The following is a 120,000-nucleotide window of genomic DNA, read 5'->3' on the forward strand; positions in this document are numbered from 1 at the left end:
TTTTGTGTGTGTGGTGTGTGTGTGTGTGTGTGTGTGTGTGTGTGTGTGTGTGTGTGTGTGTGTGTGTGTGTGTGTGTGTGTGTGTGTGTGTGTGTGTGTGTGTGTGTGTGTGTGTGTGTTCAGCGTACCTCCGTGAAACCCACCTGATCAGAGCCAAAGTGCCCATCCTGCGCTTCATAGAGACCGTCAGGTGAGCCGACCTTTAACCCTGAACTGTCCTGACCCCTAACCCAACATGTCCGCACACAAACAAATGTGACCAAATTTGACGAAGAGACTGCTGTTGGATTTTTTGAATTTTCGTTTTTTCATGTCATGTGAAAGCAGGGAATCGTAGCTTCAAATTGGTTGTTCAGTTTGACCATCCAGTTTAGGAGATATGGCTTATAGAGTAATGGTCTTGCAGAGAAACAGAGAGTTGAGAAAACAGGCTTGAAAGGTTCACTTCTGTGGTCTCTAACATTACACCTAGCTACATGTTTAAGCATTTATTTCATATTTACATGTCTTCTGTGGTCTCTAACATTACACCTAGCTACATGTTTAAGCATTTATTTCATATTTACATGTCTTCTGTGGTCTCTAACATTACACCTAGCTACATGTTTAAGCATTTATTTCATATTTACATGTCTTCTGTGGACTCTAACATTACACCTAGCTACATGTTTAAGCATTTATTTCATATTTACATGTCTTCTGTGGACTCTAACATTACACCTAGCTACATGTTTAAGCATTTATTTCATATTTACATGTCTTCTGTGGACTCTAACATTACACCTGGCTACATGTTTAAGCATTTATTTAATATTTACATGTCTTCTGTGGACTCTAATATTACACCTAGCTACATGTTTAAGCATTTATTTTATATTTACATGTCTTCTGTGGTCTCTTAACATTACACCTAGCTACATGTTTAAGCATTTATTTCATATTTACATGTCTTCTGTGGTCTCTAACATTACACCTAGCTACATGTTTAAGCATTTATTTCATATTTACATGTCTTCTGTGGACTCTAACATTACACCTGGCTACATGTTTAAGCATTTATTTAATATTTACATGTCTTCTGTGGACTCTAATATTACACCTAGCTACATGTTTAAGCATTTATTTTATATTTACATGTCTTCTGTGGTCTCTTAACATTACACCTAGCTACATGTTTAAGCATTTATTTCATATTTACATGTCTTCTGTGGTCTCTAACATTACACCTAGCTACATGTTTAAGCATTTATTTCATATTTACATGTCGATTTCAGCTCTGACACTTATTTCAGACATGCTCTATTATGTGAAGAGTCTGCCTGTGCTATTAACTAATTAAAAAAGCTCCTTATCTCCTCGTGATAAGCTGGAATTTGCGCGATGGCAGTTCTCAGTCAAATCTGGTCACTTATGTGTCTGTGGCAAATGTTTAGATTTTCAGTTTTTTCACACCATTATAATCTTATATTGATCATAACAACCACTTACTGAATGTCAGTCAGGTTTTCTCCAGAATAAGTTTGACACTGATTTATTATGACACTAAACTTTAGGAGTCCAACTAGTACTAGTGGTTCAAAGAAGCTATCTCTGTGTGATTCTGGTGAGATTATTGTCCACTCAATTTGTACGTCCGTGGCAAAGATCACACCTTAGAAAGCACGAGTGTCTATTTCAAACATTTCCCTATCTAATTATTGGACAGTATTAAGATGTTCATATTCATTTTGTATTCATCTTTACGGACCCAAACCATACCCTAGAAAGCACAAGTGTTTATTTCAAACATAAAGCCTTTTAGGTAATATAATACTTGACATTAATAAGTCAGTATAATAAGATTTATAATGTGTTATGATAAAGGTTATGATTATTCATAAGTAAGACAATATACATTTCTCATAAACATTTATACATTTTAATTATATATATGTTATAATGCGTTATAAACATGGAATACATAGCAAGTTATGAAGTATTTGAATACTTGATATTATAAGTCATTATAATAAGGTTTATAATGTGTTATGATTTAGCTTATAAAGTATAATGATTATTTATCAGCGCTTATAAATATAATTATACATGTTTATGAGAAGATTAATATATTTATAATAATTAACAGCGGGGTGGAGTTTGACCTGAACGTCAACAACACAGTGGGCATCAGGAACACATTTCTATTGAGGAGTTATGGTGAAGGTGAGTCTAACACAGTGGGCATCAGGAACACATTTCTATTGAGGAGTTATGGTGAAGGTGAGTCTCTATTGAGGAGTTATGGTGAAGGTGAGTCAACAACACAGTGGGCATCAGGAACACATTTCTATTGAGGAGTTATGGTGAAGGTGAGTCTAAACAACAACACAGTGGGCATCAGGAACACATTTCTATTGAGGAGTTATGGTGAAGGTGAGTCTGAACGTCAACAACACAGTGGGCATCAGGAACACATTTCTATTGAGGAGTTATGGTGAAGGTGAGTCTAAACAACAACACAGTGGGCATCAGGAACACATTTCTATTGAGGAGTTATGGTGAAGGTGAGTCTAAACAACAACACAGTGGGCATCAGGAACACATTTCTATTGAGGAGTTATGGTGAAGGTGAGTCTAAACAACAACACAGTGGGCATCAGGAACACATTTCTATTGAGGAGTTATGGTGAAGGTGAGTCTAAACAACAACACAGTGGGCATCAGGAACACATTTCTATTGAGGAGTTATGGTGAAGGTGAGTCTAAACAACAACACAGTGGGCATCAGGAACACATTTCTATTGAGGAGTTATGGTGAAGGTGAGTCTAAACAACAACACAGTGGGCATCAGGAACACATTTCTATTGAGGAGTTATGGTGAAGGTGAGTCTAAAATATGAATGTCCCTTTATTAACACATTCCATCCGTAGGACGTCTGGAAATGTTTTTTTTTTGTGAGCCTCTAAGGCCACCGTACGCTTCGCTCTTCATTCATATTAGCGTCCCGTTTACTTAGCTGTTAGCGCGGCAGAAAGAATGCCTCGTCTCTCCTAATCCAGGGCTAATCCATCAGATCCTCCGTGGTTTTGATCTGATGGATATACTAAGCGCTTCATTTCTGCTCCTCATCCGCCTCTCGTTCAAAATGTGAACGCTTTGGATTATTTATCGTATAAATGAAATCGAGAGCTAGGTAAGCTAGCAAAATATTTCTCAATTTTTTTCCCGGATTGTTTCTGGGGGGGGGGAGTGGCCATGTCTTTCCGGCACCCCAGAGCTCCTATTTTGAAGGAATCCCGGGAATGATTGTGTTAACTTAACCGTCACAAACGAGGAACACAAGGGTGTAAATTAGTACCCTAGCCTGCCATTTTGATTGATTGATTGATTGAAAAATGTATTAACAGTTTGCAGAATTACAGTACATTTCAAGCACAAACTCAATACAAAGGCTGTTAACTGTGAGTGGACGACCCAATTAAGCATTACACTTGTTTCCAACAGGGTCCACAATGTTCAATTCATCAAAAACATTTAGAGACGTACAAATAGACACTTCTATATAGACAAAGGACAGAACAGGAATTCATCAAACACGAGACTCTCGTGAACCAGGGTTTACATTCTTTAATCCAAGTTTTAATTCGGATCGTATCGTAGCTAATGAAGCTATCGCGTAAACATTGAGTGAGACACGGGCCGCGGCCATTTTGAAGATACGCGCATCCACTTGCATTGTAAGCCCTGTCTTCAAAGCCCTGTATCTCAGAAAGGGCATTGAGGGGGCAGTTTCTGGCCCAGACAAGCGTTTTCAACGGCCTGTAGCAGGCGCTGTGATACTCGCGGTCAGCTTTTTTCCACCGCCGAGCGAGACAACAACAACCGGTCATGATACCACACACAGCAGTTTTTCCACAGAAACATGTGATTACGGATATTTGGATCTTCAAAGTAAGTGTTACGCGCGATAAAACCTTGGCAATACGCTATCGAGGGATTAATTAATGCTGGCGGTAAATGTATTTAATAATATAGACATGAATACTAATTATAGATAGTTAATGAATGTAAATAGTCTGGACCATTGAGACGAGGAGGCGGACCTTCTGGTCTTCTTCTTCTACCAAATAGAATGGTGTGTGTGTGTGTGTGTGTGTGTGTGTGTGTGTGTGTGTGTGTGTGTGTGTGTGTGTGTGTGTGTGTGTGTGTGTGTGTGTGTGTGTGTGTGTGTGTGTGTGTGTGTGTGTGTGTGTGTGTGTGTGTGTGTGTGTGTGTGTGTGTGTGTGTGTGTGAACGGTGGCTGAACTATCACTAGCGCCATCTAGCGGGCTGAGTTAATTGTGTGTGTGTGTGTGTGTGTGTGTGTGTGTGTGTGTGTGTGTGTGTGTGTGTGTGTGTGTGTGTGTGTGTGTGTGTGTGTGTGTGTGTGTGTGTGTGTGTGTGTGTGTGTGTGTGTGTGTGTGTGTGTGTGTGTGTGTGTGTGTGTGTGTGTGTGTGTGTGTGTGTAGCTGACCCCAGGGTCAAGGCCCTCATCCTGGTCATTAAGAAGTGGGCTCGTCGTCACCAGATCAACGACGCCAGCAAAGGAACTCTGAGCAGCTACACTCTGGTCCTGATGGTCATCAGCTACCTGCAGGGTGAGGGGGCACACACACACACACACACACACACTCTGGTCCTGATGGTCATCAGCTACCTGCAGGGTGAGGGGGCGCACGCGCACGCGCACACACACACACACACACACACACACACACACACACACACTCTGGTCCTGATGGTCATTAGCTACCTGCAGGGTGAGGGGGCGCACGCACACACACACAGCGAACCCCCCCCCCCCCCCCAGACACAGAACATCCCGACTCCCGACCCAAACACTGATGAAACGTGTTGTTTGATTAAACATAATGTGTAGAATAATAATAATTCGCTGGTAAAGAGCTATTATTTCTAAAATGTAAAAAAATATATAAGGAATAATTTGGGTAATGGAGATATTTTAAAAGTTGTCACTTTATTAATCCCAAAGGTTGGAGTTCATTCCCAATTGGCCATATTCAGAAGGTGATACCTAGGTGATACTTCCCATAGACGGCCCATTCATCCAATCAGAAAAGTCCTCTAATTATATTAAACAACGTTAAACTCACCAACATTGCAGCTGTAGGGAAAGCTTGAATTATCCTCTTTCAATCTGCAAAGTGTTTTTGCTACTTCCTGTCAAGAATGTGATATTGTGTTGGAGTTTGGAAGCGCTCGTTGAATATCACTCAGCGCCCTGCATACCACCTGTTTAGAATGTGCACATTTTTGCTTTACTGATAACGAGCGCTTCCAAACTCTGATACTTTTCTTGACAGGAAGTAGCTCACAACATGTCTACGGTGGATTTTAATAAAACAAAAACTGTACAGATAGAAAGAGGATAATTCTAGCTTTCCCTACAGCTGTAATGTTGGTGAGTTTGACATTGTTTAATACAATCAGAGAGGACTGTTCTGATTGGATGAACGGGCTGCCTATGGGAAGTTACACCTAGTTAGCACCTTGCTGGCAAGATGGCTGCAGTCTGAATATAGTCAATAGCAGACTTTATTCCTATGGGCTGTGGCAATAATACAAATAAAAAAAGAACGAAAAGTAACTATAATAGTTCATGTTTTGGAACCATGAACTTTAGATTACTTTTTATCGACTTCAGCTCGGCTTTTAATACTATACATCCAGACATTCTGTTGCGTAAATTAGCTCAGTTAAATGTGAACCCCTTTATGATAAAATGGTATTTTTCTTTTCTCTCTAGGAGACCACAGCGGTGAGATTTAACTCGGTGTTCTCAGAGGAGACACTGTGTAGTACAGGGGTGCCCCAAGGAACAGTCAGTTCCTCCTTTCTGTTTACCTTGTATTCGGACGACTGTGTCAGCTCACAAATCAGTTTGTTATCAAGTTTTCCGATGACACCGTGATACTTAGTCTGCTCAAAAGTGATAATAACATCCTCAGCCATACAGAGGGAGTAGACAAGTTTATAGAGTGGTGTGATTCTACACCATCTGAAAATAAATGTAAACAAAACAGAGGAGGTCATAGTGGACCCCAGGTCCCTAGGAGACCACAGTATGATTACTGTCCATGACCATAACATCACATCCCCTCGTATAAATACCTGGGAGTACAGATCGATGAGAACCTGAGCTGGCACACGCATGTTACAACACTGTGTTCTAAGATACACCAGCATGTTACAACACTGTGTTCTAAGATACACCAGCATGTTACAACACTGTGTTCTAAGATACACCAGCATGTTACAACACTGTGTTCTAAGATACACCAGCATGTTACAACACTGTGTTCTAAGATACACCAGCATGTTACAACACTGTGTTCTAAGATACACCAGCATGTTACAACACTGTGTTCTAAGATACACCAGCATGTTACAACACTGTGTTCTAAGATACACCAGCATGTTACAACACTGTGTTCTAAGATACACCAGCATGTTACAACACTGTGTTCTAAGATACACACGCATGTTACAACACTGTGTTCTAAGATACACCAGCATGTTACAACACTGTGTTCTAAGATACACCAGCATGTTACAACACTGTGTTCTAAGATACACCAGCGTCTACACTTTCTCAGAAGACTTAGACTTTTTGAAGTCAGTCAAAATGTTGAATGATGAACTATGAACTAAACTAGTTCATAAAAGAAAAAAAACTTTCCCAACACTGTGCGCACGCACACGCACACACACACACACACGCACACACGCGCACACACACACGCACGCGCGCACGCACGCGCGCACACACACACACGTGTCAGCTAACGAGTGTGTAACCTGGTGAATGTTGTTGTGTTTATTTCCAGTTCTTCACAAGCCGGTCCTTCCTTCACTACAGAGAGACTTCCCAGTAAGTAATGTTTGGTTATTTGGCGATGGTAGCCGAGCCCCGACCGGCCCGAAGCAGATTGTTAGAGACTAATACGCACAGTTGTGAACTAAATGTTCCAATAATAGCTTATCTCTAATGAACTCAAACGTGCTTTTTATAGGCTTTTTATTAATTCATTATTAATCAAACACATATAACATACATTCACACGTTCTGTTCACACTTCCCCCAACACAAGATGAATTCAGTACCCTGGAGCTTGTCCTATAGAGCTCCGAAGTCTGACGTCACTTTCAGTAGAGGTCATCAATCTCCAGGTTCATGTATTTGTTTATTTGCATTGAGATCCCCAAACGGCGATTTTAGGTCGCTTCATATAAGAACTGTGTTTGAAAAATAAACCGACCACCTCGGCGTTTCTGTCAGGGGAGTGGCTGTGCGTCGTTAATGATGTCCATTCATATTTGATACAGCCAGTTTCTAGAGAAAATTGAATTAATGTGACCGCAAAAGCCTTGAAACTACATATGAATGCAATGTCGCTGAGCATATACGTCACGCCCAGCTGTCAACATATTGCGTTCCTGAGATTCCTCGTTGACGTAAGCTCAGCTGGTGGTGACTCGACTCGTACTAACCACGATACATTATATATCAATAAAATAAAAATAAACGTAATTAACGTTCAGTTTCTGTTGTGCGACGGGCTGCGGGCAGAAGCAGCCTACCCGGAAATGTAGTCTCTGGGTTGTTTGGCTCGTTTCTAACGCTTATTTTGTTACTCTTTGGGTATATTTGTACATTTCCACCTTCAGTCGATGCTTCATATCCATATGAGTGAAAAGGCCCGGGTGATCGGTTTATTTTTCAAACACAGTTCTTATATGAGGCGATCTAAAATCCCCCTATGGAGAGTACAATGCTTATAAAAACATACATGAACCATGGCGCTCACTGCCCTCTACTGGTAGTAGAGGGCAGTGACGTCAGGACTTCGGTGCTCTATTGGTCTGGTTTCTACCCTGCTCTGTTGGTTAGGAATTCTAGCTATCATTTAAACACTCTAAGCTGACCAGAATCGGCCCTGTCCCAGGACTATCAGATATTGGTAAAGCTTAGCTTCCTTGTTGTAATGCAGACTTAGTTCAGTGATATGTGTATCACTAAGTGGTTTTAAATCTACGTTATCATTAATTAATTGTTATTAATCAATTGATCGGGACACAAGAAACACAAGAACACTTGGTTACAATCTAAACATCATATTACATAAATTATGAATAATGCACAATTATATATAGCATTTATACGCACCGCTGTCATCTGCCTGCTTCATGTTTCATGTTGGATGGTATTTGTGAATCTGGCCTAAAACTGTGCTACACAGAATAGTCACAGTGGGCTCTGACTGAAGTCACACCTCCATGCTAACACTGTAAGCCAATGGGAACCCAGACCATGCTTCCTGCCTTTCTCTCTGAGAGAGGCAGTTTGTGATGCAGTCAGCTTCCTGCCTGCACCGCTGACCTTAGGCTGTTAGACTATCACAGGTATTATTATTTAGGCTTCTTACCAACCCAATATATATAATAGGTTATTAGAACACATTTAAACAATTGAACAGGAATTAAAGATTAAAGTTACTTATTCCACATTGCCATGTTCTATAAAGTAGTGAGTTGACTCTCCTCTGGAAGGTGTCATAAATGGCCTGTCTTACAACAGGAAGAGGTCGTAAAACCCCCACTTCAAGGGTCTGCATGCAGAATGGAATGTGGAGACCTGTAGCTCTCTCTCTCTCTAGAGAGCTACAGTTTGACCAATCAATTTGACCCAATATATATTTCTCCCATTATGAGTACAAATCTCGCACACCCATAAATAACACGACAAGTAACGTTAGGGTCCATTTGGTTCCTTCACTACAGAGAGACTTCCCAGTAAGTAACGTTAGGGTCCATTTGGTTCCTTCACTACAGAGAGACTTCCCAGTAAGTAACGTTAGGGTCCATTTGGTTCCTTCACTACAGAGAGACTTCCCAGTAAGTGACGTTAGGGTCCATTTGGTTCCTTCACTGCAGAGAGACTTCCCAGTGAGTAACGTTAGGTTCCATTTGGTTCCTTCACTACAGAGAGACTTCCTATAAGTAACGTTAGGGTCCATTTGGTTCCTTCACTACAGAGAGACTTCCTATAAGTAACGTTAGGGTCCATTTGGTTCCACTTAACTCTCAGAGTTAATAGAACACACTGTGTATTTCGGTTCGTGAGTATTTTCTTATTTAATGAAGCAACGTTTCGGTCCCTCCGGCACATACACTCTCAGAGTTAAATTAACTTTGAGTTTACAATATAAATCGGGGGTCCCAGAGATAGAAATGCCATTAAATGGGGGTCCCGTAGACTAATGCATGTCAAACTGGGGGTCCTTGAAATGAAACGGGTTGAGAATCACTGCTAGAGCCGTAAAAATCTTCTCTCATGGGGGTCCCTGGCATATCTCTTCAAACGGGGGTCCGCGGGGATAATTAGTGTCAGTTTTGGGGGTCCTTGACATGAAAAACTTTTGGGAACCATGGAGGTAGACACTAGCTATTGAAAAATAGTTGTAGGTCTGCTATTTCTTGAAAAAACGTGAAATTGTGGCTCAAATCTTTGAATATATATTGTTACAGAGTGAACGTTTTTAACTCAAATCTTTGCTTCTGAGGGGTTCCTGGAATAACATATTTTCAGATGGGGGTCGGTGGCCAATTACAGATCATGTTTGGGGTTCTTGACATGAAATATTGAGCACCTGACATAGAAACATGAGGTATTTCAGAAAATTGTCATCATTTAGAAGACATCGGGCCAAAATGGTTTAACCCATTTTGGACGGGAACCCCTTTTGGTGTTTTAAAGCATTATGTTATACTTTAGCTTTTGAAAAATAGCAGATCTACAAGCTGAACTTGTAGGTCTGCTATTTTTGAAATAGCAGACCTATTTCCTGATTTCAAAATCATTTTCACGATTTTGAAAAATCGTGAAAATGTGCCTCAAATCTTTGAATATATATTATTACAGAGTGAACATTTTAACTCCAAGCTTTGCTTCTGGGGGAGTCCAAAACCATTTTTTAAATTTTGACGTCAGGCCTAAATGTGTTAACTAATAGTTTGGCATGGTCCTGTATGGACCAGGAACATTAACTAATGTCTACTCTATAGGAGTGTTTCCACCCTGACATGGAGGTAGACATGGTCCCATATGGACCAGGTACATTAACTAATGTCTACTCTATAGGAGTGTTTCCACCCTGACATGGAGGTAGACATGGTCCCATATGGACCAGGTACATTAACTAATGTCTACTCTATAGGAGTGTTTCCACCCTGACATGGAGGTAGACATGGTCCCGTATGGACCAGGTACATTAACTAATGTCTACTCTATAGGAGTGTTTCCACCCTGACATGGAGGTAGACATGGTCCCATATGGACCAGGTACTAGGGCCGGGACTTTAACGCGTTAATTGAGATTAATTAACTACAGAAAAATTAACGCGTTAAAAAAATTAACGCATTTAATCGCACCTTTTTTTTCCACCGCGGAACGTTTCTCACTGGGTGCGTTTCTAGTAGTACTGAATAGGCTGCGGCACGCAGCAGCAGCAGCAGCAGTTGTTTACTCTACACTACAGGCTACAGCTCCGTCAGAAAGCCCAAACCTAGCCCGTCTCCGGACCCCCCGGGTTGAGCTCCTTTGGACCGCTACCACGAAGGGTCCGGTCTCACCGGCGTCAAGCGACATGGGATGCAATCTGACTTTCCCTGTTTTACCTCTGTGCTGCGGTGTCGGTGTCACGCTGACATATTCCAAAATAAGCATATGAACGCTATAGGAGACAACGAACCTTCTGACCCCCCCCGCGAACGGCTCAGAAGCCGTTAAGTATTTTTAATGTTTGTACGACCATTTTGGCAGCTCTGAAATTCTCTCTTGTTGACATCCCATTGTACCGCCTCCAGCATATCGTTGGCTAGCTGCGCCTCCCTACGCGCCTCGTAGGCGCAGCTAGCCAACCGAGATGTCAACAAGGAGGGACCGAAGAGAGAATTTCAGAGCTGCCAAAACAGTCGTACAAACATTAAAAATACTTAACGGCTTCTGAGCCGTTCGCGGGGGGGGTCAGAAGGTTCGTTGTCTCCTATAGCGTTCATATGCTTATTTTGGAATATGTCAGCGTGACACCGACACCGCAGCACAGAGGTAAAACAGGGAAAGTCAGATTGCATCCCATGTCGCTTGACGCCGGTGAGACCGGACCCTTCGTGGTAGCGGTCCAAAGGAGCTCAACCCGGGGGGTCCGGAGACGGGCTAGCCCAAACCCAAATGAATCGAATGAAGAAGCCGCTTATATCGCTTTTGCTCCATGGATGGGACATTTAGATGTAAAAGCTATCGGATGGATGCGTGGATAGCAGCATGGCTGTGTGCAATGTCAGAGGGAAATGATCCATTTATGACCAACGTTAGCTTATATGCTAGGCTTGCTAGCTGCTTCAGTTTAACATGTCTCACAGACCACCAGAGAGGCGCGGTGACCGCTGTCAAGCTGTCCTCGATGCGAAACATACTGAAGTAGCAAGCGTGGGTCAGCCCCAACCTCATGTGAAATGTTTCCCCCATAATAAAGTTGTTTTTATTTGTTCTCATGCCCCGCCATGTAAAGCACATTTGAGTATTCATATACACACTGCTGCTCTTGTTTATCTGTTGGGATAAAAAAGTTGTATTGCTTAAAGGGGAATACCACTCATTTTCAAAAAAATTCTATGGAGTTGTGTGCACTGGAAATAATAAAGTCCCCCCCATTATGTGTTGCCTATAGAACTGGAGGTCTGAAAAAAACAGTAACATTATGAAGTACATTTTTGTGATGTCACTGAGATGTACTTCATAATGTTACTGATTTTTTTCAGACCTCCAGTTCTAGGCAACACAGAATGGGGGGGGACTTAATTATTATATCCACACAACAACTCTAAGGTATATTAATGACAGTAAAATGTTGAAAATGAGTGGAATCCCGTAGTCACTATTCACTGGGATACCAAAAAACATTTGAAAAAAAGGTTTCTCACTATTCTCGGGTTGAATAATGGTATGCGATTAAAATGCGATTAATCGAGATTAATTAACTACAAAGCCTCTGATTAATTAGATTAATTTTTTTAATCGAGTCCCAGCTCTACCAGGTACATTAACTAATGTGTTATAGGAGTGTTTCCATCCTGACATGGAGGTGGACATGGTCCCACATGGGCCCAGGAACATCCCGGTCTACCGGTCCAAGAACCAGTCGTCTCTGGGAGACCTGCTACTGGGCTTCCTGCAGCACTACGCCACGGTCTTCAAGTGAGTCTCAGTCTGTCCTTAAACACCTAAAGACTTTAGGTCCTTTTTAATAATGATGTAAATGGGATCGCTGAAATCCGTTTTTGTGCTCGTCCGTCCCGGAGCTGTTTTGCGCGCAGCTGTTCACTTCCTGGTTCACGGCAAGGAAGCTCTGAGAAGGAAGTGAAGTGGTCACGTGACTGGGCTGCGCCGCCATGACACTTTCATGGACACTTTCATGGGAGCCAAACTCACACCGGAAGTGCAATGAATACATGGAAGTGAATGGAGCCGGCTGGACCAGCTCATAACAAACATTATTCATGAACAATTGAGACCTTTTGTAAAGTAATCAGTTCTGGAAAACAAGACATATCACAGGTTGTTTTCTAATCACTTACTTTTCTATATCATTTTATCTGAGGATCTAAACAGCAGCAGGTATCGTTTCTGGCTCCGAAGTATCGTGAGATTTGGCTGCCAGACAGGAAACGGTGGGAAGTCTCGCGATACTTGGTGCGTTCATTAAGGTACTTTGTGCTCTTTAGATACCTCTATAAAAATGACACAGTGTACACATCGAATAGCAACACAGCAGACAATAATGTGTTACATGTCTTCTGTTGTTTTCCAGACGTGATTACAAAATGTACTCAGTCATTCATAAATAGTGTTTGTTCATGAGCTGGTCACTGAGCTCTCATTGACTCCAGTGCATTCCTGGTTAGACAAATCTTGCTATTCTCTCCAAATCTACAGCGCTGTCCGTGATCATACAGCTGGGATCTCTGTGTTTTCATTGGCTCATACAGCTGGAATCTCTGTGTTTTCATTGGCTCATACAGCTGGGATCTCTGTGTTTTGATAGGTGGGATCAGGAGGTGATCTCTGTGTTGTGATTGGCTCCTACAGCTGTGATCTCTGTGTTCTGATAGGTGGGATAAGGAGGTGGTTTCGGTGCGAGAGGCGCGGCGTCTCACCAAGGAGCGTTCTGCCGCCAGAGAGTTCATCTCAGTGGAAGGTCAGTGACAGAAAGGTCAAGAGGTCAACAAAAAGCATGGAATACGGATGTGTATATTACAGGAAACTCCCGCTAAAATTTCCAACAAACTCCGGTAAACTCCCCAATTGTACCAGTAAATTACCGTATATTAACTGTACAGTATATGCCCGCTAAATAATAAGAAATCACACCCGTGGTTGATCTAGATTTTCATGAATTCGGCTAAATTCTCATGATCTTTTCCTGGCCCATGTTCTCATCATTAACACAAGACTGAAGGCTTAATTTTGCTCCTTTTGAGAAGTGGTTCTAGAAACTAATTCCACCTGAAGTTCTACAAATCCTTGACCCACAGAACTGTAAATAACATGTACTGGATAATATACCAAGGCCAAATTGCTATACAGGCTTCCCCGGGCCCTCCAATTACACGTTTCTCCAGTTCTCAAATCAATATCACATAGGAAGGTGCACCAAGAAAGAAAAAGAGACATTACTTGAAAAAGACAATTTTAAATCAAAGGCTGTGACATCACTTGGTGATGCATCACCATGTTTTATCATTCATGGTAACTAGTCTTTATGTATGTGATGTATTACCATGTTTTATGATTCATGGTAACTAGTCTATATGTATGTGATGCATCACCATGTTTTATGATTCATGGTAACTAGTCTTTATGTATGTGATGTATTACCATGTTTTATGATTCATGGTAACTAGTCTTTATGTATGTGATGTATTACCATGTTTTATGATTCATGGTAACTAGTCTTTATGTATGTGATGTATTACCATGTTTTATGATTCATGGTAACTAGTCTTTATGTATGTGATGTATCACCATGTGTTGTTCTTGCTTAATGTAAATCACTCTGGATTAAGAGCATCTGATAAATGCCTAAACTGTTTGTGTTCCAGAGCCTTTCGAGAGGAACAACGTGGCCAGAGCGGTCCACGAGAAGATGAAGTTCGACGCCATCAGAGCCCAGTTCTCTGAGGTAACGCCTGGCCAGGGTGCTTTTTGGCAGCACATTTCTATTTTAGTTTTAGTCATAGTCTCTTGGATAGCTTTCATTTAGTTTTAGACACATTTTAGTCACCTGGAATGTTTTAGTGTTAGACTAGTTTTAGTCGATTAAATGTAATAAGATTTTAGTCGACTAAATCTACAGTTGATTTTGTCGACTAAAATGTATTTTGGTGGGCCTTGATGCCGTCGTAATGACTGTTTTTACACTTGCTCAAAATAGCAGATCTACAAGCTCACAACGCGACGCGTTGTGAGCTTGTAGATCTGCTTTTTTCAACATGCAACCAAGTGTAAACTGACTTATAGTGGATCTCTCGTCCACTAGTCCCTTCCTAGTGGATCTCTTGTCCACTAGTCCCTTCCTAACATTTAGTCTAGTTTTTATTTGTTGACGAAAATGTCGATATATTTAGTCTCAGTTTTAGTCACCATAGCTTAGTTTTCATGTAGTTTCCATGTAGTTTTCGTCAGTGAATAAAATGTAGTCGACGAACATATTTTGTCTTAGTTTTAGTCGACGAAAACAACACTGTTGCTGGTCCTATAGTGTCTGATCTTGTCAAGTAAAATGGTGTGTGTGTGTGTGTGTGTGTGTGTGTGTGTGTGTGTGTGTGTGTGTGTGTGTGTGTGTGTGTGTGTGTGTGTGTGTGTGTGTGTGTGTCTGTGTCTGTGTCTGTGTCTGTGTCTGTGTGTGTGTGTGTGTGTGTGTGTGTTATATCAGTCTTATCAGAAACTCTCCCAGAACAAGGACCTCAACTCCATCCTGCCGGTCGGAGAGACCATTAACGACGAGCTGTCTGGACGATAAACACTGAATATGGACGCCTGGGGGGGAGGGGGGGGGGGGAGGGGGTCCTCTACGTCGGACAGGTCTAGATCAGTGGAAGGACCCCCAAATTGCGTTACCACGGGTAAGAGGAGGGGTCTTCTGGACCTCCCCATACCACGGGTAAGAGGAGGGGTCTTCTGGACCTCCCCATACCACGGGTAAGAGGAGGGGTCTTCTGGACCTCCCCATACCACGGGTAAGAGGAGGGGTCTTCTGGACCTCCCCATGGGTAAATTAAATATGGACCGGGGGGAAGGGGGGGGGGGTCTTCTTCTGGAATCTTCTACTTCGGACAGGCCTGGACCCCCAGAGAGGTGTGTGTGGGGGGGGGGGGGGGTGGGAGACTTAATTATTCTACATACCTTTTTTTATTTTCTCTTTTTGTTCCTCACCTTTTTTAATTTAATTTAAAAAACAATTCCTCGCCTTTTTTTTTGTGATATGCGTGGGGTCACCCCGGGACCCCCTCCTCATTGTGGGATCACCCCAGGACCCCCTCCTCATTGTGGGGTCACCCCGCGACCCCCTCCTCATTGTGGGGTCACCCCGGGACCCCCTCATTGTGGGGTCACCCCGGGACCCCCTCCTCATTGTGGGGTCACCCCGGGACCCCCTCATTGTGGGGTCACCCCGGGACCCCCTCCTCATTGTGGGGTCACCCCAGGACCCCCTCATTGTGGGGTCACCCCGGGACCCCCTCATTGTGGGGTCACCCCGGGACCCCCTCCTCATTGTGGGGTCACCCCGGGACCCCCTCATTGTGGGGTCACCCCGGGACCCCCTCCTCATTGTGGGGTCACCCCGGGACCCCCTCCTCATTGTGGGATCACCCCGGGACCCCCTCATTGTGGGGTCACCCCGCGACCCCCTCCTCATTGTGGGGTCACCCCGGGACCCCCTCCTCATTGTGGGGTCACCCCGGGACCCCCTCCTCATTGTGGGGTCACCCCGGGACCCCCTCCTCATTGTGGGGTCACCCCGGGACCCCCTCCTCATTGTGGGGTCACCCCGGGACCCCCTCCTCATTGTCATCAAATATGTCGTCTTCGGGACCTCCGATCTGATGTATTAATTTAACTCTTACGGGTCCATTTGGTTCCATGTGTTACACTCTCAGAGTTACAGACCTGTAAGGGTCCATTTGGTTCCATGTGTTACACTCTCAGAGTTACAGACCTGTAAGGGTCCATTTGGTTCCATGTGTTACACTCTCAGAGTTACAGACCTGTAAGGGTCCATTTGGTTCCATGTGTTACACTCTCAGAGTCACAGACCTGTAAGGGTCCATTTGGTTCCATGTGTTACACTCTCAGAGTTACAGACCCGTAAGGGTCCATTTGGTTCCATGTGTTACACTCTCAGAGTTACAGACCTGTAAGGGTCCATTTGGTTCCATGTGTTACACTCTCAGAGTTACAGACCTGTAAGGGTCCATTTGGTTCCATGTGTTACACTCTCAGAGTTACAGACCTGTAAGGGTCCATTTGGTTCCATGTGTTACACTCTCAGAGTCACAGACCTGTAAGGGTCCATTTGGTTCCATGTGTTACACTCTCAGAGTTACAGACCTGTAAGGGTCCATTTGGTTCCATGTGTTACACTCTCAGAGTTACAGACCTGTAAGGGTCCATTTGGTTCCATGTGTTACACTCTCAGAGTCACAGACCTGTAAGGGTCCATTTGGTTCCATGTGTTACACTCTCAGAGTCACAGACCCGTAAGGGTCCATTTGGTTCCATGTGTTACACTCTCAGAGTCACAGACCCGTAAGGGTCCATTTGGTTCCATGTGTTACACTCTCAGAGTTACAGACCCGTAAGGGTCCATTTGGTTCCATGTGTTACACTCTCAGAGTTACAGACCCGTAAGGGTCCATTTGGTTCCATGTGTTACACTCTCAGAGTTACAGACCCGTAAGGGTCCATTTGGTTCCATGTGTTACACTCTCAGAGTTACAGACCTGTAAGGGTCCATTTGGTTCCATGTGTTACACTCTCAGAGTTACAGACCTGTAAGGGTCCATTTGGTTCCATGTGTTACACTCTCAGAGTCACAGACCTGTAAGGGTCCATTTGGTTCCATGTGTTACACTCTCAGAGTTACAGACCTGTAAGGGTCCATTTGGTTCCATGTGTTACACTCTCAGAGTTACAGACCTGTAAGGGTCCATTTGGTTCCATGTGTTACACTCTCAGAGTCACAGACCTGTAAGGGTCCATTTGGTTCCATGTGTTACACTCTCAGAGTCACAGACCCGTAAGGGTCCATTTGGTTCCATGTGTTACACTCTCAGAGTCACAGACCCGTAAGGGTCCATTTGGTTCCATGTGTTACACTCTCAGAGTTACAGACCCGTAAGGGTCCATTTGGTTCCATGTGTTACACTCTCAGAGTCACAGACCTGTAAGGGTCCATTTGGTTCCATGTGTTACACTCTGAGTTACAGACCCGTAAGGGTCCATTTGGTTCCATGTGTTACACTCTCAGAGTTACAGACCTGTAAGGGTCCATTTGGTTCCATGTGTTACACTCTCTGAGTTACAGACCTGTAAGGGTCCATTTGGTTCCATGTGTTACACTCTCAGAGTCACAGACCCGTAAGGGTCCATTTGGTTCCGTGTGTTACACTCTCAGAGTTACAGACCTGTAAGGGTCCATTTGGTTCCATGTGTTACACTCTCAGAGTTACAGACCCTGTTAGATGTCAGTTTGGACCCCTGTTAGGTCCCAGGACCAGAGGTTGAGAACCAGTGCTCTAGTCTAGACTGTGTTGTCACCCTTTAATTTATTCATAGACATTATTTTAATTTATTCATAGTCATCAGTTTATGCTAAAATAAATGACCAAACGTTACCCAGGAATATATCTTCTTTTGTTTAAAGTGGGAAATTTGGTGTATAGTCTTTTTTTATTGGCCTAAAATATTGTCTATATATTCATACATTCATGAATCCACTTGCTGACCGGCTGTTAGTATTGGGCAATAGAGCGTCGCAGTCCCGCCCCCTACCAGGGACCAGGAAATGAATCCCAATGCATTTTTCCCATAGACATTTCTTAAAGTATTTATTTAAAGACGGTTACGCAAAAGCCAACTCGAGTCGTGACAACTCATGACAACACAAACAATATTTTGGACCAAACAAATAATTACAAAGAAGGAAAAACAACAAAAGAAGTGTTGTAACCTGCCGTTTTTTTCTTCTTTCTAATTATTTTTTCGGCCCCAAAAATTGTGTTTGTTATCATGATTTGTCACGACTCGAGTTGGCTTTGTCCGCGGCGTAAACGTCTTTAAATAAATACTTTCTGAAATGTCTATGAGGAAAATGAACGGAGAATCATTTCCTGGTCCAGGGTAGGGGGCGGGACTGGGCCCTGGTAGGGGGCGGGACTGCAGTGCTCAATAGGCCTGTCTCACAGCCATTCCCTGCCCCCCTTTCCACGCCCCCTTTTGGAGCTAGTGGTGACAACGTGACGTCACTCCATAGACATTACATGTTAAAAGACCTACATTCAGAAGCCATAAACAACGCTGGTCCACAGCCTTACTCATGGACCAGAGCTACATCCCTACCTGCTTTCTCTGCACCATTTAAGGCCGTTTCCAAATGTTAAAAATGTAAAAGACCAATATTATTATGAAGAAAACAAGATGGTAAGACAGCTAAAACAAATAGAATAAAGTTTACCTTCAGAAAAAGCGTTGTTTATGGCTTCTGAATGTAGGTCTTTTAACATGTAATGTCTATGGAGTGACGTCACGTTGTCACCACTAGCTCCAAAAGGGGCCGTGGAAAGGGCTGTGAGACAGGCCTATTGCCCAATACTAACAGGCTGTGAGACAGGCCTATTGGCTGTGAGACAGGCCTATTGGCTGTGAGACAGGCCTATTGTTTTTATAGGGGTTTCTTGTGACCCTACCATTAACATCCTGTGGCAGGGAAAAATGGCAAAAATGTCAAACTTTTGCTTTAACCCATTTTGACCTAAGAACGATTCTACAAAATAATGTTTAAATCCTGACAGTTTTCTGAAAAACCCATGTTTCTATGTCAGTCGTTCTCAAACATTTTCATGTCAAGGAGCCCCAAGATTATATGTAATTGACCGCCGACCCCCATCTGAAAATATGTTGTTCCAGGGACCCCCCCAAGAAGCAAAGATTTGAGTTAAAAAATGTGGCTCTGAAAGAATATACGGTATATTCAAAGATTTGCGCCACATTTTCACGATTTTTCAAAAGTAGCAGACCTACAAGCTTGTAGATCTGCTATTTTTCAATAGCACACTGCCCAGCAAGTGGCAGTGTGCGGGTGTCCCTCCTTTCAAATAGCTAAAGTGTAACATAATGTTCGCCACATATTCGCGATTTTTCAAAAATCTGCCGCGCTACGAGCTTGTAGATCTGCTATTTTACAACAGCTAAAGTATAACACAATGCTTTAAAACACCAAAAGGGCTTCCCGCCCAGAATGGGTTAAAGCAAAAAGGAAAGTTTGACATTTTTGACATTTGTGCCAGCCATATATACTTTCAGCCGGTCAGCAAGTGGATTCATGAATAAAATAAAAAAACGACTATATACCAAGTTTCCCAGCCCATATAACCCTATGGGTTGGCATATAACCCCGTATCCATGGCATATAACCCCGGCTACAATATTGTATAAACCGTTTTGACAAAAACGGTTGTTATTCTGTCTTTATAGAGCGTTGCAGCCCCGCCCCCTTTCATGACGACGCCAGAGAGACCCGGAAAAGAATTCCCTGTTCATTTTCTCCATAGACTTTTCAAAAAGTGTTTATTTAAAGACGTTTATATGCTGCGGACAAAGACAACTCCTGTTGTGACACATCCTGACAACAAACAATGTTTTGGGCCAAACAAATAATTAGAAAGAAGAATAAAACGTCAGGTTACAACACCTTTTTTTGTGGTTTGTAATTATTTGTTGGCGTCGTCATGGAAGGGGGCGGGACTGGCGTCGTCATGGAAGGGGGCGGGACTGGCGTCGTCATGGAAGGGGGCGGGACTGGCGTCGTCATGGAAGGGGGCGGGACTGCGACGCGCTACAGGACTGTGCCATAATCATCTCGCTAAAGTATTTTGAGACTCGTTAGCCTCGTTAGTAATTCATTTTAAAACGGTTTTATTTTGGACGCGCGGAGACGTCGAGGAGGGGCGATTTGCTCCAGCGTATTTTGACGGACGGACGGAAGTCGTTTAATCTAATATTTGGGTTCTATATTATTCCTTCCTCAGTTCCCCTTTGTACATTTTGTAACATACAGTACACTCTTTTAAATGTGTATTTAAAGTAATAAAGTTTCTGCAGAAGGATTCTTTTCCTTTGTCTTTGATTCCAGTGGCGTGTGTGAGCTGTAGTGAATCCACGTCGGGTTTTCATGAGGACCCATTCCAGTGGCATGTGTGAGCTGTAGTGAATCCACGTCAGGTTTTCATGAGGACCCATTCCAGTGGCGTGTGTGAGCTGTAGTGAATCCACGTCGGGTTTTCATGAGGACCCATTCCAGTGGCACGTGAGCAGTAGTGAATCCACGTCGGGTTTTCATGAGGACCCATTCCAGTGGCGCGTGAGCAGTAGTGAATCCACGTCGGGTTTTCATGAGGACCCATTCCAGTGGCGTGTGTGAGCAGTAGTGAATCCACGTCGGGTTTTCATGAGGACCCATTCCAGTGGCGCGTGAGCAGTAGTGAATCCACGTTGGGTTTTCATGAGGACCCATTCCAGTGGCGTGTGTGAGCAGTAGTGAATCCACGTCGGGTTTTCATGAGGACCCATTCCAGTGGCGCGTGAGCAGTAGTGAATCCACGTTGGGTTTTCATGAGGACCCATTCCAGTGGCGCGTGAGCAGTAGTGAATCCACGTCGGGTTTTCATGAGGACCCATTCCAGTGGCGCGTGTGAGCAGTAGTGAATCCACGTCGGGTTTTCATGAGGACCGCTCTAAACAGGGTTCCCTGCACGCCAGTGTTTTCGTCGACTAAAACTATAAGGCGAATAATGTCGACTACCTTTTTTTCACTGACGAAAACAAAATGGAAACTAAATGAAAACTAAGATATGATGACTAAAACTAAGACTAAATATATTTTATTTATTTTGTCAACAAATAAAAACTAGACTAAAATGTTAGGAAGGGACTAGTTGACAAGAGATCCAGTATAAGTAATTTTACACTTGGTTGCATGCTGAAAATAGCAGATCTACAAGCTCACAACGCGTGAGCGTTGTGGGCTTGTAGATCTGCTATTTTGTATAGATCTGCTAAAATCAGTCATTAGGACGGCATCAGGGCATTAAATCAGTCATTAGGACGGCATCAGGGCATTAAATCAGTCATTAGGACGGCATCAGGGCATTAAATCAGTCATTACGACGGCATCAGGGCATTAAATCAGTCAGGACGGCATCAGGGCATTAAATCAGTCATGACGGCATCAGGGCATTAAATCAGTCATTAGGACGGCATCAGGGCATTAAATCAGTCATTAGGACGGCATCAGGGCATTAAATCAGTCATTAGGACGGCATCAGGGCATTAAATCAGTCATTAGGACGGCATCAGGGCATTAAATCAGTCATTAGGACGGCATCAGGGCATTAAATCAGTCATTATGACGGCATCAGGGCATTAAATCAGTCATTAGGACGGCATCAGGGCATTAAATCAGTCATTACGACGGCATCAGGGCATTAAATCAGTCATTAGGACGGCATCAGGGCATTAAATCAGTCATTACGACGGCATCAGGGCATTAAATCAGTCATTAGGACGGCATCAGGGCATTAAATCAGTCATTACGACGGCATCAGGGCATTAAATCAGTCATTAGGACGGCATCAGGGCATTAAATCAGTCATTAGGACGGCATCAGGGCATTAAATCAGTCATCAGGACGGCATCAGGGCATTAAATCAGTCATTCCGACGGCATCAGGGCATTAAATCAGTCATCAGGACGGCATCAGGGCATTAAATCAGTCATTAGGACGGCATCAGGGCATTAAATCAGTCATTAGGACGGCATCAGGGCATTAAATCAGTCATTAGGACGGCATCAGGGCATTAAATCAGTCATTACGACGGCATCAGGGCATTAAATCAGTCATTAGGACGGCATTAGGGCATTAAATCAGTCATTAGGACGGCATCAGGGCATTAAATCAGTCATTACGACGGCATCAGGGCATTAAATCAGTCATTATGACGGCATCAGGGCATTAAATCAGTCATTAGGACGGCATTAGGGCATTAAATCAGTCATTAGGACGGCATTAGGGCATTAAATCAGTCATTAGGACGGCATCAGGGCATTAAATCAGTCATTAGGACGGCATCAGGGCATTAAATCAGTCATTAGGACGGCATCAGGGCATTAAATCAGTCATTAGGACGGCATCAGGGCATTAAATCAGTCATTAGGACGGCATCAGGGCATTAAATCAGTCATTCCGACGGCATCAGGGCATTAAATCAGTCATTATGACGGCATCAGGGCATTAAATCAGTCATTAGGACGGCATTAGGGCATTAAATCAGTCATTACGACGGCATCAGGGCATTAAATCAGTCATTAGGACGGCATCAGGGCATTAAATCAGTCATTCCGACGGCATCAGGGCATTAAATCGGTCATTAGGACGGCATCAGGGCATTAAATCAGTCATTACGACGGCATCAGGGCATTAAATCAGTCATTACGACGGCATCAGGGCATTTTGTGTTGAAAACCCAGAGAACTCACTGTGGGACGACTTAGCAGTTTTCTCTGGAGACTGCTGTTGTGTAAATGTGGCCTATATCAGGGGTTCTCAACGTTCTTGGCCGGGGACCCCCCGGGGACCCCCTGGGGACCCCCGGAAATGCCTTGGCAACGTCTCGGGACCCCCGCCCCACCCCCTCCCGACCCCCAATATAAATTGACTGCTACAATAACCTTAATAATAGAGACAATACACCATAAACTAGAAAAAGTGCCCTTCTGGGCACAGGTCTCCACCAGGAGACTGTGAGATGTTTGGCAAAATGTTTAGGATTAATATAAACATGTTTTTGAGGCATTTTGTTCCAAAAATGTGTTTTGCAAAAATCAACCTGTTGGTGGCGCTATAACAGGCCAATGTGAATAGGGTGGGATATATTCCTCAGCCTAGTAAGAAAATGTGTGAAAGATTTCACGTAAATTGCATGCTGCGTTCATGATTTGAGGCTTTTGTTCAAAACGGGGCAATCTTGCAAACTTTGAAAGCCAATTATAGCCAATTAGGATGGAATATGAAATATGGGACAGATCCGACTTGAGCACATGACTATAGAGATACTGTGTAACGATTTGTGAGTTTTTTGGACAGAATCTGGAGGAGTAATATCAAAAAATGTGTTTTACAAAAGTCGGCCTCCTGGTGGCGCTATAAAAGGCAGATGCGGAAAATGCAGGTCAAAGGTTTGTCCTTGGCCTCTAGGGAGTGTGCATGCAACGTTTCACGCAGATCGGTGCAGTTTTAGGTAAAAAATGTGAAAAGCTGCCTCATGGTGGCGCTATAACAGGCCGTTCTGGAAAATGTGGGGCAGAGGTTCATCGTTGGCATCCAGGGAGTGTGTGTGCAAAGTTTGGCATCGACCGGGTTAACGGTGCCGGAGATTAGCTGTACACAGACGGACGGACGGACGGACACACACACACACACACGGACGGAGTGCAAAACATACTCTCTCCCCATGCCATCGGCCTGGTGGAGACAATAAATACTGAAACCAGATATAATCATTAAGCAAAGTTAATGCATGCACTTTGTGTACTATGTAATTTTTATTTTTATTTTTTATTTTGGGGACGCCCTAAAATAATGAGGCGGTTGAGAACCCCTGGCCTATATGACTAAAACTACAATCAAAATCTGCTGCCAAAAACAACGTGTTTGTGTGTGTGTGTGTGTGTGTGTGTGTGCGTGCGTGTGTGTGCGTGCGTGTGTGTGCGTGCGTGTGTGTGCGTGCGTGCGTGTGCGTGCGTGCGCCCGCCCATATGTCCCTCCCAGTCTTGCCATTACCAGGACTAGAGGGGGGGGGGGGGGTCAGGTTTCAGGCCAAGAGTTATATTTAAACTCATAGGGGGGGGAGGGGGGTTTGTAGTGTTAAGGTGCCAGCGCTCCCTCTCAGCTGTTAACATGACAGTGACACTCTGCTCATTCTGTTCTTTAACAGTAATAAGTCACACTCTTGTTATTCGTCACACAAATCCCTCTTGAATTTCCGGTGCGCTTTCTTCTTATTCGTCCACCACCCGGGTCATGAGGTCAGCGAAGAGGTCCCCCCCCCCCACACACACACACACACACACACACACACACACACACACACACACACACACACACACACACACACACACACACACACACACACACACACACACACACACACACACAGTCAGTCAGTCTCTCTCTCCCCCCACTCCCTCACTCACTCCCCGGTCTATTTCCGTCCCCCCCATAGCTCGCTGAGGCAGACGGACAGCACCCAACTGGGAATGACACAGACCGTCCGTCCGTCATCTCAGTTCTCAGTCCAAAAGAAACCTCAAAGACGCTGGAAATCCAGCAGAAACTAAGGCCGTGCTGCCACTGTGACTCCACCAGGACCACCGGGACCACCGGGACCCTACAAGCTGTACCAGGGACTGTACCAGGAGCTGTACCAGGGACTGTACCAGGAGCTGTACCAGGGACTGTTTGTTGGGGGATCCTAGGAGCTGTACCAGGTACTGACTGTTGGTTGGTTGAACCATCCAGGATCATAGGAGCTGTACCAGGGACTGTACCAGGAGCTCTACCAGTGACTGTACCAGGGACTGTACCAGGGACTGTACCAGCTAGGGACTGTACCAGGGACTGTACCAGGGATTGACTGTTGGTTGAAGCATGGAGGAATGCCAGAGTCTGGACTCTCCTGAGGACTTCCAGCAGGAGTTCCTCTCGGCGTCTCCAGAGGAGGAGGAGGAGGCCATGTTGGGCCCCGCCGCCGCCGCCGATGATGATGATGAGGACGAGGTGGAGGAGCTCAGGAACAGGTAGGTCTAACAACCTTTTCATGCCGAGGAGGACAACCCAAATTGACACATATTAGCCCTGCAGACCCCCGTTTGAAAACAAAAAATAGCTGATCTACAAGCTCAAAACGTGCTTGTAGGTTGGCTATGTTTTGCCATGACAGTAAAATGCAATGTGGCGCTCTGGAGTGAGTTGGAATTTTTCTTTCTGTTTTGCTTATGGTATGGTGTGGATGATGGCATAGATGAACTGGAGGGACCCCAGTGTCTTCTGTGGACTCTAACATTACACCTATAGCTACATGTTTTAGCATTTATTTCATATTTACATGTCTTCTGTGGACTCTAACATTACACCTAGCTACATGTTTAAGCATTTATTTCATATTTACATGTCTTCTGTGGTCTCTAACATTACACCTAGCTACATGTTTAAGCATTTATTTCATATTTACATGTCTTCTGTGGACTCTAACATTACACCTAGCAACATGTTTAAGCATTTATTTCATATTTACATGTCTTCTGTGGACTCTAACATTACACCTATAGCTACATGTTTAAGCATTTATTTCATATTTACATGTCTTCTGTGGACTCTAACATTACACCTATAGCTACATGTTTAAGCATGTATTTAATATTTACATGTCTTCTGTGGACTCTTAACATTACACCTATAGCTACATGTTTAAGCATTTATTTCATATTTACATGTCTTCTGTGGACTCCAACATTACACCTAGCTACATGTTTAAGCATTTATTTCATATTTACATGTCTTCTGTGGACTCCAACATTACACCTAGCTACATGTTTAAGCATTTATTTCATATTTACATGTCTTCTGTGGACTCTAACATTACACCTATAGCTACATGTTTAAGCATTTATTTCATATTTACATGTCTTCTGTGGACTCTAACATTACACCTATAGCTACATGTGTAAGCATTTATTTCATATTTACATGTCTTCTGTGGTCTCTAACATTACATGTTTAAGCATGTATTTCATATTTACATGTCATCTGTGGACTCTAACATTACACCTATAGCTACATGTTTAAGCATTTATTTCATATTTACATGTCTTCTGTGGACTCTTAACATTACACCTATAGCTACATGTTTAAGCATTATTTCATATTTACATGTCTTCTGTGGACTCTAACATTACACCTAGCTACATGTTTAAGCATTTATTTCATATTTACATGTCTTCTGTGGACTCTAACATTACACCTATAGCTACATGTTTAAGCATGTATTTAATATTTACATGTCTTCTGTGGACTCTTAACATTACACCTATAGCTACATGTTTAAGCATTTATTTCATATTTACATGTCTTCTGTGGACTCCAACATTACACCTAGCTACATGTTTAAGCATTTATTTCATATTTACATGTCTTCTGTGGACTCCAACATTACACCTAGCTACATGTTTAAGCATTTATTTCATATTTACATGTCTTCTGTGGACTCTAACATTACACCTATAGCTACATGTTTAAGCATTTATTTCATATTTACATGTCTTCTGTGGACTCTAACATTACACCTATAGCTACATGTGTAAGCATTTATTTCATATTTACATGTCTTCTGTGGTCTCTAACATTACATGTTTAAGCATGTATTTCATATTTACATGTCATCTGTGGACTCTAACATTACACCTATAGCTACATGTTTAAGCATTTATTTCATATTTACATGTCTTCTGTGGACTCTTAACATTACACCTATAGCTACATGTTTAAGCATTATTTCATATTTACATGTCTTCTGTGGACTCTAACATTACACCTAGCTACATGTTTAAGCATTTATTTCATATTTACATGTCTTCTGTGGACTCTAACATTACACCTATAGCTACATGTTTAAGCATTTATTTACATATTTACATGTCTTCTGTGGACTCTAACATTACACCTATAGCTACATGTTTAAGCATTTATTTACATATTTACATGTCTTCTGTGGACTCTAACATTACACCTATAGCTACATGTGTAAGCATTTATTTCATATTTACATGTCTTCTGTGGTCTCTAACATTACACCTATAGTTACATGTTTAAGCATGTATTTCATATTTGCATGTCATCTGTGGACTCTAACATTACACCTATAGCTACATGTTTAAGCATTTATTTCATATTTACATGTCTTATGTGGACTCTTAACATTACACCTATAGCTACATGTTTAAGCATTTATTTCATATTTACATGTCTTCTGTGGACTCTAACATTACACCTATAGCTACATGTTTAAACATTTATTTCATATTTACATGTCTTCTGTGGACTCTAACATTACACCTAGCTACATGTTTAAGCATTTATTTCATATTTACATGTCTTCTGTGGACTCTAACATTACACCTATAGCTACATGTTTAAGCATTTATTTAATATTTACATGTCTTCTGTGGACTCTAACATTACACCTATAGCTACATGTTTAAGCATTTATTTAATATTTACATGTCTTCTGTGGACTCCAACATTACACCTAGCTACATGTTTAAGCATTTATTTCATATTTACATGTCTTCTGTGGACTCCAACATTACACCTAGCTACATGTTTAAGCATTTATTTCATATTTACATGTCTTCTGTGGACTCTAACATTACACCTATAGCTACATGTTTAAGCATTTATTTCATATTTACATGTCTTCTGTGGACTCTTAACATTACACCTATAGCTACATGTGTAAGCATTTATTTCATATTTACATGTCTTCTGTGGTCTCTAACATTACATGTTTAAGCATGTATTTCATATTTACATGTCATCTGTGGACTCTAACATTACACCTATAGCTACATGTTTAAGCATTTATTTCATATTTACATGTCTTCTGTGGACTCTTAACATTACACCTATAGCTACATGTTTAAGCATTATTTCATATTTACATGTCTTCTGTGGACTCTAACATTACACCTAGCTACATGTTTAAGCATTTATTTCATATTTACATGTCTTCTGTGGACTCTAACATTACACCTATAGCTACATGTTTAAGCATTTATTTACATATTTACATGTCTTCTGTGGACTCTAACATTACACCTATAGCTACATGTTTAAGCATTTATTTACATATTTACATGTCTTCTGTGGACTCTAACATTACACCTATAGCTACATGTGTAAGCATTTATTTCATATTTACATGTCTTCTGTGGTCTCTAACATTACACCTATAGTTACATGTTTAAGCATGTATTTCATATTTGCATGTCATCTGTGGACTCTAACATTACACCTATAGCTACATGTTTAAGCATTTATTTCATATTTACATGTCTTATGTGGACTCTTAACATTACACCTATAGCTACATGTTTAAGCATTTATTTCATATTTACATGTCTTCTGTGGACTCTAACATTACACCTATAGCTACATGTTTAAACATTTATTTCATATTTACATGTCTTCTGTGGACTCTAACATTACACCTAGCTACATGTTTAAGCATTTATTTCATATTTACATGTCTTCTGTGGACTCTAACATTACACCTATAGCTACATGTTTAAGCATTTATTTAATATTTACATGTCTTCTGTGGACTCTAACATTACACCTATAGCTACATGTTTAAGCATTTATTTCATATTTACATGTCTTCTGTGGACTCTAACATTACACCTAGCTACATGTTTAAGCATTTCAATTCATTTCAGCTCGATTTCAGCTCTGACATTTGATTTCAGACATGCTCTAGCATGTGAAGAGTCTGCCTGTGCTATTAACTCATTTTGGATTGAAAAGCTGGAGGGTGCGCGATGGCAGAGGCGCAGAGTCCAATCTGGTCACATATTATATTCCCATGAGCTACACGAAACATCTTAAACCCTATATACAGTACTGTAGTTACATATCTCTGCTGTCGGGAGGAAACCTCATAACTACAAAATGTTGTATTTTTAAAACAAAGCAATACAGCCTCATCAAAGTTGGTGTTGTAACTTTATATTGTCAATTACTTAGGGGGAGAGGTGGTGGAGTTATCTGTTTTAGCAGACAGTTTGAGAGGTAGAGAGGTGGTGGAGTTAGCTGCTTCATAGCAGACATTTTGAGGGTCCAATGGAGTTGAGAGGTTTTGTCCAAAGCACTTTTTACTACTTTCCATTGGTTCAATATTTTCGAAACAACACACAGACGTAAAGGGTGTTCAAAAACCTCAAAAATTGAGTTATGAGGTTTCCTCCCGACAGCAACAATATATTCCCATGGGCTACACCAGGCATCTTAAACCCTATACAGTACTGTACTGTACACTAATATCTCCGCTGGAAATAGCTATGTTCTAACCCCGGTTGAGTTTCTATGGTCCATGTTTTGTACCTCCGTTTTGTATTTTTTTGTTGTGTTTGCTGCTGTTCTCTGTGTTTAGCTACAGTGTATTTAGTTGTATTCTTCTGTACAGCACTTTGTAAACTCTGAGTTGTGAAAGCAATAGAATACACCCAATAGAATACACCCGCACACTGTGTACTCGCCTGCCCAACAGAGGCGGTAACCTGTTACTCAAACAACGTGAAGCATATTGGATACATACCCTTCAATGATGAACTGTTACGGCCTGGGCCGTGGCTCAGTGGTCCAGGCACCCTGGCTGGTAATCCAGTCTGGCAGTGTGCCGCGGGTTCGTCTCCCGATCCCGACGGCCTTTACTGCATGTCTCCCCCCCATCTCTCTCCCCATTTCCTGTCAGCCTACTGTCTAGTGTCCATCCATAAAAAAAATAAGGCGAAAGCCACAAAAGAAAGTCCTCTATAGTTGTGCTCATAGCGTAGCACTCGGTGCCGCGCTATGAGCTTGTAGATCTGCTATTTTTCAATAGCTAAAGTAGAAGAGAATGCTTACAACACCAAAAGGGGTTCCCGCCCGAAATGGGTTAAGACCTGGAACATGTCACCTCATAGCTGTTGAAATGGGTTAAGACCTGGAACATGTCACCTCATGGGTTAAGACCTGGAACATGTCACCTCATGGGTTAAGACCTGGAACATGTCACCTCATGGGTTAAGACCTGGAACATGTCACCTCATAGCTGTTGAAATGGGTTAAGACCTGGAACATGTCACCTCATAGCTGTTGAAATGGGTTAAGACCTGGAACATGTCACCTCATGGGTTAAGACCTGGAACATGTCACCTCATGGGTTAAGACCTGGAACATGTCACCTCATGGGTTAAGACCTGGAACATGTCACCTCATGGGTTAAGACCTGGAACATGTCACCTCATGGGTTAGGACCTGGAACATGTCACCTCATGGGTTAAGACCTGGAACATGTCACCTCATGGGTTAAGACCTGGAACATGTCACCTCATGGGTTAAGACCTGGAACATGTCACCTCATGGGTTAAGACCTGGAACATGTCACCTCATGGGTTAGGACCTGGAACATGTCACCTCATGGGTTAAGACCTGGAACATGTCACCTCATGGGTTAAGACCTGGAACATGTCACCTCATGGGTTAGGACCTGGAACATGTCACCTCATGGGTTAAGACCTGGAACATGTCACCTCATGGGTTAAGACCTGGAACATGTCACCTCATGGGTTAAGACCTGGAACATGTCACCTCATGGCTGTTGAAAAATAGCAGATCTACAAGCTCGTATAGCGGGGCACCTAGGTGCAAATAGCCCATTTGCCCATTTGCTTTGACGTAAACTCTCCATTCATTGTCAAATGGCATTTCATGTTTGTGTTAGGACAAAAATCTACACTATAGCTGAATATAGGAGGGGCTGGCACCCCTCAGAAATAAATGCATTAAACCTTATAATCCATATACTAAACACATTAAACCTTATAATTCATATACAAAACACATTTATGAACACAAATGTGTTACAAAACGAATCTAAAACATCCTACCACAAATACTTTCCTAGTAGTAAGAGAAATCTATGCAAATCTGGGAACTAAATCGTTACCAAGAAATTTCTTCACCAATGTGTTTCTAAAGGTGTCTAATAACATACACTAAAAGTTTGAAATTCAACTCCTGTGGGAAATTGAGTTATTAGCATAATATGTGACCATACCCTTAGCATCCTATATAATGCAAAAAAGTCCAAATTTCATCATTCTTTAAGTAGCATGTGACATATGAAACTATAGGGTTTTCATGATTCTGAATCCATTCCAAGCATTAGTTTTGCACAAAAAACACTCCTTGGGAGGAAAACGGCCTCACAAACGTGATGAGGTCAGCACATTTGGTCAAGTGGATATGGCCTAATTTAGCCCAAGGAGTGTTTTTTGTGCAAAACTAATGCTTGGAATGGATTCAGAATCATGAAAACCCCCTAGTTTCATATGTCACATGCTACTTAAAGAATGATGAAATTTGGACTTTTTTGCATTATATAGGATGCTAAGGGTATGGTCACATATTATGCTAATAACTCAATTTCCCACAGGAGTTGAATTTCAAACTTTTAGTATATGTTATTAGACACCTTTATAAACACATTGGTGAAGAAATGTCTTGGTAACGATTTAGTTCCCAGATAAATACAAATACCTGATAAAATGCCCTTACTATAGGTGTTTCTATAGGTGTTTCTACTATAGGTGTTTCTACTATAGGTGTTTCTACTATAGGTGTTTCTATAGGTGTTTCTACTATAGGTGTTTCTACTATAGGTGTTTCTATAGGTGTTTCTACTATAGGTGTTTCTATAGGTGTTTCTACTATAGGTGTTTCTACTATAGGTGTTTCTATAGGTGTTTCTACTATAGGTGTTTCTTACTATAGGTGTTTCTTTGCTTGCTTTTTGAAAAGGGCTTTCCGGGTCCGTTTGGTCATTAAACAGTCACAAAGAATTCCATGTTTCTATTTGTCTGCATTCTACTGTGAGCTTCAGGTTATGTGTGTGTTTCTATTTGTCTGCATTCTACTGTGAGCTTCAGGTTATGTGTGTGTTTCTATTTGTCTGCATTCTACTGTGAGCTTCAGGTTATGTGTGTGTTTCTATTTGTCTGCATTCTACTGTGAGCTTCAGGTTATGTGTGTGTTTCTATTTGTCTGCATTCTACTGTGAGCTTCAGGTTATGTGTGTGTTTCTATTTGTCTGCATTCTACTGTGAGCTTCAGGTTATGTGTGTGTTTCTATTTGTCTGCATTCTACTGTGAGCTTCAGGTTCTGTGTGTGTTTCTATTTGTCTGCATTCTACTGTGAGCTTCAGGTTATGTGTGTGTTTCTATTTGTCTGCATTCTACTGTGAGCTTCAGGTTATGTGTGTGTTTCTATTTGTCTGCATTCTACTGTGAGCTTCAGGTTATGTGTGTGTTTCTATTTGTCTGCATTCTACTGTGAGCTTCAGGTTATGTGTGTGTTTCTATTTGTCTGCATTCTACTGTGAGCTTCAGGTTATGTGTGTGTTTCTATTTGTCTGCATTCTACTGTGAGCTTCAGGTTATGTGTGTGTTTGTCCTGGGAGTGAAAAGCAGCCTTGTGTTTCCTGTCTGGTGGCGACATGTACACGTCTGTTTCCTGTCTGGTGGCGACATGTACACGTCTGTTTCCTGTCTGGTGGCGACAACAATAGAAAACAAGCGTTCGTACAACTAGTTAACAACAAGTAGGTCAGGCAGAGAGGAAGGGTAGTGTTTCCTGAAGAGGTGGGTTTTCAACCTGCGGCGAAATATGGGCAGTGACTCTGCTGTCCTAACATCAGTGGGAAGTTAATTCCTGTACTGTACTGAAACCATGGGGTTTTGTACACGTCTGTTTGTGCTGACTGTACTGAAACCATGGGGTTTATGTACACGTCTGTTTCTGCTGACTGTACTGAAACCATGGGGTTTTGGATCTAGTAAAACCTTCCATATATTTGAAGTAGCAGAGCATCAGTCATGTTGTCTTCAAACGTTCAGCCCTTGTTAACACCTTAGAAGCCCGGGACTATTTAATCCATTTCATCCAGGGTGCCCATCATTTGTAGCGCACGGACCACTTTTACCGGCGCACCGGAAGCTGGTGTGCATGTCTGTGTAGCAGCTAACAATAGCCACACCACTCTAGAGTCTATCGACAACAACGGGAGGTAATAATAAATCTATCGCGACTAGCGACTGGACCGCTGAGCGCCGTCTAACACAGGATCTTTTTTCAGAATTAGACGGGATGATTTAGATCGGGAGTTATGATCATTTTAAGACTTTTGTTTTCGTCAGCTAAACAGGCAGGGGAGATTTTCGATGACGTGTCACTTTTTGACACGTCATCGGATCGGGCAACAAGCGCTCCAAGGCTCCAGAGCGATGCGAATGGTTTTGTTTTCATTAATCTCCGTCTTGTTTATCAATCTCCGGCTTGGGCACTTGACCGTGACCTTGAACTTGGGCGGAGAACTCCGACTTGGACATTCAAGGTGTTAATGAAAGTGCATGGTGTTGATGTTGCTTCTGAATGAACGGACGTTGGAGAGCAGGCCGTTCTGCCGCTTGCAGGCCGTTCTGCCGCTTGCAGGCTTGCTCTGCCGCTGAACATGAATGGTTGGAACGGATTCAGGATTCAGGACCCCAAAAAACCCTATTTACACACCTGACCTCACAAGCTCATATTGGCCAATGTCCTGTCCTGCTTTTATCCTATAGGCCCTCCGGGTACCCCCACTTTGATTGGCTCCCACAAAGTCTCCCAAGGGAGTTGGCTTGGAACAAAATAATAAGTGATAGTATAGACACCTTTAATAATGTTCTGTGATAGTATAGACACCTTTAATAATGTTCTGTGATAGTATAGACACCTTTAATAATGTTCTGTGATAGTATAGACACCTTTAATAATGTTCTGTGATAGTACAGACACCTTTAATAATGTTCTGTGATAATATAGACACCTTTAATAATGTTCTGTGATAGTACAGACACCTTTAATAATGTTCTGTGATAGTATAGACACCTTTATGAACATAATGTTCTGTGATAGTATAGACTATAGACACCTTTATGAACATAATGTTCTGTGATAGTATAGACTATAGACACCTTTATGAACACATCTGTGAAGAAAGATAGTGTTTGTTTTGTTTTCATGCAGATTTGCCACACATTTTGCTAACTTTCCCTTGTGAATTATCTTTACAACAGAATGTGTGTGTGTTCTGACCTGCAGGTCACTCTGATGTCCAGGAGCTTTAGTTTCCTTTACTTTCTGAATGTCTGTTTTATTTAGGAAGAGTTGGAGGCGGAACTCTTATTGGCCTAATTGAAAAGAGGTGTGTGTGTGTGTGTGTGTGTGTGTGTGTGTGTGTGTGTGTGTGTGTGTGTGTGTGTGTGTGTGTGTGTGTGTGTGTGTGTGTGTGTGTGTGTGTGTGTGTGTGTGTGTGTGTGTGTGTGTGTGTGTGTGTGTGTGTGTGTGTGTGCGCTCCATGAAGCAGCAGAAACGTTAGCGTCATCTCAGCTCTATATATTCCAGTCTATTTAAAGCAGTGTAACTGTCCTTACATGTAGCCTACTGTAGATGTAAACACCATAGGTAGTCTGTGAGATCTGTGTCTATAGGTGAGATGTAGTCTGTGAGATCTGTGTCTATAGGTGAGATGTAGTCTGTGAGATCTGTGTCTATAGGTGAGATGTAGTCTGTGAGAGCTGTGTCTTTGTATTGAGTTTGTGCTTGAAATGTAGTGTAATTCTTGAAATGTACTGTAATTCTGCAAACTGTTAATAAATATTTCAATCAATCAATCAATCAATCTATAGGTGAGGTGTAGTCTATGAGATTTGTGTCTGTAGGTGAGATGTAGTCTATGAGATCTGTGTCTGTAGGTGAGATGTAGTCTGTGAGATCTGTTTAGAGATGTAGTCTGTGAGATCTGTGTAGAGATGTAGTCTGTGAGATCTGTGTAGAGATGTAGTCTGTGAGATCTGTGTAGAGATGTAGTCTGTGAGATCTGTGTAGAGATGTAGTCTGTGAGATCTGTGTAGAGACGTAGTCTGTGAGATCTGTGTAGAGACGTAGTCTGTGAGATCTGTGTAGAGACGTAGTCTGTGAGATCTGTGTAGAGACGTAGTCTGTGAGATCTGTGTAGAGACGTAGTCTGTGAGATCTGTGTAGAGATGTAGTCTGTGGTTCCCAAACTTTGTCATGTCAAGGACCCCCAAATTGACACTAATTAGCCCGTGGACCCCCATTTGAAGAGATATGCCAGGGACCCCCATTTGAAGAGATATGCCAGGGACCCCCATTTGAAGAGATATGCCAGGGACCCCCATTTGAAGAGATATGCCAGGGACCCCCATTTGAAGAGATATGCCAGGGACCCCCATTTGAAGAGATATGCCAGGGACCCCCATTGGAAGAGATATATGCCATGGACCCCCATTTGAAGAGATATGCCAGGGACCCCCATTTGAAGAGATATGCCATGGACCCCCATTTGAAGAGATATGCCAGGGACCCCCATTTGGAGAGATATGCCAGGGACCCCCATTTGAAGGGAAATGCCAGGGACCCCCATTTGAAGAGATATGCCATGGACCCCCATTTGAAGAGATATGCCATGGACCCCCATTTGAAGAGAAATGCCAGGGACCCCCATTTGAAGAGTGTGGAACTATAGTGGCCCTCTGGAGTGAGTGTGGAACTATAGTGGCCCTCTGGAGTGAGTGTGGAGATATAGTGCCCCTCTGGAGTGAGTGTGGAACTATAGTGGTCCTCTGGAGTGAGTGTGGAACTATAGTGGTCCTCTGGAGTGAGTGTGGAACTATAGTGGCCTTCTGGAGTGAGTGTGGAACTATAGTGGCCCTCTGGAGTGAGTGTGGATATATAGTGCCCCTCTGGAGTGAGTGTGGAACTATAGTGGTCCTCTGGAGTGAGTGTGGAACTATAGTGGCCCTCTGGAGTGAGTGTGGATATATAGTGGTCCTCTGGAGTGAGTGTGGAACTATAGTGGCCCTCTGGAGTGAGTGTGGAGATATAGTGGCCCTCTGGAGTGAGTGTGGAGATATAGTGGCCCTATGGAGTGAGTGTGGAGATATAGTGGCCCTCTGGAGTGAGTGTGGAACTATAGTGGCCCTCTGGAGTGAGTGTGGAGATATAGTGGCCCTCTGGAGTGAGTGTGGAGATATAGTGGCCCTCTGGAGTGAGTGTGGAACTATAGTGGCCCTCTGGAGTGAGTGTGGAACTATAGTGGCCCTCTGGAGTGAGTGTGGAAATATAATGGCCCTCTGGAGTGAGTGTGGAGATATAGTGGCCCTCTGGAGTGAGTGTGGAGATATAGTGGCCCTCTGGAGAGAGTGTGGAACTATAGTGGCCCTCTGGAGTGAGTGTGGAACGATAGTGGCCCTCTGGAGTGAGTGTGGAACGATAGTGGCCCTCTGGAGTGAGTGTGGAACTATAGTAGCCCTCTGGAGTGAGTGTGGAACTATAGCGGCGCTCTGGAGTGAGTGTGGAGATATAGTGGCCCTCTGGAGTGAGTGTGGAGATATAGTGGCCCTCTGGAGTGAGTGTGGAGATATAGTGCCCCTCTGGAGTGAGTGTGGAACTATAGTGGTCCTCTGGAGTGAGTGTGGAACTATAGTGGTCCTCTGGAGTGAGTGTGGAACTATAGTGGTCCTCTGGAGTGAGTGTGGAACTATAGTGGCCCTCTGGAGTGAGTGTGGAACTATAGTGGCCCTCTGGAGTGAGTGTGGAGATATAGTGGCCCTCTGGAGTGAGTGTGGAACTATAGTGGCCCTCTGGAGTGAGTGTGGAACTATAGTGGCCCTCTGGAGTGAGTGTGGAGATATAGTGGCCCTCTGGAGTGAGTGTGGAGATATAGTGGTCCTCTGGAGTGAGTGTGGAGATATAGTGGCCCTCTGGAGTGAGTGTGGAGATATAGTGGCCCTCTGGAGTGAGTGTGGAGATATAGTGCCCCTCTGGAGTGAGTGTGGAACTATAGTGGTCCTCTGGAGTGAGTGTGGAACTATAGTGGTCCTCTGGAGTGAGTGTGGAACTATAGTGGTCCTCTGGAGTGAGTGTGGAACTATAGTGGCCCTCTGGAGTGAGTGTGGAACTATAGTGGCCCTCTGGAGTGAGTGTGGAGATATAGTGGCCCTCTGGAGTGAGTGTGGAACTATAGTGGCCCTCTGGAGTGAGTGTGGAACTATAGTGGCCCTCTGGAGTGAGTGTGGAACTATAGTGGCCCTCTGGAGTGAGTGTGGATATATAGTGGTCCTCTGGAGTGAGTGTGGAACTATAGTGGCCCTCTGGAGTGAGTGTGGAGATATAGTGGCCCTCTGGAGTGAGTGTGGAGATATAGTGGCCCTATGGAGTGAGTGTGGAGATATAGTGGCCCTCTGGAGTGAGTGTGGAACTATAGTGGCCCTCTGGAGTGAGTGTGGAGATATAGTGGCCCTCTGGAGTGAGTGTGGAGATATAGTGGCCCTCTGGAGTGAGTGTGGAACTATAGTGGCCCTCTGGAGTGAGTGTGGAACTATAGTGGCCCTCTGGAGTGAGTGTGGAACTATAGTGGCCCTCTGGAGTGAGTGTGGAGATATAGTGGCCCTCTGGAGAGAGTGTGGAACTATAGTGGCCCTCTGGAGTGAGTGTGGAACGATAGTGGCCCTCTGGAGTGAGTGTGGAACGATAGTGGCCCTCTGGAGTGAGTGTGGAACGATAGTGGCCCTCTGGAGTGAGTGTGGAACTATAGTGGCCCTCTGGAGTGAGTGTGGAACTATAGTGGCGCTCTGGAGTGAGTGTGGAGATATAGTGGCCCTCTGGAGTGAGTGTGGAGATATAGTGGTCCTCTGGAGTGAGTGTGGAACTATAGTGGCCCTCTGGAGTGAGTGTGGAGATATAGTGGTCCTCTGGAGTGAGTGTGGAACTATAGCGGCCCTCTGGAGTGAGTGTGGAACTATAGTGGTCCTCTGGAGTGAGTGTGGAACTATAGTGCCCCTCTGGAGTGAGTGTGGAACTATAGTGGTCCTCTGGAGTGAGTGTGGAGATATACATTACATTATTGTGAAGACCAAACCAAACCAAACCAAAAATAACCGAAGAAGGAAGGCTACAGACACCATGACAGTTAAGATGAGAGATTTGGAATTCTAACTGGTTCTGAGAAGGAGGAACCCAACGTCTTTCATGGACACTTTGTTTTTCTGGAACTGTGATAAACTGGGCTCTCAGCCCCCTATGGAGCATCACCCCCCTATGGAGCCCCCTATGGAGCACCACAGGAACTGTTTGGTGATAAACTGGGCCCTCAGCGCCCTATGGAGCACCACAGGCTGACGTCAATATCGGTAGAGGGCGCAATAACAGGTTCATGTACTTTTTATTTGCATTGTAATCCCCATAGGGCGATTTTAGATCGCCTCATATAAGAACTCTTTGGAAAATTAAGTGACTGACGGTCGTAAACGATACAGAGGCACCTGCCTGGCAATAACGCAAATAAAATTAGTTTACTCTTGGACCACAATGCTTATATGAGACGACCCCATGTTATTCTCCATCGAGGAATTACCTCCGTGAACCAGGCAGAACCAGGGGATGAGCGAGTGACGTGAGGACTTTAGAACCAGGGGATGAGCGAGTGACGTCAGGACTTTAGAACCAGGGGATGAGCGAGTGACGTCAGAACTTTAGAACCAGGGGATGAGCGAGTGACGTCAGGACTTTAGAACCAGGGGATGAGCGAGTGACGTCAGGACTTTAGAACCAGGGGATGAGCGAGTGACGTCAGGACTTAGAACCAGGGGATGAGCGAGTGACGTCAGGACTTTAGAACCATGATGAGCGAGTGACGTCAGGACTTTAGAACCAGGGGATGAGCGAGTGACCTCAGGACTTTAGAATCATGATAAGCGAGTGACATCAGGACTTTGGCACTCTAATGCACACCAGACCAAACCACCGACGAAACCTATAGATGTATGATTGTGCGTTTATTCTCCCTGGAAAACTAAACCTCTCATCCTGCGCCTTGCAGGAGAGTCAAGAGGAAACCTCTCATTTAAAGGGAGTAAAATCTGCGTCTTTCCTGATCGGAGCTGATCAAGAAGAGATCAGAGTTCAGCGGAGTCAGAACCCATGCGTCCGGCAGCATCTCGTAGTACGCCACCTTCCTTCCAACGGAGTCAGAACCCATGCGTTACGGCAGCATCTTGTAGTACGCCACCTTCCTTCCAACGGAGTTAGAACCTATGCGTCACGGCAGCATCTCGTAGTACGCCACCTTCCTTCCAACGGAGTTAGAACCTATGCGTCACGGCAGCATCTCGTAGTACGCCACCTTCCTTCCAACGGAGTTAGAACCCATGCGTCCCGGCAGCATCTCGTAGTACGCCACCTTCCTTCCAACGGAGTCAGAACCCATGCGTCCGGCAGCATCTCGTAGTACGGAGTCAGAACCCATGCGTCCGGCAGCATCTCGTAGTACGGAGTCAGAACCCATGCGTCCCGGCAGCATCTCGTAGTACGGAGTCAGAACCCATGCGTCCCGGCAGCATCTCGTAGTACGGAGTCAGAACCCATGCGTCCCGGCAGCATCTCGTAGTACGGAGTCAGAACCCATGCGTCCCGGCAGCATCTCGTAGTACGGAGTCAGAACCCATGCGTCCCGGCAGCATCTCGTAGTACGGAGTCAGAACCCATGCGTCCCGGCAGCATCTCGTAGTACGGAGTCAGAACCCATGCGTCCCGGCAGCATCTCGTAGTACGGAGTCAGAACCCATGCGTCCCGGCAGCATCTCGTAGTACGGAGTCAGAACCCATGCGTCCCGGCAGCATCTCGTAGTACGGAGTCAGAACCCATGCGTCCCGGCAGAATCTCGTAGTACGGAGTCAGAACCCATGCGTCCCGGCAGCATCTCGTAGTACGCCACCTTCCTTCCCGTCCTGCAGGTCTCTGGTGGCCAAGTAGAAAGAGCCCGTTGTCGCACAGCTCGCTGTCCCAGTTCAGTGGCGCGGTGGTGGTCGTCTCCTCCTCCCCGGATCCCTCCTTGACCTCCCGTCAGCGGAAGAGGTGCCGCCGCGAGAATGCGATATGCATAATAAGAGTACTATGTTTATGTTGTGTTTACATGTTACATGTTTAGATGTTATTAATAATCAGGGGGGCACACAACCGATGCTCCAGTCGCGCATACGTCGTCAAAATGTTTTCTGCTCGTAGATCAAAGGACATGCAAGGCTCATTTGCGCACCAACAGCTGAGACAGTTATGTAGAGAAATCTGACAGGCATTCAAAAGGAACTCAAATGTGATGTTAATGTCCTGTAAGTAGACTTAGAAATACAGCTAGTGTTGACTAATCCTTACATGTGGCTCTTATTTTGAAGAGGAAGTTAGTGCATGCAGGAAGTCCGTTTCAGTTGTAAACAAGCCACTATGACACTTTCCCAAAGTTACGTAATCAATGTTAATTTAACTCTGAGAGTGTACAAATGGAAGGTTACGAGTGTACGGATGGAGTTACAGACAACCCATAAGGGTCCAATTGGTTCAAAACTATCATGTAGCTGGGGACCCCCTGGAACTCCCTCAAGGACCCCTGGGGGTCCCCGGACCCCCTGGAACTCCCTCAAGGACCCCTGGGGGTCCCCGGACCCCACTTTGGGAACCACTGCAATTCGGCATATTCCACAGTCCAACTAGTCTACTAGTGATTTATAATGACAACCTTAAAGGGATACTTCACCCTTTTTGCAAAATAAATAAATGTTAATGACTTTTAGAAGATTTAGAACACTTTCCTGGGGGTCTTTATGTGGTTTTAGATATTTTAGATTTCAGCAGTGAGCCCCAGTGTCTCTGATGTCATGGACACTGGGCTCACTTACTCCCTGGACTACATGTTGTCTCAGTAAGACAGCCCCTCCCCCTATCCACAAGGAGGAGCAGTGCACCAAAGCATTATGGGAATTGTAGTCCAGGAAGGAAGTGAGCCCAGTGTCCATGACATCAGACACTGGGCTCACTGCTAAAATCTAAAATATCTAAAACCACAAATTACACACATAAAGACCCCAGGAAAGTGTTCTAAATTTTCTAAAAAGCGTGAAGGGCAAAAAGGGTGAAGTGTCCCTTTACCTCTGATATCCGCTCTCAAAGGGCACCTACGGACGGCTGCAATTCGAAACTGGCCTCCGTAAAATCTGTTAGAGTGGGTGACAATGTTATCACACGTAAAGATGAAATTAACTAGCTATAGGTTCCATCCTGGAGGCTAATCTTTCCGGTGATAAAATGGCCACCAACGTAATCAAAAAAGTCAACCAAAGAACAAGATTCCTTTACAGGATCTCCTCACTGGTCGACAAAAACACCTTGAAGACCTTAACAGGAGCCCTCGTACAAGGCTTCTTTGACTATGCATGCACCTCCTGGTACCACAGCACCTCAAAGGCCCTTAAAACTAGGCTCCAGACTTCCCAAAACAAACTGGTCAGGCTCCTACTTGGCCTCACCCCCCGAACCCACCTCACCCCTGCCCACTTTGACAGACTGGCATGGCTTAGGGTCGACGACAGAGTACAGCATCTTGCAATGGGTCTGGTCCACAAGATTCGATACTCCACCAAGATACCCATGTACCTGTCTAGATACTTCCTTAATATTAACGAGGTCCACACCCACAACACCAGAGGGAGTGCAACGAACCTTGTACAACCCAGATTCGGCACAAACAAGGGACTAAATTATTTTCGCTCCTATGCCACAAAAATGTGGAACGCCCTACCAACAGTCATTAAGACATGCAAATCCCTTGAGTCCTTCAAAACCGCTCTCAAAGGGCACCTACGGATGGCTGCAATTCGAAACTGCCCCCGTAAAATCTGTACTTGACACTAATTCTGCAACCTGGTTATAAATAAATCAATCAAAATGGTAAATGGTGCATTTATGTAGCGCCTTTATCCAAGGTGCTTTACATAGATTGTGCATTACATTAACCCATTCACACACACACTCACACACCTTTACATAGATTGTGCATTACATTAACCCATTCACACACACACTCACACACCTTTACATAGATGGTGCATTACATTCACCCATTCACACACACATTCACACACCTTTACATAGATTGTGCATTACATTCACCCATTCACACACACACTCACACACCTTTACATAGATTGTGCATTACATTAACCCATTCACACACACACTCACACACCTTTACATAGATGGTGCATTACATTCACCCATTCACACACACATTCACACACCTTTACATAGATTGTGCATTACATTCACCCATTCACACACACACTCACACACCTTTACATAGATGGTGCATTACATTCACCCATTCACACACACACTCACACACCTTTACATAGATTGTGCATTACATTCACCCATTCACACACACATTCACACACCTTTACATAGATGGTGCATTACATTCACCCATTCACACACACACTCACACACCTTTACATAGATGGTGCATTACATTCACCCATTCACACACACACTCACACACCTTTACATAGATTGTGCATTACATTCACCCATTCACACACACATTCACACACCTTTACATAGATTGTGCATTACATTCACCCATTCACACACACATTCACACACCTTTACATAGATTGTGCATTACATTCACCCATTCACACACACACTCACACACCTTTACATAGATTGTGCATTACATTCACCCATTCACACACACATTCACACACCTTTACATAGATTGTGCATTACATTCACCCATTCACACACACACTCACACACCTTTACATAGATGGTGCATTACATTCACCCATTCACACACACATTCACACACCTTTACATAGATTGTGCATTACATTAACCCATTCACACACCCATTCACACACACCTTTACATAGATGGTGCATTACATTCACCCATTCACACACACATTCATACACCTTTACATAGATGGTGCATTACATTCACCCATTCACACACACATGCACACACCTTTACATAGATTGTGCATTACATTAACCCATTCACACACACATGCACACACCTTTACATAGATTGTGCATTACATTCACCCATTCACACACACACACTCACACACCTTTACATAGATTGTGCATTACATTCACCCATTCACACACACATTCACACACCTTTACATAGATTGTGCATTACATTAACCCATTCACACACACATGCACACACCTTTACATAGATTGTGCATTACATTCACCCATTCACACACACATGCACACACCTTTACATAGATTGTGCATTACATTAACCCATTCACACACACATTCACACACCTTTACATAGATTGTGCATTACATTCACCCATTCACACACACATTCACACACCTTTACATAGATTGTGCATTACATTAACCCATTCACACACCGATGGCAGCGGAAACTATATACAAGGCACCAACCTGCACATCAGGAGCAATCAGGGGTTCAGAGTCTTGCTCAAGGACACTTCGCCACTAACTCTGGGGGAGCCCGGGTTCGAACTGGCAACCTTGCATCCAGCCACTCTATACCCTGAGCCACCGCCGCCCAATCAATGTAGTCCAGGGTTCCCCAATAGGCGGCCCACGGGCCATTTGCGGCCCGCTGAGCGCCCCCTTGCGGCCCGCGGAAGAATGTTGGGGGGGGGGGGGGGGGTCCCAGATATAAATGGCATTAAATGGGGGTCAGTAGCCTATGCATGTCAAACTGGGCATCCTTTTCAAATGGGGTCCTGCCCTGAAAATGAATTTTCAGGGCAAGACCTCGACCTCACGCGTGCGGACTCGGCCCCCAGCCTTGTACCCTAGTCAAAATATGGCCCTCGAGGAAAATTAATTGGGGAACCCTGATACAATTGGAACCAAATGGACCCATTTGTTACACTCTTGGAGTTCTAGGTCATTCAGCGCTTTATATATATAGTTTATATATAGTTCTAGGTCATTCAGGGCTTTATATATATAGTTTATATATAGTTCTAGGTCATTCAGGGCTTTATATCTGTGTGTTTCTGGTCAGATCATTGTGTTTGTCCTCATGGCTAACTTTGACAGGAAAAGACTCGCTCACCGTATAGAAAATAGAAGTAAAACTCCTTAAACTGAGACTTAGGGAAATATTTTTCCTTTAATTTAACATGCTCATAAAGTGCTCTGTGCTCAAAAGTGCAATTAAAAAGCAAACGTTTCGGTCCTAGGACCTTCGTCAGTGCTATATTCCTGTCAAAGTTTCCCTTATGTTTCTGAGACCACCGCTACCGTAGTCAAGACCACCGCTACCGTAGTCAAGACCACCGCTACCGTAGTCAAGACCACCGCTACCGTAGTCAAGACCACCGCTACCGTAGTCAAGACCACCGCTAACGTAGTCAAGACCACCGCTACCGTAGTCAAGACCACCGCTAACGTAGTCAAGACCACCGCTACCGTAGTCAAGACCACCGCTACCGTAGTCAAGACCACCGCTACCGTAGTCAAGACCAGCGCTACCGTAGTCAAGACCACCGCTACCGTAGTCAAGACCACCGCTAACGTAGTCACGTTTGGAAAAGAAAAAAGGACGAAGATAGGCGCAACAGTTTTCTCAGTGCTTCAGTGGTTTCAGCTTCAGTGCTTCAGTGGTTTCAGCTTCAGTGCCTCAGTGCTTCAGTGCTTCAGTGCTTCAGTGCCTCAGTGCTTCAGTGCCTCAGTGCTTCAGTGGTTTCAGCTTCAGTGCTTCAGTGCTTTAGTGCCTCAGTGCTTCAGTGGTTTCAGCGTCAGTGCCTCAGTGCTTCAGTGCTTCAGTGCCTCAGTGCCTCAGTGCCTCAGTGCTTCAGTGCCTCAGTGCTTCAGTGCTTCAGTGCCTCAGTGCTTCAGTGCTTCAGTGGTTTCAGCTTCAGAGCTTCAGTGCTTCAGTGCCTCAGTGCTTCAGTGGTTTCAGCTTCAGTGCCTCAGTGCCTCAGTGCCTCAGTGCTTCAGTGGTTTCAGCTTCAGTGCCTCAGTGCCTCAGTGCTTCAGTGCCTCAGTGCTTCAGTGCCTCAGTGCTTCAGTGCCTCAGTGCTTCAGTGCCTCAGTGCTTCAGTGCTTCAGTGCCTCATGGCTAAACATTTCATTTTGACAAAAGTGTCCACCACAAACCAGCATGGTGACCTGGCAGTGTTGTTTTCGTCGACTAATACTATGATTACAAAATGTTCGTCGACTACCTTTTTTGACTGACAAAAACGACATCAAAACTATGACTAAATATACTGACAATTTCGTCAACAGATAAAAACTAGACTAAAATGTTTGGAAGGGACTAGTGGACAAGAGATCCAGTATAATGTTTGGAAGGGACTAGTGGACAAGAGATCCAGTATAAGTCATTGTACGTGTGAGCTTGTAGATCGGCTATTTTCAGCAAGTCTAAAAACAGTCATCAACGCCCACCAAAATACATTTAAATCGACTAAATCAACTGTAGATTTAGTCGACTAAAATCGTATGATATTTAGTCGACTAAAACTAGACTAACACCAAGACCTTCCAGGTGACTAAAATATGACTGATGAACTAAATTAAAACTGTTCAAGAGACTCTGTGACTAAATCTAAATGTGCTGCCAAAAACAACACCGGAGTGACGTTGAGATGACCCTCCGATGACCGGGGGGGTGTTTTCTGTCTGAAATGACCCTCCGATGACCGGGGGGGTGTTTTCTGTCTGAAATGACCCTCCGATGACCGGGGGGGTGTTTTCTGTCTGAAATGACCCTCCGATGACCAGGGGGGTGTTTTCTGTCTGAAATGACCCTCCGATGACCGGGGGGGTGTTTTCTGTCTGAAATGACCCTCCGATGACCAGGGGGGTGTTTTCTGTCTGAAATGACCCTCCGATGACCGGGGGGGTGTTTTCTGTCTGAAATGACCCTCCGATGACCGGGGGGGTGTTTTCTGTCTGAAATGACCCTCCGGTGACCGGGGGGGTGTTTTCTGTCTGAAATGACCCTCCGATGACCGGGGGGGTGTTTTCTGTCTGAAATGACCCTCCGGTGACCGGGGAGGTGTTTTCTGTCTGAAATGACCCTCCGATGACCGGGGGGGGGGGGTGTTTTCTGTCTGAAATGACCCTCCGATGACCGGGGGGGTGTTTTCTGTCTGAAATGACCCTCCGATGACCGGGGGGGTGTTTTCTGTCTGAAATGACCCTCCGATGACCGGGGGGGTGTTTTCTGTCTGAAATGACCCTCCGATGACCGGGGGGGTGTTTTCTGTCTGAAATGACCGGGGGGGGGGGGTTTCTGTCTGAAATGACACTCCGGTGACCGGGGGGGTGTTTTATGTCTGAAATGACCCTCCGATGACCGGGGTGGGGTTTTCTGTCTGAAATGACCCTCCGATGACCGGGGGGGTGTTTTCTGTCTGAAATGACCCTCCGGTGACCGGGGGGGGTGTTTTCTGCCTGAAATGACCCTCCGATGACCGGGGGGGGGTTCTGTCTGAAATGACCCTCCGGTGACCGGTGGGGTGTTTTCTGTCTGAAATGACCCTCCGATGACCGGGGGGGGGTGTTTTCTGTCTGAAATGACCCTCCGGTGACCGGGGAGGTGTTTTCTGTCTGAAATGACCCTCCGATGACCGGGGGGGTGTTTTCTGTCTGAAATGACCCTCCGATGACCGGGGGGGTGTTTTCCGTCCGCACATTAGGTCATTATTTATTAATCCGCGTCACTGCACTCTCTGGCAGTATACATACTGCTGCAAATAGCTGGCTCTGCACGCACACATGCACACGCACATGCACACACACACACACACACACACACACACACACACACACACACACACACACACAGTCACACACACATGCACACACACGCACACACACCTGTGAAGCTATCGTGTTCTTGCACATTGAGGAGTCATCTTGGCTCGGCTGGCGAGAAGTCGTATCCGGTGTTGGGACGTCCCGTTAGACATGTGGGGCCTCTGAAAGGGGGGGGGGGGAGTAGGGGGGGCTGGGGGGGCTATGAGTTCACATAAAATATGTCTATACCGTAGTTGACCTATTGGGACCAAACTGGTTTACTGGCAGCTAGTCATTGTGAATTTTTGCATTTTAGATTTTTTTTTTTCACCCCTGTGTCAATTATCTAATGTGATCCTGGGATCTACACACCCTCCGCCTACATGGGGAGAGCAACGGACTTGAACTCATGCTTCCTTCATGCCTGAGTGTCCAAGTTGCTCCTTTACACCTGACAGGGAGGAGTTTCCCTGGTTGGACGTAGCGCATGGAAGGAACACGTTATTCCAACCAGTTCCTTTCCCCTCCATCAGGCGTCCCGGCTGGCCAGGGGGAGGCAGTTTAGAGACCAGGATTACTGCATGTTTTTTGTGAGGGTACCTACCCTAGGGGACACGGGGAGAACATGAGGGTACCTGCCCTAGGGGACACGGGGAGAACATGTGAGGGTACCTACCCTAGGGGATACGGGGAGAACATGTGACGGTACCTACCCTAGGGGGACACGGGGAGAACATGTGAGGGTACCTACCCTAGGGGACACGGGGAGAACATGTGAGGGTACCTACCCTAGGGGACACAGGGAGAACATGTGAGGGTACCTACCCTAGGGGACACGGGGAGAACATGTGAGGGTACCTACCCTAGGGGACACAGGGAGAACATGTGAGGGTACCTACCCTAGGGGACACGGGGAGAACATGTGAGGGTACCTACCCTAGGGGACACGGGGAGAACATGTGAGGGTACCTACCCTAGGGGACACGGGGAGAACATGTGAGGGTACCTACTCTAGGGGACACGGGGAGAACATGTGAGAGTACCTACCCTAGGGGACACGGGGAGAACATGTGAGGGTACCTACCCTAGGGGACACGGGGAGAACATGTGAGAGTACCTACCCTAGGGGACACGGGGAGAACATGTGAGAGTACCTACCCTAGGGGACACGGGGAGAACATGTGAGGGTACCTACCCTAGGGGACACGGGGAGAACATGTGAGAGTACCTACCCTAGGGGACACGGGGAGAACATGTGAGAGTACCTACCCTAGGGGACACGGGGAGAACATGTGAGAGTATCTACCCTAGGGGACACGGGGAGAACATGTGAGGGTACCTACCCTAGGGGACACGGGGAGAACATGTGAGGGTACCTACCCTAGGGGACACGGGGAGAACATGTGAGGGTACCTACCCTAGGGGACACGGGGAGAACATGTGAGGGTACCTACCCTAGGGGACACGGGGAGAACATGTGAGGGTACCTACCCTGACACTGTGTGTGTGTGTGTGTGTGTGTGTGTGTGTGTGTGTGTGTGTGTGTGTGTGTGTGTGTGTGTGTGTGTGTGTGTGTGTGTGTGTGTGTGTGTGTGTGTGTGTGTGTGTGTGTGTGTGTGTGTGTGTGTGTGTGTGTGTGTGTGTGTGTGTGTGTGTCCTCCCCAGCCTCAGGGCGGTGGTCCAGGACCCCTCCATGCGGCCCAGTGGTGTAATGGTGTGTGTGTGTCCTCCCCAGCCTCAGGGCGGTGGTCCAGGACCCCTCCCTCCATGCGGCCCAGTGGTTTAATGGTGTGTGTGTGTGTCCTCCCCAGCCTCAGGGCGGTGGTCCGGGACCCCTCCCTCCATGCGGCCCAGTGGTTTAATGGTGTGTGTGTGTGTGTGTGTGTCCTCCCCAGCCTCAGGGCGGTGGTCCAGGACCCCTCCCTCCGGCCCACTGTCCAGTGTCTCCTGGTCGACCCGTCCTTCTCCATGGTGACGGTGCAGAGCGAGGACAGCGGCATCGTCTGGGAGACCGCCTCCAGCCCCAGGTCAGTTAAACCCCGCCTCCACTTAGACCCCGCCTCCAGTTAGACCCCGCCTCCAGTTAGACCCCACCTCTAGTTAGACCCCACCTCCAGTTAGACCCCGCCTCCAGCCCCAGGTCAGTTAGACCCCGCCTCTAGTCCCAGTACAGTTAGACCCGCCTCTAGTCCCAGTACAGTTAAACCCCGCCTCCAGTTAGACCCCACCCCCAATCCCAGGTCCGTTAAACCCCGCCCCGGTTTTACACTTGGTTGCATTCTGAAAATAGCCGATCTACAAGCTCACAACGCTTGTAGATTGCTGATGAAATTGTCAACTATAGTCTTAGTTTTCATTTAGTTTTCATTTAGTTTTCATTTAGTTTTCATTTAGTTTTCATTTAGTTCATTTAGTTTTCTTTAGTTTTTCGTCAGTGAAAAAAAAATGTAATCGACAAACGTTTTTTTGTCACGGTTTCAGTCGAAGGAACTCACCAACCTTTATTCTGATAACCCTGTATGTGTCTGAAAGGACCTTATTCTGAAATGCCTGTGTGTGTGTGCTCTGTCTGAAATGACCTTTATTGTGAAAAGACTGTGCTCTGTGTTAACCCATTTAGACCTGGGAACGATTCTACAAATCTTCTGTTTCTACGTCAGTGATTCTCTAACATTTCCATGTCGACCCCATAGAGTATATAAAGGATAGAGACCGAACTGGAGCACTAGCCCCGCCCCCAAGCTATTCATTTCGATGAAGTTGCTCAGTGGCGTTTTGAAGCACCCGGAAGACTGCCGGAAGTACCTCCTCCGGACCTCAAATTTGAGGTCCGGAGGAGACGTATGGGTGACGTAGGGAGTGATGGTCCTACGTGTTAAAGCACGGGTCCGCCTGCAGTCCTTCCTCTTACCACTAGGGCCCAGTGCTTCAACGTTGGAGCGCCTCACTGGCCCCTTGGTCGACCCCCGTCTGAAAGTCTGTTGTTCCAGCTGGGAGAAGCAAAGATTTGAGTTAAAAACTCAAGAAGATATATTCAAAAAGATGTATTTATTTCACGACTTTTCAAAAATGGCAGACCTACAAGCTCATAGCGCGGCACTCGGTGCCGTGTTATGAGCTTGTAGATGTGCTAGTTTTCAATAGCTAAAGTATAACGTAATAGGCCTATCTCACAGCCCGCTTTCCACGCCCACTTCCGGTAAATAGTGGTGTCTTTAACATGAGCATTTACACGTTTTTTTCTCTGGAGAATCTAAGTACATTTTCTAATGTAAAAATGTGACAGACCAATATTATTATGAAGCAAACAAGATGGTAAATCAGCTCGAACAGATAGAACAAACCTTACCTTGAGAAAACAAAAGTTGTAGACTTCTTAAATTACCTCGGTTAACATGTAGTGTCTATGGAGTGACGTCACGCTATCACCACTAACCCACTAGCCCCTAAGGGGGCGTATTTAGGGGGGCGGGGAAATTCTGTGAGATAGGCTTATTCTTAAAACACCAAAAAGGGGTTCCCGGTACCCGCTTTATTGTGAACTAATTCCTGTGCTGTGTTTGCGTTTCCGCTGCAGCCGCTGCTCCACGCCCGGCTGGGCGTCGGAGACCTGCAGCCTGGCGTCGGAGGGCTGCAGCGCCTCGGGGGGCGACGCGGCGGGGCGCATCACCATCATCTTCGACCAGGACAAGGTGGTGCGCCGACGGACGCGCTCCGGCGCCCGCAGCATCAGCAGCCGGCTGTCGGACCGCTTCAGGAGGGCCAGCGGGTACGTAGGCGCCCCAGTGGTTGTTTTTGATTTTAGTTTTAGTCATAATAGTCTCTTGAATAGTTTTCATTTGGTTTCAGTCACCTTTTAGTCACCCGGAATGTTTTAAGTGTTTAGTCTAGTTTTAGTCGACTAAATCTGCAGTTGATTTAGTGCCTTGATGCCATCGTAATGACTTCACTTGCTGAAAATAGCCGATCTACAAGCTCACAGCGCGACGTGTTGTGAGCTTGTAGATCGGCTATTTTGAAAGTGTAAAATTAAGTGTAAAATGACTTATACTGGATCTTGTCCACTAGTCCACTACACCCTCCCTGACATTTTATTCCAGACCAGCGGGTTCTCAACCCGTGGGTCGCGACCCCTCGGGGGGTCGCCAAATTATTTTAGGGGGTCCCCAAATTATTAAAAAAAAAAAAAAAAAAAAAAATTAATTTTATTTTCACGATTTTTCAAAAATAGCAGACCTACAAGCTCATAGCGCGCCACTCGGTGGCGCGCTATGAGCTTGTAGATCTGCTATTTTTCAATAGCTAAATTATAACTGCTTAAAACACCAAAAGGGGTTCCCGCCCAAAATGGTTTAAGGTTATTGTAGCAGTCAATTTATATTGGGGGTCGGGAGGGGGCGGGGCGGGGCGGGGGTCCCGAGACATTGCCAAAGCATTTCCGGGGGTCCCCGGCCAAAAACGTTGAGAACCCCTGCACTAGTCCACTACACCCTCCCTGACATTTTATTCTAGACCAGCGGGTAGACATATTGTTGTGGTCCTGGTTTGCAGCGGGTCAGCGTCGCGCTGCGGGTCAGCGCTGGGCGTGGAGAGGCTGGAGATGGCCGAGGCGTCGGTTCCCAACGTGGCTAGCGGAGCGGCAACGCGCGGCGGCGGCAGCGGTGCGGCGGAGGCGGAGCCTCCGGACAAGGACCAGCAGCTGTTCAGCCTGATCTCTGACGGATACGAGATCCTCAACATCAGAGTCCCCTCCAAGGTTAGGATAATAATAATAATAACAACTCTACGAGATCCTCAACATCAGAGTCCCCTCCAAGGTTAGGATAATAATAATAACAACAACTCTACGAGATCCTCAACATCAGAGTCCCCTCCAAGGTTAGGATAATAATAATAATAATAATAATAACAACTCTACGAGATCCTCAACATCAGAGTCCCCTCCAAGGTTAGGATAATAATAATAATAATAATAACAACTCTACGAGATCCTCAACATCAGAGTCCCCTCCAAGGTTAGGATCATAATAATAATAACAACTCTACGAGATCCTCAACATCAGAGTCCCCTCCAAGGTTAGGATCATAATAATAATAACAACTCTACGAGATCCTCAACATCAGAGTCCCCTCCAAGGTTAGGATAATAATAATAATAATAACAACTCTACGAGATCCTCAACATCAGAGTCCCCTCCAAGGTTAGGATAATAATAATAATAACAACTCTACGAGATCCTCAACATCAGAGTCCCCTCCAAGGTTAGGATCATCCATTTAGACCCGAGGACGATTCTACAAATGTCTTTCTGGTTTTCTGAAAAACCTGTTTCTATATCAATCGTTCTCAAACATTTTCATGTCATAGACCCCCAAGATTATATGTAATTGGCCGCTGACCCCCATCTGAAAATATGTTGTTCCAGCGACCCCCCACCCCCCCAGAAGCAAAGATTTGAGTTAAAAACGTTCTCCATGAAAGAATATATATGGAGGGTGGGCCTTATTATAATGAGTCGAATATGTGGGAGGGGAGTATCTGGGATGAGGGTGTGGCGGAGAAAATAATTTGCATACACACCATGGTTCTAGTTTTAGTAAACTCTAATATCATTTGTTCTGGTTTTAGTAAACTCTAATATCATTGGTTCTAGTTTTAGTAAACTCTAATATCATTGGTTCTAGTTTCAGTAAACTCTAATATCATTGGTTCTACTTTTAGTAAACTCTAATATCATTGGTTCTAGTTTCAGTAAACTCTAATATCATTGGTTCAGTAGTTTCAGTAAACTCTAACATCATTGGTTCTAGTTTCAGTAAACTCTAATATCATTGGTTCAGTGGTTTTAGTAAACTCTAAGCTCATTGGTTCCCAGCTGCCCACCGTGGACGAGGAGGAGAGCACGGATCTGCCGGAAAACCTGGCCTACCTGGAGCAGCACCCGGGCATCCGGACCCGGAGCGCGCAGCCGCCACAGAACCTTAGCGCCCCCTCTGGCCAGGAGGAGGTGGAGCCACCGCCGGACCAAGAAGACCAGGTACCGTATTTACTGAAGCAATACTCAAGCAATGTTACACAGTGTTGTTTTTGGCAGAACATTTTAGTTTTAGTTTTAGTCTCTTGAATAGTTTTCATTTAGTTTTAGTCACATTTTAGTCACCCGGAATGTTTTTGTGTTAGTCTAGTTTTAGTCGACTTAAATCTACAGTTGATTTAGTCGACTAAAATGTATTTTGGCGGGCCTTGATGACGTCGTAATGACTGTTTTTACACTTGCTGAAAATAGCAGATCGGCTATTTTCAGCATGCAACCAAGTGTAAAATGACTTATACTAGATCTCTTGTCCACTAGTCCCTTCCTAACATTTTAGTCTAGTTTGTATTTGTTGACGAAATTGTCAGTATATTTAGTCTTAGTTTTAGTCACCATAGCTTAGTTTTCATGTAGTTTCCATGTAGTTTTCGTCAGTGAAAAAAGGTAGTCGACGAACATTTTTCGTCTTAGTTTTAGTCGATGAAAACAACACTGATGTTACAGGGTGTGCGTTACGGTGTTGCTGCAGGAGGGAGCCAATCGGAGAGCTCCGTAAGCAGTGCAGAAGGGCCATTAATGACTGTAAAGCACGCCCCTCCAGTGTAATATTGAGATTATACAACTAGGTTATGAATTATTACGGTAGTTATTCAACAAGGCTCAAAGAGGCTGTGTAAAGAAAAGAGATGTTCCTGCTTTGAGTTTAGCCACCAGGTGTTCTGCGTGTCTTCTTTCCACGGTGGAGTCAGTGAAGGCTCGGTGCTCTCCATCATCTCTAGGGATGGAGCGCGATAAACGATACCCGAAAAAATACGATAACAAGCTTATCGAGCACCCGGTATCAATAAGCTTTGGGCTTATTGAATACCCGTTATCAATAAGCTTTGGGCTTATTGAGTACCCGGTATCAATAAGCTTTGGGCTTATTGAGTACCCGCTATCAATAAGCTTTGGGCTTATTGAATACCCGTTATCAATAAGCTTTGGGCTTATCGAGTACCCGGTATCAATAAGCTTTGGGCTTATTGAGTACCCGGTATCAATAAGCTTTGGGCTTATTGAGTACCCGGTATCAATAAGCTTTGGGCTTATTGAGTACCCGTTATCAATAAGCTTTGGGCTTATTGAGTACCCGGTATCAATAAGCTTTGGGCTTATTGAGTACCCGGTATCAATAAGCTTTGGGCTTATTGAGTACCCGTTATCAATAAGCTTTGGGCTTATTGAGTACCCGGTATCAATAAGCTTTGGGCTTATTGAGCCTGTTATGGAGCATAGCGGTCCATGACGTCATGTTTAAACAATCAACACAAGAGGCGATCAATACATAAATGTAATCATCCACGCTGGCACAAACATGTGGGTCTAACAGTGTATTGATACCTGCCAACCAGCGCTGTGCGGGGAAACAACATTAAACATTTATAGCGATGGTACACATATTAACCAGTTTATTTAATATTATTGTATTGGTAAGAAGGTCAATTGCCTATCTCACAGAATTTCCCCGCCCCCCTAAATACGCCCCCTTTCGGGGTTAGTGGTGATAGCGTGACGTCACTCCATAGACGCTTCATGTTAACAGAGGTAATTTAAGAAGTCTACAACTTTTGTTTTCTCAAGGTAAGGTTTGTTCTATCTGTTCGACCTGATTTACCATCTTGTTTGCTTCATAATAATATTGGTCTGTCACATTTTTACATTAGAATGTACGTGTAAATGCTCATGTTAAAGACACCACTATTTACCGGAAGTGGGCGTGGAAAACGGGCTGTGAGATAGGCCTATAGCCTTCTGTCTGTTAGAAAGGTACTGTATTTGAAAGCCGTAGTAAAAGATACTGGTTCTGTTCAGAATGTATCGTCTTTCCACAAAATAATATAAAATGCTCGATAGTGGTCTGGATAAGAACCCGGCTCGATAAGCCTGATGGATAAGGTGATCGTTATCAATAGAAATGAACGAGCTCCATCCCGACTCCTCTCTCCACACAGACGTCCTTGCAGCCCTCCAGGGCTCGGACGGACAGCGGAGGAGACATGGACTACATGGAGAAGTTCAGCCTTCTGGACCAGGTGGAGGTGGTCCCCACCGAGACGGAGGACGACGACGAGGACCAGCTCTCTGCCCAGGTAAAAACCAAGGGGCCAGTGAGGCACTCCCAACGTTGAAGCACTGGGCCCTAGTGGTAAGAGGAGGGACTACAGGTGGACCCGTGGATTCATGACGAGGAAACCCCGTGCAGCTGGGATTTCACATTGAGCGCTCGGTTGCAGTTCCGCATTTTGCCAACCAAAATTTGGTGGTCAAATGCGGAAGTAGACGTTCTGAGACGGTCCTTCCGCGTGCTTCAAAACGCCACTGAGCAACTTCCACTGACATGAATAGCGGAGGGGGTGGAGCTTCGCGCCAGTTCAGTCTCTATCCTTTATATACTCTATGGTAAAAACCCATGTTTCTATGTCAGTGGTTCTCAACCTGGACCAGGACCCCCAGAATGATCTGTATTTGGCCGCCGACCCCCATCTGAAAATATGCTGTTCCAGCCCCAGAAGCAAAGATTTGAGTTAAAAACGTTCGCTCTGAAAGAATATATATTCAAAGATTTTTCAAAAATAGCAGATCTACAAGCTCGTAGCGTGGCACCGAGTGCCGCGCTACGAGCTTGTAGATCTGCTATTTTTCAACAGCTAAAGTACAACATAATGCTTAAAACACCCGTCCAGAATGGGTTAACACGGAGCACAGGCTTTTCACAATGAAGCTCCTTTAACATGCAGTATGAAAATAATATAAGAATGAATATTCGAGGGCAAATACTGAATAATAATAATAATGTTGAATGTTTGTTTTAATTATATAGGGGGATTAATCATTATGTGAGTTTAAAATATGTTAGAGAAAATATGACATGTACAAAGGATAGGCTTCAATAAGCTTTGAGCTTCAGCCGATGCCTTTTCCATCAACTATAATTATTTTAGGTAATGATTTATGTTACACTGTTGAATTGATCGAAAACGAAACCAAACCAAACCAAACCAAACCAAACCAAACCAAACCAAACCTCTGCAGGCGGAGGAGGGGAAACCCAAGGCGGCGAGGGAGGCGTCCGGCTCCGCGGCCGAAAGCCCTGCCGTGTCTTCGGACGACTCGTTCGTCTTCGTCACGGACATGGACATGTCCGGGGACCCCCCCCTGGCCCCGCCCCCCGGGGACCCCCTGGAGGACGACCAGCTGGCCGGGGACCACCTGGACGAGGTGTTCTACGGGAGCGGCGTTTTGGACGAGGAGCGGACACGGCACACCCTCCAGCAGCAGGACTCTGAGGAGGAGATGGAGGAGGCCAGGAGGAGGTGAGGAGGAGATGGAGGAGGCCAGGAGGAGGTGAAGCAGGGTTTCTGTTAGGAGGAGATGGAGGAGGCCAGGAGGAGGTGAAGCAGGGTTTCTGTTAGGAGGAGATGGAGGAGGCCAGGAGGAGGTGAAGCAGGGTTTCTATTAGGAGGAGATGGAGGAGGCCAGGAGGAGGTGAAGCAGGGTTTCTGTTAGGAGGAGATGGAGGAGGCCAGGAGGAGGTGAAGCAGGGTTTCTGTTAGGAGGAGATGGAGGAGGCCAGGAGGAGGTGAAGCAGGGTTTCTATTAGGAGGAGATGGAGGAGGCCAGGAGGAGGTGAAGCAGGGTTTCTATTAGGAGGAGATGGAGGAGGCCAGGAGGAGGTGAAGCAGGGTTTCTATTAGGGGGAGATGGAGGAGGCCAGGAGGAGGTGAAGCAGGGTTTCTATTAGGGGGAGATGGAGGAGGCCAGGAGGAGGTGAAGCAGGGTTTCTATTAGGGGGAGATGGAGGAGGCCAGGAGGAGGTGAAGCAGGGTTTCTATTAGGGGGAGATGGAGGAGGCCAGGAGGAGGTGAAGCAGGGTTTCTATTAGAAGGAGATGGAGGAGGCCAGGAGGAGGTGAAGCAGGGTTTCTATTAGGAGGAGATGGAGGAGGCCAGGAGGAGGTGAAGCAGGGTTTCTATTAGGGGGAGATGGAGGAGGCCAGGAGGAGGTGAAGCAGGGTTTCTATTAGGAGGAGATGGAGGAGGCCAGGAGGAGGTGAAGCAGGGTTTCTATTAGGAGGAGATGGAGGAGGCCAGGAGGAGGTGAAGCAGGGTTTCTATTAGGAGGAGATGGAGGAGGCCAGGAGGAGGTGAAGCAGGGTTTCTATTAGGGGGAGATGGAGGAGGCCAGGAGGAGGTGAAGCAGGGTTTCTATTAGGAGGAGATGGAGGAGGCCAGGAGGAGGTGAAGCAGGGTTTCTATTAGGAGGAGATGGAGGAGGCCAGGAGGAGGTGAAGCAGGGTTTCTATTAGGGGGAGATGGAGGAGGCCAGGAGGAGGTGAAGCAGGGTTTCTATTAGGGGAGATGGAGGAGGCCAGGAGGAGGTGAAGCAGGGTTTCTATTAGGGGGAGATGGAGGAGGCCAGGAGGAGGTGAAGCAGGGTTTCTATTAGGAGGAGATGGAGGAGGCCAGGAGGAGGTGAAGCAGGGTTTCTATTAGGAGGAGATGGAGGAGGCCAGGAGGAGGTGAAGCAGGGTTTCTATTAGGAGGAGATGGAGGAGGCCAGGAGGAGGTGAAGCAGGGTTTCTATTCCAGTTTTAGTCCTAGAAGTCTCTTGAATAGTTTTAATTTAGTTTTAGTCACATTTTAGTCCCCTGGAACGCATTGGTGTTAGTTTAGTTTTAGTCGACTAAATGTCATGAGATCTTAGTCGACTAAATCTACAGGTGATTTAGTCGACTAAAATGTGTTTCGGCGGGCCTTGATGCCGTCGTAATGGCTGATTTTACACTTGCTGAAAATAGCCGGCGACGCGTTGTGAGCTTGTAGAATGACTTATACTGGATCTCTTGTCCACTAGTCCCTTCCTACATTTTAGTCTAGTTTTTATTTGTTTGACGAAATTTTGTCTTAATTTTAGTCATCACAGATTAGTTTTCATTTATTTTCCATTTAGTTTTTGTCAGTGAAAAAAGGTAGTCGACGAACATTTTTCGTCTTAGTTTTAGTCGACCCTGAGGTGAAGTCCGTCGACTTTATTTGGATCACAGTGATTTATGTATCAACAATGACCACCTATAGCCAGACATTATCCCTTGCATATTGTATATTGGTGTGGTCAGGGATAATGTCTGGCCAGGTGGTCGTTGTAGGGAGATAATTCACCTCCTTTATGTAAGGGATAATGTCTGGCTAGGTGGTCGTTGTAGGAGATAATTCACCTCCTTTATGTAAGGGATAATGTCTGGCTAGGTGGTCGTTGTAGGGAGATAATTCACCTCCTTTCTGTAAGGGATAATATCTGGCTAGGTGGTCGTTGTAGGAGATAATTCACCTCCTTTATGTAAGGGATAATGTCTGGCTAGGTGGTCGTTGTAGGAGATAATTCACCTCCTTTATGTAAGGGATAATGTCTGGCTAGGTGGTCGTTGTAGGGAGATAATTCATCTCCTTTATGTAAGGGATAATATCTGGCTAGGTGGTCGTTGTAGGAGATAATTCACCTCCTTTATGTAAGGGATAATGTCTGGCCGGCGTCTGCCCAGCTGCAGCACTGTGGGTAAACAAGGAAGTGAGTTTATCAAATGGAATCCATTTTCGGGTACTGCTTCGTACTGCTTCATATTCCTTGCTCAAATGTTTTCAAAAACATTTTTGAGAGCAATGTTTAGCTGTAAATGACGTGTGTGTGTGTGTGTGTGTGTGTGTGTGTGTACACATTCAACCAAGCCATGTAATGAAGTGTGGTATTGGTGTGGTTGGTCACCAGGTCTCGGAGGGAGAGCCAGAGAAGAGAGTCAGTGAAGGGGGGCAGCGGCTCGCGGCTCTTCGGCAGCGAGGAGACGGTCCTCACGCCCATCTACCTCCCCGAGGGACCCCCGAAGGTCATCGACCAGATCCTATTAGACGAGCCCACCGCCATGAGCTTCATGTACTCTGACCTGTACGAGGAGGCCATGGGTAAGACCCCCCCCCCCCCCCCCCATGACCTCTGACCTGTACGAGGAGGCCATGGGTAAGTGTTGTATTATTTTACCTATGAAAGCCATTTATTTGTTAGAAGGGTAGGCACAATAAGCTTAGGCTTCAGCCTACACCTTTTTGGTCAATATTTCTTTTTGCAAAAAAACCACAAAGCAGGCACTATATTAATCTGTTTTTAATGACCAAAATAAATAAACTCTACTCTACTACTCCCCCCCCCCCCCCCCCCAATGACCTCTGACCTGTACGAGGAGGCCATGGGTAAGACCCCCCCCATGACCTCTGACCTGCCAATCAGAACTACTTGTCTAACAATGAATTATCGTGTGCGTGTGCGACTGCGTGTGCGTGCGTGCGTGCGTGCGTTTGCGTGTGTGTGCGTAGGCGAGAGGAGCCGCAGCGAGGAGCACCTGGAGGCGCAGAGCGTGACGCCAGAGCGTGGATTCAGGAGGCGGAGCCTGTCGGAGGCGGAGGAGGAGGAGTCAAACGGGAGTTACCTGGAGATGTTCACCCTGAGGGACGACCTGCCGGCCGAGGACAAAGTACTGTTGTTTTACTTCAACCCGTTTAGGCCTGACCCTTAAAGGTGTAATGCAACGGAAATGGTGGACATTTTATTTTGAAGTTTCAAACGGTTTAAGTTGAAACACCGGTCTGAAGTTTCTGAACCAATCAGAGCGTCGCATCCCTTCAGGCGATGGGACGGTAGCTAGGGTCGGTAGCTATGCTATACCAGCGCATGCTGTGTGTTTGTTTACAATTCAGATAGACGGCCAGCTGTACCAGTTTACTGTTATGTGGCCTTATTTCTACCCTATAATGTTTTCAGATACATATTTTAGCGTGATGATTAAGTTGAAACCGAGTAATACACTCTCTGGATGTTATCTTGAATGGGAATAAAAACGGAGGATTTCTGTAATCAGTAGCAGCTGTGTTTGCCTGTTTGGAGATATGGGGAATTAAACGGGTGAGCTTCATTTTTATTGGCTTTTATCGATGTGGGCATCGACGCGTCATCACGCAGCACGTTTTCATTTTCAGGAAGTAATACAAAAAATATTTGTATGGACTTTTGATATAAAAACACAAAAAAATAGAATTTTCCCATTTTTTTGGCATCCATTGTTAGGTATGCCCATATGATGACCACGGAGATGGTCTAAAAGTGTGAAAAACTTATTTTTCATTGCACTACACCTTTAATCTGATAATCAGGCTAGCACTTACTGGGAACTCTCATTCAAAGCATGCAGTTACGCTGCCACCCTCTGGTCACTAATAAGAATGACAGCCACTCTCTGAACTCTACCTATACACTTTGTTAAAGAACTCCTAATGAGTACTTTAATCTGTGTAATGGGTACTTTAATCTGTGTAATGGGTACTTTAAACTGTGTAATGGGTACTTTAATATGCGTAATGGGTACTTTAATCTGCGTAATGGGTAATTTCTTATTATTACAAAATTGCTCTCTTAGGGAATCTCAGCCCGTGCATCTCTCTAACATTAATTTCTCTGCACGTGGTCCCTTTGCTCGGCAGCCTCCCGACGCCCAGGAGGAAAAGCGAGCCATGATGTGGCCGCAGAGCACGTTTGAAATGACCGGCTGTCTGCAACGAGTGCAGGAGGAGGAGGAGGAGCAGGAAGCAGCGACGAAGGAGAAGGAGCAGAAAGCAGAGACGAAGGAGGAGGAGCAGGAAGCAGAGACGAAGGAGGAGGAGCAGGAAGCAGAGACGAAGGAGGAGGAGCAGGAAGCAGAGACGAAGGAGGAGGAGCAGGAAGCAGAGACGAAGGAGGAGGAGCAGGAAGCAGAGACGAAGGAGGAGGAGGTATGGGGCGTAGGGCGTATATATATTGTAAATGTTAATGTAAGTAGTAGTTTGCATTGATCTGTACAAAAATGTCTGGCTGAAATTAACAGAAACGTCATATTTCCATCGTTGTCGTTTCCTCGTTGTCCGCGCCGTGCGTTCCATCGTTCCAACGTTCTATGTAAATTAAAGCAGGAAGTGGCGGCGGAGGACTTCGTTCCACTCACGGCCGCTTCGGAAGAGTCCTACGGGACGTCCCGACCGCAGCCGCACGCCACGGAAGAGCAGGAGGTCCAACGAGAGGCCGAGGCCAGGATCGGAGGCGCCTCCGATGCGGTGGGCGTTACGACGGACGAGACGGAGGAGGTGGACGTCGAGAGAGACGAGACCGAGGAGAGGCGTGCCCAGGAGGAGGAAGGAGACTCGGAGAACAAAGAGGAGGAGGCGACCGCCGTTGAAGGTCAACCTCAGACACGGACAGAAGGAAAAGACGAGACCTGCGCCGAAGAGACGGCCGCCGAGGCGTCGCCTGCGAGCGAGGAGCCGTCTCAGGCGACGCCTGTTAAACCCGACGAGGGGCTCGAAGAAGAAGAAGAAGAAGCAGCACCGGACGTCGCTAAAGACGCGATACGTGCAGTCGTGTTCCCTGGACCCGATTCAGACGCTAAACCTGGGCCTCCGGTACCAGAGGAAGTCAAGGCAGCGCATGTAGACGAGACCCCGTCCCTCGTCCCCGAATCGACGACCGACGAAGACGGAGAGGGAACGGAGCCGGCCGCCGCTGAGGCAGCCGAAGCTAAAGCACCACCACCACCGCCCCCGGGGGGCGACGAAGAGGACCGTCGAAAAGGCGCGGCGGTCGTTAGCGGTGCGGAGGTGTTGCCCGAGCCGAGTGAAAAGCAGGAAGCGGTGGCAGAGGAGTCAGACAGGACGCCTGGACGAGACCAGGTACACTGCATGTTCCACCTGGAACTGGACTGGTTGACTTGGACTTTAGCTCTTCTTTACCTATATTGCACTTTGAATGCATCAGCACTTTCTCCTGCCAATGTTGTCTGCTCTTTTTACATTTTAATGTTTTAAAAAAAAAAAAAAAGGCTTTGCCTCTTTTTAATGTGTCTGTTGTTTTTACATGTGAAGCATCATGAGCCCCCTGCTCCCCTGTATGCCCAGTGAGCCCCCTGCTCCCCTGTATGCCCAGTGGGGGGGGGGGGGGTATGCCCAGTGTATATTGTGGAAGTGACAATACAATCTGATTGATTGATTATTAACGGCGGACCTTGAACAATGTTGCACCTTGAACAATGTTGCACCTTGAACAATGTTGCACCTTGAATAATGTTGCACCTTGAATAATGTCTGAACTATATATGCACAAAAAACGAATTTCACCCACTTTTTTTAACTTGTTAAACAACCTGCCTGAAAACCACACGTGTGTCTGCTGCAACTCTGAGGTCTGTTAAATCACAGCGAAGGTTTGAGCTGACTGTCATTGTGAAGGTTTGACTGTCATTGTGAAGGTTTGACTGTCATTGTGAAGGTTTGAGCTGACTGTCATTGTGAAGGTTTGGCTGACTGTCATTGTGAAGGTTTGACTGTCATTGTGAAGGTTTGGGCTGACTGTCATTGTGAAGGTTTGGGCTGACTCATTGTGAAGGTTTGAGCTGACTGTCATTGTGAAGGTTTGACTGTCATTGTGAAGGTTTGGGCTGACTGTCATTGTGAAGGTTTGACTGTCATTGTGAAGGTTTGGCTGACTGTCATTGTGAAGGTTTGACTGTCATTGTGAAGGTTTGGCTGACTGTCATTGTGAAGGTTTGACTGTCATTGTGAAGGTTTGGGCTGACTGTCATTGTGAAGGTTTGGGCTGACTGTCATTGTGAAGGTTTGAGCTGACTGTCATTGTGAAGGTTTGACTGTCATTGTGAAGGTTTGGGCTGACTGTCATTGTGAAGGTTTGGGGCTGACTGTCATTGTGAAGGTTTGAGCTGACTGTCATTGTGAAGGTTTGACTGTCATTGTGAAGGTTTGAGCTGACTGTCATTGTGAAGGTTTGGGCTGACTGTCATTGTGAAGGTTTGGCTGACTGTCATTGTGAAGGTTTGGCTGACTGTCATTTTGAAGGTTTGGGCTGACTGTCATTGTGAAGGTTTGGCTGACTGTCATTGTGAAGGTTTGGGCTGACTGTCATTGTGAAGGTTTGGGCTGACTGTCATTGTGAAGGTTTGGCTGACTGTCATTGTGAAGGTTTGGGCTGACTGTCATTGTGAAGGTTTGGGCTGACTGTCATTGTGAAGGTTTGCCGCTGACTGTCATTGTGAAGGTTTGGCTGACTGTCATTGTGAAGGTTTGGGCTGACTGTCATTGTGAAGGTTTGGCTGACTGTCATTGTGAAGGTTTGAGCTGACTGTCATTGTGAAGGTTTGGGCTGATTGTCATTGTGAAGGTTTGAGCTGACTGTCATTGTGAAGGTTTGAGCTGACTGTCATTGTGAAGGTTTGAGCTGACTGTCATTGTGAAGGTTTGGGCTGACTGTCATTGTGAAGGTTTGGGCTGACTGTCATTGTGAAGGTTTGGGCTGACTGTCATTGTGAAGGTTTGAGCTGACTGTCATTGTGAAGGTTTGGGCTGACTGTCATTGTGAAGGTTTGGGCTGACTGTCATTGTGAAGGTTTGGGCTGACTGTCATTGTGAAGGTTTGAGCTGACTGTCATTGTGAAGGTTTGAGCTGACTGTCATTGTGAAGGTTTGGGCTGACTGTCATTGTGAAGGTTTGGGCTGACTGTCATTGTGAAGGTTTGGGCTGACTGTCATTGTGAAGGTTTGGGCTGACTGTCATTGTGAAGGTTTGAGCTGACTGTCATTGTGAAGGTTTGAGCTGACTGTCATTGTGAAGGTTTGGGCTGACTGTCATTGTGAAGGTTTGGGCTGACTGTCATTGTGAAGGTTTGGGCTGACTGTCATTGTGAAGGTTTGGCTGACTGTCATTGTGAAGGTTTGGCTGACTGTCATTGTGAAGGTTTGAGCTGACTGTCATTGTGAAGGTTTGGGCTGACTGTCATTGTGAAGGTTTGGGCTGACTGTCATTGTGAAGGTTTGGGCTGACTGTCATTGTGAAGGTTTGGCTGACTGTCATTGTGAAGGTTTGGCTGACTGTCATTGTGAAGGTTTGGCTGACTGTCATTGTGAAGGTTTGAGCTGACTGTCATTGTGAAGGTTTGGCTGACTGTCATTGTGAAGGTTTGCCGCTGACTGTCATTGTGAAGGTTTGAGCTGACTGTCATTGTGAAGGTTTGGGCTGACTGTCATTGTGAAGGTTTGGGCTGACTGTCATTGTGAAGGTTTGACTGACTGTCATTGTGAAGGTTTGGCTGACTGTCATTGTGAAGGTTTGGGCTGACTGTCATTGTGAAGGTTTGGCTGACTGTCATTGTGAAGGTTTGGGCTGACTGTCATTGTGAAGGTTTGGCTGACTGTCATTGTGAAGGTTTGGGCTGACTGTCATTGTGAAGGTTTGGGCTGACTGTCATTGTGAAGGTTTGGCTGACTGTCATTGTGAAGGTTTGGCTGACTGTCATTGTGAAGGTTTGGCTGACTGTCATTGTGAAGGTTTGGCTGACTGTCATTGTGAAGGTTTGCCGCTGACTGTCATTGTGAAGGTTTGAGCTGACTGTCATTGTGAAGGTTTGGCTGACTGTCATTGTGAAGGTTTGACTGTCATTGTGAAGGTTTGGCTGACTGTCATTGTGAAGGTTTGAGCTGACTGTCATTGTGAAGGTTTGGGCTGACTGTCATTGTGAAGGTTTGGCTGACTGTCATTGTGAAGGTTTGGCTGACTGTCATTGTGAAGGTTTGGGCTGACTGTCATTGTGAAGGTTTGGCTGACTGTCATTGTGAAGGTTTGCCGCTGACTGTCATTGTGAAGGTTTGAGCTGACTGTCATTGTGAAGGTTTGGCTGACTGTCATTGTGAAGGTTTGGCTGACTGTCATTGTGAAGGTTTGGCTGACTGTCATTGTGAAGGTTTGGCTGACTGTCATTGTGAAGGTTTGGCTGACTGTCATTGTGAAGGTTTGGGCTGACTGTCATTGTGAAGGTTTGGCTGACTGTCATTGTGAAGGTTTGGCTGACTGTCATTTTGAAGGTTTGGGCTGACTGTCATTGTGAAGGTTTGGCTGACTGTCATTGTGAAGGTTTGGCTGACTGTCATTGTGAAGGTTTGGCTGACTGTCATTGTGAAGGTTTGACTGACTGTCATTGTGAAGGTTTGGGCTGACTGTCATTGTGAAGGTTTGCCGCTGACTGTCATTGTGAAGGTTTGGCTGACTGTCATTGTGAAGGTTTGGGCTGACTGTCATTGTGAAGGTTTGGCTGACTGTCATTGTGAAGGTTTGAGCTGACTGTCATTGTGAAGGTTTGGGCTGACTGTCATTGTGAAGGTTTGGGCTGACTGTCATTGTGAAGGTTTGACTGACTGTCATTGTGAAGGTTTGGCTGACTGTCATTGTGAAGGTTTGGGCTGACTGTCATTGTGAAGGTTTGGCTGACTGTCATTGTGAAGGTTTGGGCTGACTGTCATTGTGAAGGTTTGGCTGACTGTCATTGTGAAGGTTTGGGCTGACTGTCATTGTGAAGGTTTGGCTGACTGTCATTGTGAAGGTTTGCCGCTGACTGTCATTGTGAAGGTTTGAGCTGACTGTCATTGTGAAGGTTTGGGCTGACTGTCATTGTGAAGGTTTGGGCTGACTGTCATTGTGAAGGTTTGACTGACTGTCATTGTGAAGGTTTGGCTGACTGTCATTGTGAAGGTTTGGGCTGACTGTCATTGTGAAGGTTTGGCTGACTGTCATTGTGAAGGTTTGGGCTGACTGTCATTGTGAAGGTTTGGCTGACTGTCATTGTGAAGGTTTGGGCTGACTGTCATTGTGAAGGTTTGGCTGACTGTCATTGTGAAGGTTTGGGCTGACTGTCATTGTGAAGGTTTGGGCTGACTGTCATTGTGAAGGTTTGGCTGACTGTCATTGTGAAGGTTTGGGCTGACTGTCATTGTGAAGGTTTGGGCTGACTGTCATTGTGAAGGTTTGGCTGACTGTCATTGTGAAGGTTTGGCTGACTGTCATTGTGAAGGTTTGCCGCTGACTGTCATTGTGAAGGTTTGAGCTGACTGTCATTGTGAAGGTTTGGCTGACTGTCATTGTGAAGGTTTGGGCTGACTGTCATTGTGAAGGTTTGGCTGACTGTCATTGTGAAGGTTTGCCGCTGACTGTCATTGTGAAGGTTTGAGCTGACTGTCATTGTGAAGGTTTGGGCTGACTGTCATTGTGAAGGTTTGGCTGACTGTCATTGTGAAGGTTTGCCGCTGACTGTCATTGTGAAGGTTTGGCTGACTGTCATTGTGAAGGTTTGCCGCTGACTGTCATTGTGAAGGTTTGAGCTGACTGTCATTGTGAAGGTTTGGCTGACTGTCATTGTGAAGGTTTGCCGCTGACTGTCATTGTGAAGGTTTGGCTGACTGTCATTGTGAAGGTTTGCCGCTGACTGTCATTGTGAAGGTTTGAGCTGACTGTCATTGTGAAGGTTTGGCTGACTGTCATTGTGAAGGTTTGCCGCTGACTGTCATTGTGAAGGTTTGGCTGACTGTCATTGTGAAGGTTTGGCTGACTGTCATTGTGAAGGTTTGCCGCTGACTGTCATTGTGAAGGTTTGAGCTGACTGTCATTGTGAAGGTTTGGCTGACTGTCATTGTGAAGGTTTGGCTGACTGTCATTGTGAAGGTTTGGCTGACTGTCATTGTGAAGGTTTGGCTGACTGTCATTGTGAAGGTTTGGCTGACTGTCATTGTGAAGGTTTGGGCTGACTGTCATTGTGAAGGTTTGGCTGACTGTCATTGTGAAGGTTTGGCTGACTGTCATTGTGAAGGTTTGGCTGACTGTCATTTTGAAGGTTTGGGCTGACTGTCATTGTGAAGGTTTGGCTGACTGTCATTGTGAAGGTTTGGGCTGACTGTCATTGTGAAGGTTTGCCGCTGACTGTCATTGTGAAGGTTTGGCTGACTGTCATTGTGAAGGTTTGGGCTGACTGTCATTGTGAAGGTTTGGCTGACTGTCATTGTGAAGGTTTGAGCTGACTGTCATTGTGAAGGTTTGGGCTGACTGTCATTGTGAAGGTTTGGGCTGACTGTCATTGTGAAGGTTTGGGCTGACTGTCATTGTGAAGGTTTGGCTGACTGTCATTGTGAAGGTTTGGCTGACTGTCATTGTGAAGGTTTGAGCTGACTGTCATTGTGAAGGTTTGGGCTGACTGTCATTGTGAAGGTTTGGGCTGACTGTCATTGTGAAGGTTTGGGCTGACTGTCATTGTGAAGGTTTGGCTGACTGTCATTGTGAAGGTTTGGCTGACTGTCATTGTGAAGGTTTGGCTGACTGTCATTGTGAAGGTTTGAGCTGACTGTCATTGTGAAGGTTTGGGCTGACTGTCATTGTGAAGGTTTGGCTGACTGTCATTGTGAAGGTTTGGCTGACTGTCATTGTGAAGGTTTGAGCTGACTGTCATTGTGAAGGTTTGGGCTGACTGTCATTGTGAAGGTTTGGGCTGACTGTCATTGTGAAGGTTTGGGCTGACTGTCATTGTGAAGGTTTGGCTGACTGTCATTGTGAAGGTTTGGCTGACTGTCATTGTGAAGGTTTGGCTGACTGTCATTGTGAAGGTTTGGCTGACTGTCATTGTGAAGGTTTGCCGCTGACTGTCATTGTGAAGGTTTGGCTGACTGTCATTGTGAAGGTTTGGCTGACTGTCATTGTGAAGGTTTGGCTGACTGTCATTGTGAAGGTTTGAGCTGACTGTCATTGTGAAGGTTTGGCTGACTGTCATTGTGAAGGTTTGGCTGACTGTCATTGTGAAGGTTTGGCTGACTGTCATTGTGAAGGTTTGGCTGACTGTCATTGTGAAGGTTTGGCTGACTGTCATTGTGAAGGTTTGGCTGACTGTCATTGTGAAGGTTTGGCTGACTGTCATTGTGAAGGTTTGGCTGACTGTCATTGTGAAGGTTTGGCTGACTGTCATTGTGAAGGTTTGACTGACTGTCATTGTGAAGGTTTGGCTGACTGTCATTGTGAAGGTTTGGGCTGACTGTCATTGTGAAGGTTTGGGCTGACTGTCATTGTGAAGGTTTGGGCTGACTGTCATTGTGAAGGTTTGGCTGACTGTCATTGTGAAGGTTTGGCTGACTGTCATTGTGAAGGTTTGACTGTCATTGTGAAGGTTTGGCTGACTGTCATTGTGAAGGTTTGGCTGACTGTCATTGTGAAGGTTTGGGCTGACTGTCATTGTGAAGGTTTGCCGCTGACTGTCATTGTGAAGGTTTGGGCTGACTGTCATTGTGAAGGTTTGGCTGACTGTCATTGTGAAGGTTTGGGCTGACTGTCATTGTGAAGGTTTGGGCTGACTGTCATTGTGAAGGTTTGAGCTGACTGTCATTGTGAAGGTTTGGCTGACTGTCATTGTGAAGGTTTGGCTGACTGTCATTGTGAAGGTTTGGGCTGACTGTCATTGTGAAGGTTTGGCTGACTGTCATTGTGAAGGTTTGGCTGACTGTCATTGTGAAGGTTTGGCTGACTGTCATTGTGAAGGTTTGGCTGACTGTCATTGTGAAGGTTTGGGCTGACTGTCATTGTGAAGGTTTGGCTGACTGTCATTGTGAAGGTTTGGGCTGACTGTCATTGTGAAGGTTTGGCTGACTGTCATTGTGAAGGTTTGGGCTGACTGTCATTGTGAAGGTTTGGCTGACTGTCATTGTGAAGGTTTTAGCTGACTGTCATTGTGAAGGTTTGAGCTGACTGTCATTGTGAAGGTTTGAGCTGACTGTCATTGTGAAGGTTTGAGCTGACTGTCATTGTGAAGGTTTGGCTGACTGTCATTGTGAAGGTTTGAGCTGACTGTCATTGTGAAGGTTTGGCTGACTGTCATTGTGAAGGTTTGGCTGACTGTCATTGTGAAGGTTTGCCGCTGACTGTCATTGTGAAGGTTTGAGCTGACTGTCATTGTGAAGGTTTGAGCTGACTGTCATTGTGAAGGTTTGGCTGACTGTCATTGTGAAGGTTTGAGCTGACTGTCATTGTGAAGGTTTGGCTGACTGTCATTGTGAAGGTTTGGGCTGACTGTCATTGTGAAGGTTTGGGCTGACTGTCATTGTGAAGGTTTGGCTGACTGTCATTGTGAAGGTTTGGGCTGACTGTCATTGTGAAGGTTTGCCGCTGACTGTCATTGTGAAGGTTTGGGCTGACTGTCATTGTGAAGGTTTGAGCTGACTGTCATTGTGAAGGTTTGAGCTGACTGTCATTGTGAAGGTTTGGCTGACTGTCATTGTGAAGGTTTGGCTGACTGTCATTGTGAAGGTTTGGCTGACTGTCATTGTGAAGGTTTGCCGCTGACTGTCATTGTGAAGGTTTGAGCTGACTGTCATTGTGAAGGTTTGAGCTGACTGTCATTGTGAAGGTTTGAGCTGACTGTCATTGTGAAGGTTTGGGCTGACTGTCATTGTGAAGGTTTGGCTGACTGTCATTGTGAAGGTTTGAGCTGACTGTCATTGTGAAGGTTTGAGCTGACTGTCATTGTGAAGGTTTGAGCTGACTGTCATTGTGAAGGTTTGGCTGACTGTCATTGTGAAGGTTTGAGCTGACTGTCATTGTGAAGGTTTGGGCTGACTGTCATTGTGAAGGTTTGACTGTCATTGTGAAGGTTTGGCTGACTGTCATTGTGAAGGTTTGAGCTGACTGTCATTGTGAAGGTTTGACTGTCATTGTGAAGGTTTGGCTGACTGTCATTGTGAAGGTTTGACTGTCATTGTGAAGGTTTGGCTGACTGTCATTGTGAAGGTTTGACTGTCATTGTGAAGGTTTGGCTGACTGTCATTGTGAAGGTTTGACTGTCATTGTGAAGGTTTGGCTGACTGTCATTGTGAAGGTTTGAGCTGACTGTCATTGTGAAGGTTTGACTGTCATTGTGAAGGTTTGGCTGACTGTCATTGTGAAGGTTTGACTGTCATTGTGAAGGTTTGGCTGACTGTCATTGTGAAGGTTTGAGCTGACTGTCATTGTGAAGGTTTGACTGTCATTGTGAAGGTTTGACTGTCATTGTGAAGGTTTGACTGTCATTGTGAAGGTTTGACTGACTGTCATTGTGAAGGTTTGGCTGACTGTCATTGTGAAGGTTTGGCTGACTGTCATTGTGAAGGTTTGAGCTGACTGTCATTGTGAAGGTTTGGCTGACTGTCATTGTGAAGGTTTGCCGCTGACTGTCATTGTGAAGGTTTGGCTGACTGTCATTGTGAAGGTTTGGGCTGACTGTCATTGTGAAGGTTTGGCTGACTGTCATTGTGAAGGTTTGACTGTCATTGTGAAGGTTTGACTGTCATTGTGAAGGTTTGGCTGACTGTCATTGTGAAGGTTTGACTGTCATTGTGAAGGTTTGACTGTCATTGTGAAGGTTTGACTGACTGTCATTGTGAAGGTTTGAGCTGACTGTCATTGTGAAGGTTTGGCTGACTGTCATTGTGAAGGTTTGAGCTGACTGTCATTGTGAAGGTTTGGCTGACTGTCATTGTGAAGGTTTGAGCTGACTGTCATTGTGAAGGTTTGGGCTGACTGTCATTGTGAAGGTTTGAGCTGACTGTCATTGTGAAGGTTTGAGCTGACTGTCATTGTGAAGGTTTGAGCTGACTGTCATTGTGAAGGTTTGACTGTCATTGTGAAGGTTTGACTGTCATTGTGAAGGTTTGGCTGACTGTCATTGTGAAGGTTTGACTGTCATTGTGAAGGTTTGACTGTCATTGTGAAGGTTTGACTGACTGTCATTGTGAAGGTTTGAGCTGACTGTCATTGTGAAGGTTTGGCTGACTGTCATTGTGAAGGTTTGAGCTGACTGTCATTGTGAAGGTTTGGCTGACTGTCATTGTGAAGGTTTGAGCTGACTGTCATTGTGAAGGTTTGGGCTGACTGTCATTGTGAAGGTTTGAGCTGACTGTCATTGTGAAGGTTTGAGCTGACTGTCATTGTGAAGGTTTGGCTGACTGTCATTGTGAAGGTTTGAGCTGACTGTCATTGTGAAGGTTTGGCTGACTGTCATTGTGAAGGTTTGGCTGACTGTCATTGTGAAGGTTTGGCTGACTGTCATTGTGAAGGTTTGGCTGACTGTCATTGTGAAGGTTTGAGCTGACTGTCATTGTGAAGGTTTGGCTGACTGTCATTGTGAAGGTTTGGCTGACTGTCATTGTGAAGGTTTGGCTGACTGTCATTGTGAAGGTTTGGCTGACTGTCATTGTGAAGGTTTGGCTGACTGTCATTGTGAAGGTTTGAGCTGACTGTCATTGTGAAGGTTTGGCTGACTGTCATTGTGAAGGTTTGGCTGACTGTCATTGTGAAGGTTTGGGCTGACTGTCATTGTGAAGGTTTGAGCTGACTGTCATTGTGAAGGTTTGGCTGACTGTCATTGTGAAGGTTTGGGCTGACTGTCATTGTGAAGGTTTGACTGTCATTGTGAAGGTTTGGCTGACTGTCATTGTGAAGGTTTGGCTGACTGTCATTGTGAAGGTTTGACTGTCATTGTGAAGGTTTGACTGTCATTGTGAAGGTTTGGCTGACTGTCATTGTGAAGGTTTGGCTGACTGTCATTGTGAAGGTTTGACTGTCATTGTGAAGGTTTGGGCTGACTGTCATTGTGAAGGTTTGGGCTGACTGTCATTGTGAAGGTTTGCCGCTGACTGTCATTGTGAAGGTTTGGCTGACTGTCATTGTGAAGGTTTGAGCTGACTGTCATTGTGAAGGTTTGGCTGACTGTCATTGTGAAGGTTTGGCTGACTGTCATTGTGAAGGTTTGGGCTGACTGTCATTGTGAAGGTTTGAGCTGACTGTCATTGTGAAGGTTTGAGCTGACTGTCATTGTGAAGGTTTGGCTGACTGTCATTGTGAAGGTTTGGCTGACTGTCATTGTGAAGGTTTGACTGACTGTCATTGTGAAGGTTTGACTGACTGTCATTGTGAAGGTTTGGCTGACTGTCATTGTGAAGGTTTGAGCTGACTGTCATTGTGAAGGTTTGAGCTGACTGTCATTGTGAAGGTTTGGCTGACTGTCATTGTGAAGGTTTGGCTGACTGTCATTGTGAAGGTTTGAGCTGACTGTCATTGTGAAGGTTTGAGCTGACTGTCATTGTGAAGGTTTGGCTGACTGTCATTGTGAAGGTTTGAGCTGACTGTCATTGTGAAGGTTTGGCTGACTGTCATTGTGAAGGTTTGGCTGACTGTCATTGTGAAGGTTTGGCTGACTGTCATTGTGAAGGTTTGGCTGACTGTCATTGTGAAGGTTTGGCTGACTGTCATTGTGAAGGTTTGGCTGACTGTCATTGTGAAGGTTTGAGCTGACTGTCATTGTGAAGGTTTGGCTGACTGTCATTGTGAAGGTTTGGCTGACTGTCATTGTGAAGGTTTGGGCTGACTGTCATTGTGAAGGTTTGGCTGACTGTCATTGTGAAGGTTTGGCTGACTGTCATTGTGAAGGTTTGGCTGACTGTCATTGTGAAGGTTTGGCTGACTGTCATTGTGAAGGTTTGGGCTGACTGTCATTGTGAAGGTTTGACTGTCATTGTGAAGGTTTGGCTGACTGTCATTGTGAAGGTTTGGCTGACTGTCATTGTGAAGGTTTGGCTGACTGTCATTGTGAAGGTTTGGCTGACTGTCATTGTGAAGGTTTGGGCTGACTGTCATTGTGAAGGTTTGGCTGACTGTCATTGTGAAGGTTTGACTGACTGTCATTGTGAAGGTTTGGGCTGACTGTCATTGTGAAGGTTTGCCGCTGACTGTCATTGTGAAGGTTTGGCTGACTGTCATTGTGAAGGTTTGGCTGACTGTCATTGTGAAGGTTTGAGCTGACTGTCATTGTGAAGGTTTGGCTGACTGTCATTGTGAAGGTTTGGCTGACTGTCATTGTGAAGGTTTGGGCTGACTGTCATTGTGAAGGTTTGAGCTGACTGTCATTGTGAAGGTTTGAGCTGACTGTCATTGTGAAGGTTTGAGCTGACTGTCATTGTGAAGGTTTGAGCTGACTGTCATTGTGAAGGTTTGGCTGACTGTCATTGTGAAGGTTTGACTGACTGTCATTGTGAAGGTTTGACTGACTGTCATTGTGAAGGTTTGGCTGACTGTCATTGTGAAGGTTTGAGCTGACTGTCATTGTGAAGGTTTGAGCTGACTGTCATTGTGAAGGTTTGGCTGACTGTCATTGTGAAGGTTTGGCTGACTGTCATTGTGAAGGTTTGAGCTGACTGTCATTGTGAAGGTTTGAGCTGACTGTCATTGTGAAGGTTTGGCTGACTGTCATTGTGAAGGTTTGGCTGACTGTCATTGTGAAGGTTTGACTGACTGTCATTGTGAAGGTTTGACTGACTGTCATTGTGAAGGTTTGGCTGACTGTCATTGTGAAGGTTTGGGCTGACTGTCATTGTGAAGGTTTGGGCTGACTGTCATTGTGAAGGTTTGGCTGACTGTCATTGTGAAGGTTTGGGCTGACTGTCATTGTGAAGGTTTGGGCTGACTGTCATTGTGAAGGTTTGGGCTGACTGTCATTGTGAAGGTTTGACTGTCATTGTGAAGGTTTGGGCTGACTGTCATTGTGAAGGTTTGGCTGACTGTCATTGTGAAGGTTTGACTGTCATTGTGAAGGTTTGGCTGACTGTCATTGTGAAGGTTTGAGCTGACTGTCATTGTGAAGGTTTGCCGCTGACTGTCATTGCGATAGATATAATTATTCTTCTGCATTGTAATTCTACCCTCTTATAGTTGCAACTGTATCTATACCTATATAAGTGTCTTCTTGAAATACCTTTAATATACCAGGAACCAGAAAATGATTCTCCGTTCATTTTCCTCATAGACATTTCAGAAAGTATTTATTTAAAGACGTTTACGCCGCGGACAAAGCCAACTCGAGTCGTGACAAATCATAACAAACAAACACAATTTTTGGGGCCAAAAAAATAATTAGAAAGAAAAATGGCAGGTTACAACACTTTCTTTGTTGTTTTTCTTCTTTGTAATTATTTGTTTGGTCCAAAATATTGTTTGTGTTGTCATGATTTGTCACGACTCGAGTTGGCTTTGTCCGCGGCGTAACCGTCTTTAAATAAATACTTGTTGAAATGTCTATGGGAAAAATGCATTGGGATTCATTTCCTGGTCCCTGGTAGGAGGCGGGACTGCGACGCTCTATAGCTCTCTAAAACCGACGATCAGGGCAAAAGGGCAATTTCTCAGATCTTCCTGAGCTTCGTCTATCGGTATGTCCAAACTGATCTCTTTGCAGCTATATCTATATAAGTACCTTCTTGAAATACCATTAACTTATGTTGAAAAATAATGATGGTAATTACTTATAAGTTTGTTCGACGTCAAACTGGAACACGTCATCGTTACGTCACCGTCAACTATACCCTGGCATTGGTACATATATTTATCACGTCATATGCTCATATGTCCATATATGTGTACATGTCTGTATGTATATGTAGTTTTCTGAGTGGTTGGTGGTACAATGTGATCGGCTGGGTGGTTTGATGCGTATGTACTTGACACTGAAACGTATCATCATTACGTCACCATCGTCAACCAATTATACCCTGGCATTGGTACATAATCTTCATCGCGATTCACGGAAAACATACCTGCACGGTCAGCTTCCGTATGTCCGTATGACATCATATCACGTGCATTCTAAGGGACATTGGTACATATCTTCATCACGTCATGGGACATATGCTTCATAGCATGACAAAAACACACCTGCACGGTCAGCTTGGGGCCAGCATATGACGTCATATGTGCTGGCCCCAAACACGCGCATCGTAGCACCTGGCCGAAAACATGACTTGCGCGCTCTGCTTGCGCAAGTACTTACCTTACCTACCTTGCCTTGCCTTGCCTTGCCAGATTATACGAGAATCAGAGGACGTTAAACCCAAAGAGACGGAGGAGAGGAAGGTGCAAAAGAAAGAAGACTCAGAGAATAAAGAGAAGGAGGAGGAGGAGGAGGTGAGTGGAAGTCCACCCTCGTCATTACCCTTGTAATCATGATATGGCCTGTTTTAGTCATAGTGCATGCATTCATTGTTTTGTAGTGACGGGAGATTAATCGGCAAACACATGTCCGTTTTTTTTTATTAATCGTCATCGGTCCGATTAATCAGTCGGACCGATTAATCAAGTTAAATCTGACTTGCCTGAGCCTGCAGTGCAGATATCCCGTTACATCTATTTTTCAGAATAAAAAAATATTATAATGTTTTTTTTAATACAGAATGAGATCATATCGACATCGGTAATATCGGTTATCGGCCATAACGGCAATTAATTATATCGGACATCGATTTCGGCCAAAATGTCTCATCGGCAACATTCCTAATTATTTGTTATTATTGGTCATTTCTGCGTTGTTGTTTTTTTTGCCATATCTGCTCTGTGCAATGTTTTTGTTTACGAAGACTACAGCCAATGACAAAGTTATATGCCAAAAACAACGGGACTAAATCGCGATGATTGTTCGCATTACGACTGACCGTCGACTAAACATGTCCTCGTCATGACAACCCTTTAGGCGACGAACGCAGAGCAGAAGACGCTCCTTGCGACTGACGAGGGTTCGGAAGGAACGCAGGTCGCTACTGGACCACTGGGTGGCGCTAAAACCTCACCCGAAGGAACGCAGGTCGCTGCTGGACCACTGGGTGGCGCTAAAACCCCACCGGAAGGAACGCAGGTCGCTACTGGACCACTGGGTGGCGCTAAAACCCCACCCGAAGGAACGCAGGTCGCTGCTGGACCACTGGGAGGCGCTAAAACCTCACCCGAAGGAACGCAGGTCGCTGCTGGACCACTGGGTGGCGCTAAAACCTCACCTGCAGGAACACAAGACGCTACAAATCAAGGTTATTATACTTTACTAAGATTTAAAAACATGTCCGTTAACTGAACTAAATAACAATTTAAGGAAAAAGGAAAAGAAAAACGATATCTAACCGAAACTGTATTGTGTGTTTACAGAAGTGATAGACAAAATGCCCTTAGTTTTTTTGTCAAGTTATTTATAAGCTTAATCTGTAACTGCATATTATTTTCAATTGATTTCTTGAGTTTTTATTAAACAATACTTTGGCCCTATTTAATCCTGCACCTGACTTGAAAAGGAACGAAAAGTAATGAAAACTAAACTAAAACTAACACTAAAAGTAATGAAAACTAAACTAAAACTAAGCGTCACGGAAATAAAGAACTAATAAATGCTAACAAACCTGCTCTAAAAACAAACTAAATCTATAACTGACTAAAGTATAATGAAACGTCCAAAACTATTCTAATCCTTGGTAAACTATTCTAACTCTTGGTACAGCTTCACCGGAAGGAGCACCGTCAGCCTCGGAGGTTCTGTCGGAGGAAGCCACGGCGCCTGAACCCGAAACCGCCACCGCCGCAGAGAGGGCCGTCGAGGCTGTAAACGAACCCGAGGCTGTGACAATAAGTCGGGTCGTCGTCGGTACCGAAGAACCCGATGCTGAAACCACAGAGACGTCGACGGAAACGCCGCGGGTCGACAGGGAAACGGAGGAAGTGGTCGTGGCTGAAAGTCTTCCTCCGCCCGTTGTAGTGGTCACTGACCTCAGCGAGCCTGTTGAAGTGGTCACTGACCTCAGCGAGCCCGTTGAAGTGGTCACTGACCTCAGCGAGCCCGTTGTAGTGGTCACTGACCTCAGCGAGCCTGTTGAAGTGGTCACTGACCTCAGCGAGCCCGTTGAAGTGGTCACTGACCTCAGCGAGCCCGTTGAAGTGGTCACTGACCTCAGCGAGCCCGTTGAAGTGGTCACTGACCTCAGCGAGCCTGTTGAAGTGGTCACTGACCTCAGCGAGCCTGTTGAAGTGGTCACTGACCTCAGCGAGCCTGTTGAAGTGGTCACTGACCTCAGCGAGCCCGTTGAAGTGGTCACTGACCTCAGCGAGCCCGTTGAAGTGGTCACTGACCTCAGCGAGCCTGTTGAAGTGGTCACTGACCTCAGCGAGCCTGTTGAAGTGGTCACTGACCTCAGCGAGCCCGTTGAAGTGGTCACTGACCTCAGCGAGCCTGTTGTAGTGGTCACAGACGGCAGCGATCCTGCGATACGAGCAGTCGTGGAGGTCACGGAAGGATCGGCGGATCGAACGCAGTTTCAGACACAAGTCCAAATCGCTCTGCGGGAGGTGGTGATCGCAGAGGACGAGACGCGACCGGAACCGGAGGCTGGAAGCGACGTTGCAGATCGGTTCCCTGAAGCTGGTTCGGAGGCTAGAGCTGAGCCTCTGCTACCGGAGATGGAAGCGAAGCAGGCGGGTGTAGACGACACCCCGTCGACCGACAAACGAGCGGAGAGATCGGAGCTGGCCGATCTCGCCGCGGACTGCAAGGTCGTCCTTCCGACGGAGACGGTGAGCGTGGGCGACGAGATGGTCGTCCTGGTGCCCAAGGGGACGACCGTGGAGATGGATATCGAGGTGAGACGGAGTTCCGACGTCCTGGTGCCCAAGGGGACGGCCGTAGAGATGGACGTTGAGGTAGGAGGACAGGGTTCCGATGTCCTGGTGCCCAAGGGGACGGCCGTAGAGATGGACGTCGAGGTAGGAGGACAGGGTTCTGACGTCCTGGTGCCCAAGGGAACGGCCGTAGAGATGGACGTTGAGGTAGGAGGACAGGGTTCCGATGTCCTGGTGCCCAAGGGGACGGCCGTAGAGATGGACGTCGAGGTAGGAGGACAGGGTTCTGACGTCCTGGTGCCCAAGGGGACGGCCGTAGAGATGGACGTCGAGGTGGGACAGAGTTCGGACGCGCCCCCGGCTCGCCCCGAGCCCCAAGACCCGGCGTCACTCGACACCGTCTCGCCGCCACCACCAGATTCCACGAATTCCTCGGCGACGGAACCCCGACCTCACGTAGAAGAGGAACCGCCAGAGGAGAGCTGCTCCGTGGCAGAGATTGCCACGGAGGTCGTGGAGAGGTGGCCTTCGCCTCCTCCGGCTCCAGCTGAGGAGAAGGAGGAGGAGGAGGAGGAGGCCCAGGGAGCGTTCCGCCCTCTCCGGAGCTTCACCGCCCAGGAGGACCTGTCTGCGCTGATCTCGGCGCCTTCAGGGACAGAGGAACGAGAAGACGAGACGCGCGGCGGCATCACAGACGTCCCGCACGCGGACACGGCCCGGGACGACGACGCCTGCCCAGAGACGACGCCCACGTTGCCCCCGCGTGCGGAAGACGCTGACGCTACGGCCGAACGGGCGAAAGACGACAACGTAGCTGCAGGCCTAGACGTGCTGGAGCTACGGACCGAGGACGAGGGCCGAGAGAGCGAGCCACAGCGCGCCGCGGAGGTTTCAGGCCAAGAGGACGTGGCGGCTCCAGAGACAGAGACGCGTCGGTTAGCAGAGGAGATGGAGTCACACCACACCGACATGAGCCCTGCAGTTAAACCACACACAGAGGATATAGGCCCACGTATTGAAGTGCACACAGAAGACGTAGGCCCAGAGACGGAGCTCCGTGAGGGAGACCTAGGCCCAGGGACGGAGCTCCGTGAGGGAGACCTAGGCCCAGGGACGGAGCTCCGTGATGGGGATCTAGGCCCTGGGACGGAGCTCCGCGATGGGGACCTAGGCCCATGGACGGAGCTCCGTGAAGTTGAGGTAGGCCCAGAGACGGAGCTCCGCGAAGGGGACCTAGGCCCATGGACGGAGCTCCGTGAAGTTGAGGTAGGCCCAGAGCCGGAGCTCCGCGAAGGAGACCTAGGCCCAGAGATGGAGCTCCATCAGAGAGACATTTCCGAGGCTCCGCGGGTGGTTCCTGAGGAGCCAGGGTACGAGATCATCTCCCAGCAGGAGGTCAAAGAGGAGATCATCTCCCAGCAGGAGGTCAAAGAGGAGACCGGCACAGAGGTAGGCCTGTCTCAAATATCACCTGAATATCACCACTGCTTTTCATTCATCTGTATGAATTAATTCAACAATTGGAAAATGTTCATACATTTACAAACATTTTTCAAAACTGAATACAGAAATAGCTTATCTACATGCTTGCATCACTATTTTAAGTCTACAATTACTCAATATAGGCTATAGAATAGCCTATATCCTATATTTTTATAGAATAGTACATTATCTATTTTCATTACTGCTACCGGTCATTTTTGTGAGTTTTGTTTAACAAAGCCAGAAATGCTTTTTTTAACGTTCAAAGCCAAACACACAATTACATTAATTAAATTAATCAAATCAATTAATTAGACGGAATCGACGACGGCGGCGTTGGAGCCGCGGCGCTCCGCGGCGGACCAGGGGCCAATCACGGAGGAGGAGGACTATGACATCATCGACGCCGAGGAGGAGAGCCAGGCGCGGGAGGCGGCCGCGCTGAACGGGATGGACTGGTTCTGTCTGGACTGTGGCTGTCTGCTACTGGTCAGTATACTGGTTTATACTGGTTTAGCTACTGACACAGGTCAGTATTGGTTCCGTGCGTTACTGACACTACGTGAAAAGAGGAGTTAACGGGCAATTTTCACGGGAGTTTCCTGTAATTTACACATCCTGTAATTTACACATCCGTATTCCATGCTTTTTGGAATCTAAAACCAGGTCATTCTACTGGTTCTGACATCGCAGTGTGAACCAGGTCATTCTACTGGTTCTGACATTTAATTGTTTCCTTGACATTCACAGGAGCCTCAGTCTGGACCTCACATGGAGCACCAGGTCACAGCAGTGGAGACGGCTTACCACAACATCAAGGTACTTATTTTTATTTTTATTTTTATTTTTATTTTTATTTTTATTTTTATTTTTATTTTTATTTTTATTTTTATTTTTATTTTTATTTTTATTTTTATTTATTTTTTTTATTACGTTTTAGGAATTCTGGTGATCAGGTGACCACCGAACCGATGTTTAGTAAAAAAAAAAAAACACAGTGTGTGTGTGTGTGTGTGTGTGTGTGTGTGCGCGTGCGCGCGTTTTTTTTCTAGTATTATTAAACTATAAACTGTGCTCACGCTGCAGAGCCACGCGCACGCACGCACACACACGCACACACATTCCCTGGCCATGATGTGACGTGCCACTTTGATCACTGGAACGGTCCAACAGCGTGACATCATCACAGCAACAACATTCTGATTGGTCCAACAACGTGACATCATTATTATTATCACAGCAACAACATTCTTAACATTTGCGGTCATGAACTTTTTTAAACAAAAACACAAGAACAGGTGGTCGAGAAATATCTGTATCTATAGCATCTGTATCGACAGAAGATATATCTGCATATCTATAGCATCATATCTATAGCATCATATCTATAGCATCATATCTATAGCATCATATCTATAGCATCATATCTATAGCATCATATATATAGCATCATATCTATAGCATCATATCTATAGCATCATATCTATAGCATCATATCTATAGCATCATATCTATAGCATCATATCTATAGCATCATATCTATAGCATCATATCTATAGCATCATATCTATAGCATCATATCTATAGCATCATATATATAGCATCATATCTATAGCATCATATCTATAGCATCATATCTATAGCATCATATATATAGCATCATATCTATAGCATCATATCTATAGCATCATATCTATAGCATCATATCTATAGCATCATATCTATAGCATCATATATATAGCATCATATCTATAGCATCATATATATAGCATCATATCTATAGCATCTGTACCGACATAAGATATATCTGTATAGCATCATATCTATAGCATCATATCTATAGCATCATATCTATAGCATCATATCTATAGCATCATATCTATAGCATCATATCTATAGTATCATATCTATATATCTATCTGTACCGACAGAAGTGTTTTTGCAAGCGTGTGGTCGGGTCGATCACAAAGGACTGCAGTCCAGCTTGGATTGTGAGACGTTCACCGATCCTCTAATCTAGACCAGTCGGCTTTCAACCCTTCTCATACCAAAGTGTTCGGCATCTGAGCCACGGACCACCGTTTGATGACATTTAGCCTCTCAGACCCATCTGAGCCACGGACCACCGTTTGATGACATTTAGCCTCTCAGACCCATCTGAGCCACGGACCACCGTTTGATGACATTTAGCCTCTCAGACCCATCTGAGCCACGGACCACCGTTTGATGACATTTAGCCTCTCAGACCCATTTGCTCCAGTTCGTTCCAGCCTGAATGTGTAACTAACTCCTTGCAGCCTTTGCCACTAGAATTCTCTCTCTCTCTCTCTCTCTCTCTCTTTCTCTCTCTCTCTTTTACACGCACGCACGCACACACACACACACACACACACACACACACACACACACACACACACACACACACACACACACACACACACACACACACACACACACACACACACACACACACACACCTGTCCTGTGAGCAGTGGGGGATCCGATGACATCAACATGACCCAGTTAGTTAAAACCTGTGAGCTGTCATTCAGTGACCATGTGACGGCTGGCTGACTGGAGGGGGAATTCCCTGTGTCCAACGCGCACGCACGCACGCACGCACGCACGCACGCACGCACGCACGCACGGCACGCACGGCACGCACACATACACACACACGGTGTAATGTATCCAGTCCGCCACTCTCAACGCAATGATCAATCACAGTAATTGATTATGCTTCTGACAGACATTGAGCTGTAACTGCTGTGTGTGTGTGTGTGTGTGTGTGTGTGTGTGTGTGTGTGTGTGTGTGTGTGTGTGTGTGTGTGTGTGTGTGTGTGTGTGTGTGTGTGTGTGTGTGTGTGTGTGTGTGTGTGTGTGTGTGTGTGTGTGTGTGTGACAGGAGCGTCTGGGTGAGTGGATCTCAGAGCTGCAGGAGAGGTCGGAGAACATTGAAGACCTGGTGTCAGAACTGGAGATGTCTTACAACACTGTGGAGGTACCAAAGGCCTTCTAACCTGGTCCTTATAAGAGCCTTGTCTTACAACACTGTGGAGGTACCAAAGGCCTTCTAACCTGGTCCTTATAAGAGCCTTGTCTTACAACACTGTGGAGGTACCAAAGGCCTTCTAACCTGGTCCTTATAAGAGCCTTGTCTTACAACACTGTGGAGGTACCAAAGACCTTCTAACCTGGTCCTTATAAGAGCCTTTACAACACTGTGGAGGTACCAAAGACCTTCTAACCTGGTCCTTATAAGAGCCTTTACAACACTGTGGAGGTACCAAAGACCTTCTAACCTGGTCCTTATAAGAGCCTTTTCAGATGTCTTACAACACTGTGGAGGTACCAAAGACCTTCTAACCTGGTCCTTATAAGAGCCTTTTCAACACTGTGGAGGTACCAAAGACCTTCTAACCTGGTCCTTATAAGAGCCTTGTCTTACAACACTGTGGAGGTACCAAAGGCCTTCTAACCTGGTCCTTATAAGAGCCTTGTCTTACAACACTGTGGAGGTACCAAAGGCCTTCTAACCTGGTCCTTCTAAGAGCCTTGTCTTACAACACTGTGGAGGTACCAAAGGCCTTCTAACCTGGTCCTTATAAGAGCCTTGTCTTACAACACTGTGGAGGTACCAAAGACCTTCTAACCTGGTCCTTATAAGAGCCTTTACAACACTGTGGAGGTACCAAAGACCTTCTAACCTGGTCCTTATAAGAGCCTTGTCTTACAACACTGTGGAGGTACCAAAGACCTTCTAACCTGGTCCTTATAAGAGCCTTTTCAGACGGCCAGCGATTAATGCGCCAAGTCATTCATTTTCAATGAGACCTGCAGTGGCGTGCACAGACATTTAGAGGGGCAGGTGCTCAAGTTAAAAAAGGGCACCTTGTGCAGCGCGTGGAACCGGCCGGTTGCCTTAATCCATTTTGGGCGGGAACCCCTTTTGGTGTTAGCATTATGTTATGCTTTAGCTATTGAAAAATAGCAGATCTACAAGCTCATAGCGCGCCACCGAGTGGCGCGCTATGAGCTTGTAGGTCTGCTATTTTTGAAAAATCCAAAAAAAAGAAGAAAAAAAAAGTTTTTTTTCTTTTTTTTTTCAAAAGGGCACATTGCCAAAAGGGCAGGGGGTGCTCTAGCACCCCCTAGTGTCTATCTGTGCACGCCACTGGAGACCTGTGTATTTGTTTGTATACGTGCGGAGTAGTCGAGGGGCGACAACGCAAGCGTATTTACGTGGCCGCGGTCCCGTGAAATTGTCGCGCGCATGCATCGTTTCGTGCACACGCCCGCGACTGACTGATTGTGTTGAGCTGTTTTTTTATTTTACGCGGGCGGCGTTGTGGCGGGCCTGGAGCAGAGCTGTCGTTGATCCAGACCCTCATGAGCAGACCTGGAGCAGAGCTGTCGTTGATCCAGGCGACAGCGTCTGCGTCACTCGCTCCTCGTCTGAAAGGACCTTAAAGGGGAAAACCACCCATTTTCAACATTTTACTATGTCATTAATATACCTTAGAGCTGTTGTGTGGACATAATAAAAAAGTCCCCCCCCATTCTGTGTTTCCTAGAACTGTAATTATGAAAAAAGCATTAACATGGTGAAACACATCTTGATGACATCATCAAGATGCGTTTCACCATGTTAATGATTTTTTTCAGACCTCTAGTTCTAGGATACACAGAATGGGGGGGACTTTTTTATTATTTCCACACAACAGCTCTAAGGTATATTAATGACATAGTAAAATGTTGAAAATGAGTGGAATGCCCCTTTAACTCTTTGGAGGTTTTAGCTTGCGGAGTTAGTTCAGTCAGATATACTCGAGGGGCTCACTCAGTATTATGTCTCTGATGTCTGACCAATCGGGGCGGGGTATTTAAGCTCATCTGAGTCTGTATTCCTCTGAATTCTTCCAGGATCAGTGTACAGTGAGTGAGTCGTCCATGCAGAGCCAGAAGGAGGAGATGCTGGCGGTGGTGATGGATCAGTACAACACCATGTCTCTAGACACGGAGCAGGAGAAGAAGGCCAAGCTGGAGCAGCTGTACGACCAGATCGTGTCCTTCCAGGAGAGCATCGACGCCGCCAAGCTGACCCTGGAGACCGCCGGCCGCGAGGCGGAGACGGACGCACGGGTGAGGCCGCCGTGAGACCGCCGCTGTCTTAGAATGGCAGATTGGAATGCCACCAATGCATTGAAAGCAAGACCCCCCCCCCCCTCCGGAAGGGCTGGCCAAGCCCCCCCCCCCCCCTCCGGAAGGGCTGGCCAACGTTGAATGAACCCCCTCCGGAAGGGCTGGCCAACGTTGAATGAACCCCCTCCGGAAGGGCTGGCCAACGTTGAATTAACCCCCTCCGGAAGGGCTGGCCAACGTTGAATTAACCCCCTCCGGAAGGGCTGGCCAACGTTGAATTAACCCCCTCCGGAAGGGCTGGCCAACGTTGAATTAACCCCCTCCGGAAGGGCTGGCCAACGTTGAATTAACCCCCTCCGGAAGGGCTGGCCAACGTTGAATTAACCCCCTCCGGAAGGGCTGGCCAACGTTGAATTAACCCCCTCCGGAAGGGCTGGCCAACGTTGAATTAACCCCCTCCGGAAGGGCTGGCCAACGTTGAATTAACCCCCTCCGGAAGGGCTGGCCAACGTTGAATTAACCCCCTCCGGAAGGGCTGGCCAACGTTGAATTAACCCCCTCCGGAAGGGCTGGCCAACGTTGAATTCAGTAAAAGCTGTGGTCGTCTAGCATAATACTCCAGGACTGCACTTAGAGAATATCTCAACTGCTCTTGGCTAATATGACCACTGAGAACAACTTAGGAACTGTGAAAATGTCTTTATCCGGGGCGAAATACCCAAAAATGACCACGCCCTTTTAAAAATAACCGCCACTTAAAACATGCCTCTATCTTCTAAACCGTTGGAGCTACAGATGTTCTGAGATGCTGAAAATGTTCAGAATACTCATGTTTGAATACTCAATAGACCATAATGCACACGGCGGTGTGCATACTGTATAAATTAATGGCCATAAGTTAATGGCAGGTTGGAAACTAGCCACAATTTGCCATTGACCGCCCATACATCTAAACCGACATAGTCCAAAAAGCTTGAATTATCCTCTTTCAATCTGTAAAGTGTTTGTTTCATAAAAATCCACCGTAGTACATGTTATGAACTACTTCCTGTCAAGAAATTCCAAACTCCAAAGTGTTGGAGTTTGGAACGGCTCTGCGTTCCACCTGTTTAACCCATTTAGACCTGAGGACGCATCTGTGTCATATTATAGCTTTTAATATTCTGTTTAGAATTTGCACATAATGCAGGAGGCAGCAGGATGTTGCGTTACTGAAAAGGAGCTCTTCCAAACTCCAACACACAAAAAAAGTCACCTGTAAGGAATTTCTTGACATAAAGTAGCTCATAACATGTCTACGGTGGATTTTTATGCAACGAACACTTTACAGATTGAAAGAGGATAATTCAAGATTTCCGTACAGCTGCAACGTTGGTGAGTTTGACATAATTTAATACAATTAGACTTTGTCTGTTTGGATGTATGGGCGGTCAATGGCAAATTGCGGCTAGTTTCCACCCTGCCATTAACTTGTGGAAAGATGACCGCCGTGTGCATTATGGTCTATTGAGTATTCAAACATGAGTATTCTGAACATTTTGAGCATCTCAGAACATCTGTCACACAAACAGTTTAGAAGATAGAGCCATGTTTTAGGTAGCTGTCTGGTGTGGTCAATTCCAGGTATTTCGCCCCGGATAGAGAATTTTTCACAGTTCCCAAGTTGTTCTCAGCGGTCATATTAGCCATGAAGAACAGTTGAGATATTCTCCGCTAAATGAAGTGCATACATATCTTAGCCAGGTCCTGGAGTATAACGGAGTGAGCTCCATATTAGGCTGTATTTGGTCCAGATAGAAGCTCTACATGTCTGTGGTGAAAGTGTGCTCTGGTGTGTGAGATAATTATACATTTCTGATGAAGCCCTCTTTCCCTCTGTGTCCCCCAACAGTCCATTGAAGACATTGAAACAAGGTAATAACACACGCACGCACGCATGCACGCACGCCGCGCACGCACACAAACTTTGGTTGACGATGTCATCATGATGTCATTGTTGCGTGGCTGTAGTTGATGATGTCATGATGATGATGTGTCTGCCTGTCCAATAGTCTCTCAGCAACTCTGTGATGTCATCATTGTGTTGTGTGTCTGTCCAATAGTCTCTCAGCAGCTCTGGCGTCGGCCCTGGCGTTGGAGCTGGGTCCCCGGGGCCTCCTGGTGTTCCAGGACCTCACCAAGAGGAGCAGCGCCGCTCCCAGCCACAGCCTCCCTGGTACGTAGTGTACACCAGCCACAGCCTCCCTGGTACGTAGTGTACACCAGCCACAGCCTTCCTGGTACGTAGTGTACACCAGCCACAGCCTCCCTGGTACGTACCAGTGTTGTTTTAGTCGACTAAATCGAGAGAGATCCAGTAGAAGTCATTTTACACTCGGTTGCATGCTGAAAATAGCAGATCTACAAGCTCACAACGCGTCGCTGAGCGGCGCGTTGTGAGCTTGTAGATCTGCTATTTTCAGCAAGTGTAAAATCAGCCATTACAACGGCATCAAGGCCCGCCAGAATACATTTTAGTCGACTAAATCAACTGTAGATTTAGTCAACTAAGATCTTATGATATTTAGTCGACTAAAACTAGACTAACAATAAAACATTCCGGGGGACTAAAATGTGACTAAAACTAAATGAAAACGTTAAGAGACTAAATGTGACTACATTTGACTGAGGGACTGCCATTGGACGTTTTTGAATTTTTCATGTCATATGAAAGCAGGGAATCATAGCTTCAAATTGACATTGGTTGTTCAGTTTGGCCCACCAGTTTTGGAGATATGGCTTATAGAGTAATGTCTTGCAGAAAACAGCGAGTTGAGAAAACAGGCTTGAAAGGTTCACTTCTGTGGACTCTAACATTACACCTAGCTACATGTTTAAGCATTTATTTCATATTTACATGTCTTCTGTGGACTCTAACATTACACCTAGCTACATGTTTAAGCATTTATTTCATATTTACATGTCTTCTGTGGACTCTAACATTACACCTAGCTACATGTTTAAGCATTTATTTCATATTTAAATGTCTTCTGTGGTCTCTAACATTACACCTAGCTACATGTTTAAGCATTTATTTCATATTTACATGTCGATTTCAGCTCTGACACTTATTTCAGACATGCTCTAGTATGTGAAGATTCTGCCTGTGCTATAAACTCATTTTGAAAAAATAAATTAAAAAAAAGTTTTTCTCCTCTGGTGAAAAGCTGGAATTTGTGCGATGGCAGTCTCTCAGTCAAATCTGGTCACAAATGACTGAAACTGAAATATCGAAATGTGCTGCCAAAAACAACACATGGTATGTCGTGTACGGCAGGGGTTCCCAAACGTTTTCACGTCAAGGACCCCCAAATTGACACTAATTAGCTCCGCGGACCCCCCTTTGAAAATACATGCCAGGACCCCCCCATAAGAGAAGATTTCTACGGCTCTAGCAGTGATTCTCAACCCGTTTAATTTCCCCCAGTTTGACATGCATTAGTCTACGGACCCCCATTTAATGGCATTTCTATCTCTGGGACCCCCAATGTATGTTGTTAATCTAACTCTGAGAGTCACTCTCTGAGTTACAGACCCATAAGGGTCCATTTAGGTCCCCTGGGGGTCCTTGAGGGAGTTCCAGGGGGTCCTTGAGGGAGTTCCAGGGGGTCCTTGAGGGAGTTCCAGGGGGTCACTCAGGGGGTCACCCAGGGGATCACTTTGGTGATCTATGTAAAGCCGCGTTCTATTGGTGGAGTAGAGTAAATGGTTGCTTCCCCCCGCAGTCCCTCAGAAGCCCCGCCTCTCGGAGCAGGAGGCGGGGTCAGCCAGCGGCACCAGCGTCACCGTCTACTGGAGGGTGGAGCCTGGTGATGTCATCGACTGCTTCCAGGTCTACTGTATGGAGCACCCACAGGGAGGTGGGTGCACGCACGCACGCACGCACCTACGCGTGTTAACCACTACAGCCCTATATATACATTTCTGACATTATTTTAAAAATAGACGATCTACAAGCTCACAACGTGTCGCAATGTGATGCATTGTGGGCTTGTCGATCTGCTATTTAAAAATGTGTATTTGAAATCTTGTGAAATTGGACATTTCTACTTTTGTACGGTACGGTACGGTACGGTACGGTGCAGTCAGTACAGTACCAGTGTGTTCTCCTGTCCTCTCCAGCGGTGTCCGAGGAGTACCGCGTCACGGTGAAGGAGAGTTTCTGCGTCCTGGAGGAGTTGGAGCCTGAGAAGACCTACAAGGTGTGGGTGATGGCCGTCAACGCCACGGGATGCTCCCTGCCCAGCGACCGCAGGCTATTCAGGACCGGTCAGTACCCTAGAACCCAGTGCTTAATTTCCAAATTCTTAGGTGCCGGAGCTCGGGTGCGTGCACGTGCACGCACACATGCACGCACATGCGAAAAAATTCGTTTTTTTTATCCCGTATTTTGTTGCCTTTTTTTAGCACAACCAACGGCCAGCCCACCCATCAGAACACAATAGAGTAGGCATATAGACGTTTTTATATGTCTTTAAATGTTCTGATGAATTGAAAATGGAGGACCCTGAAGTAACAAGTCTTAAGCTTTTTCTGGTTTTATACTCGTAGCAGTCAGATTTTGTATTGACCTGTGTAGGCTTTCGTTTGAACTGTACCCATTCTACAAACGGAATAAAATTTCCAATCAGTCAATCAATAACATTTGCAGCAGCAGTTTACACAGGGGCCCGCCGGCTCGCAGCACACAACTACAGTAGGCATTTGCAGTTCAGTTGGCACAGCGGCTCAACGTTATATTAGATACTGTATAAAATACAGTATTAAGTTAGGGTGGCCCATCATCAGAACAGTACGCAATGCTAAATACCTGTATGCGCGTTGTTGTTGTCCTTATCCAAGTTCCTCCTCCGCCTCCTCCTCCTCCTCCTCCTCCTCCTCAATAATGCTACTACTACTTAATTCTGTACTAGTCTTTTTTTATTTCGGGCCCACCAAAGCAAGCTTTATGATATTCGATTATGATCGAGCCATGTTGTAAAGCCGGGTGTCTTTGCGAGATTTGGCAATGCAGTCAGTTCTGTTCATAAGAACTCACCAAAATGCTGTCCCCAAGGCTAAACTCCAAGCCATATCTATTGCTCCATAAAAGTATGAATGTTCCGTATTCCATATGCAACGAACGACAACAGATGCAAATTGCAAAAGTGCGAGACCTATTTCCTCTCAAAACGGGCTCCGAGCGTCCCAGTTATATAATGAATGTGTGGTCCCCACCGTGCAGCTCCAGTGATATAATGATAGTTTGTGGTCCCCAAGGTGCAGCTCCAGTGATATAATGAATGTGTGGTCCCCACGGTGCAGCTCCGAGTGTCCCAGTGATATAATGAATGTGTGGTCCCCACCGTGCAGCTCCGAGTGTCCCAGTGATATAATGAATGTGTGGTCCCCACGGTGCAGCTCCGAGTGTCCCAATGATATAATGAATGTGTGGTCCCCACCGTGCAGCTCCGAGCGTGCCAGTGATCCAGCCAGAGCGGTGTTCGGTGCGTGGGGACTGGGCCACACTGCGCTGGACCTCCACCTCCTCCATGGAGCTCTCCTACACCCTGGAGTACTGCAGACAGCTGGAGCTGGAGGGGGAGGGGCTCAGGTAGGTCCAATCAGACACTGGAGGGGGAGGGGCTCAGGTAGGTCCAATCAGTCACTAGAGGGGGAGGGGCTCAGGTGGGTCCAATCAGTCACTAGAGGGGGAGGGGCTCAGGTGGGTCCAATCAGTCACTAGAGGGGGAGGGGCTCAGGTGGGTCCAATCATACACTGGAGGGGGAGGGGCTCAGGTGGGTCCAATCATACACTGGAGGGGGAGGGGCTCAGGTAGGTCCAATCAGACACTGGAGGGGGAGGGGCTCAGGTGGGTCCAATCAGACACTAGAGGGGGAGGGGCTCAGGTAGGTCCAATCATACACTAGAGGGGGAGGGGCTCAGGTAGGTCCAATCATGCACTAGAGGGGGAGGGGCTCAGGTAGGTCCAATCATACACTAGAGGGGGAGGGGCTCAGGTAGGTCCAATCACACACTAGAGGGGGAGGGGCTCTGGTAGGTCCAATCACACACTAGAGAGGCAGGGGCTCAGGTAGGTCCAATCACACACTAGGGAGGGAGGGGCTCAGGTAGGTCCAATCATACACTAGAGAGGGAGGGGCTCAGGTAGGTCCAATCACACACTGGAGGGGGAGGGGCTCAGGTAGGTCCAATCAAACACTAGAGGGGGAGGGGCTCAGGTAGGTCCAATCAAACACTAGAGAGGGAGGGGGAGGGGCTCAGGTAGGTCCAATCATACACTAGAGGGGGAGGGGCTCAGGTAGGTCCAATCACACACTGGAGAGGGAGGGGGAGGGGCTCAGGTAGGTCCAATCACACACTAGAGGGGGAGGGGCTCTGGTAGGTCCAATCACACACTGGAGGGGGAGGGGCTCAGGTAGGTCCAATCACACACTAGAGGGGGAGGGGCTCTGGTAGGTCCAATCACACACTAGAGGGGGAGGGGCTCAGGTAGGTCCAATCACACACTAGAGAGGGAGGGGCTCAGGTAGGTCCAATCATACACTAGAGAGGGAGGGGGAGGGGCTCAGGTAGGTCCAATCATACACTAGAGGGGCTCAGGTAGGTCCAATCACACACTAGAGGGGGAGGGGCTCTGGTAGGTCCAATCACACACTAGAGGGGGAGGGGCTCAGGTGGGTCCAATCAGACACTGGAGGGGGAGGGGCTCAGGTAGGTCCAATCAACCACTTAGCTGGAGGGGGAGCCAGTCTGCTCAGGCATGTATGTGTCCAATAATATGACTGGTCCAAGTGCCCTTGAGCAATACTGCCCCACACAGACAGAGTGCTGTAACTGCATTTGTGTGTGTGTTATTGCGTCTGTCTGTCTGTCTGTCTGTCTGTCTGTCTGTCTGTCTGTCTGTCTGTCTGTCTGTCTGTCTGTCTGTCTGCGTGTGTGCGTGTGTGCGTGTGTGCGTGTGTGTGTGTGCGCTGCAGGTCCATCTCAGGGATCCAGGCCACAGAGCAGGAGGTTCTGTTACAGCCCAACGAGAAGTACCTGTTCTACATCAAAGCTGTCAACCAATCAGGAGCCAGCGAGCAGAGCGAGGCTGCGCTCATCTCCACGAAGAGTAAGACACACACGCACACGCACACATAGACACACACTGTCATTTAGCTATTGTCATTCTTTATGTATTTGATGTAGTAAGGGCCTTGCAAACGTGAAGCGAGGAACGCAGGCGTTGTTGCCTGGATCAACACATGTCTCCTCCAGGTCTGTTGAAGAGCGGTGCAACAACGCAAGCGTTAAAAAAAAAAGCTAAACAGAATCCAGGTCTGGTGAGTCGCGTGGGGCGTGTGCACGTAACGAGCACGCGTGCAACAAATTCACGGGATCGCGCTCACGTAAATACGCTTGCGTTGTCGCATCGCGACTTCTCCGAGCAAAAATGCAGGTCTCATTGAAAATGAACTATAGGCGCGTTTTATCGATCCCCGTTTGCATTGGGCCCTTTACTGTGTTTAGTTCAATGGGCCCTTTACTGTGTTTAGTTCTTGCTTTCAGTGTTGTTTTTGGCAGCAAATTTTAGTCATAGTCATAGTCATAGTCTTTGGTCAGTTTACAACACGTCGTGCTGCGACGCGTTGTAAACTGACTCATACTGGATCTCTTGTCCACTAGTCCCTTCCTAAAATGTTATTTGTTGACAAAATTGTCAGTATAGTCATGGCTGAGGGAAGTAGGGGTGCTGGGGGGGCTGGAGCACCCTCTCCGCCCAGGCACAGCCCCCCCCTCAGACAGGAGGGGGAAAATAATAATTGTAATCAAAACAGATTTCTGTTAATGGAATAATCAATATGCTGTATCACAGTATCTGTTAATGGACTAATAAATATGCTGTATCACAGTATCTGTTAATGGACTAATAAATATGCTGTATCACAGTATCTGTTAATGGACTAATAAATATGCTGTATCACAGTATCTGTTAATGGACTAATAAATATGCTGTATCACAGTATCTGTTAATGGACTAATAAATATGCTGTATCACAGTATCTGTTAATGGACTAATACATATGCTGTATCACAGTATCTGTTAATGGACTAATAAATATGCTGTATCACAGTATCTGTTAATGGACTAATAAATATGCTGTATCACAGTATCGGCGCCTTATCCTGGTTCATTGCCTGTGTCAGTTTGCTCATGCGTGTGGAGAGGCCACTTTAAAAGCCACTTTTCTGCGTGAAAATGCGCGTGCAGGAGGCGCGTGCACACGCATTTTGCGGCGCGCGCTTACGCGCGCGCACCCCCTACTAAGCGTTCAGCACCTCCTACTGTAAACATCTTCCCGCGGCCATGAGTATAGTCATAGTTTTAGTCATATAGCTTAGTTTCCATTTAGTTTTCGTCAGTGGAAAAAGGTAGTCGACGAACATTTGTCGTCTTAGTTTTAGTCGACGAAATCAAATCTCTCTGGATTGCTCTGGATTAATAGCTTCTGCTAAATCACTACTGTGTGTGTGTGTGTGTGTGTGTGTGTGTGTGTGTGTGTGTGTGTGTGTGTGTGTGTGTGTGTGTGTGTGTGTGTGTGTGTGTGTGTGTGTGTGTGTGCGTGTGCGTGCATCCAGGCTCCAGGTTCCATCTGCTGACCACTTCCTGTCACCCGGCTCTGGACCTGTCTGATGACCTCAGCACCGTCCAGCTGCGTCAGGACGCAACACACACACAGTGAGTGTTATCACATGACGCACACACACACACAGTGAGTGTTATCACATGACGCACACACACACACACAGTGAGTGTTATCACATGACGCACACACACACACAGTGAGTGTTATCTCTCACACACACACACACACACACACACACACACACACACACACACACACACACACACACACACACACACACACACACACACACAGTGAGTGTTATCACACACACACACACACACACACACACACACACACACACACACACACACACACACACACACACACACACACACACACACACACACAGTGAGTGTTAGAGCCACGCTACCGAGAACGATATGACACCGGGCAGCGATGCAGGAGTGGACTGGGAAATGGTTTCCTCTGGTGGTCCAGCCTGGGACAGACTGGTGGGTGGAGGGGGTTTCTCTGGGGGTCCAGCCTGGGACAGACTGGTTGTGGAGGGGGTTTCTCTGGGGGTCCAGCCTGGGACAGACTGGTTGTGGAGGGGGTTTCTCTGGGGGTCCAGCCTGGGACAGACTGGTTGTGGAGGGGGTTTCTCTGGGGGTCCAGCCTGGGACAGACTGGTTGTGGAGGGGGTTTCTCTGGGGGTCCAGCCTGGGACAGACTGGTTGTGGAGGGGGTTTCTCTGGGGGTCCAGCCTGGGACAGACTGGTTGTGGAGGGGGTTTCTCTGGGGGTCCAGTCTGAGACAGACTGGTGGGTGGAGGGGGTTTCTCTGGGGGTCCAGCCTGGGACAGACTGGTTGTTGGAGGGGGTTTCTCTGGGGGTCCAGCCTGGGACAGACTGGTGGTTGGAGGGGGTTTCTCTGGGGGTCCAGCCTGGGACAGACTGGTGGTTGGAGGGGGTTTCTCTGGGGGTCCAGCCTGGGACAGACTGGTTGTGGAGGGGGTTTCTCTGGGGGTCCAGCCTGGGACAGACTGGTTGTGGAGGGGGTTTCTCTGGTGGTCCAGCCTGGGACAGACTGGTGGTTGGAGGGGGTTTCTCTGGGGGTCCAGCCTGGGACAGACTGGTTGTGGAGGGGGTTTCTCTGGGGGTCCAGCCTGGGACAGACTGGTTGTGGAGGGGGTTTCTCTGGGGGTCCAGCCTGGGACAGACTGGTTGTGGAGGGGGTTTCTCTGGGGGTCCAGCCTGGGACAGACTGGTTGTGGAGGGGGTTTCTCTGGGGGTCCAGTCTGAGACAGACTGGTTGTGGAGGGGGTTTCTCTGGGGGTCCAGCCTGGGACAGACTGGTTGTGGAGGGGGTTTCTCTGGGGGTCCAGCCTGGGACAGACTGGTTGTGGAGGGGGTTTCTCTGGGGGTCCAGCCTGGGACAGACTGGTGGTTGGAGGGGGTTTCTCTGGGGGTCCAGCCTGGGACAGACTGGTTGTGGAGGGGGTTTCTCTGGGGGTCCAGCCTGGGACAGACTGGTTGTGGAGGGGGTTTCTCTGGGGGTCCAGCCTGGGACAGACTGGTTGTGGAGGGGGTTTCTCTGGGGGTCCAGCCTGGGACAGACTGGTTGTGGAGGGGGTTTCTCTGGGGGTCCAGCCTGGGACAGACTGGTGGTTGGAGGGGGTTTCTCTGGGGGTCCAGCCTGGGACAGACTGGTTGTGGAGGGGGTTTCTCTGGGGGTCCAGCCTGGGACAGACTGGTTGTGGAGGGGGTTTCTCTGGGGGTCCAGCCTGGGACAGACTGGTTGTGGAGGGGGTTTCTCTGGGGGTCCAGCCTGGGACAGACTGGTGGTTGGAGGGGGTTTCTCTGGGGGTCCAGCCTGGGACAGACTGGTTGTGGAGGGGGTTTCTCTGGGGGTCCAGTCTGGGACAGACTGGTTGTGGAGGGGGTTTCTCTGGGGGTCCAGCCTGGGACAGACTGGTTGTGGAGGGGGTTTCTCTGGGGGTCCAGCCTGGGACAGACTGGTTGTGGAGGGGGTTTCTCTGGGGGTCCAGCCTGGGACAGACTGGTGGTTGGAGGGGGTTTCTCTGGGGGTCCAGCCTGGGACAGACTGGTTGTGGAGGGGGTTTCTCTGGGGGTCCAGCCTGGGACAGACTGGTTGTGGAGGGGGTTTCTCTGGGGGTCCAGCCTGGGACAGACTGGTTGTGGAGGGGGTTTCTCTGGGGGTCCAGCCTGGGACAGACTGGTTGTGGAGGGGGTTTCTCTGGGGGTCCAGCCTGGGACAGACTGGTTGTGGAGGGGGTTTCTCTGGTGGTCCAGCCTGGGACAGACTGGTTGTGGAGGGGGTTTCTCTGGGGGTCCAGTCTGGGACAGACTGGTTGTGGAGGGGGTTTCTCTGGGGGTCCAGCCTGGGACAGACTGGTTGTGGAGGGGGTTTCTCTGGGGGTCCAGCCTGGGACAGACTGGTTGTGGAGGGGGTTTCTCTGGTGGTCCAGCCTGGGACAGACTGGTTGTGGAGGGGGTTTCTCTGGGGGTCCAGTCTGGGACAGACTGGTTGTGGAGGGGGTTTCTCTGGGGGTCCAGCCTGGGACAGACTGGTTGTGGAGGGGGTTTCTCTGGGGGTCCAGCCTGGGACAGACTGGTTGTGGAGGGGGTTTCTCTGGGGGTCCAGCCTGGGACAGACTGGTTGTGGAGGGGGTTTCTCTGGGGGTCCAGCCTGGGACAGACTGGTTGTGGAGGGGGTTTCTCTGGGGGTCCAGTCTGGGACAGACTGGTTGTGGAGGGGGTTTCTCTGGGGGTCCAGCCTGGGACAGACTGGTTGTGGAGGGGGTTTCTCTGGGGGTCCAGCCTGGGACAGACTGGTTGTGGAGGGGGTTTCTCTGGGGGTCCAGTCTGGGACAGACTGGTTGTGGAGGGGGTTTCTCTGGGGGTCCAGTCTGGGACAGACTGGTTGTGGAGGGGGTTTCTCTGGGGGTCCAGTCTGAGACAGACTGGTTGTTGGAGGGGGTTTCTCTGGGGGTCCAGCCTGGGACAGACTGGTTGTGGAGGGGGTTTCTCTGGGGGTCCAGTCTGGGACAGACTGGTTGTGGAGGGGGTTTCTCTGGGGGTCCAGTCTGAGACAGACTGGTTGTTGGAGGGGGTTTCTCTGGGGGTCCAGCCTGGGACAGACTGGTTGTGGAGGGGGTTTCTCTGGGGGTCCAGCCTGGGACAGACTGGTTGTGGAGGGGGTTTCTCTGGGGGTCCAGTCTGGGACAGACTGGTGGTTGGAGGGGGTTTCTCTGGGGGTCCAGCCTGGGACAGACTGGTGGTTGGAGGGGGTTTCTCTGGGGGTCCAGCCTGGGACAGACTGGTTGTGGAGGGGGTTTCTCTGGGGGTCCAGCCTGGGACAGACTGGTGGTTGGAGGGGGTTTCTCTGGGGGTCCAGCCTGGGACAGACTGGTTGTGGAGGGGGTTTCTCTGGGGGTCCAGCCTGGGACAGACTGGTTGTGGAGGGGGTTTCTCTGGGGGTCCAGCCTGGGACAGACTGGTTGTGGAGGGGGTTTCTCTGGGGGTCCAGCCTGGGACAGACTGGTTGTGGAGGGGGTTTCTCTGGGGGTCCAGTCTGGGACAGACTGGTTGTGGAGGGGGTTTCTCTGGGGGTCCAGCCTGGGACAGACTGGTTGTGGAGGGGGTTTCTCTGGGGGTCCAGCCTGGGACAGACTGGTTGTGGAGGGGGTTTCTCTGGGGGTCCAGTCTGGGACAGACTGGTTGTGGAGGGGGTTTCTCTGGGGGTCCAGTCTGGGACAGACTGGTTGTGGAGGGGGTTTCTCTGGGGGTCCAGTCTGAGACAGACTGGTTGTTGGAGGGGGTTTCTCTGGGGGTCCAGCCTGGGACAGACTGGTTGTGGAGGGGGTTTCTCTGGGGGTCCAGTCTGGGACAGACTGGTTGTGGAGGGGGTTTCTCTGGGGGTCCAGTCTGAGACAGACTGGTTGTTGGAGGGGGTTTCTCTGGGGGTCCAGCCTGGGACAGACTGGTTGTGGAGGGGGTTTCTCTGGGGGTCCAGCCTGGGACAGACTGGTTGTGGAGGGGGTTTCTCTGGGGGTCCAGTCTGGGACAGACTGGTGGTTGGAGGGGGTTTCTCTGGGGGTCCAGCCTGGGACAGACTGGTGGTTGGAGGGGGTTTCTCTGGGGGTCCAGCCTGGGACAGACTGGTTGTGGAGGGGGTTTCTCTGGGGGTCCAGCCTGGGACAGACTGGTGGTTGGAGGGGGTTTCTCTGGGGGTCCAGCCTGGGACAGACTGGTTGTGGAGGGGGTTTCTCTGGGGGTCCAGCCTGGGACAGACTGGTTGTGGAGGGGGTTTCTCTGGGGGTCCAGCCTGGGACAGACTGGTTGTGGAGGGGGTTTCTCTGGGGGTCCAGTCTGGGACAGACTGGTGGTTGGAGGGGGTTTCTCTGGGGGTCCAGCCTGGGACAGACTGGTGGTTGGAGGGGGTTTCTCTGGGGGTCCAGCCTGGGACAGACTGGTTGTGGAGGGGGTTTCTCTGGGGGTCCAGCCTGGGACAGACTGGTGGTTGGAGGGGGTTTCTCTGGGGGTCCAGCCTGGGACAGACTGGTTGTGGAGGGGGTTTCTCTGGGGGTCCAGCCTGGGACAGACTGGTTGTGGAGGGGGTTTCTCTGGGGGTCCAGCCTGGGACAGACTGGTTGTGGAGGGGGTTTCTCTGGGGGTCCAGCCTGGGACAGACTGGTTGTGGAGGGGGTTTCTCTGGGGGTCCAGCCTGGGACAGACTGGTTGTGGAGGGGGTTTCTCTGGGGGTCCAGCCTGGGACAGACTGGTTGTGGAGGGGGTTTCTCTGGGGGTCCAGTCTGAGACAGACTGGTTGTGGAGGGGGTTTCTCTGGGGGTCCAGTCTGAGACAGACTGGTTGTTGGAGGGGGTTTCTCTGGTGGTCCAGCCTGGGACAGACTGGTTGTGGAGGGGGTTTCTCTGGGGGTCCAGCCTGGGACAGACTGGTTGTGGAGGGGGTTTCTCTGGGGGTCCAGTCTGGGACAGACTGGTTGTGGAGGGGGTTTCTCTGGGGGTCCAGTCTGAGACAGACTGGTGGGTGGAGGGGGTTTCTCTGGTGGTCCAGCCTGAGACAGACTGGTGGTTGGAGGGGGTTTCTCTGGGGGTCCAGTCTGAGACAGACTGGTGGGTGGAGGGGGTTTCTCTGGTGGTCCAGCCTGAGACAGACTGGTGGTTGGAGGGGGTTTCTCTGGGGGTCCAGTCTGAGACAGACTGGTTGTGGAGGGGGTTTCTCTGGTGGTCCAGCCTGAGACAGACTGGTGGTTGGAGGGGGTTTCTCTGGGGGTCCAGTCTGGGACAGACTGGTTGTTGGAGGGGGTTTCTCTGGTGGTCCAGCCTGGGACAGACTGGTTGTGGAGGGGGTTTCTCTGGTGGTCCAGCCTGGGACAGACTGGTGGTTGGAGGGGGTTTCTCTGGGGGTCCAGCCTGGGACAGACTGGTTGTGGAGGGGGTTTCTCTGGGGGTCCAGCCTGGGACAGACTGGTTGTGGAGGGGGTTTCTCTGGGGGTCCAGCCTGGGACAGACTGGTTGTGGAGGGGGTTTCTCTGGGGGTCCAGCCTGGGACAGACTGGTTGTGGAGGGGGTTTCTCTGGGGGTCCAGTCTGGGACAGACTGGTTGTGGAGGGGGTTTCTCTGGGGGTCCAGCCTGGGACAGACTGGTTGTGGAGGGGGTTTCTCTGGGGGTCCAGCCTGGGACAGACTGGTTGTGGAGGGGGTTTCTCTGGGGGTCCAGTCTGGGACAGACTGGTTGTGGAGGGGGTTTCTCTGGGGGTCCAGTCTGGGACAGACTGGTTGTGGAGGGGGTTTCTCTGGGGGTCCAGTCTGAGACAGACTGGTTGTTGGAGGGGGTTTCTCTGGGGGTCCAGCCTGGGACAGACTGGTTGTGGAGGGGGTTTCTCTGGGGGTCCAGTCTGGGACAGACTGGTTGTGGAGGGGGTTTCTCTGGGGGTCCAGTCTGAGACAGACTGGTTGTTGGAGGGGGTTTCTCTGGGGGTCCAGCCTGGGACAGACTGGTTGTGGAGGGGGTTTCTCTGGGGGTCCAGCCTGGGACAGACTGGTTGTGGAGGGGGTTTCTCTGGGGGTCCAGTCTGGGACAGACTGGTGGTTGGAGGGGGTTTCTCTGGGGGTCCAGCCTGGGACAGACTGGTGGTTGGAGGGGGTTTCTCTGGGGGTCCAGCCTGGGACAGACTGGTTGTGGAGGGGGTTTCTCTGGGGGTCCAGCCTGGGACAGACTGGTGGTTGGAGGGGGTTTCTCTGGGGGTCCAGCCTGGGACAGACTGGTTGTGGAGGGGGTTTCTCTGGGGGTCCAGCCTGGGACAGACTGGTTGTGGAGGGGGTTTCTCTGGGGGTCCAGCCTGGGACAGACTGGTTGTGGAGGGGGTTTCTCTGGGGGTCCAGTCTGGGACAGACTGGTGGTTGGAGGGGGTTTCTCTGGGGGTCCAGCCTGGGACAGACTGGTGGTTGGAGGGGGTTTCTCTGGGGGTCCAGCCTGGGACAGACTGGTTGTGGAGGGGGTTTCTCTGGGGGTCCAGCCTGGGACAGACTGGTGGTTGGAGGGGGTTTCTCTGGGGGTCCAGCCTGGGACAGACTGGTTGTGGAGGGGGTTTCTCTGGGGGTCCAGCCTGGGACAGACTGGTTGTGGAGGGGGTTTCTCTGGGGGTCCAGCCTGGGACAGACTGGTTGTGGAGGGGGTTTCTCTGGGGGTCCAGCCTGGGACAGACTGGTTGTGGAGGGGGTTTCTCTGGGGGTCCAGCCTGGGACAGACTGGTTGTGGAGGGGGTTTCTCTGGGGGTCCAGCCTGGGACAGACTGGTTGTGGAGGGGGTTTCTCTGGGGGTCCAGTCTGAGACAGACTGGTTGTGGAGGGGGTTTCTCTGGGGGTCCAGTCTGAGACAGACTGGTTGTTGGAGGGGGTTTCTCTGGTGGTCCAGCCTGGGACAGACTGGTTGTGGAGGGGGTTTCTCTGGGGGTCCAGCCTGGGACAGACTGGTTGTGGAGGGGGTTTCTCTGGGGGTCCAGTCTGGGACAGACTGGTTGTGGAGGGGGTTTCTCTGGGGGTCCAGTCTGAGACAGACTGGTGGGTGGAGGGGGTTTCTCTGGTGGTCCAGCCTGAGACAGACTGGTGGTTGGAGGGGGTTTCTCTGGGGGTCCAGTCTGAGACAGACTGGTGGGTGGAGGGGGTTTCTCTGGTGGTCCAGCCTGAGACAGACTGGTGGTTGGAGGGGGTTTCTCTGGGGGTCCAGTCTGAGACAGACTGGTTGTGGAGGGGGTTTCTCTGGTGGTCCAGCCTGAGACAGACTGGTGGTTGGAGGGGGTTTCTCTGGGGGTCCAGTCTGGGACAGACTGGTTGTTGGAGGGGGTTTCTCTGGGGGTCCAGTCTGGGACAGACTGGTGGTTGGAGGGGGTTTCTGTGGGGGTCCAGCCTGGGACAGACTGGTTGTTGGAGGGGGTTTCTCTGGGGGTCCAGTCTGGGACAGACTGGTGGTTGGAGGGGGTTTCTCTGGGGGTCCAACCTGGGACAGACTGGTTGTGGAGGGGGTTTCTCTGGATGTCCAGTCTGGGACAGACTGGTTGTGGAGGGGGTTTCTCTGGGGGTCCAGTCTGGGACAGACTGGTTGTGGAGGGGGTTTCTCTGGGGGTCCAGTCTGGGACAGACTGGTGGTTGGAGGGGGTTTCTCTGGGGGTCCAGTCTGAGACAGACTGGTTGTGGAGGGGGTTTCTCTGGGGGTCCAGTCTGGGACAGACTGGTGGTTGGAGGGGGTTTCTCTGGGGGTCCAGCCTGAGACATACCCACGGACTGGTTGTTGCGTTTCTAACTTACAGTGATGTAAATAGGTTTTCAATGTAATGAGTCCCAGGATGCAGGGATGGTCTTTTAGAAATGTGTCCCAGGGACATTTTATGAGTCCCACTTCAACGACGTTAGGAGTCATATTATTTTGCCATTTATACAAATTCCAGCATTTAACTCCCATTTCATTGTATATGCTTATAATGTGGTTATATCATTCATGTAGAAAACAGAAGAAGAAATTATTATTATAACTAAAGCTAGCAAAATAACCTAGAATAAAAAACAGTACAGTAGTACAGTAGTGCATTCCGTGGATGCAGAGGTCAGTGTTTTATTGCGTCCCTGAACTATAAACTGCGTTTTGGGATGCAAAAAAACATGCTTGATCTATCGTGACTGAGGAGTTGAGGACATATGCCTTGATTTTGCTGTTAACTTTGATGCACCTGAACTATTTCTGTCCCTGTATGCAATTTTCTCTGTGTGGACATTAATACATTGTTAAAATGCGTGCGTGCGCGTGCGTGCGTGTGTGTGGGTGCGCGTGTGCGTGTGTGTGGGTGCGCGTGTGTGTGTGTGCGTGCGCTCCAGGTGTGCGTCCGTTCTCGGGGAGTTGCTGCCGGCGCGGGGGTGTCACTACTGGGAGACCAGCGTGGCGGGAAGCCCCGCCTACCGAGTGGGAGTGGTCTATGAGACGGCCAATAGGGACAGCCCGTTGGGGGACGACAGCGCCTCCTGGTGTCTGCACTGTGTCGCCACGCCCTCCAGGTACGCTATGCCACGCCATGTCGGCCAATAACTGCTCTCCAACACTGATGACGCTGATTCCCATTGGTCAATAGATAGTTGATTGGTCCAATCAGCTATCAAATTTACAAAATGATCAATAGTGACAGTTTTTGACTGAGGCTAAGTCATTGATTTTTTTTCTTTTGTCATATGAAAGCAGGGAATCGTAGCTTCAAATTGACATTGGTTGTTCAGTTTGACCCACCAGTTTTGGAGATATGGCTTATAGAGTAATGTCTTGCAGAGAAACAGCGAGTTGAGAAAACAGGCTTGAAAGGTTCACTTCTGGGGACTCTAACATTACACGTGTGTGTGTGTGTGTGTGTGTGTGTGTGTGTGTGTGTGTGTGTGTGTGTGTGTGTGTGTGTGTGTGTGTGTGTGTGTGTGTGTGTGTGTGTGTGTGTGTGTGTGTGTGTGTGTGTGTGTGTGTGTGTGTGTGTGTGTGTGTTCAGCTGCAGGATGGAGCTGCGCCACGCGGGCATCGTGTGCGTTGCGGCGTCCGTGGGGGAGGTTCCACAGAGACTGGGCGTCCTGCTCGACTACCCACAATGCACCCTGTCCTTCTACAACGCCCAGACGGGTCAGCGGCTGGCCGCCGTGAGGCAGCGCTTCACCCAGCCGTGTCACCCCGCGCTGGGCCTGGACGCGCCCGGCAGCCTGGCCCTCTGCATGGTCCCCCAGATGCCCCATTTCACCAACACCAGCTAGAGTGGGGGTCCGGGGACCCCCAGGGGTCCTTGAGGGAGTTCCAGGGGTATAGTAGTGGAACCAAATGGACCCTTATGGGACTGTAATTTGGAGAGTGTACAACATTTGTGTACAACATTTGGTTCCATTTGTACACTCTCAGAGTTAAATCAACTTTGATTTTACAATATAAATTGGGGGTCCCAGAGATAGAAATGCCATTCAATGGGGGGACCGTAAACTAATTCATGTCCAACTGGGGGTCCTTGAAATTAGAGCCGTAAAACTCTTCTCTTATGGGGGTCCCTGGCATATCTTTTCAAATGGGGGGTCCGCGGGATAATTGGTGTTGATTTGGGGGTCCTTGACGTGAAGAAGTTTGAGAACCACTGGCCTAGTGGTCCCCCAGTTCACCAAGACCATTTGCAACTTTTTTAGTTTATTTATTTATTTCAAGGACCCCTAATTTCATGATTGATTGATTGATTGATTGCTTCATTAGTCAGAATGTAAAGGGGCAGGGTACAACACTGTTATTAGTCAGAATGTAAAGGGGCAGGGTACAACACTGTGTACACTTTTTGTTCTTGTTTCTAATTATTTGTTTGGCCCCAAAAAAATGTGTTTATCGTCATGATTTGTCTGAGGCAGTGAGACAGTCTCTCTGAGGCAGTGAGATAGTCTCTCTGAGGCAGTGAGACAGTCTCTCTGAGGCAGTGAGACAGTCTCTCTGAGGCAGTGAGACAGTCTCTCTGAGGCAGTGAGACAGTCTCTCTGAGGCAGTGAGACAGTCTCTCTGAGGCAGTGAGACAGTCTCTCTGAGGCAGTGAGACAGTCTCTCTGAGGCAGTGAGACAGTCTCTCTGAGGCAGTGAGACAGTCTCTCTGAGGCAGTGAGACAGTCTCTCTGAGGCAGTGAGGCAGTCTCTCTGAGGCAGTGAGGCAGTCTCTCTGAGGCAGTGAGACAGTCTCTCTGAGGCAGTGAGACAGTCTCTCTGAGGCAGTGAGACAGTCTCTCTGAGGCAGTGAGACAGTCTCTCTGCCTTTCATAACAACATGTGCTCTTGTTTCTCATAAAGCTTCTCAAAGTTTTACGCTTTTATCAAATATATTATACCGCGGGGCACGGTGGCGCCCCCTAGGGTCGGGGGCACAGTGGCACAGTCTGTTCTCCCCGTGTCCCCTAGGGTAGGTACCCTCACAAGTTCTCCCCATGTCCCCTAGGGTAGGTACCCTCACATGTTCTCCCCATGTCCCCTAGGGTAGGTACCCTCACAAGTTCTCCCCATGTCCCCTAGGGTAGGTACCCTCACATGTTCTCCCCGTGTCCCCTAGGGTAGGTACCCTCACATGTTCTCCCCGTGTCCCCGGGTAGGTACCCTCACATGTTCTCCCCGTGTCCCCTAGGGTAGGTACCCTCACATGTTCTCCCCGTGTCCCCTAGGGTAGGTACCCTCACATGTTCTCCCCGTGTCCCCTAGAGTATAGGTACCCTCACATGTTCTCCCCGTGTCCCCTAGAGTATAGGTACCCTCACATGTTCTCCCCGTGTCCCCTAGAGTATAGGTACCCTCACATGTCCTCCCCGTGTCCCCGGGTAGGTAGCCTCACATGTTCTCCCCGTGTCCCCTCTGGTAGGTACCCTCACATGTTCTCCCCGTGTCCCCTAGGGTAGGTACCCTCACATGTTCTCCCCGTGTCCCCTAGGGTAGGTACCCTCACATGTTCTCCCCGTGTCCCCTAGAGTATAGGTACCCTCACATGTTCTCCCCGTGTCCCCTAGAGTATAGGTACCCTCACATGTTCTCCCCGTGTCCCCTAGGTTAGGTACCCTCACATGTTCTCCCCGTGTCCCCTAGAGTAGGTATACCCTCACATGTTCTCCCCGTGTCCCCTAGAGTAGGTATACCCTCACATGTTCTCCCCGTGTCCCCTAGGGTAGGTACCCTCACATGTTCTCCCCGTGTCCCCTAGGGTAGGTACCCTCACATGTTCTCCCCGTGTCCCCTAGGGTAGGTACTCTCACATGTCCTCCCCGTGTCCCCGGGTAGGTACCCTCACATGTCCTCCCCATGTCAAAAACATGCAGTAATCGTGGTCTCTAAACTACCTCCCCCTGGCCAACCGGGGCGCCTGATGGTGGGGAAAGGAACTGGTCAGAATAATGTGTTCCTTCCACGCGTTACGTCCGGCCTGGGAAACTCCCCTGTCAGGTGCAAAGGTTGGCAGAGGGAGTGTAGCGCCCAGGATCACATTAGATAATTGACACTGGGTGAAAAAATTGGTTGCAAAATCGTAGGATAAAAATTTAGAAGAAAGAAATCTATATACCGTATAGGCTACTGTAGCACATTCTGTTCTATACACCATATAGGCTACTGTAGCACCTATAGGCTACTGTAGCACCTTCTACTGTAGGCTACTACATATAGGCTACTGTAGCACCTTCTACTGTAGGCTACTACCTATAGGCTACTGTAGCACCTTCTACTGTAGGCTACTACATATAGGCTACTGTAGCACCTTCTACTGTAGGCTACTACCTATAGGCTACTGTAGCACCTTCTACTGTAGGCTACTACATATAGGCTACTGTAGCACCTTCTACTGTAGGCTACTACATATAGGCTACTGTAGCACCTTCTACTGTAGGCTACTACATATAGGCTACTGTAGCACCTTCTACTGTAGGCTACTACATATAGGCTACTGTAGCACCTTCTACTGTAGGCTACTACATATAGGCTACTGTAGCACCTTCTACTGTAGGCTACTACATATAGGCTACTGTAGCACCTTCTACTGTAGGCTACTACATATAGGCTACTGTAGCACCTTCTACTGTAGGCTACTACATATAGGCTACTGTAGCACCTTCTACTGTAGGCTACTACATATAGGCTACTGTAGCACCTTCTACTGTAGGCTACTACATATAGGCTACTGTAGCACCTTCTACTGTAGGCTACTACATATAGGCTACTGTAGCACCTTCTACTGTAGGCTACTACATATAGGCTACTGTAGCACCTTCTACTGTAGGCTACTGTAGCACCTTCTACTGTAGGCTACTGTAGCACCTTCTACTGTAGGCTACTACATATAGGCTACTGTAGCACCTTCTACTGTAGGCTACTACATATAGGCTACTGTAGCACCTTCTACTGTAGGCTACTACATATAGGCTACTGTAGCACCTTCTACTGTAGGCTACTACATATAGGCTACTGTAGCACCTTCTACTGTAGGCTACTACATATAGGCTACTGTAGCACCTTCTACTGTAGGCTACTACATATAGGCTACTGTAGCACCTTCTACTGTAGGCTACTACATATAGGCTACTGTAGCACCTTCTACTGTAGGCTACTACATATAGGCTACTGTAGCACCTTCTACTGTAGGCTACTACATATAGGCTACTGTAGCACCTTCTGTTCAGCGTCTCGGACTGTGAATAAGGCTGTTTGTTTGTTTTGATTTCAGGTGTAAATAACCTTGTAAACAGGAAATTATGTAATGTTTTTTTTTGTTTTGTTTAATACGTGTGATCAGATGAACGATAATTATGATCATTTCCCGGTCTTGTAAAAGTGACGTGTGGAGTCGGTCAGTCGGACATTAAAATGAATATTTTTCTATTTGCACATCCACCCTGATTACAGTCAATTTGTGTTGAAACTCAACTTATTGTCTCCACCAGGCCGAAGGGGGGGGGGGGGGGTGGTGTGTGTGTGTGTGTGTGTGTGTGTGTGTGTGTGTGTGTGTGTGTGTGTGTGTGTGTGTGTGTGTGTGTGTGTGTGTGTGTGTGTGTGTGTGTGTGTGTGTGTGTGTGTGTGTGTGTGTGTGTGTGTGCGGGCGGGCGGGCGGGCGGGCGGGCGGGCGGGCGCGCGCGCGCGCGCGTGCGTGCGTGCGGGCGGGCGCGTGCGCACGCACGCACGCACGTGAACACAACCAAACTGGGTGCACACTCCCTGGATGCCAGAGCTGAACCTCTGCCCCACATGGGCCTGTGATAGCGCCACCAGGAGGTTGATTTTTGCAAAACACTTTTTTTTTTATTGACAGTGCAATATACAGATTTTGTCCAAACTTCACACAAATCGGTACACAGTCTCTCTATGGCCAAGTAATGGGTTACTTAAGCATTAACTGATTGAAGAAGACAAGGAATTAATGATACATGAATGATAGGTGATGCATTAGTTATCATGAACTAAGCCTTAATTACGTGCATGAATTTGTCCCTTATGATAAAGTGTTAGGTAGGCCTATAGCTATATGATAAAGTGTTAGGTAGGCCTATAGCTATATACGTAGTACTGTATTTACAGTTTGCTAAGAAACACATTGGACGATTTCAGTTCACAACGATCAAATGACAGGCAATGCTCATAATCTTGTCCAAAACATCACAGACCTCTGATCTGATCCTGGTGAAGTGAAGAAAGTAGTCGGCACACAGGGTTTGCTCCAGTAGTGTTTTGTTTTATTTAAAACACCATTAGTTAAGAAGACACAACGTTTCGGCCGTGAACGGCCCTCACCTGATGACTTTCTTCTCTGTATGTATCTACCTTAGTCCAGCACCAGGAACTGGATGTACGCACGCCACCTGCTTTTTAAACTATCCTGGTGAACTGGATGTACGCACGCCACCTGCTTTTTAAACTATCCTGGTGAACTGGATGTACGCACGCCACCTGCTTTTTAAACTATCCTGGTGAACTCCTAACTGGACGTACGCACGCCACCTGCTTTTTAAACTATCCTGGTGAACTGGATGCACGCACGCCACCTGCTTTTTAAACTATCCTGGTGAACTGGATGTACGCACGCCACCTGCTTTTTAAACTATCCTGGTGAACTGGATGTACGCACCACGCACGCCACCTGCTTCTTAAACTATCCTGGTGAACTGGATGTATGCACCACGCACGCCACCTTCTTTTTAAACTATCCTGGTGAACTGGATGTACGCACCACGCACGCCACCTGCTTTTTAAACTATCCTGGTGAACTCCTAGCTGGCCGAGAGGCACTTTTCTAGTATTCATCCTATAAAACTGAGCCGGTAAATAAACAAAATATAAACCGACTATTCTATAATAGGGTATTGATACTTTGAATTAACTAAAACATTTCTGTTCTGAGTGATCACATTGGTTTCTCAACCCATTTTGGGCGGGAACCCCTTTTGGTGTTTTAAGCATTGTTATACTTTGGCTATATAAATATAGCAGATCTACAAGCTCATAGCGCGGCGCTATTTTTATTAGAAAACCATACATTAACCACTTCAACCCTATAGCCTACATTTCAGCCATTTGAAAATAGTCGATCTCCAAGCTCACAATGCGACACATTGTGAGCTTGTAGATCTGCTATTTTCAATAGATTTTGTACACATTTTGAACTTGTGAAATGGGACATTCTGCAATATGAATAATTTTACTTAGTAGTACTTTAAGTACATTTTGATGCCAATACTTTTGTACTTTTACTCATTTTCAATTCCGTACTTTTACTTGTAACAAAGTAGTTCTAAATTGCAGTGTTGGTACTTTTACTGAAGTAAAACAATTGAGTACTTTTCCCACCACTGACAGTTTGCAGAATAATGGGTATAATTTCACATTTCAAGCACAACTCAATACAGAGACTGTTACTGAGGACGACACACTGATACAGCATTACACTGGTTTACAACACAGACTGTTACTGAGGACGACACACTGATACAGCATTACACTGGTTTACAACACAGACTGTTACTGAGGACGACACACTGATACAGCATTACACTGGTTTACAACACAGACTGTTACTGAGGACGACACACTGATACAGCATTACACTGGTTTACAACACAGACTGTTACTGAGGACGACACACTGATACAGCATTACACTGGTTTACAACACAGACTGTTACTGAGGACGACACACTGATACAGCATTACACTGGTTTACAACACAGACTGTTACTGAGGACGACACACTGATACAGCATTACACTGGTTTACAACACAGACTGTTACTGAGGACGACACACTGATACAGCATTACACTGGTTTACAACACAGACTGTTACTGAGGACGACACACTGATACAGCATTACACTGGTTTACAACACAGACTGTTACTGAGGACGACACACTGATACAGCATTACACTGGTTTACAACACAGACTGTTACTGAGGACGACACACCGATACAGCATTACACTGGTTTACAACACAGACTGTTACTGAGGACGACACACTGATACAGCATTACACTGGTTTACAACACAGACTGTTACTGAGGACGACACACCGATACAGCATTACACTGGTTTACAACACAGACTGTTACTGAGGACGACACACTGATACAGCATTACACTGGTTTACAACACAGACTGTTACTGAGGACGACACACTGATACAGCATTACACTGGTTTACAACACAGACTGTTACTGAGGACGACACACTGATACAGCATTACACTGGTTTACAACACAGACTGTTACTGAGGACGACACACTGATACAGCATTACACTGGTTTACAACACACTGTTACTGAGGACGACACACTGATACAGCATTACACTGGTTTACTACACAGACTGTTACTGAGGACGACACACTGATACAGCATTACACTGGTTTACAACAGACTGTTACTGAGGACGACACACTGATACAGCATTACACTGGTTTACAACACAGACTGTTACTGTGGACGACACACTGATAGAGCATTACACTGGTTTACAACAGCCGGGTCCACCATGTTCAATTCATCAGACAAACTGATGGATATCGGATCGGATGGACTACATCAACTGATTTAATTTATGCTGCTGTATCAACTGATTTAGCTGGGGACCTCCTGGAACCCTCACAAGGACCCCTGGGGGTCCTCGGACCGCACTTTGAGAACCACTGAGAACGCCCATTCAAAGAGTTGATCGTGTTGCGCATGTCCTGCGCATGTCCTGCGCTTTCGTGGCGCAAGTGTGATCCTCCGCAACTCTCCCAGTACATCCCGAGTCGTGACGTCTAGTGTTGCCATGTCTGCTTATTATAAGTGACTTTGCGCTCTCTCTCTCTCTCTCTCGCTGCACCCCATTCGACTGGTCTCTCTCTCTCTCTCTCTCTCTCTCTCTCTCTCTCTCTCTCTCTCTCTCTCTCTCTCTCTCTCTCTATTTTATCCTCCTTTCATTGATTCTCAAACTTTGTCATGTAAAGACAGTTTATTCCACCATTATTTTCATTTATTTTCTTTTAAATAGCAAATGTATAGCCTACTATATAGAGTTACAATTTAGGCATTTAGCAGACGCTCTTAATCCAGAGCGATTTACATTAAGCAAGAACAAAAAAGCATGGGAATACATCACATATGTAAAATGCATTTATCATGAAACATGAGCAGCAGCTAGAAGCTAGAAGCTGCTAGAAGCTGCTGCTGATTGGCCAGGCCGTTTTGTGGCCGGGCATCAAGTCTGCCTGAGAGTTCCCAGATGGGAGCAGGAGGGGGAAACCCAGTGTACTCTTTGCTGCCCCATCTGGCGGAGTCAGGTTAGATTTGTGTATCCCAAAGGTCAAATTTAACCTTTGTGATTTTTGGGGTAGGCCTCAAGAACTGATTCATTGATTTATTGATTGATTAACCCTAACCCTAAACTGCTACGGGTATTATTATACGGGTATTATCCAGTTATTATACTTAGTGTAATATCACTTTTATTATTTATTTGCTGATATGTCGTTTGGCTGACCGGTTGAAACACTCACTTTTAAACCAGTTAATTTGCTGTATCGAGTTAGAACTGCACTCTGGTTTCTATAGGGCTACAGGGGCATATTTTGTTTTTTATCGGAGCTACAATTAAAGGGCCGATATTGGTTCCCAAAGTGGGGTTCTTGAGGGAGTTCCAGGGGGTCTCCAGCTAAATGACAGTTTGGATCCAAATGGACCGTTATGGGTCTGTAACTCTGAGAGTGATACATATTGAACCAAATGGACCCTAACGGGTCGATTTGGTTCCATTTGCACACTCGCAGAGTTAAATTAACATTGATTATTAATATAAATGGGGGTCTCAGAGATAGAAGTGCCATTAAATGGGGGTCCGTAGGCTAATGCATGTCGCTGGTCCTTGAAATTAAACGCGTTGAGAATCATTGCTAGAGCCGTACAAATCTTCTCTTATGGGGGGTCCCTGGCATATCTTTTCAAAAGGGGGTCCGCGGGATAATTAGTGTCAATTTGGGGGTCCTCCGTCCTTGGCATGAAAAAGTTTGGGAACCACTGACTGTAATAATCACATCTTTTGGGCTCGGTTTCAAGTACATGATGGAACTTACCCTTTTACCCTTCTCTCGCCCAACCTGGCAACGCGGTGACGTCATACGCATTGTGAGGAAATCCATCCATCCACGTCCTTGTTGTTAGTTCGGAAGCAGCTGTTCTTGTTTCTGTCCGTGTTGTGTTATTATTCTACACACAAAGTAACACAACACAGACACACAACAACAACACAACAGTGCCATGAGCCATGAGACAGCAGCAGGGACAATGGTGTGGTTTCTCCTCCTGGCGGCGGTAGTGGAGGTGCAGTCCGCCGCCGGTGCCGGTGCCGGTGCCGCCGGGGCGGCTCGGCTGTACTCGGCCGAGGACCCGGTGGTCATCCTGGGCAGCGGGTCTCTCCGGCCCGCCCTGGACAACTCCTCCACGGCCTGGCTGGTCCAGTTCTACTCCAGCTGGTGCGGACACTGCATCCAGTACTCCCCCACATGGAAGAGTCTGGCGGCCGACGTCAAAGGTATGCTTTTATAACCCCCTTTTTTACTTTCTTTTAATAACTTTGATGATTTCATTTTTTCTTCATAGAAGTGTATATTTGTTCTGGTGAATATTTAAATGTTCTGATGAATTGAACATGGAGGTCCTTGATATAAACAAGTCTTATAGTGCTTTTTTTCTGGGTTTATCCTCGTAGTTCGTTTTTTGTATTGACCTGTACTTTCTGTTGAACTGTAGCCGCATTGTGTCTGTGAAGAGTAGACAATATGCATTATTCACTCAATGACAACTGACTGTGTGTGTGTGTGTGTGTGTGTGTGTGTGTGTGCGTGTGCGCGTGCGTGTGAGAGAGAGAGACGTGAGAGAGAGACCATCTGCTCAGTTGAGTGTCTCAGTCATGGGGTCTTTGTTGTCACATCCTCCTGAAGGTGGAACAGCTCTACAGCAGTAGAGCTGCTCTGCTCGCCTCAAACTGCTGCTACTTTCAACAAGACTTCAAAGAGTCTTGTTGTTTGATGGATTTATTGAGTAGCCTATAGTAAGCCTACAGGTTAAAGGGCTAGTTCAGATTGTTGGACCTAAAGCTGTAGGAAATACTTCCCATTGCCATTTATATAGTGGTTGTAAAAGTATATATTAATTGATTGACTGAGTCCCGTGGTGGGAGTTCTGCTCTGGTTTGGGTGAATATTAACTAGTAGTTCCGGTCAGTTTAGGGGGGGGGGGGGGGGTCACTCATTATAAATACATTAAGCCACAAAGCTACTGTATACATTATCTCTGCTGTCGGGAGGAAACCTCATAACTCCAAAATGTTCATTTTTGAGGAAATGAAAAATATACATTTTTCAGGAAATTAAGAAAACCGTTTATTTTTTAGAAACAAAGCACTACAGCCTCATCAAAGTTGGTGTTGTAACTTTATATATTGTCAATTACTTCCGTGAGAGGGGGAGAGGTGGTGGAGTAAGTTGCTTTAGCAGACAGTTTGAGGGTCCAATGGAGTTAAGAGGTTTTGTCCAAAGCACTTTTTACTACTTTCCAATTGGTTCAATATTTTCGAAACAACACACAGACTGTAAAGGCGAACAACAGCAACGGGAGGCATGATTAAATAGCGACTGGACAGCGGGGGGGCCGTCAAACACAGGATCTTTTCTTAGAATTGGACGGGATGATTTAGAGCGCGAGTTATTAATGTTTTAAGATTTTCGTTGTCTGCTAAACAGGGGGGCGAACATTTTCGATGACGTCCCACTGTTAGTGTTGCGCAACAGGCGCTCCTAGGCTGTAGAGCGATGCGATCGGTTTTCATATCAATAAACTTCGTCTTTTGGATAAATCTGTCTGTCTGTCTGTCTGTCTGTCTGTCTTCCAGACTGGCAGCAGGTGATCGGGGTGGCCGTGCTGGACTGTGCACAGGAAGACAACTTTGACATTTGCAAAGAATACGGAGTCCACTTCTATCCTACCTTCAGAGTATGTACACTATGTCCACTTCTATCCTACCTTCAGAGTATGTACACTATGTCCACTTCTATCCTACCTTCAGAGTATGTACACTATGTCCACTTCTATCCTACCTTCAGAGTATGTACACTATGTCCACTTCAGAGTATGTACACTATGTCCACTTCAGAGTATGTACACTATGTCCACTGATGACCATGCATTTAGTAATGTAGGATTTGTTGATTTTTTTTCTTTCCACTAGTTTAGAAACTAGTGGAACTAGTTAATGACCTGTAATAATGACCTGTACTGTACAATGACCTGTATGAGTGAATGACCTGTATGACTATGATGACCATGTAGTCCATGGGGATGGGGTCATTATTTTAGAAACTCAACAGAAAAAGGGAGTTAGAATCTCCAGACGGGGAAGAAGTGCCCCGGATTGTCTGGTTGAGTCATTATTACAAGTAAGACGCGCGAACGCGGGAAGCGAACGCAGCTCGTGAATTGCAAAAACAACAATTAGAATAAATTACGTAATTTTTTAAGGTTTTTTTAAGTTCTCTTTTTTGTGTTTAAGATTTTTCTTAAGTTAAGTTTTTTTTTAAGTTAAGTTTTTTTTAAGTTTTTCCTTAAAGCTTTTCCTTTAATTTTTTTTTTTTTTTTTTTAAGTTAAGTTTTTTTTTAAGTTAAGTTTTTTTAAGTTTTTCCTTAAAGCTTTTCCTTTTTAAGTTTTTTTTTTTTTTTAAGTTAAGTTTTTTTTTAAGTTAAGTTTTTTGTGTGTGTGCGTTTTTCCTTTTTACGTTTTTTTTTTAAGTTAAGTTTTTTTTTAAGTTAAGTTTTTTGTGTGTGCGTTTTTCCTTTTTAAGTTGTTCTTTTTAAGTTACGTTTTTTTTAAGTTAAGTTTTTTTTTAAGTAAAGTTTTTTGTGTGTGTGTGTGTGCGTGCGTGCGTGCGTGCGTGCGTGCGTGTGTGTGTGTGTGTGCGTGCGTGCGTGCATGTGTGTGTGTGTTGTGTGTGATACAGCTGCGCCCTCTGGTGGTGGGCGGGTGGTGTTACAGCGTGACACACACACAGACACACACACACACAGACGTGATCTGCTGGGTCTCATAGTAAATGCTCACTGCGTTCGCAATCACTGCGTTCGCAATTATTATTATTATTATTAGGACATTATTTATAAGTGAGAGTAAAAAGAAACGAGTCTATGAAGCAGTTCTTTATGATGTTGAGGAGAGTTAAAGCAGGGGTTCTCAACCCGTGGGTCGCGACCCCTCAGGGGGTCCCCAAATTATTTAAAAAAAAATAAAAATAAAAAAAAAGTTTTTTTTTTTATTTTTTTTTCACGATTTTTCAAAAATAGCAGACCTACAAGCTCGTAGCGTGCCACTCGGTGGCGCGCTATGAGCTTGTAGATCTGCTATTTTTCAATAGCTAAATTATAACAATGCTTAAAACACCAAAAGGGGTTCCCGCCCAAAATGGTTTAAGGTTATTGTAGCAGTCAATTTATATTGGGGGTCGGGAGGGGGCGGGGCGGGGGTCCGGAGACATTGCCAAAGCATTTCCGGGGGTCCCCGGCCAAAAACGTTGAGAACCCCTGAGTTAAAGGACAACTTTAGTTTCTTTCAACCAAGGTTCATGTTTTCGGTTGTTATTAGAGAAAGTAGATCACGAGATCTACTGAATGTGTCAAACTGACATATTGAGCCTATGACACACAGTGTGGCTTCCCCCCAGTAGGCCTGCTTCACATTCAGTAGATCCTGGGATCTTTTGTGGCTGTCCTCCAGTATATTGACCTGTCTCTCTCTCTCTGTATGTCAGTGTTTCAGAGCCCACAGCGGACCGTCTGAGCTGGGGACCAGTTACCGAGGTAGAAGTACTAGAGTACAAATACTCATTATATTCTACTGCGTAGTACCACAAGAATACAAATACTCATATACTCCCACTGCTGTGTGTGTGTGTGTGTGTGTGTGTGTGTGTGTGTGTGTGTGTGTGTGTGTGTGTGTGTGTGTGTGTGTGTGTGTGTGTGTGTGTGTGTGTGTGTGTGTGTGTGTGTGTGTGTGTGTGTGTGTGTGTGTGTGTGTGTGTGTGCAGGAACGGACAGACAGGTGCAGACAGTGAGACAGGTGATGGTGAACTTCCTGCAGAATCACACCCAGTCAGAGCGACCGGACCGCTGTCCTGACCTGGAGGCCTACAGGTAGCGCACACACGCACGCACGCACGCACGTTAGAGTCTACAGAAGACATGTAAATATGAAATAAATGCTTAAACATGTAGCTAGGTGTAATGTTAGAGTCCACAGAAGACATGTAAATATGAAATAAATGCTTCAACATGTAGCTAGGTGTAATGTTAGAGACCACAGAAGACATGTAAATATTAAATAAATGCTTCAACATGTAGCTATAGGTGTAATGTTAGAGTCCACAGAAGACATGTAAATATGAAATAAATGCTTAAACATGTAGCTATAGGTGTAATGTTAGAGACCACAGAAGTCATGTAAATATTAAATAAATGCTTCAACATGTAGCTATAGGTGTAATGTTAGAGTCCACAGAAGACATGTAAATATGAAATAAATGCTTAAACATGTAGCTATAGGTGTAATGTTAGAGTCCACAGAAGACATGTAAATATGAAATAAATGCTTAAACATGTAGCTATAGGTGTAATGTTAGAGTCCACAGAAGACATGTAAATATGAAATAAATGCTTCAACATGTAGCTAGGTGTAATGTTAGAGACCACAGAAGACATGTAAATATGAAATAAATGCTTCAACATGTAGCTAGGTGTAATGTTAGAGTCCACAGAAGACATGTAAATATGAAATAAATGCTTAAACATGTAGCTAGGTGTAATGTTAGAGACCACAGAAGACATGTAAATATGAAATAAATGCTTAAACATGTAGCTAGGTGTAATGTTAGAGACCACAGAAGACATGTAAATATGAAATAAATGCTTAAACATGTAGCTAGGTGTAATGTTAGAGACCACAGAAGACATGTAAATATGAAATAAATGCTTAAACATGTAGCTAGGTGTAATGTTAGAGACCACAGAAGACATGTAAATATGAAATAAATGCTTAAACATGTAGCTAGGTGTAATGTTAGAGACCACAGCATACATGTAAATATGAAATAAATGCTTAAACATGTAGCTAGGTGTAATGTTAGAGACCACAGAAGACATGTAAATATGAAATAAATGCTTAAACATGTAGCTAGGTGTAATGTTAGAGACCACAGAAGACATGTAAATATGAAATAAATGCTTCAACATGTAGCTAGGTGTAATGTTAGAGACCACAGAAGACATGTAAATATGAAATAAATGCTTCAACATGTAGCTATAGGTGTAATGTTAGAGACCACAAAAGACATGTAAATATGAAATAAATGCTTCAACATGTAGCTAGGTGTAATGTTAGAGACCACAGAAGACATGTAAATATGAAATAAATGCTTCAACATGTAGCTATAGGTGTAATGTTAGAGACCACAGAGGACATGTAAATATGAAATAAATGCTTCAACATGTAGCTATAGGTGTAATGTTAGAGTCCACAGAAGACATGTAAATATGAAATAAATGCTTCAACATGTAGCTATAGGTGTAATGTTAGAGTCCACAGAAGACATGCAAATATGAAATACATGCTTAAACATGTAGCTAGGTGTAATGTCAGAGTCCACAGAAGACATGTAAATATGAAATAAACGCTTCAACATGTAGCTAGGTGTAATGTTAGAGACCACAGAAGACATGTAAATATGAAATAAATGCTTCAACATGTAGCTAGGTGTAATGTTAGAGACCACAGAAGACATGTAAATATGAAATAAATGCTTAAACATGTAGCTAGGTGTAATGTTAGAGACCACAGAAGACATGTAAATATGAAATAAATGCTTCAACATGTAGCTAGGTGTAATGTTAGAGACCACAGAAGACATGTAAATATGAAATAAATGCTTCAACATGTAGCTATAGGTGTAATGTTAGAGACCACAGAAGACATGTAAATATGAAATAAATGCTTCAACATGTAGCTAGGTGTAATGTTAGAGACCACAGAAGACATGTAAATATGAAATAAATGCTTCAACATGTAGCTATAGGTGTAATGTCAGAGTCCACAGAAGACATGTAAATATGAAATAAATGCTTCAACATGTAGCTAGGTGTAATGTTAGAGACCACAGAAGACATGTAAATATGAAATAAATGCTTCAACATGTAGCTAGGTGTAATGTTAGAGACCACAGAAGACATGTAAATATGAAATAAATGCTTAAACATGTAGCTAGGTGTAATGTTAGAGACCACAGAAGACATGTAAATATGAAATAAATGCTTAAACATGTAGCTAGGTGTAATGTTAGAGACCACAGCATACATGTAAATATGAAATAAATGCTTAAACATGTAGCTAGGTGTAATGTTAGAGACCACAGAAGACATGTAAATATGAAATAAATGCTTAAACATGTAGCTAGGTGTAATGTTAGAGACCACAGAAGACATGTAAATATGAAATAAATGCTTCAACATGTAGCTAGGTGTAATGTTAGAGACCACAGAAGACATGTAAATATGAAATAAATGCTTCAACATGTAGCTATAGGTGTAATGTTAGAGACCACAAAAGACATGTAAATATGAAATAAATGCTTCAACATGTAGCTAGGTGTAATGTTAGAGACCACAGAAGACATGTAAATATGAAATAAATGCTTCAACATGTAGCTATAGGTGTAATGTTAGAGACCACAGAGGACATGTAAATATGAAATAAATGCTTCAACATGTAGCTATAGGTGTAATGTTAGAGTCCACAGAAGACATGTAAATATGAAATAAATGCTTCAACATGTAGCTATAGGTGTAATGTTAGAGTCCACAGAAGACATGCAAATATGAAATACATGCTTAAACATGTAGCTAGGTGTAATGTCAGAGTCCACAGAAGACATGTAAATATGAAATAAACGCTTCAACATGTAGCTAGGTGTAATGTTAGAGACCACAGAAGACATGTAAATATTAAATAAATGCTTCAACATGTAGCTATAGGTGTAATGTTAGAGTCCACAGAAGACATGTAAATATGAAATAAATGCTTAAACATGTAGCTATAGGTGTAATGTTAGAGACCACAGAAGTCATGTAAATATGAAATAAATGCTTCAACATGTAGCTAGGTGTAATGTTAGAGTCCACAGAAGACATGTAAATATGAAATAAATGCTTAAACATGTAGCTAGGTGTAATGTTAGAGACCACAGAAGACATGTAAATATGAAATAAATGCTTAAACATGTAGCTAGGTGTAATGTTAGAGACCACAGAAGACATGTAAATATGAAATAAATGCTTAAACATGTAGCTAGGTGTAATGTTAGAGACCACAGAAGACATGTAAATATGAAATAAATGCTTAAACATGTAGCTAGGTGTAATGTTAGAGACCACAGAAGACATGTAAATATGAAATAAATGCTTAAACATGTAGCTAGGTGTAATGTTAGAGACCACAGCATACATGTAAATATGAAATAAATGCTTAAACATGTAGCTAGGTGTAATGTTAGAGACCACAGAAGACATGTAAATATGAAATAAATGCTTAAACATGTAGCTAGGTGTAATGTTAGAGACCACAGAAGACATGTAAATATGAAATAAATGCTTCAACATGTAGCTAGGTGTAATGTTAGAGACCACAGAAGACATGTAAATATGAAATAAATGCTTCAACATGTAGCTATAGGTGTAATGTTAGAGACCACAAAAGACATGTAAATATGAAATAAATGCTTCAACATGTAGCTAGGTGTAATGTTAGAGACCACAGAAGACATGTAAATATGAAATAAATGCTTCAACATGTAGCTATAGGTGTAATGTTAGAGACCACAGAGGACATGTAAATATGAAATAAATGCTTCAACATGTAGCTATAGGTGTAATGTTAGAGTCCACAGAAGACATGTAAATATGAAATAAATGCTTCAACATGTAGCTATAGGTGTAATGTTAGAGTCCACAGAAGACATGCAAATATGAAATACATGCTTAAACATGTAGCTAGGTGTAATGTCAGAGTCCACAGAAGACATGTAAATATGAAATAAACGCTTCAACATGTAGCTAGGTGTAATGTTAGAGACCACAGAAGACATGTAAATATGAAATAAATGCTTCAACATGTAGCTAGGTGTAATGTTAGAGACCACAGAAGACATGTAAATATGAAATAAATGCTTAAACATGTAGCTAGGTGTAATGTTAGAGACCACAGAAGACATGTAAATATGAAATAAATGCTTCAACATGTAGCTAGGTGTAATGTTAGAGACCACAGAAGACATGTAAATATGAAATAAATGCTTCAACATGTAGCTATAGGTGTAATGTTAGAGACCACAGAAGACATGTAAATATGAAATAAATGCTTCAACATGTAGCTAGGTGTAATGTTAGAGACCACAGAAGACATGTAAATATGAAATAAATGCTTCAACATGTAGCTATAGGTGTAATGTCAGAGTCCACAGAAGACATGTAAATATGAAATAAATGCTTCAACATGTAGCTAGGTGTAATGTTAGAGACCACAGAAGACATGTAAATATGAAATAAATGCTTCAACATGTAGCTAGGTGTAATGTTAGAGACCACAGAAGACATGTAAATATGAAATAAATGCTTAAACATGTAGCTAGGTGTAATGTTAGAGACCACAGAAGACATGTAAATATGAAATAAATGCTTAAACATGTAGCTAGGTGTAATGTTAGAGACCACAGCATACATGTAAATATGAAATAAATGCTTAAACATGTAGCTAGGTGTAATGTTAGAGACCACAGAAGACATGTAAATATGAAATAAATGCTTAAACATGTAGCTAGGTGTAATGTTAGAGACCACAGAAGACATGTAAATATGAAATAAATGCTTCAACATGTAGCTAGGTGTAATGTTAGAGACCACAGAAGACATGTAAATATGAAATAAATGCTTCAACATGTAGCTATAGGTGTAATGTTAGAGACCACAAAAGACATGTAAATATTAAATAAATGCTTCAACATGTAGCTAGGTGTAATGTTAGAGACCACAGAAGACATGTAAATATGAAATAAATGCTTCAACATGTAGCTATAGGTGTAATGTTAGAGACCACAGAGGACATGTAAATATGAAATAAATGCTTCAACATGTAGCTATAGGTGTAATGTTAGAGTCCACAGAAGACATGTAAATATGAAATAAATGCTTCAACATGTAGCTATAGGTGTAATGTTAGAGTCCACAGAAGACATGCAAATATGAAATACATGCTTAAACATGTAGCTAGGTGTAATGTCAGAGTCCACAGAAGACATGTAAATATGAAATAAACGCTTCAACATGTAGCTAGGTGTAATGTTAGAGACCACAGAAGACATGTAAATATGAAATAAATGCTTCAACATGTAGCTAGGTGTAATGTTAGAGACCACAGAAGACATGTAAATATGAAATAAATGCTTAAACATGTAGCTAGGTGTAATGTTAGAGACCACAGAAGACATGTAAATATGAAATAAATGCTTCAACATGTAGCTAGGTGTAATGTTAGAGACCACAGAAGACATGTAAATATGAAATAAATGCTTCAACATGTAGCTATAGGTGTAATGTTAGAGACCACAGAAGACATGTAAATATGAAATAAATGCTTCAACATGTAGCTAGGTGTAATGTTAGAGACCACAGAAGACA

The 120,000-nt window shown here is 46.2% G+C and overlaps 3 protein-coding genes and 1 long non-coding RNA gene across 4 annotated transcripts in view; all 4 read left to right on the forward strand.

Moving 5' to 3' along the window:
* Nucleotides 1-15,382, forward strand: part of LOC306933693 (poly(A) RNA polymerase GLD2-like) — a 43,519-nt gene extending 28,137 nt beyond the window's left edge. The window contains exons 7-14 of the mRNA XM_079516003.1: nucleotides 124-190; nucleotides 2,126-2,202; nucleotides 4,490-4,618; nucleotides 6,869-6,912; nucleotides 12,162-12,298; nucleotides 13,213-13,298; nucleotides 14,203-14,282; nucleotides 15,036-15,382. Of these exons, the coding sequence (XP_079372129.1) occupies nucleotides 124-190; nucleotides 2,126-2,202; nucleotides 4,490-4,618; nucleotides 6,869-6,912; nucleotides 12,162-12,298; nucleotides 13,213-13,298; nucleotides 14,203-14,282; nucleotides 15,036-15,122 (707 nt within the window). The 3' untranslated portion in view covers nucleotides 15,123-15,382. The remainder of the gene's footprint in view (nucleotides 1-123; nucleotides 191-2,125; nucleotides 2,203-4,489; nucleotides 4,619-6,868; nucleotides 6,913-12,161; nucleotides 12,299-13,212; nucleotides 13,299-14,202; nucleotides 14,283-15,035) is intronic.
* Nucleotides 15,383-25,067: 9,685 nt separating this feature from the next.
* Nucleotides 25,068-102,011, forward strand: cmya5 (cardiomyopathy associated 5). Its single transcript, XM_079515933.1, has 26 exons — nucleotides 25,068-25,234; nucleotides 48,855-48,986; nucleotides 50,537-50,728; nucleotides 51,511-51,715; nucleotides 52,836-52,997; nucleotides 54,989-55,126; nucleotides 56,070-56,350; nucleotides 58,800-58,990; nucleotides 59,399-59,556; nucleotides 60,560-60,847; nucleotides 61,025-61,697; nucleotides 76,345-78,767; nucleotides 78,798-78,821; nucleotides 79,197-79,343; nucleotides 79,605-79,673; nucleotides 81,760-81,855; nucleotides 83,778-83,996; nucleotides 85,888-85,910; nucleotides 86,099-86,211; nucleotides 87,761-87,895; nucleotides 88,158-88,304; nucleotides 89,484-89,628; nucleotides 91,017-91,150; nucleotides 92,659-92,758; nucleotides 101,065-101,241; nucleotides 101,715-102,011. The coding sequence occupies exons 1-26, from the start codon at nucleotides 25,086-25,088 to the stop codon at nucleotides 101,968-101,970; spliced, it is 6,777 nt and encodes a 2,258-aa protein (XP_079372059.1). The 5' UTR covers nucleotides 25,068-25,085; the 3' UTR covers nucleotides 101,971-102,011.
* On the forward strand, nucleotides 61,721-76,332 carry LOC306933429. Its single transcript, XR_013791229.1, has 5 exons — nucleotides 61,721-61,777; nucleotides 74,805-74,906; nucleotides 75,469-75,528; nucleotides 75,733-75,799; nucleotides 76,261-76,332. It is a non-coding gene; the product is annotated as an uncharacterized lncRNA (long non-coding RNA).
* An 8,338-nt stretch (nucleotides 102,012-110,349) lies between the features above and the next one.
* The window catches only part of qsox2 (quiescin Q6 sulfhydryl oxidase 2), a 30,398-nt gene continuing 20,747 nt past the window's right edge, over nucleotides 110,350-120,000 (forward strand). Inside the window, exons 1-4 of the mRNA XM_079516316.1 lie at nucleotides 110,350-110,767; nucleotides 112,127-112,227; nucleotides 114,033-114,081; nucleotides 114,309-114,414. Coding sequence (XP_079372442.1) covers nucleotides 110,494-110,767; nucleotides 112,127-112,227; nucleotides 114,033-114,081; nucleotides 114,309-114,414 — 530 coding nt within the window. The 5' untranslated portion in view covers nucleotides 110,350-110,493. The remainder of the gene's footprint in view (nucleotides 110,768-112,126; nucleotides 112,228-114,032; nucleotides 114,082-114,308; nucleotides 114,415-120,000) is intronic.

Source organism: Electrona antarctica (genome assembly GCF_951216825.1).
Source record: "Electrona antarctica genome assembly, chromosome: 12".
Lineage (NCBI taxonomy): Eukaryota > Metazoa > Chordata > Actinopteri > Myctophiformes > Myctophidae > Electrona > Electrona antarctica.

Excerpts from the sequence above, each read along its gene's own strand:
- cmya5 (XM_079515933.1), top strand. The coding sequence starts at position 25,086 with ATGGAGGAATGCCAGAGTCTGGACTCTCCTGAGGACTTCCAGCAGGAG. Across the intron at positions 58,991-59,398 it reads CCTGTACGAGGAGGCCATGG|GCGAGAGGAGCCGCAGCGAG; the intron begins GTAAGACCCCCC and ends GTGTGTGCGTAG. Across the intron at positions 61,698-76,344 it reads AGGCGCGGCGGTCGTTAGCG|AGAGGGCCGTCGAGGCTGTA; the intron begins GTGCGGAGGTGT and ends CCACCGCCGCAG.